Source organism: Quercus robur, chromosome 2 (assembly GCF_932294415.1).
Source record: "Quercus robur chromosome 2, dhQueRobu3.1, whole genome shotgun sequence".
Taxonomy (NCBI): Eukaryota; Viridiplantae; Streptophyta; class Magnoliopsida; order Fagales; family Fagaceae; genus Quercus; species Quercus robur.
This window is the reverse complement of record NC_065535.1, coordinates 69,013,589-69,157,767: the sequence shown is the minus strand read 5'-3', so window position 1 is coordinate 69,157,767 and position 144,179 is coordinate 69,013,589. Positions and strand designations below refer to the sequence as shown.

Here is a 144,179-nt window from a genome sequence, read left to right as displayed (position 1 = left end):
TCTTTGGCCATCTCCCCCCAACTACCTATAGACCTAGGTTTCAAGGTGTAAAGCCAACTTCTTGCCTTATCCTTAAGTGAAAAAGGAAAAAAACGTAACTTAGCAATCTCAATAACATTTTGTGCATAGAAACTACTAATTACCTCTTCAAAAGCTTTAACATGGACATAAGGATTTTCATTTTCTTGTCCCCTAAAGTCAGGAAGTATTGCTAATAAACCTTACTTCAATTCTACATGTGGTGCATTAGGTGGAAACATGATGCATGAAGGAACATAATTTTTTGTGGGATGCAACAATTCATACATAGTTCTTCTATTCTCCTCATGATTATTACGTGTTTCATCACCCATGATTGATGAAGAAGGTGAAGGCAAAGGTGTGTCAAAAAGATTACCAAAGTAAGTTTCAAAATTTTCTAATCTGCCTCTCTTGTTTCTAAGCCAAATGCTCATGCAACAATGAATGCACAATAAAATAAAATAAAAACAAACAGAAAAATAAAAACAAAATAAGGGAAAAAAATGAAACGAAGTTACCAATAGAAGAATTTCCACTAGCTATGCTTTGCTCCCAAAAAAAAAAAAAAATTGCCTCTAAATCCACTGCAGCTCCCCGGCAACGGCGCCAAAATTGCTTACTCACTTCCAAGTGCAGGAGATCGTAGCAATATAATTCTCGGAGTACCGAGGTCGAACCACAAGGAGCAGGGTAAATTCAAAGACAATATAATTAAATGACAATTTGGGTGAATAAGAAAAATACTTTTGCTTGGTGATTGTTAACAAGAATAATAATAATAACTGATTTAAATCAATAATGTAAATACTAGGGCATCAGGGTGTTTCCCTATATCGATATGAAATTCTTTGTGATCTAAGAAAATATCTATTTCATAATTGATTGTTCTTATACAATTAAAAACTTATGATTCGGTTGAACTGAGACAATTCAAGAACGCATGATAACCTCGATTGATAATGCGGTTAGAAAAGTTTTCAGAAAAACCCATTCACTTTAAATCCTAATTTCTATTTGAAACTATTAGAAATTCATCTAAACAATAAAAAAAAAAACATGATTGAACTTATTGAAAGTATGGAAGAACTAATACATCAAAAGAAATCTAATTGAACAATCAAATATGTTGTAGATAAAATCCTAGAAAGAATCACATTGAATATTCATACCGTATAGAAGAAACATAACCCCTAGCCCTAGCAAAGAGTTTAGGCTGCCATTAGAGAAAGAAAAATACAAGGTTTGCTCTCCAAAATTCGTTCTACCAGCCTCCCTTCAAAACCCTAATGTCTAAGTGTCCAAAGAAAATAAAACATTTACTATTTTAATTTCCATCTAGGTTTACAGCGGTAACTTGTGAGTTAATTTCGGCCATCAAAAATTTAGAATTTCGGAAAACTCAAAACTGGAAAGTTGTAGATATTTAAGTTATGGTTCCAACCCATCTGACCTTGTGTCAATTGGATTTTTTAGGAGAGAGATACGCCTGAAATACTGATCAGTGCTCAAATCAGATTTTTCCTTTTCAGATTCTGCCTCTTTGATTTCTTTCCTTATTTGAAGCTTCCAATCATGGTAGACGATCCAAGCACTTCAGTTGCACCTCCTTAGACATTTAATCATGGTCCTTTAGCTCCACTTTAATTCTAGTTTGGCCTCCATTCTCTCACATATTCCTGTAAACTCATCTTTCTCACACGATTTCCTGAAAGTAGAAAATTACACACAATGAATAGCATCTTATTCAAGAAATTATGTAAAGATAAATAATAGGGACTAATGCAAATCATGGCTTAATTATACAAATTAAGCATAGTAATAAGGAGATAATGCCCATATAAATATATAACAAGTATACATTTTAAGGCGTTATCAGCTGTCGAGCTTCGGGCTTCACAACTTTTTAAACCTTGATAGATGCTAGCTGTTGAGCTAGCTGTCGAGCTTTAAAATCCTGCATTTTCTGACTTGATTCTTGGATAGATTTGCATGGCTTTAACACTTGAACTTGAAACCTTGTTCCTTGAAGTATTAAACACATCCTAGATCTATCCAATTACAAGTAAAGTGCATTTTGTCAAAGGATTAGCCAATTACATAAAATAGTGACATATGTTCCTAACATTGAATCACATATGTCATAACAGTCTTAGTGGCATACCTCCTCCCGATCAAGTCTATGCCCTGCTGAGTGCCTGACTCACCCTCTAGTTTATGAGAGCCCCAATGCACCTAAGGCTAGTCATGCGATGGAAGTCATAGGGAGTCATAGTCATCTCCCTATTAGAAATATGGAAGGTGTGGGTAGTGTCTCACCTCCTCTTGGCCAAGGTCTGCATTAGAATGGCACTGGCAGATCTCTCTGGCAGCAAACAGATGATTGGCTTGAAGCCCGTAGCATGTATGTGGCCCATGGTTTCCTTAGTAAGAGTCCTATACCATATTGCCACTTGGTTGGTGCTTGCCCTACTAGAAAACGACGCCAAAATCTGCAAAAAAAAAAGAAAAAAAAATGATGTTAGATTCATAATGAGATGAAAAATGATGTGGGGATCACAATCGGATGCAAAAATAATGAAGAAGGATGTTAGATTTGCATTTGAATAGGAAACAGTTGAAATAGAGGTTAAGTGAAGGTTTCTGCTTGGCAACATGCACATGCGAGCCCACGTCTACATACGCAGGCACTAGATATGCGTACGTAGGGTGGAAGCCGCATACACATAAACTCAAGAACAGATACATATGCGCATGAAAAAGTCCATGTGTGCATGAAGACTGGTTACGCACGCATGAACAAAAGTGTATATGCAAGCTCGAGTCCGCATATGCATAAACATAGACAGTGGGTCATTCTTCGACATTTTCAAGCATGCTTTGATCAAAACTCATCCTAAACATGTTCCTACCCCTCCTAAGGTATTGGGTTTTCATCTAAACCCATCCCATAGCAAAACCCAAGCATTTACATGTCCAAAAATAGATTAAAAATGGAAGATCAAAGGAAAACTTGAAAATGAGAAAAGTTTGAAAAACTTACTGATCTAGACTTGCACCTTGTGAAAGATGATCTTGTGGCCTGTATGTCAACGAAGGGGGCTCATTCAGCCTCACCACTCCATTCCAACGCATGAGGTTAAAGGCATTACTAGAAGCACGTAGGAGATTTTCTTGGACTTGGGTGCCATGGAGAAAATGAGAGAGCTTGGAGAGGGGGAGAGTTTCAGATGAGGAGATTTGAGAAAGAGGAGTCAAATTGTGCAACAAAGTGAGAGAGAGATCAGGAGTTTTGTAGAGAGAAAAAAATGGAAGTTAGAGAGTTGGAATGTGAAAAGATGAGGAAGGTGAAGAGAATAAAAAGAAAAAAAACAGTTGGTAACTATTGAAGAAAAATTGAAAAGGCGGGAATGCATTTGATGGCTAAACTACATGTAGTTTAGACCCCACTAAACTATGTGTTGTTTTGTATTAAAAAAAAAAAAAAAAAAAATCTCAAATATCACCAATGGGTTCCCGGAAGGTAGATAATGAAAAAGAAAATTCAAGAATGCACCAAAATGAAAGAAATATCCTTAGTTGGGTAAAGGATACAAAGACCCTCAAAGCATCCCCAATGAATGGAAAGCATCAAAAGCACCCCTCAGTGGATCAGAAGTTACCTAGGAAATTCTCCTGTGAGTTAAGATTATCAACCAAATCCCCAGTAAAGTGTAGTATCATGGAATGACCCCCCCGTGGGTCCAAGGCATAAAGGCAACCCTTCTTGAGTTGTGAAGAAATTTCCCCATGTAGCAGACAAGACCCCCTCATGGGTAGAATCAACACAAGTTCCCCAATGAGACATGAAGAAAAAGAAGAATTTTTCCTAGTGGACCACACATTACTAAAGACTTCCTCATAGGTCATAATCACCAACACACTTCTCAGCAAGTTACCATCCCCAGTAAGCTACATACCAAGGAGGCTCCCTTATGAATCACCAAAACTTCTCAGCAAATCATACTCCCCACTGAGTCTTTCATCATCCCCAATGGATTCTTCACCCAAGACTCCCTCATAGGTCGGAACACCAAGGCCACTCGTGCACACACCTTCCGGGGATTGAACATGTAGGCATGGGCCACATACTAGTCAAACAAGTCAGAACACAGAATTTGTGCACATATCCCGAGGGAATTGAACATGTAGGCATAGTAAAAGAGGTAGAGATAGAGATAGAGACAAAGACCAAGGTCACCCTAAGGCAAGAGCCTCACTAGAACAAGTAGAGATAGAGATGGAGAAAACAAGTATTATCCAGAGGTGCAAGCCACCTAGAGAAGTTTGAGGCAAGAGCCCCAAATGGGCATCATAGATATATATCATTTTAAGCTCGTAAGAGCACCTTGTTTGTTTGATTGATGGTTATGGCTGTTGGCCTTGTTTGTATCTCTTTTTTAGTGACTCTAGGATAGTGAGTCACTCGCCTTTTGCTTGCAATTGGCAAAATAGGTTCTAGGATAGTGAACCTATCGTTACTCTTTTTTTGGGCAACAAGGGAGGGAATTTGGACATACGAATCCCAAGCGACTTTGAGGAGTTGCACCTTGCCCCATGTATGCGTGTTGTGTGCCATGTGCGTGGGTTAGGCCTAAGCCATACGACAAAATAAAATGTTTTTTCTCTTATTCTTTTGATTCTATTAGTGAACCTCATGAATCAAAAGAGGGGCATCTATAGACACCGCATTTTGTACCCTTTACGACTCGGGCCCCCATTTTCCAATGATGCTGAAATTCTAAGACTCAAGGTTGGTTTAGGCATAATCAGATTACAAATTGACTTGAGAGGTGTTACAATGAAAAATATAATTTTTTATGAGCAAATTAATCTATTTTTGGAAACTAAAGGCCATAGAAACCCTAGGCATGCGTACGCATACACGCGTTTGTGTACACAGGTCTAAGACATGTGTACGCAAGCATGGACCTACTATGCATCTAGGGTTTTGGAAACCTATGAAAGGCAAGTTTTTTGAATTAATGTTGAGGTTTGGAATGAATTCCACATCTTCTAGGAGCCGATCCAAACCCCTATTTTCTCACTATATAAAGCCATACATGACACCTTTTCAAAACACACAGAAAATCCTAAGGGAAAATCTAAGATTCACTAGAAATAGTGAATCAAATGGGGAGTTTTTCATAAAACATCTTCAAGTCAAAATTATTTTGATTGGGACCTTTTCTGGTCTTGATCCTTGAGTTTTGAAGTTTACTAATAATTTTTGTTTGGTTGTGAATAGATATCACTAAAGGGAATGGTCAAAATCAAGCCTAAGAGCTTTTGTTTTGAGGTATATGTTCTAACCTCTTTTCTTTCATTTCTGCCTTTAATCTTGCTTTTAATCATGTTGCTTTGCTTTTTTTTTTTTTTTATTATTATTTTTTTATTATTTTTTTATGTCTTAATATGCTTGTTTAGTTTAGGTTTTAGTTGTTTTCTATTTTAAAGCATACTAGGTTGCTAGATTTGTTGCTCTTTTAGTTTCAGTTCTTGCTTTTTAGGTTAGGGTTCTTTTGGGCGTGTATACGTGCGCATGCTTTTGCATGCGTGTGTAGTCTCGAAGAATGCGTACGCATACAATTGGCCTACGTATGCAGGCCTATGTATGTGCATGCATACTTATGCCCAGAAACCCTAATTTAGGTTTTTTTGCTTCTATTTCTTTGTTTCTTTCATATCATATGCTTATGTTTTGTCCCTTTTTTATGCTTTCTAAGTCTTTGTCCCTCTATTTGTATACTTTTTTTGCTTTAACATGTTAGATTAGGGTTTTCTTTGTTTTTCTTGCTTTGATGCCATGAACATGCATTCATATGTCCATTCATTAATGCATAGGTGTGGAGATACAGTAAGGTAAGCGAGGTAAGTCATGCATTCACAAGAACACGCATTAGGAACATGTTTAATGATGAATATGAACATGTTTGCTTGGATGATTTGTTCTTAATGTAATCACATGTTTTTTTGGATCTTGCCATGTTTGTGCCTTTGCCATGTATACTTGCAACCCTATTTTGTTTGTTGCCTAGAATGAGATGTTTTCCATGATAGATGTACGCTAGGGTTTATGATGTGGTGATAAGCATAATAGATGTATGTTAGGTTTCGGATGAAATGCCATGTTGTATGCTTAGATATATGCTAGTGTGCTTGTGTGTGTGTTAAGATGCAATGTTGAATGTGTCTTTAATAGGATTAAGATGTAGGACACAATGAGTGGAAGCTGACCCCCGGGTCGGGCGATTTTGGGTGCCTAACACCTTTCCAAAATCATACCTAAACTCCAAACCCATAGTTTAGTAGTAAGATCAATCATTCCATGTAAGGGCGCTATATTCATGGTTCCTAGACCATAAAATTAGGTGGCGACTCCTTGTCTTTCTGCCCCTGTTCACTCAGCAGAGAGGTATACTCCCTAAAAGCCCCCAAGCACGGCACATTGTGCCCACCTGGACAAGGACTACTTTCTAGTTTTTGGGAATTGGAATGACAGGCTCCACTGCCTTATATCTGATGGAGAAATAGGAGGGCACAGGAGGAGCCAAGGGAAGATAGAAAAAACCTCCCTCGTCCCATTTCTTTAATTTTTCTTTTAATTAGCTTGCCTTTCCTTACTTTTGCCTAGTTTCTTTCTTCTTCTTTTTTTTTTTTTCTTTTTTTTTTCCAATACTTTTTCTCATGTTCCATGCTCTGTTTCATTTTGCAGATAAGAAAGCCATCGCACGGAATCAAAACTTGATAAACGCTCTCGACTTGAACCACATACTTAGATCTGAGATCTTTGTCAACACAGACGGTTAGCTCTAAGTGACATACATGATTAAAGCCTAGTTACACACGTTATCAAGCTTCGAAGCACGCGATTAAAGCCAAAGACCCCAGGCTTACTCGTATTGACATTCGGGTTGAAGGCTTCATAACACCTCCCCTCGCAGGCACTCTTCAAACCGCTCCTTATGTTAAACATTTATTAAACACCATCCCAACTGAGGAGGAAGCCCCATTGGAAGATGAGGTTTTGCATACTGAGAAGGAAAACTCTTCAGAGGATGAGGAGTACTGTAGGCACCTCATTTTGTACCCGTTAATAAACTTTGGTCCTTGACCCCAATGATCAACTTGACCATAACATTTTCTCCACAAACAAATTTTGAGTAAAATTTGTTTCATTGGAAAGTAGACATTCTAAGCTTTAATTTGAACATAAATTTTGCATGATTTAGATTTATATTGAGTGAGTTATGACAATTTGAAGTCATGCTAATAGAGTTGTCAAGAAATAGGGTTTTAGGAAGCATGCATATGTATGGGATTAAGGGTGTGTACACACCCTTGACCCTGTGTACGTACCTTCATTCCTAGAACTCTAGAACCTTAGTTTTACGGGCCCAAAATTATTATTCTTTGACATGGGCCGGCCCCTAGACCCTTGGGAACGTCCAAAGGCCTCTAAAAATCTCCAAAAACCCTAATTTTAATGTATAAATACTCACCTTATGTCTCCAATCAAAAGCTTAGTTAGAAAGAGTGCCTTCATCTTTTCTAAACCCTACTTCATCTTTTCATAAGTCACCAGAACACCTTTTTGGTCTTTCAAAAACCTCTTTCTAGCATTGAAACTAAGGCAGAAACTTGTTCTTAATTTGGTTTTACAAAACCTTTTGTTCTTGAGTTGTGATTACTAACAATTGTTGTGTTTTTCAATTATCTGTGTTCTCTTAATCTAAGGAGTTAGTTAAACAATCTCAAATATGTGGTTCTAAAGCAAGGTAAGTCTCTTTCCCATGATTTCCCACTTTACTACATAGGATTCACATGATTCTTTGTTTGATATTATCTTAAATGTTCTTAATTATCATATTTGATTCATGTTATGATCTTTTTATCTATGTTTTAATATGATCTTGGGTTGATTATAATCCGTTCTTGTTGTTTTTGCTTTGTTATTTTAGTTTTATGTAATTTTGACATGATTATTTATTTAATGTAGTTTAGTATATTTACTTGGTTTGTTTTATTTTTATTTGTTTATATTAATGTTTTGTTTTATTTTCTTTATGTTAGTTTAGGGTTTAGGGTTTCAAACATGCTTGTTTGGTTTTTGTTTCAATATCTTTAATTGTTTTTATTTGCAAATATGTGATTTTCCAAATTTCTATGCTGAGGATGTATATGCATAATATGCATACTCGAGCATGCGTGCACATGTTTTTAAACATGCGTACGCATGTGTTAAGTTTTATACCCCTGTAAACATAATATGTTTAACCTAATTTATTAGCCAAGCTGTTACTGAAGTTAATTAATCAGATCTAGGTTAAACATTCATCACAATTAACATGCACAGCGGAAAACTAAATAATACAAGATGTGATGATCCAAAAAAACCAATGAAACAAAATAGTTTCAAGGTAAAAAAAACTTGGGGGGAATGATCCTAAGAGAACAATCTATTCTATCAAATTGAGATTTACAATCAAGAATACCAATTTGTAGTAAGTCTAACTACAGTTACCAAACTGAGCTCTAAACCCTTCAGACTTCTTTAATGTGGATCTGCTCTCACATGAACCTCAAGTTCAAGCTTCAGGTCTCCCACATAGACCTCCAATGTATGACTCCAAGACCGCCTTTGAAGGTTTAGATCTAGCACTTTTGATGACTAGTATGCATCAACTTTAAATCTACCAGTTCAGGTTATATGTAGAAAGATTTCTGGTAGTGACTTTGAATGGAGAAGGCATGAAACCTTTTAAATCTCAAAAGAGAAACTCCAAAGTCTCTACAAAATGTGCCTTAGGGTTTCCTTTAAATACTATGTGAATTAGATATGAAACCTTAATTACTTGATGGGCTTAATGGGCTGTTGGGCTTCAATTAAATTTTGTAGATTCACATCTCGATCGGTCGAGCCTTCTTCTCCCTTAGTTGAACCTGGTATGTTTTCAAATTCCTAAACCTATAGCTTCCTTGTTCTTGTATTCTAACTTGTAGCACATTGAGCATTTTCTAATCACATCTATAGAATCTAAGATCTATAACTAGAAAAGTTTGTGCTCACGGTTTGCCAATTGTTCTAAACTTTTAGAACCTAACAATCTCCCCCTTTGTCAATCCGTGAAATAACTTACATACAAAATGAAATGCTCAAATACAAGAACAACCCTATTACAATAAAATGCCCAAATACATCACAAATCTCAATCTAATACTTCTAACTCAAAAGTTGCAAGATGAGGCAGAAGATCTTGATTGAAATGTACCTGTCTTTCCAGAAACACTCAAAAAAGTACATCAACACATGTGTGGAAATAAAGACAAATAACAATATGAATCACAATATAAGCCCAAAGCAAGTATGTAGCAAATATTTAAACTAACTCTCCCCCTAAGTTAGATACATCAAAAACTTTTTATTTTCTCCCCCTTTCAAAAACAATTTCATCTCCTCTTAAATAATAACAGTTAAAAACCTTTTAAACATGATTCCCAAATTTCATCTATTTCTCCCCTTTTTGTCACGTATTGACAAAGACAACCCAATTAGAAGGTAGATAGAAAAACATACACAATAGAGGTTAAGAGAAAATAGTGAATTAAGGAACCATAAAAAAATAAGCTTTATAGAAAATAGAAGCAACTCCCCCTATAAAAAGCAATAACTCCCCCTATAAACACCATAGGTTTAAAAATAGTTTTCTCCCTTTTGGATCTTCTTCTCTGATGGCTTTGCTCTTCTTTGGAGCTTGAGCTAGAACTGGAGGAAGGGCTCATACGATTCCTTAGATTAACATCCTCACACACTTGCCTTTGTAAGAGATGAACTTGCTCTCTCAACTCAACAATCTCTCTGTCTCTTGGATTTGGCCGCAAAGAAGCTAGACGCTCCTGACTCCTCTATACAAAATGTACAAGAGACCCCCTACTACTTCTGATGGACTGCATTTGGGTCCTTGCTCCTCCTCGGGGTCCTAAATTCACCCAATGCTCCTTAGGCCTTTATCCAAGAGAATCTTCCCCCTCGTCACAAGCCACAGTTCTAATTACATCCCTACTAGCCATTTTGTCAGCTCTTTCTAAGAACTACTGAGCACAAAGTAGTCTTCCCCACGACGATGCCAATTGTATGGGCTAAAATCCGATGGGCCCAAAAAGTACTTAGGCTGGATTAATATCCACAATAATTAATTTATGGAAGTGAGTTTCTAGACCAACAGTTGAGGTTAAAATAATGATTTTCACAAAGAACTAATAATAAACAACACTATAGGACAAATTCAGGTGATAAAACAAGTTTCTGCTTTATTACTTCTTCCTCAAAATTACTGAGGAGTTTTTACACTTAGGAAAATACAAGGTTGAATTGTCACTCAATACTCACTATATTCTCTCTCTTTCTCCCAATTTTTGGATCAGCTCCTTGTATTGGGGGGGGGGGGGGGGGGAGTCTCTTCCTTTTTATAGTCTCAATGCTTCAATCTTGGTCCTCCATCAAGATGGTTGGTGATTCTTATTCTGGATACTTGTCCCATCCTTCTCCCCTCCTCCTTTTGAGGCTGTGTTGAGTAGGTAACAGGCTATGATGACACTATTCAGGTGTCATTTTGTCATTAATATGGCATGCTTAGTTGGTGCGGTGTAGTTAATGTGGAGGTGATGCTATCTTCAGTAGGAAGTTTCCTCCAAGACTTATCTAAGTCAATTACTGTTACCTTCCTCGAACTAATACGTTCAGCGTGGCCCATGAACTTTGTAGCTTCCTCAGCTCATCCATCTCCTAGCTCTTTCTTCGAACTAGCTAATTCTTCAGATGATCTTTTCCCTTGGTTTATGTGGGCTTACATAGCTCATTTGGATCTTTAGTTGGGCCTAATTAGAGTCCAACTAAGGCTCAATTTGTTGTATGTTCCTTTGGTCCTCACAACTATATATCAATCAAAATTCAAAACTAAAATTCTTTGCTTATTTGAAGACAGAAAAAGAGGCAAGTTTTCGGTGAATTACCTGGTGCTAATTTGTTACAGAATCTAAGTAATGCAGGTGAGAAAATTAAATTATCGATGTTTAGGTATCTAATTTAGGATTTTGATGTGTTCCTTAACCGGTTTTACTAGCAAATTGAATATGAAATTGAACCGTGTAAAGCATTGATTTTGCTGTGTTTCTCTATCTTGATGTGGAAAATTTTCAAAATTGGGTTGTCTCTCTCTGATTATTAGCGGGCATTTGTTGATTTTTACTTTTTAGTGTTAAAATCTTCTCTCTTTGTTACAATTTCTTAGTCCCTATGAAGCTCTAAAAAACAAATATCCATGTAGCCAAGTCTTCAACACTGCTGGAAAAGAAGTTTGTCATTAAATTGATTCTTATTGTTAATTAAATTTTGGTAGTCACTAAATTGGTTGTCTTCATCTCATCGCATCCTTAGGTATATTTGTGGTTGAAAAATATATCAAACTCAAATTAAGTTCAATTATGTTAATTTGAAAGTATTGTACTTTGGAAAAAAAAAAAAATGAAAGAGCCTCAAAGCATGCACAATACTTGTGTGTAGAGACTGGTAATTTTAAAAATTTATCACTAATGGTTTAGTGTTATCACAAAATTTTCCATAAACTATGATGCATGTCATGCTTTTAAATTATAAAACCAAGGAAAATGGGTCAAAAATCGACCCACATTCAACAAATCCCAAGGTCCAAACCCGTTTCTTATCTTGACCCAGGAATGTTCAACAATTTGACTATTAATTGATTAAAACATTTTTTTTAGAATACTTAGCATTTTAAAACATTCTATTCCATAAACAAAATATATACGTAGACGTGACCATTTGTGTTTGTATATTGGACTTGGGTCATGTTAATTTATGATTACTAGTGAAGTATCCGTGCAACGTGCAAATAATGCTTTAAAATGCCATGTGAACAGATTATATAAAATGTTCAAAATATTTTAAAATAATAACAAAAAGTAACGTTGTGATAACATAAAAAGTTTTTATTAAATTAAAGTCAAGAAATTAAGGGGATGAAGAAAATTTTATTTTATTGTATTTTATTTTATTTTAATCTCAAGAGGGCAAAGAATTTAGACTATAGCATAATAGTCATAGAAATTAGTTGAAGTAACAAATTCATAGTTGAAAAGGGAAAGTTTAAAATTGCACGCACATATCCATTACATTTTTTCACTTAAAGACATCAAAGTACAGAAGAACAATGTTGGAATATTGTATTTTAAATAATGATAAAAGCATTTTCATCTATTCCATATATTGATGTTTACTGTGTGGTGTAATAAGTTATTTGCTTGTTTGATCACAGTTTTGTTTCTTTAACACATTAGAGTTAGCATAAGTTATTTACAATATCATATTAATGTTTAGTTGGCTTATGGAAATATCATAGAATTTTTATGATATTATGTTTCTGTTAGCAGATTATGATAATGGTAAGTTAAGTGAAATATCATTCTAATAAAATTCATTATGATATTTAAAGTATATTTCCATGAAATATGCATATTTTATTGTTCATGTATATTTAGAAATATTGAAAATATTATTATTAAAAAAAAAAATCCAGTTCTCAACTTGAGATCGTATTGTGAAGTAGGGGTGTAATCGGTTCGGGTCGGTTGGTGTTGAATTCAGTTTTTGCACCGAACCAATAATATCAGTTTCAACATATTTGGCATCGAAACCGACATCTAAGGAATGAACCGAACCGACGGATTACATTCGGTTTCAGTTTCATTTGGTCGGATTTCGATGTTTGGAAGGGGAGAAAAAAAAAACAACAGGTAAAAGAGAAGAAGATGGGTGGTTTTGGAAAGAGAGAAACAAAATAAAGAAGAAACAAAGAAGAAAACATACCAATAGCAAAATCAAATCATAATAGCAGCATCGGGGAGGGGACTAGCGCTAAGAAGAAGAGAAAGGAATAAAATGCTAGGATGAGAGAGAGAAAAAATGGCGAGAGAGGAAAAAAATGGTGGAGGGGCGACTAGAAAGAAAAGGGTAGGAGGCTCAGAACTTATAAATATAAGATGCTAGGGTTTTAAATTTTAATGGTTTCAAAAAATTAAAAAACTCAAAAACGTTTATGCGAAGGCTCAAACAAGATAACACTTAGTCATTAAAGCCACATCATACCACTAAGCTACAAACTCCAATGTGATTTAGTGTTACATAAATATATATTTATATCGGTTTGGTTTGGTTGGTTTTGGGTGAAAAAATCAAACACCGCCACTGAACAAAAAACCGAAATTTTTTTAACTCTCAAACCGAAACCGAAATGGAATAACAGAAAATCGATAGAAACTCTAAAATTTCGGTCGGTCTAGTTAGTTGGTCGGCTTTTCGCACACCCCTATTATGAAGTATGTTGAAAACATTTGTTTTCAAAGATAGTTTGAAAGAAAAGATCAATTTTTTTAAGTTTATATATATATATATATATATATATATATATATATATTATTTTTTGAATTGTTTTGGAGAAGAGTGCAAAAAATGTGAGATGGAAGGCTAAATAATAAATTAATGTAGCAAAGTGCCATGTGATAAATTCTCATGGTCTCCCACACTATATTTTTGCTTTCTTATATAAAAAAAGTAATCAAATAAACTATATATATATATATATATATATAATTAATCAGGTAATTATTGAGTACTCTCGGAGTACCATAAATGCATATTTCCCCCTCTCATATAACTGTAAATTCCATTAATTAAATTTTTAATGAGACCTACAATTCATGTGAGAGAGGGGGGGGGGGGGAGTACACATTTATGGTACTCCTAGAGTATTCAATAATTTTCATATAAAATTAGTGCACGCTTATCAATAATTAATATGTACATTTAATCTAGGGACACATTCAATGAACTAATATTATATATAATTAAATTGATATAAATGTAATTTTTGTTGAGGTGGAAGACCAAATGAAGAATGCACCACTTGGTAGAATCTCATACTTTCCCACATGAGGTTTTTGATGCCGTTTGGATTCAACGTTTACGTTTCGCGTTTGTTTGTTTGTTTTTTTTTTTTCACGCGTTTTAGGAGTAATGCAGCTGCTGTTCATGAACAGTAGCCGCAAATGTTGACTTTTTAACCCTGAATAGTGCACCTGTGTACTATTCATGGACCCACAAATATCACTTTTCAGCAACTTTTTCATTAAAAATGGATCTCACGGTACTATTCACACATTTAAAAATTATTTTGCTACAGTGTTTTCAGTTTCAGCAAAAATAAGCTCAATCCAAATAGACCCTCTACTTATATGTATATATATATATATATATATATATATATGAGTTGACATTAATCCGACATGTTTATTAAACGGGTTAGTATTCTTCAATCCTAACTTGATCTGTTTATTTAAATGGGCTAATTATGTCGATCCATTTATCAAATTTAAAAAAATAATAATAATTTAATTGATCTAAAATATTAAAAACCAAACATATAAATTTTTTAATATAAAATTTAAAACTAGTAGAGTAATTTCATCACAAATAATTATTCAAAACTAAACCATATCTCAATATCACAAATAATCAATCACAAAATGTCAAACAATATAAACAAGAATAGCTAATGTCAGATCTCAGCAATCAATTTAAGGAAAACAAATAAAAATAAAAGTAAAGGATGACAACTAGGGTATCAAGTGATAGAGAAAAGTGATGGATGAGGGTGATGGAGGCTTGGCACTGTAGGGAAAAATGGGTGATAGTAACTAAGAAAATAAGGGGAGTTAAGCTAGATTGAGGTCTGAGAGTGAGAGGCGGCCATAGACTCATGGGCTTGGGAGAGTGTAACTAGGAAAGAAAATGAATTTATATACCTACGGTTTTAAAGGGTGTATTGGTAAAGTGACATTTAGTTAAATAAGTTAAATGGGTTCAACGAGTTGAATATGAACACAACATGCTTATTAAACAGGCAATTATGTTAATCCCGAATATGATACGAACTCATTAACCCTTAACTCATAACTTGCTAATGTCATTTTCATGAGTTGTTTCAGATTTTGCCATCTAATATATGTTTGCACGTTCCAAAAACATTTGTTTTTTTTTTTTTTTTTTTTTTTTTTTTTTTTTTTTTTTTTTTTTTTAACTATAAATTAACATACATATGCTAATATACTAAGCAATAATCAAGGGTAAAATAGTGTTAGACCCATGGTAAAATGGTCTGGATCCAGATTTGATTCGTACATCAGTAATGTTGCTAATTCAAGATCACGATAAAAGAAAGGAGAGACAACTTGGGACCACAAAAGCTAAAGCTTCCACATAACGATTTGTTTTAACCGCAATCGAAGCAAGGAAGTTGATGCAGCTAGCTAGGCTTTATTCCTTTTCTCATGGTTATATAAAGGCCAGCCAAAATTGATGCCAACACACACGCATCTTCTCTCCCTTTACCCTTATCAAAGAGTTTCCAACCTTCTTTCGCTTTGTTGTTTTTCTGCAACATGGATACCAAGTCAGTAACTGGTCCTCTGCAGAACCCAAATGTCACCACTCCTTCCCAGCAACCAAGCCAAGCTAGCAATGTGCTATTACAGGCTACTCCATTGTTACAGCCAGGCCAACAATTGGGTCCTTTGCAGCCAACCTCCAACTTGGGTTCTGTGCAGCAAACCAGCAACCCAGCCGGTACATACCAGCAATCCAACCCACAAACCAATTATGGTGCAGTGCAGCAAACCAACCCGCAAAACAATTACGGTGCAGCGCAGCAACCAAACCCACAAGCCAAACAAGTTTCATTTCAGCCATCCAACCAACAAACCAGCCTTGTTCCTTATCAGCAACCAGACCCACAAACCAACCTTGGTGCTTGGCAGCAACCCAACCCACAAACCAATCTTGGGGCTTGGCAACAACCCACCCCACGAGCCAACATCGGTGTCACATGGCACCAACCAAACCCACTGGGTTCTTTGCAGCCTTCCAGCCTGCTCAGCAAGCTGGCACCTAATGCTATGCACCAACTGATCAAAGGTGACCGAAGCATGCCTACAATGTCTGATGACAATGTGCTGGTCAGTCATATTCTGGGATCCCATACTCCAGATGGACGAGACGTTGATGTCAAACCTCTTCTTCGTCTAGTTGAAGAAATTCTTAGTCGCGCAACACTCACACCAGACGCCCTTTTTGCAACGGTATAATACTACAAATTTTACAACGTCAAATAAGCTTTATGGGTTAACGTGTCACCAATATATAAAAAGATTATTCAAATATTCATTTATTATATTATTTAAATTATATGAATCATATTTTTATAATATTATCACTTTCATTTATAAGTTTATATATATAGATGTAATTTATTTGAATTGAAAGCATCCAGTTGTATCTTTTTTGTTTTCATTTTCTAAATATTGCTAGTGTTGTTGTACAGGGTGCCCGCACATACCCTGATCCAGGCTTTGATGACAAGACCGACCATACCAATTTTCTTGCCATGCTAGATGCTTTGTCATATACCATTGATCGAATTGCTTGCGAGGTAATAACAAATCACGATTACAAAATCTTGCCCCATCTATATTTACATCAACATAATAATAGAAATTAGAAGTTTTTTTTTTCTAAAGTTTTTGAAAACAAATAAGTCTACTAAAACAATTGTATATCTACCTTAAACAGTTTGTAATGGTATATGATTGAATTTTCAGCTTCAATACAAGGCTTTGGGTGGCACAGATGCACACCAAACCACAGTGGCAATATTTAACATGGTATCACACTATGGATGGGACGCTAAGTTGGTGTTGGCCCTAGCGGCATTTGGATTGAACTATGGAGAATTCTGGCTTCTTGCACAGATTTACTCGACAAACCAACTTGCCAAGGCAATGGCAATCCTGAAACAAGTGCCTGGCATCATTGAGCACGCAGTCCCACTGAAACCCAGGTTCGATGCACTTAATAATTTAATCAGGACCATATTAGAAGTGACTTGGTGTGTCATTGAGTTTCGAGATCTACCACCCATTTATATCACAACGGACGTACCAGCATTAGCCTCAGCCATGACCCATATTCCAACTGCTGTGTATTGGACTATCAGGAGTATTGTGGCCTGTGCATCTCAGATTTCTAGCTTCACTAGCATGGGTTACGAGTATGTTTTTTTCCTCTCCATCCCAATTTACAATTCTCATGCAAATCCTTAAATTTAGATACAGTATGGCCTATAAAAGGTTATTAAGCATTTCTTGAAATTTTTTGTACATAGTAATTGATTTACACACTAATAAAAAAGAGATCTAAATTGTTTTATAAGTGGTGTAAGTACTAAAATGTTTGTAAGGAATTTAGCATTAACTCTGCAAAATGGATATTGATTGCAGGTTTGCGTTATCCACCTCAGAAGCATGGGAGATATCCACCCTGACTCACAAGCTCAAAACCATACTTGAACATCTTAAGAAGAAGATGGAAGAATGCGTTCGATACATTGGTAAGCCAGTTTTATGCATCATTATAGACCACGCCATATATAAAAATTAATATTTAAAACTATCTTATACAATTGATTACTATTAGTACAACGCTCTTTTGTATATACATGGACTTGACATATTTCCGTTACATAAGATACCACCCATATACACTGAAATTCTCCTATTCATTGTAGAGGAGAAGAAGGATATTGAATCTTATAAAATGCTTGTCGAACTCTTCAAAATGATCCACATTGACAACATGAGAGTTCTTAAGGCCCTGATTTGCCCTAGGGATGATGTGCTCGCACTTGTTGATGGTACCACCAAGAAAAGGGTTGGCTCTTCTAACCCATATCATTATCATTACTGTTGCACAATTACTGACATTACAATTTCTACTATCAAAATATTGCATATATATTCTTGGTCTTAATTTTTAAGTATTGATAGTATAATTAGTTATATTATTATCTATATGTAATTGTTTTATTTTGGTAAAACCAGGTTAATCTTGATGTTCTTAGGAGGAAGAATGTGTTATTGCTCATTTCAAGTCTAGATATCACCCAAGATGAGCTGTCGATTCTTGAACAGAGTTATAACGAGTCTAGGGACCACGTAATGAGGCTTCAGAGTCCATTTGAGATTGTATGGATCCCCATTGTGGACCAGTTAACAGACACCAGACAAAAGCATTTTGAGGAATTGCTAGCTCCAATGACATGGTACTCAGTGTACCACCCTTCCATAATATCGAAGGCATCAATCAAGTTCATCAAGGAGGAGTGGCACTTCAGGAGCAAGCCAATCCTTGTAGTCCTAGACCATCAAGGGAGGGTGGTGTCGCCCAATGCAATTCACATGATGTGGATTTGGGGAAGCCATGCTTTCCCTTTCACTACCTTAAGAGAAGAAGCTCTTTGGAGAGAAGAGGCTTGGAGGCTTGAGCTTCTGGTGGATGGCATTGATGCAACCATATTGAGCTGGGTAATTATATGTGTGTGTGTTTGCGTGCAAACACACTCTTTAAGGAAAACAAAATGCTAGAATAATGATGAAATAATTAAATTAACTATTTTCTAATAGTTTAAATTTTTTGGATAATAAGGATTTATCAAAGTAATTCACATTCCCCTCTTTTTGATTTAACAGATTAAAGAAGGAAGGTATATTTTCTTGTATGGAGGCGATGACATGGAGTGGATTCGGAAATTTACAAAGGAAGCAAAAGCAGTTGCAGCGGCTGCACGCATACCCTTAGAGATGGTGTATGTAGGAAAAGCCACAAAAAGGCAGCAAGTGAAGCGAGTGATAGCGAACATTGTACAGGAAAAACTCAGCACCTGCTGGCAGGACCCAGCCACAATATGGTTCTTTTGGACCAGGCTTGAGAGCATGCTGTTCTCAAAGATTCAGCTAGGCAAGGATGAGGAACACGACCTTTTGATGCAACAAGTCAAGAGGGTGCTTAGCTTTGACAGAGAGGGTACCTGGGCTGTGCTTAGCAGAGGGTCTAGTGTGTTGGTTAATGAGCATGGAAACATTCTCTGGCCTGCCTTGTTTGAGTATGAACAATGGAAAGAAAAGGTGGCACTGCAGGGCTTTGACATTGCTTTTCAAAACTATGTTGCTTCACTTCGTGCTAATTCTAACCCTTGTTGCCGCTTTGAGTTCTCTCACTATGCTGGAAAAATACCAGAAAACATGAAGTGTCCTGAGTGTCACCACAACATGGAGAAATACACCACTTTCCTCTGCTGCCACGATGAAGGCATTGTTCCAAGCTTGCTTGCACTGACTACTACTAATACTTAAACCCACTAGCATTTTCCTTAATTAATATAGCAGCTATATGCTTATGTTGCTGGTTCTAAATAAGAGAACAATATATATATGATGTGTGTTTTACTTATTTATTAATTTATTTTCTTTCTTTCATCTTATATATGTTAAAGAATTGAGTGTGGGATGTCCTCTCAATTGCCACCTTCTGCTGGTGCTCCCATATCTTTTCATTCCTTTCAAATCTTTTTTTTTTTCTTGACTTGTTATTTTCCCAGGGAGTTTGAAACGAATATGCCCTTAAGGAGCTACACATTTGCTAAAGAAAAGGCTAATTAAAAATGGTTCTACAAAAGCATCATCAGCATTTGCCCCCAATAAATAAGTGGTGGAGTTCAGTATTATTTATATTGGTCTGTAGTTTAATCCTGCCTGGGGCACATAACAAATGATTTTTTTTTTTCGGATAACATTTTTTTCCATTAATTATAAGTGATATAATGCACTTTTCCTACTTTTAGAAAGAAAAAAAAAATTAAGGATAAAATTAAAATTGTACGAAGTTAAGCAGGTGAGAAGTATTTATTGCTATTTTCTCCCTCTATTATAGGGCTGCCAAACCTCTCTTCTTTGATATTGGAGAAAAAAAAAAAAAGAAGATAATTCTTGAATGTCTAAAAATTCTTTTAATTTTTTTTTTCCAGAAATCATATTTTATTTAATATATTTTTCAAATATCTTCAAATAAAAAAATTATGGATAAAATTTAAAATTTATTACAAAACTAAATATCAATAAGATACAAATCACTATTTTTTCAAAACTCTTATTCTTGATTGTGAGAACTGTGATTTGTAGGGACTGCTTTAAATTCTCATTTTCAATGGATAAAGAGAACAATCTCCTAGTTGCGAATCTCAGCACATTGATTTACATGAAGTAGTCACTTAATTAATTTAAAGGAAAATTGAAAAAACTTTTGTTGGGGTTGATTTTGGTAACTCCAAACAAAATAAGAATTGACTCAATCAACTTAGATTTGAAAGAGAAGGGATTCAAGCCCAAAACTCGTTTTATTTATCAAATATATGGATGCTATTAATGCATAGCAAAGAAAGACCAAAAGACATGAACTCACAATAGGAAAATAGATGAAATAATATTTTTAATATCTATGAGTCATAATAACTCATAAATATAGTTGAGAGAGAGGCTTGTAAATTGAAGGTCTATATATAGTTCGGTTGTTCATTGGGACATTAAACGTTTGGTTTTTCTTTTTTTAGATAACATTTTTTTTTTATTAATTATAAGTGATATAATGCACCTTTCTACTTTATGATAAAAAATAAAAAAAAATTAAGGACAGATTTTAAATTGATATAACATTAAGGAAAAAAAAAAAAAAAAAAACCCACAGTCCGCATGTCTCTTTTCTTTGGTAATAAGTAGGGAAAAAAATGATATTTCCCAACAGTATACAATTTTATTTCTAAAATTATATGTTATTTAACATATTTTTCTATTTTCAAATAAAAAAAGAGGATAAAACTAAAAAACATATTATAAAATTAACTAGATGAAGTGTATATTTATCATTATAGAGTTTTTTTTTTTTTAAATAAATTTTTAATTCATTATTTTCTTAGAACTCATATCCTTGATGAGAGTCCATTTTAAGATCAATATTTAATGTTTTATGAATCTAAATATGAATATAGTGTGTTTCTCAAAAAAAAAAAAAAAAAAAAAAAAGAATATAGTGCTATATTATTCAAATTCATATTTTTATTGGAGATATTATAATTTAATAAATTTATCCGTAATGGTTTGGTGTTCTCAGAATTTATTCCAAAAAATGAATTACTATATTTGACCCTCCTGTTTGGACCAAAATTAAATCATTAGAATTCCATCCAAAATCTACTTAATGATTTAATTTAAACCCAAATCTTAGGATCTCAAAATGTAGTATATGACATGTTTATGAGAGTATGTGATAGGGTCAAAACATAAGGACTAAATTGTAATTGTAAGTTTTTCCTAAAAATACAAAAATTTGTTAAGTTGTAAAGAACCGTTACAATTTTTACACTATAAGAAGTAGTTCTTGGGATTTCATCTTCGTTGAGCATGTATGTGATAGGGTGAGAAATTATTTGGTCCTTACGAAGGACCACATCAGCAATGTCTAGTGGTCCTCCAAACTAATAGTATTGAGCCATATGTTATAATTTATTGATTAAGCTCCTAGTCATAAAAATAAATAAAATGAAATATAAAAAAGAAACCACTAGCTCCACTACCACTATCACAACTCAGGTGGTGACAATTTCGCTACCCTACTAAAGTTCAAGCTCAATTGGTTTATTTAGGAAATAAATCACACGCATAAATGTAAAACTAAAACAAACTCTAGTGCCGACAGGATAGTAATCTTCCTAAAATGAAAGTCCCATCATCACGTTGAAATTCTGTAAAGCTTGACCTGAATCTCTCTTCACAAGATTATCAATTTGCAACAAGGTTCTACGAGTTTAGCCAATGATTGCCTTGTTAAGGAAATAAACCACAGATAACTTTAATAAAAAATGATAAAATTTAACATGGATATGGATGAAGACAAACATACAACTTTGTTAGGACATATGTGAATCATGTTAGGAACATAAGTCATTTAGAATTGGTTAATCCTATGACAAAATGCACTTTACTTGTACATGGGTAGATCTAGAATGTGTTTAATATTTCAAGGAACAAGGGTTCAAGTTCAAGTGTTAAAGCCATCCAAATTAGTCCAAGAAACAAGTGAAGAAGTGCTGGCTTTTAAAGTTCGACAACTAGTACCTATCGAGGTTCAAAAAGTTGCTAAAGTCCGATGCTCGATAGCTAGCTCGATAAATACCCTATTTGTCGAGATTTATGAAATTCAGTTTTTCAGAGTTGATTTTCTTCCAATCTGTGTGTATATGTTTAGACTTTCTTTTCTCACAACCCTAAACATATATAAGGATTATTTTATGGGCCGTCAAATGTTGCGCAAGTGTGAAGCAAAGTTTTGTTCATGCAAATTGTGACCGGAAACAGAATTTGCCCTAGTTCATCTTTCTCTTGAAAAAGCTACTGTGTTTGTACACCGTAGGGTTTTGTGATCAAGGAGTTTCATGATTTTCAATGTGTGATGAACTAAAGAACTTTGCAACCAAGATCTTTCTCAAGTTGGTGATTAAGTCGCATATTGGGATCCGTGCATCTATTAGTTAGTCACATACTGGGAGCCGTACATTGAGAATGAGAGATTATCACTATAGAACAAGTCCAATTAAGTATTGGGGTAAGGGTTCAAATATAAATTGGTATAAGGTACTGAGATTCATTTACTTGTAACCGCTTGTTATGATAATAGTGGATTCTCGAGAGTGGTGACCTTAAAATCACCTAATGGGGTTTTTGTCGTGTAGGTTTTCTCCATTCGTAAACAAATCACCGTGTTAATTTAATTTCCGCTGCATTTAGTTAATTGATGATTTGTTTGTGCTACCACGTGCTTTGCATGTTAATTGAATTAATTAATTAACTTAGATAAATCAATTGGTTAATTTATCATAAGGGGTCAATACATTCTTGGCCTATCAGATAACCTATCTATCGAGATTTACGAAAATCAATTTTACCGATCTGATTACACACAAATCCGTGTATATTTATTTAGGCTTTCTTTTCTCACAGCCCTAAACATATATAAAGATTATTTTAAAGGTCGTCACAACTGATGCAACTTAATGCAAAAGTTTTTCACAAGCATATTGTAACCGGAGACATATGCCTTAGTTTATCTTTCTCTTGTAGAAGCTGCTGCGTTTGTACGTCGTAGGGTTTTGTAACCAAGGAGTTTTGTGATCTTCATCGTGTTGATAAACTGAAGAACTTTGTTGTAACATCCCGTGAGTTTTTTTATTAAAAAAAAAAAAAAAAAAAAAAAAAGAAGGTAAGTTAGAATTTTTGTGGACCAAATGTGCCCCCACCTAACCCCACTACCCATCACACAATCCACTCCCTCTTTTCTCTCTTTGGCCAGTCACTCCCACTCTTGTTCTCCTTTTCTTTTTCTTTTTCAGTCAACACAACACACATACACACACTCCTCTCCCTCACCCTCCCACCGGTACATTCCTCATCATCACCCCTACCATTTTTTCCAGCAAAATCACTAGAAAATCCTCAAGAACATCACATCTTCACACAAGTTAATTGAGGTAGAATTTTTAATCTCTTTTGATGAGTATTATGTTCTTGTTTGAGGTTATTTTACCCAAGCTTTAATATTGATTTTCATGTGATTTAAGAGCTTTGGAAATGATATTCATGTGTTATACATATGGGTTTTGGTCTTGGTGGATGTATTTGATGAGTGTGTTCATGATTTTTACAATGTTGGGTATCTAAGGCTTGTTATGGTGAAAATTTAGGGGTTTTGAGGTATATTTTGTGAAATAAATTGTGAATATAATTTTATGGTTTATTTGGAGCTAGTTTAAGATCTAAATTGTTTGTTTGAAAGGATATTGTGATTTTGGTGTCATGGGTCTCTTGATGATGTTGTGAAAACCATGTGGAAACTATTTATAAATTATTGAGGTTTTGATGTTAGAAATAATACCTTGTATGATTCATAAGTATAATGGGAGTCTATGTCTTGTAAAGTAATTGGTTGAGAAACTTTGGAGATGGAAAATATTATTTGTGAGGCTAAATCTAGGCTTGCCTAATTTAGTGCTTATTTGGCAATTCCTAATATGTAGCTAGATACAATTTCAAACTTTGTGCTCATTGTGATAGATTTGCTTGACATTGTTTAGGTTCTAGCTAATCTCCCCTTGGAGCTTGGAGAATTAGGATTTTGTGGTTGCTAGGTAAGTAGCTTTTTAATGGGTATTTTTGAAAAATAGCCATATCTTATAAATATTGTTTTTGGGTCAAACACATTTTGGAAAATTAATGGTGGAAGTATGTTTTTCTAAAAGGTGTTGTGTTAAGACCCTACTATATATATGATTATATATGAAAATGCATATTCTTATTGCATATGGGGGATTTGCATGATTTGTTAGCAAAGAAAAGACTAGCATCTTTGATTAAATTCTAGAAAATGCGTATTATGGATTTATTTGCATTATTTGCAAAAATATAAAGATGCTTTATCTTGGCCTATGTTATTTGGGAAGTTAATACAAAATCTCTTTGGCAAGAAATAAGTTGAAGGCATTGAGAACCTTGTGAATATCTTGGGCATTCAAATGTTTTATGAAACTACTTAGAAGTGAAATTATGTATTTTGAATTAAAGTTATGTGAGCTCTTTATGTTCTACCCTTGTGCTGTGACATGTGATTACTCGGTGATTACCTAGCTAGATACTATAGTCTGTGTGACATTAGTATCTTAGCACCCGTCTTTGTGGTTCCGGCTTTGTGTCGGCGATGAGTTCCGGCTTTGTGTCGGCAGTTTAGTTCCGGCTTTGTGTCGGCAATGAGTTCCGGCTTTGTGTCGGCGATTATCATGTGGCCTTGGGTTAGATTTTCTGGTTTGGAACGGTGTTGTTATTGCTCACAGTATAGTAAGTAGTTTCATGTTGAGATATTTTGAGGAATATATAGTATGTAATCTCATGAGAACATTTTGAGAAGCTTTGTGCTGTGTCAATTTATTCATTCTTGTCATATTATTTTTGGGAAATGGTTTTGTAGAAACTATTTGGAAACTCCCGAATTAAAAACATGATTTGTAAATTGTTACCATCATGAAACTTGCATTTCCCCCACCCCCTTTAATTATGCTACTTACTGGCCTTTATCTCATTCCATTATTTTTATAACTTTTTAGAGTAGACAACAATCTTTTGAGATAGCTTTTTGGTGGCTAATAGTAGTTAGACTAACTACTGATGGAGGTTGAATTTTTGTGTAATGGATATATTAGATGGTGTACATCTTAGTCTAGGCTTGACTCATTCTTTTGTATATTATAGTGGTTATGACTGTATTTCCACTGTTGGGACAAGCTGTTGTTATGTAATTGTTGTTTTCAGACCTCTATTCTTTTGTGGCCTATGGTCCTTGTAATTAATGCTTAGAGTTCTGACTTACTCTGAAAGTATATTCTATGGGATGATTATGATAATTCTTGTTGTTGGCACTTGATAATAATTATGTGGATTGAATTGTCAAAAAGGAAAAATTTACAGGTACTTGAGACGTCTCTCTCATGTTTTGGACCCTTTGGGGTTTGGGGCGTGACATTTGTAGCTAACATCCTTTTCAAGTTGGTGGTTAGTCACGTACTTGGATCCGCGCATAGATTGATTAGTCACGTACTAGGAGCTGTGCATTGAAAAGGAGAGATTGTTACTATAGAACAAGTCCAATTGTGTATTGGGGTAAGGGTTCAATTGTAGGTTGGTATAAGGTACTAGAATTCCTTTACTTGTAACCGTTTGTTGTGATAATAGTGAATTCTCGGGAGTGGTGACCTTAAAATCATTCGGTGGGGTTTTCGCCTTGGAGGTTTTACCCATTCGTAAACAAATCACTATGTCAACTTTATTTTCCATTGCATATTAACTTAGTTGATGATTTGTTTGTGCTATCACACATATTGAATGCTAATTGAATTAATTAATCAACTTGGCTAATTAATTGGTTAATTCATCACAAGGGGTCAGTACATTCTTGGCCTATCAAGTGGTATCAGAGCAAGCACACTCTAATTAGGGTTAATATTTGCTATGTGATCCATTGGCCCTTGTTGTCATGGATAGAGGACAATCGTTGATTATACCTCCTTTATTTGATGGTACTAACTATGCATACTGGAAAGTTCGCATGAGAGCTTTTTTGTAATCATTAGATGAAAAAGTGTGGCATGCTGTGGAGATAGGTTGGACCAAGCCAAGGGAAGTGCCAATCGATTAGGATGATTCTAAGATCAAGGCGGCTAACTTCAACAGCAAGACATTGAATGCTTTATTTAGTGCGGTCACGAATGAGGAGTTTAAGAAGATATCTTCTACCAAAACTGCCAAGGAAGCATGGACCATCTTCCAAACAACCTATGAAGGAACCAAGGCTGTCAAGGATTCAAAACTTCAGAGGCTTACTACAAGCTTTGAAGAGATCAAGATGGTGGAGGATAAGTTGTTCGATGAGTTCTATGCCAAACTTAAGGACATAGTGAACTTAGCCTTTAATCTTGGGGAAACCATTCCTGAACCCAAGATTGCTAGAAAGGTGCTTAGATCTCTTCCAGAGATCCCATGCCAAGATCACCGCCATTGAAGAATCAAAGGACATTGATCAAATTCCTTTGATAGAGCTGGTTGGCAATCTACAGACCTATGCGTTGGGTTTGATAAGGATTGGGAAATCAAGTAAGGGAAAAAGCATGGCATTGAAGGCCAAGAGTAGTGACACTGATGAGTTTTTAGACGATGAAGATTTTAAAATAAAATCCTACATTACAAGGCAATTCAAAAGGTTTATGAAGAATGCCAATGCTAAAGGATTTGACAAAGATTGCAAGCAGTCCAGTTTGTCTCAGTTCAAGAGCCAAGACAAAGGGAAGAAGGATGCTAGGGATGACGGTCAGTACACTGTTCCCTTTGGACTAAAGTGTTTTGGGTGTCAAGGCTTCAAACACATGAAACAAGAGTGCCAAATTTATCTCAAGACCATTGGGAAAAGCATGGCCCTTGCTGCTACCTTGAGTGACACTAAGCCTAAGGATGACTCGAATAATGAGGATGATGGAATCTTGAATGCCTTCACTACTACAATTGATCCTACTGATAGGGGTTCAAAAACCATAGATGATGAATAGGACTTAGTGGATTCTAAGTTTGAGAAAATGGACGATCAAGATGATATCCATACAACCTATGAAAAATTGTACATGGTTTCTGAGAAGTATGAGAAAGTATATAGGCTGGCTACCAAGAAACTGAGTGATGTGGAACTCATCGAAAAGAGCTTTCCACGAAGTTTGATAAAGCCAATCAAACCATTGGAGTACTAAGATTTGAGAATAATTTCTTGGCTAAGAAGACCAAGAAGCTTGAGGTAAAGCTGTTCCAAGTCAGAGCTCAGTTGGAGAGGACTTCAAGTGCAAAGCTTGACGAGATGCTCAGTTTTCAGAAATATACTTCTGATTGAACCAATTTAGGGTATGATTTTTTCTTCTCCTAGTATTGTTTCTACTAGTACTACTATTTTTGTTTCACCTGCTAATAATGTTGAATCTAAGAACAATGATGTTAAAACTGCTTTAGCTAGTGATAACATAGGCAAGAGTAAATCTATCTTACGAGCACCCCCTAAGCTTGATAAGAAAGAGACTAAAAACCCTAGGGTTAAGGAGGGCAATACTCAAAAGTCTAAACAGAAAAAGTAGCATCTCAGCCATTACTGTAGAGCAACTAGACATACTCGACCAAATTGCTATAAGTGGTTAGCCACTCAACAGAGCAACAATATGATCTCATTAGGAAACCAGAATCAGTTTCCATCCTCTTTTGCTCCTCTTGGAGATCTTCTCAAGGTCCTCATGTATCCTTTAAAACTTGAACGCTTTCAATTCTTCCCCCTCACCACCGGATCAAGGGTTTGCTAAACAAAAAGGTTCTTCCAAGGGGTGGAAGGAAAAAGGCTTGAAGTGATTTTGTCACTTTTCTCTCTCTCCCTTTTTTTTTTTTTTTTTTTTGCTTGCATTACTTATGTGTTTTGCTTTCTAGTTTTGAGTCAGTCTAGTCTTATGCTTTGCTTTATTTAACATATTTTTGTTTATTTGTTTTCAGTTTTGCTTTATTTTTATTTTCATTAAAATAAAAAATAAAATTGAAAAATCAGGAAAAATACAAAAACAATGTGTTTTGTGTATATTGGTACTTGTGTACCCTGGATGGCCATTGAAACAAAATTTTCTAAACTTTGTATCTTTTGTAGCTTAGATGAGCATCTTTATGCACAACTAAGTAAAAGAGCTTTGTGGCTCGTGTTTGTGATGAGTAAGATTAAGTAATCTCTTGTACTTAACACTCGTATCACTCTTTTTATGGGAATGACTAGAAAATCCTAAGAGAAATACATAAATAACCATCTCACCACTATTGCCCGCCAATCATGAAATGACATATGTATACTTCGGTATAGCAAAAGTGCAATGTCAAAAGCTTAACATCATTGGGTATTTCTTTTCTCTCTCTTATATGGCCATGCATGATATGCTTAACAAAATAAAATATGCAAAGAAAAATTAAAGCAAAAAGAATCAAAATGTTTTATATATGATTGCAAGTGTGTCTTCTAAGAGATGTGGGAGTTATAGGATGTACCTCGAAGATGATAGTCTCCATCAAGTAGTTATGATTGTGTGTGAGTTAAAGTAATTTTCTCATATCTCAAATCGTCATAACATGTAGACACTTATGCAATCTTACAATATTTTTCACAAACAACACGCTATATTCTTTGGCCATCACAAAGAATACATGTGTTAATGTATGCTCACTAAACTATCTTGACTTATTTTTGAAATATAAAATTAGTTAGACTTGTTTTGTGTGTGTGTGTGTGTGTTTTGGATCTAAATGCTTGACATTTTCTTATGGAGAGATATTTTTGAGAACTTAAAATGTTGTTTGGATCTTTGGTTGAGTAGCATGCTTGATTGCATTCATCTCTCTATTTTTCTCTTCTTCTTTTTAAAAAAACTGTTGTTGAGCAATCTCAACAGCTTCTCAATACCTCTCAACAGCTAGGCTGTCTATCAAGCCTCTTGATCTTCCTTTCTCGACAACTATTATCGCAATTTCGATCCATCGGAGTTTTTGAGAATTTGTCTCAATAGCTTCTCGACAGCTTCTCGATCCATCGAGGTCACTTTGCTATGGATACCTCTCGATAGCTCCATCTTGCGAGAATTACAGCTCGACACCTCTCGAACCATCGCGCTTTATGTTTTCTATATATATCTTAGCGGGATTTTTTCTCTCATTTTATTCGATCTCTCTCGATAGAAAATCGTCTCTCCTTCTCCCAAACACTTCTCACTCACACTCTTTATCTTCCCCACTCATTCTTCAGCCTCAAGAGTGATTTCTCTCTCTGGTATGATCTTCTCTCTTCCTCTTATCATGCATTTCATCTCTTTTGACCTAACTTTTGGGGTTTTTGAAACATTTTGGGGTTTTTCAAAATTGATGAAGTTTTTGGGATGGGTTTTCTTTAAATGATCTTAAACGTTCGTGCATTGCATCACAATTGCATTTTAACAATTTTTCACGTATTATAGATGTGTGCTCTATATGGTGAAATGATGTGTGCTTGTAGGATTGGATTGGGTTGAGCCCATGATGTTTTTATTATTGCATGTCACATACTCATGCATTTTTCATGCATATGTACCATATTTTTTATCTCTATCTTATTGATATTGATTTGTTTTGGTAATTTTCTGTCTGTCTGTCTGTCTGTCTGTCTCTCTCTCTCTCTCGATTAGTTGCTCTATGGTACCTAAACGTAAGTCTGCTCTGTCTTGGAACCCTCTTCATTTCGGGGCATCTACTTTTGATTCTACCCCGTCTCACGTTCGGTTCTGTGATGAGAAGGCCCATACGGACTTCTCGAAGAACTTTTCACGATGAGGCATTCATTTGGAATGCCAAGTTGTTCTATCGGACTTTTTCGATACTGACCTTCCCATTGTCATCTACAGTAAGGATTAGGAGTCACTTTGTGGCATCCCGGTCACTTGTCCCTTCGTGATCATACAGGAGTTTTACTCTAACATGCACGGATTTGATTATTCTATACCTCATTTCATCACTCGCGTTCAAGGTACGCACATTGTAGTCACTCCAGATCTTATAGCCGAGGTGCTATACGTCCCGAGGGTAGCGTATCCTGACTACCCCGGCTATGATCGTTTTAGGACTATGTCCAAAGACGAACTCTCACTCTCTTTTGTGAGACACCTTCATTTTGGGGTAACTGTCAAAACACCCCTTGCTCGAGTTTTGCAAAAGGTCCAAGGTTCCTTAACATGGTGATGACATTTGTTCTCCATCCTTTGTCTCACTATAACTCCATTACAAAGCCTCATGCTCGATTTTTGTTATCCCTTTTTGAGGGACTCACTATTGATTTTCACTCTCACATTATACTCTCCCTTATAGATGTTTATAAGGATACGACGACCTATGAAAAGCTCATTTTCCTTTTGGCTATCATGCGAATTCTCCGCCATGTGTCTATCTCCTATCCTGAGTCTTCACACTTCTCCGTTATGTGTGCCATCGACGTCGCGACCGTTAGATGGAGCGAGGCCCAGCTTCGACCGAAACGTAAGTCTGCTCCATCCTAGAACCCTCTTCATTTCGGGGCATCTACTTTTGATTCTACCCCCTCTCACGTTTGGTTCTTTGATGAGAAGGCCCGTACGGACTTCTCGAAGAATTTTTCACGATGAGGCATTCATTCGGAACGCCAAGTTGTTCTATCGGACTTTTTCAATACTGACCTTCCCATTGTCATCTACAGTAGGGATTGGGAGTCACTTTGTGGCATCCCGGTCACTTGTCCCTTCGTGATCATACAGGAGTTTTACTTTAGCATGCATGGATTTGATTATTCTATACCTCATTTCACCACTCGTGTTAGAGGTACGCACATTGTAGTCACTCCGAATCTTATAGCCGAGGTGCTATACATCTCGAGGGTAGTGCATTCTGACTACCTCAACTATGATCGTTTTAGGACTGTGTCCAAAGACGAACTCTCATCTCTCTTTTGTGAGACACCTTCATCTTGGGGTAACCATCAGAACACCCCTTGCTCGGGTTTTGCAAAAGGTTCGAGATTCCTTAACATGGTGATGACATTTGTTCTCCATCTTTTGTCTCACTATAACTCCATTATAGAGCCTCGTGCTCGATTTTTGTTATCCCTTCTTAAGGGACTCACTATTGATTTTCACTCTCACTTTATACTCTCCCTTGTAGATGTTTAGAAGGATACGTCGACCCATGATAAGCTCATTTTCCTTTCGGTTATCACGCGGATTTTCCGCCATGCATCTGTCTCCTATCCTGAGTTTTCACACTTCTCCGTTATGTGTGCCATAGACGTCGCAATGGTTAGATGGAGCAAGGCCTAGCTTTGACCGAAGCAACCATGAACCGAGACGACGACTTTTCTGGCTTCTTCCACTCCATCCACATCCGCGTCTTCTTCTTCTGCGGGTGGTGTGACCCTAGAGGCAGTCATGGCACAGCTTCAGCACATGGATGCTCGCCTTAACACACTCAGTGATGAGTTGTGTCAAGTGAACATCCGTGTCGGTCGCATTGCACAGAGGTAGGCTCACCTTGGTGGGTTTATGGCTTCTCCCTCTCCTTCTCCAGAGGCATCTGAGGATGAGGACGATGATGGTGACTCCGACGATGATGATGATGATAAGGATGAGGATGTTAGCTCTTCCGGTGATGACGAGATGACTGCTTGAATTACTTGCCCTTTGTCATTTGTGACAAAAATGGGGAGTAGTTTTGGGTATGAAAGTAGTCATGTTCATAGGGGGAGAGTTAGTATAGGAGATATAGTATAGGAGATACTTTTGTTAAGGGGAGTGTTTTCTTTTTGAGGGATGTAATGAGGACTTTTTGTATCTTTTCTTTTCTCTTCTTTTTAGATGCATTGTTCTTATTTTGTGATAGCAAACCTTGTACTCATTTTAATATATACATTGAGGTTGTTATTACAGTTTCACCTATCTCTTCATGTGCTGTTTCTTTTCTCTCTTTATGCACATGTTTCTTATTTATTGTATGCAATCTGTTATATTATTTCTCTTCATACTAAGATGCCGTGATGAGTTTTGTTTAAAGTGTTTCAGAAATACAGGTTGTCAAAGTTTTTCTTGCCATAAACTCTCTTCTTGCAAAGTTTTTCAAGAGTTTGTATTAGGATTAGATTTTATTGTATTCAACAAGTGAGTATGAGTTGAGTAATTTATGACTTCTCTCATATGTTCATTTGTTTGCTCTGGTTTTGTCATGAATTGCCAAAGGGGGAGATTGTTAAAACATATGTGAATTATGTTAGGAACATATGTCATTTAGAATTGGCTAATCCTATGACAAAACGCACTTTACTTGTACATGGATAGATCTAAGATGTGTTTAATACTTCAAGGAACAAGAGTTCAAGTCCAAGTGTTAAAGCCATGCAAATCTGTCCAAGAAACAAGTGAATAAGTGCTGGATTTTAAAACTCGACAGCTAGCTCGACAGATAGCATCTACCGAGGTTTAAAAGGGATCTTCAGCCAATGCTCGACAGCTGCTCGATAGATAACCTATCTATCGAGATTTGTGAAAATCAATTTTCCAGATCTAATTTCACACAAATTCATGTATATTTATTTAGGCTTTCTTTTCTCACAACACTAAACATATATAAGGATTATTTTAAGAGTCGTCACAGTTGATGTAAGTGAGTGCAACTTGATGCAAAGGTTTTTCACAAGCATATTGTTACTGGAGACATATGCCCTAGTTCATCTTTCTCTTAAAGAAGTTGCTGCATTTGTATGCCGTAGGGTTTTGTAACCAAGGAGTTTCGTGATCTTCATCGTGTTGATGAACTGAAGAACTTTGCATCCAATATCCTTCTCAAGTTGGTGGTTAGTCACATACTTGGATCCGTGCATAGATTGGTTAGTCACGTACTAAGAGCTGTGCATTGAAAAAGAGAGATTATCACTACAAAACAAGTCCAATTGTGTATTGGGGTAAGGTTTCAACTGTAAGTTGGTATAAGGTACCAGGATTCCTTTACTTGTAACCATTTGTTATGATAATATTGGATTTTTGGGAATGGTGAACTTAAAATTACCCGGTGGGGTTTTTATCTTGGAGGTTTTCCCCATTCCTAAACAAATTACCGTGTCAACTTTATTTTCCATTGCATATTAACTTAGTTGGTGATTTGTTTGTGCTACCATGCGTATTGAATGCTAATTGAATTAATTAATCAACTTGGCTAATTAATTAGTTAATTCATCACAAGGGGTCAATACATTCTTGGCCTATCAAACTTAAATAAATATTCTCATTCCTGGAATTAAATCAAGAAAGATATTTATTGGACAATAATTAGATCCTTGAACATGTTGAGTGCAATGGACAACTCCTCTCTTTACAACATTAGGGTTTATATTGAAATGCTCTCCTCCTTTTCATATCTTAGCAATTAAACTTAAAAAATGAAGATGAGTGCGAAATTGCTTCAAGTTTATTGGGGAGGAGCACCATCATTGCCAACACCATACATAGGGATGGTGGCGATGGTGGAGCCAAGTGGTAGGGAGCCAAGGACGATGAAGGTAGACAGGAGGGATTTTTTATTTATTTTATGTTATTTTTATGACTATTTTGGTGACTAGGGTCTCACTCAATAAATTATAACCCATGGCACAATGTTATTAGCTTGAAGGACCATTGGGCATTGCTGATATGGTCCTCTATGAGGACTAAATAATTTCTTGTGATAGGGCTAAACCATAAGGAACAACTCGGGATTTCATTTTCGTTGTTTTTCAAATTCTATAGGAATTTACCATCATTTTCAAAATATATTCTCTAAAATATCCATATATTTCTATAAAAAAAAAAAAAAAAATCTTTTAAAAAATCCACAAAAAAATTCTTGATTAAAAAAAAATGATTCTCAAAAACTCCAAAAAGAAGTAAATAAAATATTTTCTTGAAATTCCCTTTTACAAAACCTTGCAGTAAATCAAAATTTCATTTTTCAAAATAATTTTGAAAACTCCAAAAAAATAGTGCTTTGTCCATGGCTTAAACCAATTAAGCCTATGGACTCCAAAATCAAGCAAACAAGTTTTCCCTCCCCAAATTCAACCATTGTGTTCTTATTGTCTTTTGCATGAGGAAAAAACATGGAAGAAGAAATTGTAATTCTAGCTTGCTATTGCTTCCTAAGAGCACTAGCATTAGTTGTTGCCAAAATATGTCATTTTAACATATCAAAAAGCTACTTTATAATTTTAGCACACTATTTTACAATGTACCCTACATCACATCTTCTATTTTCTAATTTCATAATTAAAATAAGAAATACAACACATTAAAATAATATTAACTAATAACATAACCCAATACAAAACACAACCAGTGCATCAGTCACCGCCACATCCTCCACACAACCACCGCATCCTCCACCACACAACCTCCACATCCTCTACAACCCAAAACATAACTCAAAACAAACCCAATCAAATTCAGCCAAATACCCACAACAAACTCACAACTACCACTGCTACTACCACAAACCTACAGGCACAATCACCATAAACTCAATCAAATTCAGCCAAACACCCACAACAAACTCACCACCACTACCACCATAAACCCACAACCACAACTGCCCGAATCCTCCTACAAATTTCAAATTCAAAAACAGCAAATAAAAAATAAAAAAACCCAAATCATCCAATAAAATAGAGATAGAGATTAAAAGAGAGGGAGAAAAGGGTTGTCGTCATGGTGGGTTTCCATTGTGGGTCGCGGGTCACCTTCTTCATCATGGGACACCCAAAGAGAGAGAAGAAAAGAGAATAAAGAAAGAAAAGACAAAAAAGAAAGAAAACGAGAGGCGGTTTGAGAAGAAAGAAAAAAGATGAGAGAGAGAGAGAAGAAAGAAGAAAAAAGAAAGAGAGAGATGAAAGAAAGTTATAAAGAGGAGAGAGAAAAAGAATAAAAACCGACTTTTATTTGAGTATTTGTGTCTGTACCATTCTAAATTTAGAACAGTACTACTCATCCATACCAAATATTTTGGCATTTAGTTTCTCCAAAATATATATATATATATATATATATATATATATTGCCATTTAGAACATCTCATGTGAAAGGTTTTTTGATGTTTGGTGTACCACCCGATGCTAATGTTCTAAAGAAGTGAGGTTAATTAGCTGTACTTATTTCAAATGCCATTTATTTTCTCAAGTTGTAAAATTGTGTATAATTTATTTTCAAAAAGTGATTTACAAACAAATTTTTTTGAAAATAAATACCAACAGATGGGCGTTCTAGTATACCAAATACTTTCCTCACACATAATTGAGTTTTATAATTCATGAATTTTGGTTCAAGACATAATTTTGATCTTAGTTTAGCCTAAGAGCCCTTAAAATTTCCTTAGCTAAGTAGAAAAGTATAATCAATTAGATATAAATGACCAACTATACTTTAGAAATTCTATGGTTAATAGTGACTCCTAAAAAAATGATAAAATGATGAATGATGTAATCATCACCGCCACACAATTCACAAATCTAAATATTTCATAAAACTGTCGACTTGACACTAAAATTCAGATGGTGCTTGAATATACAGTGTTGACTTGACACTGTATATTCGCATGATGCATGCCACGCTTTTATATCATAAAGCCAAGGAAAAGGAGTCAAAAGACTCAAAACCGACCCACATTCAACAAATCCCAAGGTCTGAACCCGTGTCTTATCTTGACCCAGGAATGTCCAACAATTTGACTATTAAATAGTTGGCATTGATTAAAACATTCCATTACATGAACAAAATTCCATATGTTGGGTGACAGGATGTGATTTGTGTTATATAAATTTATTAATATTTAACTATATAAATTTACACTAATTCAACATCTTTATTAAACAAATTAGATTTCTACAATCCTAATTTGATTTATTTATTAAATAGGTCATCGTGTGAACCTAGTAATCATATTTTATTAAAAAAAAATACAATTTTTAGTATTAATTCAATTCATTTGAATTATGCAAAACCAAATAAAATAGATTTTTTTAATATAAGATTCAAAACTAATAGAGTAACAACATTACAAATAATTATTTAAAACTAAAACGCTTCTCATTATATATATCACAAATAATTAAACACAATATGTCAAATGAAATAAACTATAACAACTTATATCAACAATCAGTTAAAAGAAAATAGACAAAGGTAAAAGTAAAGGACGACATTGATGATGTGATAATGACAAAGAGTTCAAAAATGAAAGTAAATAACGATAACGACTAGGGTTTCAAGTGATGAGAGAAGTGAAGGACAAGGGCAATGGCAACTTGGCACCGCAGTGACAAAAGGGTGATGATGACTAAGAAAATAAGGTGAGGTGAGGTGAGATTGAGGTCTGAGAGTGAGAGGCAGCCATGGGGTTTCAGAGATTACAACTAGGAAAGAAAATGAATTTATATACCTAAGGTTTTGAAGTTTATATTAGTAAAATGACATTTAGTTAAATAGGTCAAATAGATTCTATGAATTGAATACGAACATAACACATTTATTAAATGGACCAATCATGTAAACCCAATAGGACACGAACCTGTCAAACCTTAACTCATAATCTGCTAACTTCATGTCATATCATATTATTTGCAGGTCGTTTTGGATTTTGCCACTTCTAATATATATTTGCATGTTCCAATTTCCAAAAAGAAGTTTTTATTTTGTAACTACGCGCACGCTCTAATATATATTTGCATGTTCCAATTTTCAAAAACAAGTCCCGTGCGCTCGCGCACACACATATATGTAATCAATGAGTAATAATCAAATGTAAAATAGTGTTAGACCCATGGTAAAATGGTCCATAACCCGAAATGCTCTAGATCCAGATTTGGTTCCAACTTCATTCATGTTGCTAATTCAGGATCATGACAAAAGATGGTGAGATAACTTGGGGCCACAAAAGCTAAAGCTTCCACATAACGTTTAGTTTTAACCGCAATGGAAGCAAGGAAGTTGATGCAGCTAGCTGGGATTTATTCCTTTTCTCATGGTTATATAAAGGCCAGCCAAAACTGATGTCAAACACACAAGCAAATCTTCTCTCCCATTACCCTTGTCCAAGAGTATCCAACCTTCTTTTGCTTTGTTGTTTTTCTGAAACATGGATACCAAGGCAGTAACTGGTCCTGTGCAGAAACCAAATGCCACAACTCCTGCCCAGCAACCAAGCCAAGCTAGCAATGTGCTATTACAAGCTACTCCATTGTTGCAACCTAGCCAACAATTGGGTCCTCTGCAGCCAACTTCCAACTTGGGTTCTGTGCAGCAAACCAGCAACCCAGCTGGTACATACCAGCAACCCAACCCACAAACCAATTATGGTGCAGTGCAGCAACCTAACCCACAAGCCAATTTTGCACTGCAGCAGCCAATGCCGCAAACCAATTATGCAGTGCAGCAACCAAACCCACAAACCAATTATGGTGCAGTGCAGCAACCTAACCCACAAGCCAATTATGCAATGCAGCAACAAAACCCACAAACCAATTCTGGTGCAGTGCAGCAACCAAACCCACAAACTAAACAAGCTCCATTTCAGCCATCCAACCAACAAACCAGCCTTGTTCCTTATCAGCAACCCAATCCACAAACCAATCTTGGGGCTTGGCAACGACCCACCCCACTGGGTTCTTTGCAGCCATCCACCCTACTCAGCAAGCTGGCACCTAATGCTACGCACCAACTGATCAGAGGTGACCGGAGCATGCTTACGATGTCTGATGACAATGTGCTGGTCAGTCATATTCTGGGATCCCATGCTCCAGATGGCCGAGATGTTGATGTCAAACCCCTTCTTCGCCTTGTTGAGGACATTCTTAGACGTGCCACTCTCACTCCAGAGATCCTCTTAACAACGGTATAATACTATAGATTTTACTACATTAAATAAGCCTTACAAACTAATGTATTGCCAATTAAAAAAAAAATGGTACAAATATTCATTTATTACATTATTTAAGTTATACCAATCAAATTTTTATAATCTTTATCACATTCATTTATAAGTTTATACATATGCGGGTTCACACCATCAAGCATGATGCAGCAGATATATATGTATACAAGTAATATTTTGGTTGGAAATCTATATATGTAATTTATTTGAATTGAAAGCATCCAGTTGCATATTCTTTGTTTTCATTTTCTAATTATTGCTTGTATTTTTGTACAGGGTTCCCAAACATACCTTGATTCAGGCTTTGATGACAAGACCCACCATACGAGTTTTCTTGCCATGCTGGAAGCTCTGTCATACACCATTGACCGGATTGCCTGCGAGGTTATAACAAATCACGATTACAAAATCTTGCCCTATCTATATTTACATCAACATAATAATAGAAATTAAAAGTTTTTTTTTCCTAAAGTTTTTGAAAACAATAGGTCTATAAAACAATTGCACGTCTATCTTAAACTGTTTGAAATGGTATTTAAATGGATTTTCAGCTTGCATACAAGGCTTTGGGTGGCACAGATGCACACCAAACCACAGTGGCAATATGTAACATGGTATCACACTATGGATGGGACGCTAAGTTGGTGCTGGCCCTAGCGGCATTTGGATTGAACTATGGAGAATTCTGGCTTCTTGCACAGATTTACTCGACAAACGAACTTGCCAAGGCAATGGCAATCCTGAAACAAGTGCCTGGCATCATTGAGCACGCAGTCCCACTGAAACCCAGGTTCGATGCACTAAATGAGCTAATCAGGACCATATTAGAAGTGACTTGGTGTGTCATTGAGTTTAGAGATCTACCATCCATTTATATCACAACGGACGTACCAGCATTAGCCTCAGCCTTGACCCATATTCCAACTGCTGTGTATTGGACTATCAGGAGTATTGTGGCCTGCGCATCTCAGATTTCTAGCTTCACTAACATGGGTTACGAGTATGGCTTTTTCCTCTCCATCCTAATTTACAATTCTCATGCAAATCCTTAAATTTAGATACAGTGTATCCTATAAAAGGTTTATTGCATTTCTTGAAATTTTTTGTATATTGTAATTGATTTACACACTAATAAAAAAGAGATCTAAATTGTTTTATAAGTAGTGTAAATACTAAAATGTTTGTAAGGCATTTAACAATAACACTGCAAAGTGGATATTGATTGTAGGTTTGCATTATCCACCTTAGAAGCATGGGAGCTATCCACCCTTACCCACAAGCTCAAAACCATACTTGAACATCTCAAGAAGAAGATGGAAGAATGCGTTCAATATATTGGTAAGCCAGTTTTATGCTGCATTATAGACCATGCCATATATAAAAATTAATACATAAAAGTATCTTATACAATTGATTACTATTAGTACAACACTCTTTTGTACATACATGGACTTGACATATTTCTGTTACATAAGATACCATCTATATATACTGAAATTCTCCTATTCAATGCAGAGGAGAGGAGGGATGTTGAATCTTATCAAATGCTTGTCGAACTCTTCAAAATGATCCACATTGACAACATGAGAGTTCTCAAGGCCCTGATTTGCCCTAGGGATGATGTGCTAGCACTTGTTGATGGTACCACCAAGAAAAGGGTCAGCTCTTCTAACACATACCATTAACATTACTATTGCCCAATTAACGACATTACAATTTCTACTATCAGCACATTGCATATATATACTTGGTCTTAATTTTTAAGTTGTGATAGTATAATTACTTATATGATTATCTATATGTGGCTGTTTCATTTTGGGAAAACTAGGTTAACCTTGATGTTCTTAGGAGGAAGAATGTGTTATTGCTCATTTCAAGTCTAGATATCACCCAAGATGAGCTCTCAGTTCTTGAACAGAGTTATAACGAGTCCAGGCTCCACGAAATGAGGGTTCAAAGTCCGTATGAGGTTGTATGGATCCCCATTGTGGATCAGTTAACTGATGTCAAGCAAAGACATTTTGAAGTGTTGCAGGCTCCAATGACATGGTACTCAGTGTACCACCCTTCCATAATATCAAAGGCATCTATCAAGTTCATCAAGGAGGAGTGGCACTTCAGGAACAAGCCTATCCTTGTAGTCCTAGACCATCAAGGGAGAGTGGTGTCCCCCAATGCAATTCACATGATGTGGATTTGGGGAAGCCATGCTTTCCCTTTCACTACCTTGAGAGAAGAAGCTCTTTGGAGAGAAGAGGCTTGGAGGCTTGAGCTGTTGGTGGATGGCATTGACGCAACCATATTGAACTGGGTAATTATATGTGTGTGTGTATTCGGGCAAACACACTCTTTAAGAAAAAAAAATCTTAGAATAATGATTATATAGTTAAATTAACTATTTCCTAACCGTTTAAATTTTTTGGATAATAAGGATTTATCATAGTAATTCACATTTCCCTCTTTTTCATTGAACAGATTAAAGAAGGAAAATACATTTTCTTGTATGGAGGCGATGACATGGAATGGATTCGGAAATTTACAAAGGAAGCAAAAGCAGTTGCAGCGGCTACACGCATACCCTTAGAGATGGTGTATGTAGGAAAAGCCACAAAAAGGGAGCGAGTGAAGCGAGTGATAGCGAACATTGTACAGGAAAAACTCAGTACCTGCTGGCAGGACTCAGCCACAATATGGTTCTTTTGGACCAGGCTTGAGAGCATGCTGTTCTCAAAGATTCAGCTAGGCAAGGATGAGGAACACGACCTAGTGATGCAACAAATCAAGAGGGTGCTTAGTTTTGACAGAGAGGGTTCGTGGGCAGTGCTTAGCAGAGGGTCTAGTGTGTTGGTTAATGAGCATGGAAACATTCTCTGGCCTGCCTTGTTTGAGTATGAACAATGGAAAGAAAAGGTGGCACTGCAGGGCTTTGACATTGCTTTTCAAAACTATGTTGCTGCGCTTCGTGGTAATTCTCACCCTTGTTGCCGCTTTGAGTTCTCAAACTATGCTGGGAAAATCCCAGAAAACATGAAGTGTCCTGAGTGTCACCACTACATGGAGAAATACACCACTTTCCTCTGCTGCCACGACGAAGGCATTGTTCCAAGCTTACTTGCACTAGCCACTAATAATTAAACCCACTAACATTTTCCTTAATTAATATAGCAGCTATATGCTTATGCTGCTGATGCTAAAGAAGAGAACAATATATATATGATATGTGTTTTATTTATTTATTAATTTTTTTTCTTCTCTCATCTTATATATATATGTAAAAGAATTGAGTGTGAGATGTCCACCCAATTGCGACTTTCTGGCGGCTTATGTATCCGATTTGAAGGAATAAATAAAAATTATGTGTATTGTAATAATCTTCTTTGATTATATTAAAGATTCTTTTGCAGTAAACTATATATACAACTATTATAAAAAGCTTTTGAATGTTTAGTACGCGTTATACAAATTGAGAATGTGCCAATACGATGTTGATCCTTTACTTTCGAATCTTTATTAATATTTTCCCATGGAGGTTGAAACGAATTCCATTAGTAACCTACACATTTGTTAAGGGATGACATGCAATTTAAACCGCAACCACTGGTGCCCGTCTCACCTACCTTTAATTGACCAGTTTTACCCTCGTATGGTAAATCGGGTGGGGATGAGGTTAACATTTTCCTAGATACCCATCCGTTTATATTTAAACTATTATAAAATATTTTTTATAGATTTATTATAAGGCGTATATATGTGCTTTTAGCTTTCAAACTTTAAATTTATGATTTTTTAAAATATTGTATCATTGAATTTATGTTTTTATGTTATAAGATTTAAATTATTTATTTGTTATATTATTATGTTTGAATTGTTTTTGTATTTCTTAATACTTTTATTGTTGTATAGTTATGCTTTGAGAATGTTTTGTAATGTTATTTTTTTTTTTTTTTAAAGTTTTATGAATTTTAATTTAATGTATTCAAAATAATTTTTTAATATATATATATATATATATATATATATATATATATATAATTGAATGTGATGAGATGGGTATCAAAAGTATCCACTAGAATAGGGTGGGAAAAAAACTCGCTCCAAAGCAAGAGTGGGGCAGGGGCGGGGATGGGGAGTGGAAAACCCACCTTATACCAATCTTGTTGCCGATCCTATTTTCATGTCTTGTAAACTGAAGGTATGTAGTTTGATCTGCATGGCAACACCTAAAATTTGGTTTACCTTGTTTTTTGATAAAAAATATTTCTTCTGTTTTGTAATAATAATAAGTAAGATAATGCCCTTTTCTACATTTTGATAACAAAGATAGGTACAAAATTAAAATTTATACCAAGTTTAAAAAAAAAAAAAAAAAAAAAACACACACACACACACACCCCACAAGAGAGAGGGGATGAGGTTTTAATGAAATGGCAAAATTAAGTAGGTCAAAAAGTATTTATCACCATTTTCTCCCTCTCCAAAAAAAATATAGTCCACCTTTTCTTCTTTGATATTAATAAAAAAATGATAATTCTTATATGTCTAAAATTATTTTAATTTTTTTCTAAAATTATATTTTATTTAATGTATTTTTCTATTTCCATAAAAATACAAAAATTTATTAAAAAATTACATAGATGAAAATTTATTTATCACTATTTTCTTAATTAAAACTCACATTCTTGATGAGAGCCCATTTAAAGTAATGATTTAATTTTTCTATAAATCTAAATATCTATATAGTATCACGTCATTTAAAATCATATTGTTTTGTTTGGAGAAATTATAATTTATCCTTAATGGTTTGGTCTTATCACAATTTAGTCTAAACTTTCAATTGTTCTATTTGATCCTTCTGTTTGGATGAAAAAGGAATCATTATAATTTCATCCAAAAACTCTTTAAAAAGAAATGAAATCAAATATGAAAAAATAATGGATTGAGTAGTAAGTAAATTTTGCCTTTTGTGTTATTTTCTCATGAGTGTTACAGATACATTTTGAGCTCTATTAGAGTTCTTGAGCCAAGTCATAAACTTTTACAAATGACATTTTTTGATCGTTTTTCTCTTCTTTTTCTTCTCTCTCTCTCTCTCTCTCTCTCTCTCTCTCTCTCTCTCTCTCTCTCTCTCTCTCTCTCTCTCTCTCTCTCGAAAGGTGAGAGATATAAAAGGAGGAGCAAAAATACATATTTACCCCATTTTTAACAGGTGTATAAACAAAACGAACCTTAGATGGGTAAAGTGGCGCTTTTCGAACCACGGGTAAGTAATGTGAATTTGGACCTAATTACAAGTGAATTTACTGTAATTACCTCTAAAAGAATTGAGTATGAGATGTGCTCTCAACTATCACTCTCTGGTGGCTTATCTTTGTGATTTGAAGTGATAAATAAAAGTTCTGCGTTTTGTAATGATGAATAATCTTCTATGATTATGTTAAAGACTTTTTTTTTTTTTTTTTTAGAATCATTATAATAATAATAATTTTTTTAGAAACGAAGATATTTAGATTTCTTCGAATATTTGACTATTTCTTTAGACATGTAAAGTCCCATTGTCTCACATACATCAAGTTATTACAAAGAGAAATTCTTTGAAGGTGACCCTAGATGCTAGTAAGAGATTCCAAACCTAAAATCTAATATATATCATGAAACCATAAGAACTACTAAGCCAACCTCTTGAAGTTAGGAACTACTAAGACTATTAATATACGGTAAACTATTCTACTATTATAAAAAGGCGTTGGGACTTGAGTGTATACATTGCATGACAAATTGACGCTGCACTCATATCTTTTCATTCCTTTAGAATCTAATTTTTGTCTTGATTTGTTATTAAAATAGCATGGAGGTTGAAGCGAACATCCTTGAGCAGCTACACATTTGGTAAAGAAAAGGCTACTTTAACAGGATGCTACGCAAAGAAAAGGCTACTTTAACAGTTTAACAAGATTCAAATCCAGTACAATAGATTGGGTTATTGTACTATGCAATACTAAATCCATAGATGAGATTGAAGGTTGTAAATTTACCTTTGTATCTACCCCTTGCTGTTTTAGTTAAGGAAAAGATATTATCACAATTTATCAAACTAGGATTGCATTTTTCATTTTCCTCTGGCCAACACAAAAGCCAGTTTGGACCATAAGTTAATTCATATATACCTGCGCTGCATATGTGAGGAAATAACTATCATTAATTATTAAAGCAATTTTGCTTACATCCAATTATCATCTCAGAATCACAACGGGCATATATGTATTCACAAAATGGTTTTATGTAATGCTCTCTTTGGTATTAATTGTATTCGTTTCACTAAACTAAACAAAAAATAAAAATATTGTATTGATTCTATAAAACTTAATTTCCGCCATATTAATTAAGATCACAAAAAATTAGTTATTATTCTACAATTTATATCAGAAAAAATCTCAATTTTTATATTTTTTTTTTTCTTGCTAGGTTTTCCATATGTTAATCTAAAATTATAAACATGGAACATAATAGAAAATAAAGGAATAACCGAATAAGCTTTCCTATAAAATATTGGTTGGGGGGGGGGGGGGGGGGGGGGGGGCGCGGTCCCCTTATATTTTTATAAAATGCTAACTTGATGTAAATGTTTATAATGAGAAAATAACATATGTTAAGTCATGTCAGATATATACTTTATGTATAAATAATATATATCTATAATGTAGATTTCAGTTAGCTCAACTAGTAAAGTCTATGATGATTGAATAAGAGATCTAGGTTCAATCCTCGCTTACACCGAAAACCAATTGGTGTCTTAGTTTGATAATAGCTATCATCAGGAGTGAGCACCATAGGTTGAAACTCTCTATAATATATATATATATATATATATATATATATAATAAATTATTTTTTGGATTTATTATTTATATATATTTAACTTGACCTCCTTAACTCTCTCTCTCTCTCTCTCTCTCATAGCTTAAAGCCTTAAAAGAATAAAAGAAAGACCAAATTAGAAGTTTTCATTATTTCAAGGATTCTTTCTGCTTAAAACAAGAAGAATAAATAAAGATCTAAAAGTTATATATACCAAATGAAATTATAAAAGCTAAATTGTAATATCTTGCGGATCGTTCTCTCCTATCTCTCTCAAGTATTATTGTTCTCTTTTACTTTTTGCTTTCTTCTTTTTATAATTATATTAAAAAATTTGTATAATATTTCCACCTATCATACTACCTTACAACCGTAAATTCAAGTGAGTGGGATGAAATTATTGGTGTCAAGCCCAATGCGTGTTACTATATTTTAGCAATTTCGTTAGAAATTACATTCCAACCTATTGCTTGTTAGATCTTACCTTTTTTTACACGAGGAGTTCACAGCCAAATCCATTTGTTCTTTCACTCAATCAGTCATTATTATTATTTTTTTTAATAGTAAAAGAGTGTCCTTTTATATATATATATATATATATATATATATATATATATATATATATATATATATCTATATATATATATATATAATAAAAGAGTGTTAATGTCTCCGTTGGTGAGGTGCCAGTTAGGAAAATAACATTTGGAGGGCTTTCAATTAAATAGTTAATTTAACACACACACACACATATATATATATATATATATATATAGGGACACTACTTGACTTAAAAGGCTTAAGTTTGGATCCAACTATATTATATTGATCGCTCACTTTTCTTATCATTATTTAATATGAAATTTCACTCATATATGTATACCCAACACAGTTGAGTTACAAGCCTCTTGACATTAATTCAAACTAGTGTTTAACCCACGCGATGCGTGGGATCATTTTACGTATTAACTAACTTTGCACCCAACATAAACTTAGTTATCATACTTCTACTACATATATTCAAACTTAAATAACGTAGTATATTTAAGCATATAGTGTCCAATATCCCCTAAAAATTTTAAAAATTAGTTTCTTCAAATCACTCATGTGTGTACTTCCCTGTTATGAGAGACTAAAAAAACGAATCTGACTTTAAGCAATTAAAACTTACAAGACAATTTCAAATAGCAAATCTGCTATTCCTAGGAACCACAATGAATCACACCAAACTAAAACTTGCAAGACAATTTCAAATACCAAATCTACCATTCCCAGGAACCACAATGAATTAAACCATAGGATTAGAGAATTTTACAACCAAAATGTTTAAAAGAGAAAAATAACTGCTGGTTTTTGAAATAGAAAGTCAGAAAAATATTAGTCAAATAATAATGCATAATCAATAGTACATTGGAACCTCAAATTCTAAAACCAAACTAATATATAACCCTTAAAAGGGGCATTGAATCCAACTTTTTAATTGCAAAAGAAAAAAGAAAAAGTTGTAGTGCATAATCAAGCCACAATATATAAACAAAACAGAATTCCACCTGCAACAAATAAAATGCATAATCAATAGTAGATGGGAGTCTCAAATTCTAAAACCAAACCAATTCATAATTCATAACCCATAAAAACAACATCGAATCTTAATCTTGACCCTAAATTTCAATTGCAAAACAAAAAAAGAAAAAGAAAAAGCTCACAATCCCGAAAAAGCTGCAATGGTACAGAGAAAATTTGTTAACAACAACCCTCGTAGTGATAAACAAAACAGATATATTAGATTATACACACACCCAAGTTATGGAATTCATGAAACTTTTCTCCCATTATTATGTAATCATCTATTCATAAAATAAATAAATAAATAAAAGTAAATCATCTATAAGTACTCAATTCAAAACACTAAGACCATACACAATAAAAACAATCATACAGTAGATTATTCTTTTGAAGGTAGTCATATATATTTTTTGTTTTATTTCAATAATCTATAGGAAGTGAATCTTATGATTAACAATATTCAGTATTGTGGAATTGACCAATCTCTGTCTTATTTACACTAAATGTATCACTTTTTGAAACCACTCAATCTAAAATTTCATGCCCAATGTTGCTCGGTTTGCTTTGTTGGGTGGTTTTATTTCCTCCCTTTGCGTTTGTAAATACAGGACTTGAGTCCATTTTCTATTGTAACCTCTCTCAAGCCCATAGATATCAGAACCAAGTAGCCTAAAGCTAGAATTGTTTTTGTCAGTCCTACTCAAATTGTGGAAGCTTTTCCTCCAAAAAGTAGCTAAGGTGGGGATTCTGCATCTAGGAACTTGCAAGATGGAAAAACACATGGAACCTGTCCTCATCTTAACTCTAAAACTATAGAAGAGCAAGGTTCCTATATAGTTGTAGATTCCACATAACACAATCAATTAGCTTTGACCTAAGGAAGAAAAAAAAAATTGATAAGAGAAAGATTGGAGGGAGAGAAAAAAGTTATCACAATAAATTAACTGCAAATTATCTACCACCTCAAGCATCAGTGCTGTATAATGAAATACTGCAGATACTTAATTTTTTTTAGTATTCTCCCCAAAAAAATTCCAAATCTTCATTAAAGTAGAAGAGCCCAACAATGTGACATACATCATCCAAAATACGAAGCCTATCAAACTCTAAGATGCATACTATAAGCCAATTAATAATGTGTCTGTTACCAAACCAAACCACCTTTCAAACCCAAGAAAAACCAGAATAAAAGGCTTCCAATCAGACAGACCAAGGGTACATACAAAAAATGTACATAACACTATAGTGGAGGAGAAGTCACTAAGAAAGTCCTCACAAATTTCGTACACAATCATAAATTAATCCCACTTCTATCATAACAAAAAACACTCCAATGCTAAATAACAAAATGATACCAAAAAGTATAAAAATATACCTTAATAAAAACATAACTTAATGCTTATTCCAGTAGCAAAAGCCTTAAAAAAAATGGACTCAGTACCGCCGCCGGGGGGGGGGGGGGGGGAGAATACTATCAATGAAATTTTAAACTTTATCCCTAGTAACATACCAACCCCTTTTATCAGCAACATTTTCAAACCAATCTTTGACAACGCATGATTGCCAAAGTTAGCACATTGCCTTACTATTTGTTTTTTTTTTTTTTTTTAATAATTCTACTATTTAAGCCAGATGACTAAAGCAACCTTTACTTAATATTCGGTACATTTATTTTTCTTCACTCTCTAACAAATTCATTTTATTCATCTAAAGGTTGAGACTATATAACATTATTGGTCATTTTACGTATTAGAAGACAATCAAAACTTATATAGTTGTTTGACTTTTAAATATTGTCAAAGACAAATTTACGCTTAGCTCAATATACTTCACCTACTTTTTTTCTCAAAAATGTCATCCAATAATGTAACATGACATTATTTATAAATTGCAAACCTAAAGCCAAGCAATATATTGATTATCAAATCCTTTCTATAAAATAGACATATATGTGACATGTCAATTTCTAACAAATTATATACCATCCCAACCCTAATAAAATTGCACATTTATTCATGATCAATCTGCTGTTGGATCCTATCAAAAAAAAATTAGCTATAAAAAAAATGGGAAAGTAAGCAAAGAAAGAGAAAGAAATACAGAAAGAAAATATACGCAAAAAACATAAGAAAAAGAGAAGGGCTGTCAAGGCCCTTAAATGCCAACAACTGGCTGCTCCTTCATTCCTAGTAAGTTTTGATTTTAATTTTTTGTACTCTTCCCTCATCTTAACTAATTAGTAATGTGCACGCCTCGAACGAGCTTAATGGGCCAGTCTCACTCTTGGGCTCACAATATACTTATAATGTGGGATTTGGTTTTCCTACTCTGGGTGATTCTAACTTAGAGACCCAGCAACGTTTCTACAACCACTGGACTGCTTTCCCCTCACTCTGTGTAGCTCTTAATCTAGATTTGAGGCTTTCCTTTCAGAACTTCAACAACCTTTTCCTTTCCTTGGCCTCGTATATTTATAGTTCAAAACAGTGGAAAATCATGATTACTCTTAAGGCTAGTGGAAATGGAGGTCCAATATTGTTATCGTTAAGTGGATGTTTAGTTGGGAGTGTGGTGTGAGTGGCATTGGAACTGGTTCCTTCTCCCAGGAAGGGATGATGTTCGGTGGCAGGATTTGCCAAGGAGTTGCTGAGCATCCAGGATAGGACCTTCCCGAACACTCATGTGCATAGGAGATGGACACGCCGGGCAACTTCACAGCAACGAGGCGATAAGTACCTTTTTCAAAGACCGGCCCAACAGTCTTTGGGCTTAACATAACACTGCAAGATTTGCTTCCATGGCCCTGGTGGGTCTTAAGCCCAGTTTATCTGACATGAGCATCAGGAACCGTGGGACATACCGTTCAACTTAGGCCTAAGGCCCAAATGGCTTTGGGGGCTCGGTGCTGTACATTAGCCCCCCTTGATTTGTGCTCAGAGCCCAAGGGCGAATCAAGGAATTCAATGGACAGCAGCAACCCGGGAAGATCAATCAGTAGTCATTAAGCAGTTGAGAGATTAATAAAGGTGCCCTCAAAAGACGCATCATGTCTGACGTTTGGTTGGGCTGTCATTATTAACTAACGGTTCGCGAACCGAGGCGACGCACGTGTGGCATTTTGGGATGGGATTCGTAGAGTTTCCCGCCTTTTATTTATTAAATGGCATTTATTCTATCCCTTTCAGCCCCTATAAATAGTTTGTTCTGAATCACTTTCCCACTTTTACATTCTTCGCTCAAAAAATTTCCTCCCTGCCGTGCATAGCTCTCTGTGTGTTCACCCTCCAACCCAGAGCACCCTTCCTTTTTAGAGCCCAAAGTAAGTTTCTCTACCTTTCTATCTTGTTTTAATCTCTTCCTTAAATTTCTAGAGTTTAGGATGGGTTTTGCTCATCTATTAAATACTAAGGCATCCCTAGCGACTTTTAGGCGGACATTCAACATCCCTGAGGATGTGAATGTGGTGTATTGCCATGAGAGCGAGATTGCTTTTTATAGGCGCTCCGAGTCGAGTACCGCCTTCTTCCTTTTAATGGCAATTTTGGAGGGTGGGGTTAGATTTTCAGTGAGCCCACTCTTGCTTAATACCCTTAGATTTTACGGTTTGAGCCCCGAGCAACTTCCTCCCAACTTTTACTGGGTAGTTAGTTGCGTTGATAGGTTGAATCAGTTATATGGTTTGGAGTTGAACCACCATGACATAAATTAAATGTACAGTCTGTGCGGAACTAAAACCGCCCACTATTATTTAAAAGTTAGGGATTGCCAGGTACGGCTGATTTCATGCCTGCCTAATTCAAACAAAAACTCAATTGGGGAGTTTGTTCGAGTGAGTGGCAACTGGTTTGCCAATGAGATCCCTTGCCCAATTTCGCCACACGAAGTTGGTTCGTATTGCCCAACCGTCCATCTTATTTTCCTTTTTGTTTACTCCCATTTGTTTTATCCATTTGGGTACTAATTTATTGTGTTCCTTCATTGCAAATGGCAAAGAATTCATCCCGGACCTTAGGGTGGTGCACGTAAGGGACTTGAATTTTGTCCTTAGGTCCGAAATATTCGTTCACACTGACGGGCAGCTCCAGGCATCACATCTCATACTCGGCTGCGTCCCCGTGTACAAGACTTGGCCTTAGTCAAGACTTATTGCTGGACAGTCCTCTGCTGTCTTACATAGACGTGCGGCACGCAAACTTCCTCCCACCAAAGCTGACCCCTGGTGAAGCTCGGGAACTCGGTCCGCGTTATATAACCGTAGAAGATCTAGCCCCGATTAGGGACGAATCTGCCGAGCGCATCTCTCGAAGCTGTTAGGAGCACGTTCCCGTCGAGGAACAGGTAGATCCGGTCCAGCCAACCAAACAAGAAGCAGCCAAGGTTGACCCAGATGCCGAGATGGTGACAAGGTGAAAAATGACGGTCAGCCGATTTTTGCCTAGCTCTCAACCCTCCGCCGAGCCTCAACAACCTTAGGGTAAAGGCCCAGCACTTCCTCCCCCCTCTTCCAACCGTGAAAAAAAGAAACAACGCATTGATAATCAACCGTCCAAGGCTCCAAGCGACACTCCATCAAAGACCCCACCCCGGCCGCCCAGCGGGATCACAATTCAGGAGCCAATTGTCGAATCTCCGTCTATCGTTCAAGCTGGCAGGAAAGCAGCGTCCTCCTCCCAACCCGTAGTCCCCTGGCAGCCTACCTTTAAGCTCGGAAAGGGACCTCTGCCAGCCACGGCCAGTGCGATAGTGTGGGATAAAGGCGAGGGGGATAAGGTAGCACAGAGCTTAGTGCACAGCTTGTTGCTGCCCGAGGACGTTCGCTTTTTCTCTGAAGGGGATGAGGACTCATTGGTGAAACGGCTACAGTGGCGCACCATCGCGGTAATTTCTCTCTCACTCCTTATTCATTTACTTAAATATAGGAAGTATTCTTCTATTCTAACACTTGTTTTTGCGTTACTAGTCTGCACAGATGACCCACATCCTCGGTGAGAGATTGACGAAGCTCGCCAAGGATGCCGAGCGGGAAAAAGCTTTAAAAGACGTTGCCAATGATAACGCAAAGGAGAAAAGCAAGGCTGCCGAGGCTACGGAGAAAAAAGCTCAGTCCTCGAAGAAAGCTCGTCAAGTGGCGGAGAAGGGAAGAGCCGAGGTGGAGAGCCGGCTGGAGGGTGTAGAGATGAAACTAGCAAAGGCAAATAGTCTCAACTTGGCCCAGGCCAACCAAATAGCTAGCCTCAAAGAAACCCTTGAACCCTGCGAAAATAAGTGGTACGATGAGGGATTTGCAGATACCGAGAAGTCTGCGAAGCCTGTTGTTCATCAAGCCCGGCTTCATGGGTTCGGAGAGGGTTGGCTAGCGGCCCTCCAGGTGATGGGAGTAGCCGAGGACTCCCCTTTGAAAGACCTAAGTCAAATTCCATACCCAACACCTCCACCTCCTTCCCAAAGTCAGGTAAATATGGTGGACGAGGAGGAAACTACCAATATGAGGGAGCTGGTCCAAGCAATTGACGCACAAGCTGATCCAGAGGTTTCTATCACCCTTCATGCCGCAGATGACGGGCAATCTCAACAGCCATAGGCCGAGGACACCGCTACTCAAACAGTTGATGAAGCAGCACAGCCCCCAACTGCCAACCCATCCTTTTAAACTTAGTGATTATACTAGTCTCTTTTACGTTTGCCTTTACTTGCTTTTTTAAAGTTTTCCTAGGGTCACCGGGTTGTGGTGACCGAACAATGGTTTTAATTTTCTTCCTATTTACTTTCGGACTTATTTTCCTATGGTCACCAGGCTGTGATGACCGAACAATGATTTAATTTTATTTAATTTTATTTATTTCCATTTGCACTAATAGGTTTGCTTTTCGGCTTTAATATTTTTGTCCTTAGAATTTTTATTAAGGCTTTCACCTGTCCGGCGATTAGAAACTAACCAAGGATATGTTTCTGCCCTTAATATTTTTAATTTAAGGTTTCCACATGTCCGATGATGGGGATGGAACCGTATACAGGCCTCTGTCCTTTGAATTTTTAATTTAAGGTTTCCACTTGTCCAGTGAGGGGAATCAAACCGGGGTCATGCTTCTGCCCTTGATATTTTTAATTTAAGGTTCCCACCTATCCGGTGATGGGAATCGAACTGGGGACAGGCCTCTATCCTTGGAATTTTTTATTTAAGGTTTCCATTTGTCCGGTGATGGGAATCGAACCGGGCACAGGCTTCTGTCCTTAGAAATTTTAATTTAAGGTTCCTGCCTGTCCGGTGATGGGAATCGAACCGGGGACAGGCTTCTGTCCTATGAATTTTTAATTTATGGTTTCTACCTATCCAGTGATAGGAATCCTACCGGGGACGGCTTATGTCCTTGGAATTTTTTATTTAAGGTTTCCACCTGTCTAGTAATGGGAATCAAACCGAGCACAGGCTTCTATCCTTAGAATTTTTAATTTAAAGTTTCCACCTGTCCGGTGATGGGAATCGAACTGAGGACATGCTTCTGTCCTTAGAATTTTTTTTATTTAAGGTTTCCACATGTCCGACGATGGGAATCGAATCGGGCACAGGCTTCTGTCCTTAGAATTTTTAATTTAAGGTTTCCACTTGTCCGGTGATGGGAATCGAACCGGGGACAGGCTTCTGTCCTTGATGTGAAACAGGGTTCTTCAATTTCCCTGATTTTTCTTTACCCTTTGGCCGATGCTAATAGATCAAATAATGAAATTTTAATGCACCTGCAAAAATAGACATCATCTTAATATTACTTCATAAAGCGTATATACAATGTTTCATTTAATTTACGCTCCTGCGTTCAATGGGTCAGTGATAGAACTTCTTCAAGTTGTGGACATTCCACAGCTGGGGAAGTGGTCTTTCGTCTAGATCCTCCAAGTAGTAAGCCCCTACTCCTGCAATAGCAGTAATCCTATAAGGCCCTTCCCAAATAGGGGCTAACTTCCCAACGTTCGTATCCCGCATGTTCCCCACCGCCTTCCGTAGTACCAAGTCTCTGGCACCAAACTCCCTTTTCTTTATGCAGCTATTATAGCGCTGGGCAAGTTTCTATTGATACTCGACGAGCCGAATGGTCGCAGCTTCTCGATGTTCCTCTAACAAATTCAAACGTTCCGTCATCAACCCATTGTTTCGGGCTGGAGTAAATTCTTCGACCCGAGCACTGCACAGGTTCACCTCGGCCAGTATTATAGCCTCTGCCCCGTATGTCAAGGAGAACGGGGTTTCCCCTGTTGATATCCTGGGAGTCGTACAATACGCCCACAGAACACTTGGCAGCTCCTCGGCCCACCTGCCTTTTGCACCGTCTAGCCTTTTTTTCAATCCGTTTACTATCGCCTTGTCAGTGGCTTCAGCTTGTCCATTGCTTTGAGGATACGCCGGGGTGAAGTACTTGTTCCTGATGCCAAGACCACAACAAAACTCCCGGAAGGCCTTGCTGTCGAATTGTAATCCGTTATCTGATATAAGAGAGTCCGGAACCCTAAACCTTGCGATAATGTTTTTCCACATGAACTTTTTGACATCTACGTCCCTTACAATATACTTATAATGTGGCCTCGAACGAGCTTAATAGGCCAGTCTCGCTCTTGGGCTTACAATATACTTATAATGTAGGCTTTGGTTTTCCTACTCTAGATGATTCTAACTTAGAGACCCAGCAACATTTCTACAACCACTGGACTACTTTCCCCTCACTCTTTATAGCTCTTGATCTAGATTTGAGGCTCTCCTTTCAGAACTTCAACAACCTTTTCCTTTCCTTGGCCTTGTATATTTATAGTTCAAAATCAATGGGATAATCATGATTACTCTTAAGGCTAGTGGAAATGGAGGTTCAATATTGTTATCGTTAAGTGGATGTTTAGTTGGGAGTGTGGTGTGAGTGGCATTGGAACCGGTTCCTTCTCCTAGGAAGGGATGATGTTCGGTGGGGGGATTTGCCAAGGAGTTGCTGAGCATCCAAGATAGGACCTTCTCGAGCACTCATGTGCATAAGAGATGGACGCGCCGGGCAACTTCACGGCAACGAGGCGATAAGTACCTTTTTCAAAGACTGGCCCAACAGGATTTGGGCCTAACATAACACTGCAGGATTTGCTTCCGTGGCCCTAGTAGGTCTTAAGCCCAGTTTATCTGACATGAGCGTCGGGAATCGTGGGACATACCATTCAACTTGGGCCTAAGGCCCAAAAGGCTCTAGGGGCCCGGTGCCGTACAAGTCACATACAGCCCATGGACATACAGCAGCAGATACTACACTCAGCCCCTTGTAAATAGCATTCAACAAATATTACACTCATAGCATCCTCAATTTTCATCAATCTTGTATTCCCAAAATAAGGTTGCACTGAACAGAGTGGAAATCTAATAGAGGCAAATGAATTGCAATCTACACTTACAACCGAGTTCAAAATTAGAATCACATATATTACAACACTTGCAATTCATGTTGATATAAGAGTCTTAGGATGCTCAGAGATTATAAAACCATAACCTATATACAAAAAAATTAAATCTCTCATAATCTGAAATAAAACAGAAAATTAAGTAACTAAGAAAAGGGTATGAAGAAAAGAAATTGGTGCATAATTCTTAATCATTTTTTATGCTACAATTAAATGAATTCAAATTTCAGGTGCAAACAGGAACTAAATCTAACAAAAATCTACCAAACAGGGAAAAAAAAGTTCTAACCATAAAACAATAATCAACAAAACAAAACCCAAGAAATTAAAATTAAGAATAGAAATTCCAATGATTTGCCTTTCCACCTACAAACCCAAAAAAACAAAAGCTAAAGAAAAACCCATTAATTTTTTATTACACAGATCGGAATTGAAATCAATCAATGACAAATGAAATCTACAACTAAATCCAAGAGAGAGTTAAAAACAAAAACCTAAATTTTTACTTGATAAATGCGGAGTGAAACGATTGGAAACTCTTCACCACTAATGCTCATTCGAGAAGTGTAAAGAAATTGAAGAGACCAAAAATACTCTCTGCTTTCTACCTTGATTGAAAAATTAACAAAAATCAAACGAACAGCACAAATACCCAACCATAAACCAAATCTAATTTAATAACCTTAATCAAAATCAAATGTACCCAAATGCCTAAATTGAACTTAAACTACCAAACACCCAATCATAAATCATATTTATCGCGTAATTTTAAAAATAAAATAAAGAAAACCTTTACCTGTAACAGTTCCAACTACGTGATGGTGGTGGCTGCCCTGAAATTTATCTCCCTTTCAATCTATATTATTCTTCTTCTACAGTCTCAGATTTTTCTCTCCCCAATCCCCACTCTATGCCTTCTCTATTTACCATTCTACCTAGGTTTTGGGTCTACAAAATCGTGTTTTTAAACTTTTTGATTTCTTATGCCTAATCAAGGTAGTGTTTACCGTTCTGCCTCTATTTCTTTCTCCATGTCCCAGGCCTCATCGCCTTTCTCTACTTCTATCTCCATGTACATATTATTTTAACCGGTTAATTTTTTTTATTTACAATGAGAGGCTTTTAAACGGTGCTGTAGCATTACCAAACAACATAATTTATCATTTTTTAACTTATACTTGTCAAAATTTTAGATGGGCATTTTTCCTACATCGCAGCATCTCCTTAATTCCAGGAAAAGACTTCTATTATTATATATAGTATATGATTTTTTTAACACGCAAAAAATTATAATCAAAGAATCATCAAGTAATAATCCAAATCAAGACAATAATACTCAAATATCTCAAACAACCATTTAAGCAATCTGACGTAAAACACGGTCTAACACATAAAAGTAATAAATCCAATTCCAAAGACAAAACATAACAGTAATAAATCCAAACCCAAAGGCAAAACCAGTTCAGTACTTATTACTGTTGTAGGAAAGCACCTCCGGATAGCACTCCCACCTCAATATTGATTGTGAAAATATTATGACTATAGAAAGATCTCCAAGAAATAAACAATAGGAACGAAGCAAACCCAAAAACTGAAAATAAACAAACACACACAAATGAAAGAACACCAAGGATTTACATGGTTCAACTTTTGGCCTACGTCCACGGGCAACGACGAAGAAATTCCACTAATCAAAATATGGAGATATACAAGTTGGTGTATCAATACTCTCACACACACCCAATCCCCAACACCCAATAGCTCTCTCACAAATACAAGGAATAGAGAAAACCTTGCACCCTATTCTAAACTAGAGAACTCTCATAAATATGCAGCAATCAATCTCTCTATTTCATCCTCTATTTTTTTTTATCTTCTCTATTCAATTGCCGCAACACCTATGTCCTATTTACACATAGAGCTAGTCGGCTAGTAGTGATTGCTTTGCACCAAAATTGCTATGAATCCTAGTCTATTACAATTAGGAAATATAGATGCACTTGAAATAGGAAATAGAACCCTACTTGAAATAGAATTCAAGTCTTGCATGCCACTCCAAAACTTACATGGATTAGGATTCGTTCAAGCCACCGACATCACAAATCTCCACCTTGGCTTGAATCCAAACAAACCACACAAACGAAACTTCTCCATTGTCATCACCGGTGCTTTAGCAAGTGTAAACATGTAACTTGTAGTAGAACGACACTTATCTAGATCACCAGCAAAATTTGAGTCAACATAACCAGCTAAGTGGCTTCCAACATTATCATCTCTCTTGAACTTCAAACCCAAATCAACAATTCCCAAAATGTATCTCAAAATCCATTTAGCCGCTTGCCAATGACCCTTTCCTGGATCATGCATATAACGACTAACCATACTAACAGCTTGTGAAATGTCTGGCCGAGTACACACCATTGTATACATGACGCTACCAACCAAACTCGCATATGGGACATGAGCCATGTACTCACGCTTCTCATCGGTGCACGGTGACAACAAAGCACTAAGCTTAAAATAAGGGGCCAAAGGAGTACTTACAGGCTTGGTATTGGAATTCATACCAAAACGTTGTAGTACTTTAGTCAAATATTGTTTCTGTATCAAATGAACAGTGCCCTTCACTCTATCTCGTGCAATCTCCATTCCAAGTATCTTCTTTGCTTCACTGAGATCCTTCATCTCAAATTCTGAACTCAACTGAGTCTTCAATCGTTCAATTTCTGCCTTGTTCTTACATGCCACCAACATGTCATCTACATATAAAAGCAAGTAGATATATGATCCATTAGAAAGCCTATGAAGATATACACAATGATCAAACTGACTCCTAGTGTACTTTTGCCCAATCATGAAGCGATCAAACCGCTTATACCATTGTTGGGGAGACTGTTTCAATCCATACAATGATTTCTTCAATTTTCAGACCCAATTCTCCTTACCAACAACTTCAAAGCCATGAGGTTGAGACATGTAAATCTCTTCCTTCAAATCTCCATGCAAGAAAGCTGTCTTCACATCAAGTTGTGCTAACTCGAGATCAAATTGTGCTACCAAAGCTAGCAAAATACAAATAGATGAATGTTTAACAACAGGAGAGAACACCTCGTTGTGGTCAATCCCTTCTTTTTGAGCATATCCTTTTGCAACCAATTTAGCTTTGAACCGCACACTATCTTTGCCTGTAGGTCCCTCTTTCTTTGTGTAGACCCACTTGCACCCAATCTCTTTCTTGCCTTCAAGAAGCTGTACCAAATCCCAAGTTTGATTCTTGTGAAGAGATTGCCTCTCCTCTTCCATAGCCTTCTTTCATTCACCACTCTCAGATGTGCACACAGCTTCTTTATAGGTGGATGGAATGTCTTCTTCAACAATGGGAAGTGCATAAGCTATAACATCAGCATATCTAGCTGGTTTTTGAATTTCCTGTTTGGATCTTCTCACTGCAATGGGCTTTGTCAACTTTGAAGGTGTCAAAACTGAAGCTTCACTCTCATCTAGATTATTTCCTTCATCAACCACAATATCATTGTATATGTTAACAAACTTTGAAGAAATAACAGGAGTCTCAAACTCCACCTACTGCGGATCACTCTCAACTGTGCTCTCCTCCACCTGCTTAATAGGCTTAACAAACTCAAATTCATTAAATGTAACATCTCGGCTATGAATTATCTTCTTTGTCTCGGTACACCAAAGCCTATATCCTTTCACACCTAAACTAAAACCCAAGAAAATAGCTTTCTTGGCTATAGGATCCAATTTTGAATCCTTCACATGATAATATGTAGGACAACCAAATATGTGCAAGGAATCATAATTAGTAGCAAGAGATCCAGACCATACCTCTAGGGGAGTTTTCTCCTCATTTGTAGCTGCAGGCAAACGGTTAGTGATGTGACTTGCATAAGTTACTGCCTCAGCCTAAAATTCTCTACCCAATTTTGCTTGAGACAACATACACCGCAGCTTCTCCAGCAAAGTACGGTTCAATTCTTTTAGCCACTCCATTTTGTTGTGGGGTACCTTTAATAGTGAAGTGATGAACAATACCTTCATCTTGACAAACTTTCAAAAATGGATCAGACTTGTACTCACCACCATTATTAGATCTGAGCCGTTTTATCTTATGACCTGTTTGAGTTTCAATTAATTTCTTCCACTTCAAAAATACATCCATACCCTCATCCTTGTGCCTCATAGTGTAAACCCAAACCTGGCGGGAGTAATCATCAACAAAAGTAACATAATAATGCTTACCTTCAAGAGAAGCAACTTTAGCAACCCCCCACACATCTGTGTGTACACAATCAAGTGTACCCTTTGTCTGATGAACTGCAGTGTCAAACTTAACTCTAGTTTGCTTTCCCAAACACAATGCTCACAAAATTCCAGCTTGCAGGTCTTGGCACCCTTTAGCAAACCTTGCTTTACAAGACTTTGCAAAGCATTCTCACTGGCATGCCCTAAACGCATGTACCAAAGTCTAGTAGTATCTGAAGCAACCTCTAGTAATATCAAAAACAATGGTTGCTCCACCTACAATAGTACTCCCATCAAGGAAATACATATTCCTTTTACGAGTGGACCTCAATGCTACAAATGCACCATATGAAACTTTCAAAATTCCATTCTCCAATGCAATTCTAAATCCCTTGGATTCTAAGAAACCAATTGATAATAGATTATTTTTCAAGTCCGGTATATATCGAACTTCTGTCAAATTACGAATTGTTCCATCATGCAACTTTAGCTTGATTTTACCCATCCCAAATATCTCACAGGCTTCATCATTACCCATGAGGACTGAACCATGTACCGACTCATCCAGATTGTAAAACCATTCCTTCTTCGGACACATATGAAAGGTACAAGCAGAATCCTTGATCCATTCATCTGAATGGCAAACAAATGATGAACCAGTCAATGCAAAATCAGAATCTTCATTAGTACTATGTGCTACATTAGCATTGGAATCTTTCTTGTCATTATTCTTCAAAAGTGGGCAATCTTTCTTCCAATACCCCTTATTGCAACAGAAGGCACACTCAGCTTTCCCAATTTTCCTTTTTGTAGATCCTTTTGACTTAAAGCATGATCAACCTCTTCTACCAGACTTCTTATGTTCAAACTTGCATCTAACCATCAGTGTTTCACTACCTAAGTCCACGTAGGCCTGCTTATCTTTCTTACGATATTCATTGTTAGTCAAAGCATTGGACACATCATTAAACTTAATTTCATTCTTCCCATACAATAGTGTTGTGATTAAATAATCATAATTATCAGGTAGTGAATTCAACAATAAGAGAGCTTTATCTTCATCTTTAATCTCAACTTCTAAATTTTACAAATCAACAAGTTTTTTATTATAATCATTCAAGTGCTTAGACATAGAACTACCTGCACAATACTGGAAATGGAAGAAATTTTTCTTCAAATATAGATGGTTCTCCACGCTCTTCGTCATATACTTGTCTTCTAGCATCTTTCAAAGCTCTTTAGCCTTCATCTCTCTCATAACAAAATAATTTTGATCCTTGGCCAAACACAAATGGATGGTGCCACAGGCTTGTCTATTTATCTTGTCCCAATCTTTGTCTAACATCTCTTCAAGTTTGTCTTCCAAAGCAATATCCAATTCCTATTGGATCAAGACATCCATAACTTCGCATTGCCACATGCTGAAGTTGCTCGTTCCATCAAACTTCTCTACCTCAAATTTGGCATTAGAAACTGACATCCTAACTGTCGAAGGTTTTGCAGAAGACTCTGCTGAAGCTTTTCTAGAGGAATCTGCCGAAGATTTTGTAAAGGAATCACCTGACATCTTTCTCCTCAATAATTAAGTTCACAAATCAATCACCAAAATCTCCAAAGAGAACAAATCCAAACCGCCTAGGTAACAAACCTAGGCTCTGATACCAGTTTGTTGTAGGAAAGCGCCTCCGGATAGCACTCCCACCTCAATATTGATTGTAAAAATATTATGACTATAGAAAGATCTCCAAGAAATAAACAATAGGAAAGAAGCAAACCCAAAACCTGAAAATAAAAAACACACACAAACAAAAGAACACCAAGGATTTACATGGTTCGACTTTTGGCCTACCCAATAGCTCTCTTACAAATACAAGGAATAGAGAAAACCTTGCACCCTATTCTAAACTAGAGAACTCTCACAAATATGCAGCAATCAATCTCTCTATTTCATCCTATTCAATTGACGCAACACCTATGTCCTATTTATACATAGAGCTAGTCGGCTAGTAGTGATTGCTTTGCACCAAATTGCTATGAATCCTAGTCTATTACAATTAGGAAATATAGATGCACTTGAAATAGGAAATAGAATCCTACTTGAAATAGAAATATTCAAGTCTTGCATGCCACTCCAAAACTTACATGGATTAGGATTAGTTCAAGCCACCGACATCACAATTACTTGATCTATGTAATTTAGTTTTCTTTAATGATTCTCTGTCTTTCTTAGAAGAAGAGGTAAGAATTTTTTTTTTTTTTTTTTTAATGGAAAAAGAAGAGGAAAGAATAGAGCACATACTAACGCAATATCCTGCACTCGCTCAAAGTATAATTTTATAATGTGTATCCTGCACCCAAAGTATCTTTCTCTTATCTTTTATATATACTCCTTTGCATTTGTTGATATTTAATTATAGCCTACCCTCTTCACCAACACAGTTTACTTTGTTATCGAACCACATGTCATCAGCTCAAGAACAATGGATCATCAGCCCCCTTCATCCTGCACACCGTCTTACCCTACAAAAGGCCAAAGATTTTCGCTGTGGTGCTTGTTTCGAGACATACTTTTTGCTCAAAGATGTGTATGGCTGCAACGAGTGCAATTTCAACCTTGATCTTGAATGCGCTAAGATAAGTCTCGCTACTAATGAAATCGAAGAAGAGGCAGCCATAGAAGAAGGGGAAGATCTGTATTTTATCCACGGTCATACATTGAAACTTTATAAGAATATACCTGATGATCGTTTAGAATGTGGCATATGTGGAAGTTACTGCTCCGATCACGCCTGTTGTTGCTTTAGATGTTCCTTGTTTCTCCATCCATCGTGTTCCTTGCAGAAGTATCTTCGAGTGTTGGATTCTCTCCTTCATCCACAACACCCTCTCACCCTGTTGGATAAGTACGCGAGGCCAATAAATTCGTCCATTGAAGAAAGAAAATGCAATGCCTGTCGCAAGCATATTCTTGGCCTTGCCTACGCTTGTCACTTATGCAGGTTTTACCTGCACGTTGAATGCAGTGTGATAAAGCCTTCCATAAAATTTCAAGGTCATCGTCACTTTATACATTTCAGGGAAGATGTCAAGAAAAATCAACTTCAGTGCAGCGCATGCAATCGAAATGTTTGTGAATCACATGCCTTCACTTGTCTAGATTGTGATTTCAATCTCCATCTTGGCTGTGGCCCCTTACCATATATCATTCAAAATGAATGTCATATGGACCCCCTCGTTCTTACAATTTCACCTGTTATAGAGGAGGATGAGACAGACGAATTCTACTGCCATGTTTGTGAAGAAGAAAGAGATTCACAACTACCCGTTTATTATTGCGCAGACTGTCATTTTATTGCAGAAATCAAATGCGTCTACTCTCAAGTAAGTGCTGTCATTTTACTTACCAGAAATTTTTGTTTTACTTTTCTCTAAAAAAAAAAAAAAAAAAACACACTTGTTTTTGTAAAGAGAAGAAATTAAAATTTCTTCAAGTTACAGCCCTCTATTTTAATGTTGACTTCAACTCCAAAATGATAATTGACATCTCTTATATCGTCAGCTTACATGTTTTGGTTCTTGTTTTTAATTTGAAAGCTATTTAGGACATTTGCATCTAAGGGTGAGTTTGGTTCAGCTTTTTGTAAAAGTACATAATGAAAAAGTGGAGTTTTCAAAAAGTGCATAATGAAAAAGTGCATTTTTAAAAAGCTGAGTGTTTGGTAAAAACTGTTAAAAAGTGTTTTTTGAAAAAGCTGAGTGTTTGGCTAGCACTTATAAAAGTGGAGGTTTGAGTTATAAATTACCAAAAATGACAAGATATATATATAAGTGAATTTTTTGTTTTAATTATCTCTCTTAATGCAAATTATGGACACAATATTTTTACAAAAATTTCACAATAAAGTCTTTATGACAAGTTGTTAATGGTAGATAAGAAAAATAATAATGTCATTAATAGGTTCAAATGAGAACCAATAACAAATTACTGTGTAAAATTTATTATTAGAAGTGTTACGTTTACAACATTTTTCGCAAGATTTTCACAATAAAATTTATGTGGAAAGTTGTTACTAGTTCTAATTTGAACCCACAACTGAAATTATTTTTTTATTAATCAATATTAACTAATAACAATCTGTTACTTAAAATTTATTGTGAAAATATTACTGTAGTATTTCTCAATTTGGATTTTTTTATTTTTTATATTATTTTTTCTTTTTCCATTTCACGTTCAACCATACCAACCATACGTTTAGTTTTATTTTTTTTCTTTTTTTTCTCCTCCACACGTTCTCCACTATCTCTACCCCTCTTTTTAACTCTCCTTTTCTCCCTCATTCTCCCTCCTTCATCAGAACATTCCAGGAGGTCCTTCTTTCTCCAACTCCGTCTCTCTTGTTTTTTTTTTTTTTTTTTTTTTTTTTAACTTGATTCCAAAACTCTCTTTGATAAGAAAATTTTCCTTTTCTCCGTCATTTAAGAACATTCCAAGGAGCTCTGATCTTCGTGCTATTGCTCATCTTCGTCCCCAACCCAGTCCAGATGGGTCAGCAAGCTTCTGTCCTTTGTCTTTTTTTTTTTTTTGCTTTTATTATTATGATTTGATTAATTTTAAAACTGTGTTTTTGAGTTTGTATTCTGGTAATCTGATTATGTTTGAGAGAAAGATTGTTTATTGTTATTGTACGGCACCGAGCTCCCAAAGTCCATACTTCCCTTGGGCCCAGATCCGTCTGGGCCCCGGGCCCAAGCCCATACCGGCCCTGGATGCAGGCCCGGTGCCGAGCTTCCAAAGCCCGTGCTGTCCTTGGGCCCGGACCCTTCTTGAAACTGCCTTAAGGTAAAAACAGGTTTTGAGCACAATGTTCCCGGAGTTTTTCCGGTTATTCCTTCCCGGAAGAGCGCTTGAGTCATGCCCGGGAAGGACACGATATGAACGGGGACGCGAGTTGCCGAACATAATCGGCGCAAGTGGAAACAAGTTCCAAGATCATAAATGCTGCACCGCCCTTCCACCTAAACGGCCACTTTAACCAGATAATACTGGACCCTTAGTAGCACTAACGGTGATTGTAATCATGATCTCCCCACTAGCCTTGACTATAAATAGAAGAAAGTTGGGAGAAGAGGGGGTTCAGAAAAATGGAGAGAAAATAGTCAAGGAGAGAGCTTTTCAACTGAATGCTGCTTTGAGTCTCTCTGCCGAGAACGACCCATTGTAGGAAATCCTTAAACCCACTACAAATAAATTGTGAGCCCAAGGGATCTAAGGCCCAGAGTTCTTGTACTTGGTTCTTACAATTGGCGCCCACCGTGGGGCCATCCTACGAAGCTGTGGTTCGAGTGAGACTCAAGCAAAGAAGATGTCTGAGGAGCGTTCAAGAGGGCACGTTCCGAGCAATTTCGCAGGATCTTCCCGGGGATCGACGTGGAGGGAGAGAAGGCAGAAGCGGCTGGAGGATAGGGAGCATTCAAGAGGAGAGGAAGGGTCTGGACTGGGAGAAGGATCGGACCAAACGCACCGGACGATTTCAAACGTCTCAGCACATCGGCAACCTGATGATAGAAACCGGGAGCTGGAGCGGTTGCGCAGATTGGTAATGGACTTGGAGCTGGAGGCAAGGGGTCGGCGCCAGGAAAGGTACCACAACCCCCAACATAGGAGGAACCGTGGCGAGGAAGGTTCCAGCCGACCTGTCACGCAACAACGCCGAGACCGATCCCATTCTCAAGAGTCACGTCGTCACCCCCGGGATATTCGTCGTAGACGGGACCGTTCCCGGTCACATGGGTATGATAACCAAGGGTCAGAGTCGCCAGAGGAGCAGCAGCACCACAACGCCGCAATGGATGCCATGAGCAGGGCCTTGCGGATGGCGGCCCGGTCTCCATTCTCGGATGAGATTGAACGGGCACCCATGCCGAGCAGATTCGCGCGCCCACCATTCAATTCCTATGAGGGGAGGACAGACCCCGTGGAGCATGTCAGTCATTACATCCACATGATGTCGTTGCATGCGCACAACGACGCATTGATGTGTAAAGTATTCCCTTCCAGTCTCGGCTCTACCGCGCTGAGGTGGTTCAATGGGTTGCGGAAAGGTTCTATACACAGCTTCGCCGAACTGATTCAGGAGTTCGGCAGCAGGTTCGTAACATGCAGCCGAGTGCAACAACCGGTCGACGCGTTGCTTTCCATGAAAATGAGGGTCGGGGAAACCCTTCGGAGTTATGCCAGCCGATACTGGGAACTCTACAATGAGATTGGTGGGGGAAACGAGAAGATTGCGGCTAGCACCTTCAGGATGGGGCTCCCCGAGGATTCTGAACTACGGGAGTCGTTGACAAGAAGACCCCCGGAGAACATGAGGCAACTGATGAGACGCATAGAGGAGTACAAACGCTTGGAGGATGACCGGCTGCAAAGCAGGGGGAAAGCTCCTTTTTCGGGGAGATCTCGGCAAAACATCTTGCCGCCAAAGCCGAAAAGGGACTTCAGAATGCAGGAACCAGAGGTGCAGTTCGAAGGGGTTAATGTGTTATTTAAAGAGCCCGTGCACAAGATACTGGAACGGATAAGGAACGAGCCATTCTTCAGATGGCCGAACAAAATGGGGGGCGATCCATCTCGGAGGAACCAAAGCCTGTACTGCACTTATCACAGAGACAAGGGGCACACCACCGAGCAGTGTAGGGTATTGAGAGATCATCTCGGGCAGTTAGTGAAGGCAGGGCACCTGAAAGAGTTTGTAGCAGATTCCGCTGACCGGGAGACCGAGCAGGGCGTCCCACAGAGAAGGAATCCCCCCCCACCACCCCGGGGAGTGATCAACGTCATTCATGCCGCACCGAGAGGGACATCAGCGGCGAAGATGGTGATGACAGTGGCTTGCGCGGGGGGAGAATCATCCAAGAAACAAAAGAGAGTTGGACGACCGGACATCTCGTTCGGAGAAGATGATTTCGAAGGAACCATCCAACCTCACGACGACGCTTTGGTGGTCACAGCCCGGATAGGCGGATTCTTGGTGAAGAGGGTGATGATTGATCAGGGTAGCGGGGCTGACGTCATGTACCCGGACCTCTTCGAAGGGCTCGGGTTAAAAACCCAGGATTTGGCGACGTATAACACGCCATTGGTCTCGTTTGACGGGAGAATTGTGATTCCCGAGGGGCAAATCTCACTCCCAGTGGACATGGAGGGCAAGGAAGTAGTAGTTACGTTCATAGTAGTCCGATTGTTCGCACCCTACACCGCGATCCTGGGGAGGCCGTGGATTCACGCCATGGGGGCTGTTCCGTCCACCCTTCACGTAAAAGTAAAATTTCCTACTGAGTACGGGGTTGCAGAGGTAAGGGGGAGTCAGAAGGTGGCGAAGCAATGCCTCGTAGCCGCGGTCCAGTGGGAAAAGGAACAGCTCGGCCAAGCTGAGCACGCCGAGAAGGAGACAGCATAGCAATTACAGATACCCCAGGAAAAGGGGGCGGACGTTGCCGAGGAGGTGCTGAAGGTAAGAATTCTCCCAGATAGTGACAAATTCTTCCAGATAGGTACAAGCATGGGTGACCGGGAAAGGGTAGAGGTGTTGTTGTTCCTGTTGCAGAACATAGATGTCTTCGCGTGGAACCCGTATGAAGTTCCCGGCGTAGACCCCGAGTTCATTGTTCACAAACTCAATGTGGACCCATCATTTCCTCCGAAAAAGCAGAAGCCGAGAAGAGCATCAAAGGAGCACGTCGATGCAGTAAACCTGGAGGTCCAGCGACTGAAAGAAGCCGGGGTCATAAAAGAAATATTCTTCCCAAGATGGCTAGCAAACACTGTCGTAGTAAAGAAGAAGAGCGGTAAATGGAGAGTCTGTGTGGACTTCACCGATTTAAACAGAGCATGTCCCAAGGATCCGTTCCCGATGCCCAAGATTGATCAGTTGGTGGATGCCACATACGGGCACCCGAGAATGAGTTTCCTGGACGCCTTTCAAGGGTATCACCAGATTGCCTTAGCACCCGAGGACCGAGAGAAGACAGCATTTATATCCCCGAACGCGAACTATCACTATGAGGTCATGCCGTTTGGATTGAAGAATGCCGGGGCCACTTACCAGCGTATGATGACAAGGATGTTCCGGGAAAAAATTGGCTGCACGGTTGAGGTTTATATCGACGACATGGTAGTAAAGAGCAGAAAAGAGTCGCAGCATACTGAAGACCTTCGGGGAATATTCGAGATACTACGACGACACGGGCTGCGCCTCAATGCCGAAAAGTGCACTTTCGGCGTGGGGGCTGGCAAGTTCCTAGGCTATCTGATCTCCACTCGGGGAATAGAGGCTAACCCCGATCAAATAGAGGCAATCAATCGCCTAAAACCCCCGAGCAACCCTAAGGAGGTGCAGGTGCTCACCGGGATGTTGGCCGCCCTGAACCGGTTCATCTCCAAATTTGCCGATCGCTGCCGGCCATTCTATCAACTTTTGAAGAAGTGGAAGGGGTTTCAGTGGGACGAGAGCTGCGATGAAGCTTTTCGAGAACTAAAGGAGTATTTGGCAAAGGCGCCGAGGTTGACGGCCCCAGAGCCCGGGGAGGATCTGTTTATGTACCTTGCAGTAACCAATCATGCCGTAAGCGCTGTATTACTAAGGGACCGGGGAGTGCAAATACCGGTGTATTACGTAAGCAAAACTTTGGTCGATGCCGAGACAAGGTACCTGCCGCTTGAAAAGTTGGTTTTGGCCTTGGTACACGCCACGAGGAAGTTACCACACTACTTCCAGGCACACACAGTGTTCGTCCTCACCGAGTATCCATTACAGTCACTGTTGAAGAGGTCCGATTTCACAGGACGGATTGCTAAATGGGGAACTCGGTTGGGATCGTTCGACATAAGATACCGACCTAGAAGCTCGGTGAAAGGGCAGATTCTCGCTGATTTCATCGCGGAATTTACACCTAAGAACGAAGGCCAGGTAATCTGTAGTGCGGAGATTCGCCCATGGAGGTTATTTGTGGACGGCGCAGCAAACGCTATGGGGGCCGGGGCCGGTATTGTCATAATCACCCCTGAGGGTATGCGACTGGAACATTCCTTCAGATTGGGGTTCAAAGCCTCGAACAACGAAGCCGAATATGAGGCCTTGTTGGCCGGACTGAGGGCAGTATTGCATCTGGGCGCCAGGGACGTGGAAGTCTACTCGGACTCTCGGCTGGTTGTTTATCAGATCACTGGTGACTTCGAGGCTCGGGATCCCCGGATGAAAGCTTATCTGAGTACGGCAAAGCAGATTATCGGTCGGTTTGGAACGGTAAAAATATCCCAGGTAGCCCGGTCGCAAAACAAGCATGCTGACTCTCTTGCCACGTTAGCCTCATCGGCTACCGAGGACACACCAAGGCTTATCACGATTGAACTGGTAAGGTAACCGAGCATCTGTGTGAAGACTGCCCTCGACCAAGCTGGAGTAGAGGTTGCGCAAGTGGCGGTGCCCGGATCATGCTGGATGAACCCAATCATAGACTTTCTTTCCGAAGATAAAGTTCCAGAGGATGAGGCCGAGGCCAATAAGATTCGACGAATGGCTCCCAGGTATTGGTTGTCTTCGGACCGAAAGTTGTACAGAAGGTCCTTCGCTGGCCCTTACCTCTTGTGCCTGCATCCTGAAAAAATCCAGGAACTTCTAACCGAGCTGCATGAAGGAGTATGCGGCGGGCATGCCGGGGGACGATCTTTAGCACACAGAGCAATGACGCAGGGGTTTTGGTGGCCACAGATGCAGAAGGACGCCGCCGAATATGTTCGAAGTTGCGAACAATGTCAAAGGCACGCCCCAATGATCCATCAGCCTGCCGGACATCTAAACCCTGTCAGCAGTCCGTGGCCATTTGCACAATGGGGGCTCGACATCCTCGGGCCATTCCCCCGAGCAACGGGGAACCGCCGTTTTGTTCTGGTGGCCGTAGATTACTTCACAAAGTGGGCTGAAGCTGAAGCCTTAGCCAATATCCGGGATACCGACGTGAAAAAATTTGTGTGGAAAAACATAGTTACAAGGTTTGGGGTGCCGAATTCCCTAGTGACAGACAACGGGCTACAGTTCGACAGCAACGCTTTTCGGACATTTTGCAGCGAGCTCGGCATCAAGAACAAGTATTCGACCCCGGCATACCCCCAGAGCAACGGCCAAGCTGAAGCAGTGAACAAGACTATTTTGAACGGGCTCAAGAGAAGGTTGGATGGAGCGAAAGGAAGGTGGGCAGAAGAGCTACCCAGTGTTTTGTGGGCCTACCGAACGACCCCCAGGAGATCCACGGGGGAAACCCCATTTTCTCTGGCATACGGAGCAGAAGCGGTAATACCAACCGAGGTGAGCTTGTGCAGCGCGCGGGTTGCCGGGTTCGACCCCGTGCAGAACGCCGACCTTATGATGGAGCAGTTGGATTGGCTAGAAGAATGCAGGGAGGCCGCGACCGTACGTCTTGCCGAGTATCAACAGAAGCTGGCGCAAAGGTACAACCGAAATGTGAGGACCAGGGAATTCAGCGCTGGGGAATTGGTGTTAAGAAGGGTAGTAGGGAACATGCGGGACGTGGCTGCAGGGAAGCTTGCTCAAAGTTGGGAGGGACCATACAGAGTCACAGCCATCGCAGAGGCAGGAGCTTACTACTTGGAGGACCTGGACGAGAGGCCGCTCCCCCGACCATGGAACGCCAACAACCTGAAGAAATTCTACGCGTAACCCTCGATGTAAGTCAAAACTTGTATTCTGTGAAGATTAAGAGTATGATGAACCTTGTCATTGCTGTTTTTGAACCAGTAGCCGCGCATTAAGAGAATCGCCGAGCATGTGAAAACCGAACAAGATCCTAAGGACAGAAACCTGACACTCGGCTCGATCAATATCGCCGAGCAGGTGAAAACCTTACAAACAAAATCCTAAGGACAGAAACCTGACACTCGGCTCGATCAATATCGCCGAGCAGGTGAAAACCTTACAAACAAAATACTAAGGACAGAAACCTGACACTCGGCTCGATCAATATCGCCGAGCAGGTGAAAACCTTACAAACAAAATCCTAAGGACAGAAACCTGACACTCGGCTCGATCAATATCGCCGAGCAGGTGAAAACCTTACGAACAAGATCCTAAGAACAGAAACCTGACTCTCGGCTAGATCAATATCGCCGAGCATGTGAAAATCTGACGAATAAATCTTAAGGGCATACACCTGACCCTCGGCCCAGTCAAAATCACCGAACATGTGTGAAACTTGCAAATTAAATATACGAAACTAGTTCCCGGTTAAAATCGAATACTCGGACAAATGAAGACCTTGAAAACAAATGCTCGGATAACGAAAACTCCATTCTCGGTCAAACCAAAACCTAATAAAAACCTATGCCTTTTTTTTTTTCAAAAATTAAGCCCAAATAGCGCTCTCAAAACTACAGGTTCTCCGGGGTAACATTCTGTCAAACGGCCATAGCACAGGTATAATTCAAGCAAAGCACAAATGGAAGTAATTTCACTCAACAAATTGAAACAGGAAAAGGGAACGGACTACCAATTAAACAAGTAAAAACAAATTGTTCAATCACCACATCCCGGTGACATGGGCAAAATAAAACCAATAAAATAGTGCAACGGTTCAGTCACCACATCCCGGTGACATAGGCAAATAAAAAATGAAATAAAAAGAAAATAAAGTCAACTAGGGGGTTGAGTCGGCGGGGGCACTTCCTGCTGGACGGTCAGGGTGAGAGGCTGGGCCTCGTCAAGAAGTTCCTACACGGTAGGTATGCTCGTCGCCTCCAGTTCCTCGGGCTCAGCATGGGAGTCGATTTGTTCAACCAACTCCCTCATACTAGCCGTCTCCTCCTCGTCAAGAGCGGCCGGGGCATCCTGGCCGGCAGGTTCAGGGTTCGGGAATGGGACTTGGCTGGGGTCCCTCAGCGGTGAATCCTCAGGAACTCCCATTGCCTGAAGAGCAGCAAACCATCCGGCCTCAAAACCCATACGCCGAGCCCCAGTAACCACCGGCTCTGCAGAGTTCTCGGCATCTGCGAAACCTACATCGTACCACTTCTGCTCCGCGGCCGCCAAGCCGGCCCTGAGATCGGCTATCTCATCAGCATGAGAAGTGTTGAGGCTGAGGGCTTCGGCCAGCTTAAGTTCTGTCTCATTTTGCCGGGCCAGGAGTTCGGCACACCTTTTTTCAGCCGATGCTCGGAACTTCTCCGCGGCTGCAGCCTTCTTCTCGGCAGAATCAGCAATCTTCGCCTTTTCCTTAGCAGTTTTCATTGCTGCCTCCCGCGCCTCCTTCTCGCGCTCATTCTCCTCATCAAGCTCCCGAGCCCGGGCAGCCACGATATGAGCCAGTTGAGCGGCCTAGCAAGCACGGGGGTTAACAAGGAAATCCGGGGAAATCTATATATATATACGAAAGTGAAGAGATAAAAGAATTACCGCAATGGCGTGCCACTCTAACCGGCGCCCCACAGACTCCTCGGACCCATCCTCGAAAGCATGCACGTCCTCGGGGAGTTGGAGAGCTCCAGCCAAAGTCTGGGCGATACGACCGCCCTCGCCCTTATCCCACATCCGGATGGAGGCGGTTGAGGGCAATGGCTTGCCGTCCAAAAGGAACTTAGGCTCCCAAGCTGGAGCCACTTGGGAGGAAGACGCGCCCCCCGTGCCAGCCTCGGTTGGCGGCTCGCGGATAACGATCCCGCCGGTTGGACGGGGAGGAGTCTGAACTACGGCGTCCCCCGGACCCGTGGAATGTTGCTCGGTAACTTTCTGTTTCTTCCGGGCACGTCCGGACTGCGAGGGGGGAGGAGGTTGAGAAACTGGACCCCGACCCTGAGTAGGCGGGGGCTGGTTGGTCGGCCGGGCACCAGGCACGAACCTGTCAAGGGTCATTGCTCTCCTTGCCACCATTCTTACTCCGGGCTGGATCGCTTCAGCTAGCAGGTTAGCCGCGTCTGTCACTTGCTGATGGTGCTCGGCAGGTCGATCCTCGGGATGGGGCTGCTCTTGGGCTTGGTCCCCTTGTTGTATGGCTTCGTGAGCTCTCTCTCTAAGGCGCCGGGATACCTGTTCCGCGGAATCGTCTCGTAGGGGGGCTAGTTCGTCCGCGGTAGTGAACCGCCGACCAAATTCCCTCGCTTCCCCGGTTGTAAGCTTCGGCGGCAAGAAGTTCACGTACCGGACGTCTATGTACGATAGCAGGGGGCTGTCTACTATCAACGCCTGCTTGAAAGGCTGCCAGGTAGAGTAAACCGGTTCCACGCCGAGGATCAGGTGGGAGGCCCGGAGTTGCCCGTCCCAATGCACAAAGATCTCGGAACGAAGGACGAAGTTTAGGTCCCTGACGTGGACTGCTCTGAGATCCTGAGCAAAAACTTTGCCGTCTGCGAAAGAACAGATAACGCGTTAGCCTTTAACAAACAAATTTTTTTTTTTTTTTTTACTCAAACAACTATAAGAAGGGGAGGGTACGAACCCACTTCACGGCGTGTGAGAGGGCAAGGGATCTCCCCGGCAAACCAATTGCCGCGCACCCTGACGAACTCCCCGGCGGAGTTCCTGTTCGAATCGGGTAGGCAAGATATCAGCCGTACCCGAGCATCCCTCGTCTTTAAATAATAATTTGTGGACTTGCTCCCACAGAGGCTGTACATTTGGTTAATATCATGTTGGTCTAATTGTAAGTTAAAGGTTCGGTTCAATTGGCTAACACAACTAACTACCCGGTAAAAATTGGGGGGAAGCTGGTCGGGGCACAACCCATAGTAGATGAGTGTGTTTATCAGGAGGGGATCTACCGGGAACCTAACCCCACCTTCTAAGATGGACATCAAAGGAAAGAAGGCTGTACCCTGCCCTCGGTGGAATTCCATATCACTCTCGTGACAGTAGGCCACGTCCACGTCACTGGGAATGCTAAATTTACTCCTAAAGGTGGCCAACGCAGCCGGGGTATCTAGGAGGTAAGAATAACCCATCTATAAAGCCTAAAACTATAAGAATAAACTCAAAGAAGCAAAGCTGAAGGAAAAGGAAGGGGAAGGAAGACTTACTGTGGGTTCTAAGGAGGAAAAGAGCGCTGAGCGAGCAAGCACACAGAACTATGATCGGCAGAGAGTAAACGCTAAAGATCAGAGGCGAAGGAAAAATGGAATGATGTGTGGAGAAGGACTATTTATAGAGCCAAAAGAAACGGGGGGAGAGGAAACGCTTTATCAAGCAATAAATGGGCACAGCCCACGAGCGACCCAACGAATGCCAAGCGTAACTGACGTGCGCGCCGCTTCGGTTTGCGAACCGTCAGGCAATAATGATGACTGAGCCTGGCGCCGCGAAACGGCGCGTCTTTTGAGATGAATGTTAATTAGAAGTGACAGCCAGAAGCCCAAGGCTAGAAGACTCCTGGGATCAAAAGGCCCTAAACAGCACCTTGATTCTCCTCGGCAACCGAGTATGAATCAAGGGGGGGCTATTGTACGGCACCGAGCTCCCAAAGTCCATACTTCCCTTGGGCCCAGATCTGTCTGGGCCCCGGGCCCAAGCCCATACCGGCCCTGGATGCAGGCCCGGTGCCGAGCTTCCAAAGCCCGTGCTGTCCTTGGGCCCGGACCCTTCTTGAAACTGCCTTAAGGTAAAAACAGGTTTTGAGCACAATGTTCCCGGAGTTTTTCCGGTTATTCCTTCCCGGAAGAGCGCTTGAGTCATGCCCGGGAAGGACACGATATGAACGGGGACGCGAGTTGCCGAACATAATCGGCGCAAGTGGAAACAAGTTCCAAGATCATAAATGCTGCACCGCCCTTCCACCTAAACGGCCACTTTAACCAGATAATACTGGACCCTTAGTAGCACTAACGGTGATTGTAATCATGATCTCCCCACTAGCCTTGACTATAAATAGAAGAAAGTTGGGAGAAGAGGGGGTTCAGAAAAATGGAGAGAAAATAGTCAAGGAGAGAGCTTTTCAACTGAATGCTGCTTTGAGTCTCTCTGCCGAGAACGACCCATTGTAGGAAATCCTTAAACCCACTACAAATAAATTGTGAGCCCAAGGGATCTAAGGCCCAGAGTTCTTGTACTTGGTTCTTACAGTTATGATTTGTAGTGTTTGTTCTGTAGTGTTTGTTCATGGGTATTTCTGGAATTTCATCATTAGCAACGGTAACTATCAAAACACGCAGTGCGCGTTTTCATTTATGGACCGTTGCCTCACCATTTTCCTTCCGTGTTTTGCCTTCAGTTTTTTCTAAAAGTTCAAAACGCAACTTTTATAAAAAAGTTGCGTTTTGAGCTTACCAAACGCAAAACTGGGTTGAGCTTTTTTGAAAAAGCGCTTTTTGGGCTTCAAATGCTGAACCAAATGGGCACTAACACTGCCATCTAATAACTATAGTTCTATCCCTTCGAAGTATGCAAAAAGGATGTGAGATTTATTATTTCTTACTAAGACAATGCTTATTATCTGGATGCATTCAATAGTATCTATTAATTATTAGAAGATTCCAATAGCTTACAACACAAAAGTAATTAACCACACCATTATTATGGTTAGGCTAAAAATAAACATGATTTAGATAATGTCTTCATGATCATGTCTAGGATGAAAAGAGTAACACCATTGCATTAAGGATTTGGGATTTCCAATATATCACCAACAATTTAGTTTCTGTAACAGCACAGTGGAAGCAAATCAATAGCTTAGCACAATCCCATTGACAACTCAAATTAAATAGTTGTTACTCTACGTCACCAATCATAGAAATACAAAGAGAAGTACAACCCCAACAACCATTATGATTTTAATCACCAATATTGTACACTAACGCATCAAGCATAAACTATTAATATGGTTGGTTAGTAATAGGAAAAGAAGAAAACCTAAAATCTAAAAATCTCCTAGCTTTGGTCGACATATACCACATTATATTGAGGTAGCAAACTTAGCAGGAAAACTTGACACTTTTAGAAAGGATCTTATATGTAATATAAATGACTTGCGGGCAAAGAATATTTCCCAACAAAGTACTTGTTGACTCAAAAGCAATAGAGCACCCCAATTCACAAAGATGGCATACCACCCAAATACCAAAGGCAAGTGCTAAACATAACTTAAATAAATTTAAGACTATCTTATTTTTCATGAAGATGATATGCAAAATGCACTAAGAATGGGAACATACATCTAACATAAAAAAAAAAATAGTACCAAAGATGACAGAAGATATACCAATTCAACATGACACATTTCTTTGAAAACTGGAACTTCTCTAGGTAGGTTTAATTCATTAGGAAAGTGAAAAGGTAATTTCAAAAGAAATAAACAGTAGATTGATACCAAAAAGCATAAGACACTTTTTAGAAATTGTGTTGTCCTTAAAATATGCATGTAGACATAGAATGAAGAACTCTAAACTCAAGCATAGCATGTGAACCAAAACACATATACACATCTCAAAAATATCATTATCGAAGTGTATCAAACTAACTCTCCCCTTAAGTTAGATAGATCAACAAAAAAATTCTTCCCCTTGCAAAAAAATCATTTTCCCCTTTAACATGAAGTTCTCTCCCTAAATCTATTACTCCCCTTTAGGAATAATCCAAATCTCAAATTTCTCCCTATTTTTGCCATGATTGTCAAAGGGCACAAAAAAAAAAAAAAAAAGTCCAAAGACAGACAAAAAACTAACCCAGAAGGAACAAGGGGAACAAAGAACCATAGACTAGGGGTGTCAACTCGTGTTCACGAGTCTAGTTCGTATTGTGTCAAGCCATGAGTATGCGGCTATATGGGTTGACCTGAACCCGACTTGTTTTGTAAATATGTCAAGAATCCTCAACCCTAACACAACTTGTTTATTAAACAAGTCAACTCGACACAACACGTTTAACCCGTTTCATTAACAAGTCATGTAAAGGTTAGGGCTGTCCATGGGTCGGTCCGGGTCGGGTTTGTGCCTAACTCGGAACCGACCCGCCGGAATCGGGTGAGAAAAAAATGCACCCGCCGCCAATCCGCCAGAGTAATCGGGTCGGACGGTTCAAACCATCAACAGGTGGCGGGCGGGTCGGTCAAAGTCATAGATCTGAGAAGACAGCGAGAAAACGGTGAAAAAACACAGATCCAGCAAATAAACGCAGATTTCGGTGATAGTTTTCCAGATTCCGGCGAGATTTCCCTTAGATCCGGCAAAAATCTCACCGGATTTGATGAGATTTCTCCAGATCCGGTCAAAATCTCACTAGATCTAAGGGAAATATCGCCGGAATCTGGGTTTATTCGCCGGAATCTGGAAAATTATCGTCAGATTCTGGAAATTTTGGCCGGGATCTGGAAATTTTGGTCGGAATCTAGAAATCTTTCGGTCGGTTTGGATTTTTCGGGTTTTTGAGGAGGAAAACTGAAGCCGACCCGCCGGAGCAGTCAGGTCGGCCAGATTCGAGTCGAGTCCGGTTGGTTCTTTGGGTGGGTCAGGTTACCAGATCAATCTGGACAGCCCTAGTAAAGGTCAATACAAATGACTTGTTTAATAACTTGTTTGATTAATAGGCCATACCTAACCTAAATAACTTGTTATCAATTCCCATATATTTAAAATTAAAATACATTTACAACCATAAATATAGTAATAAACATATAATTACAACAATAAATTAAGTAATAATAACAAAAGCAAATACGGTTATAAGCTAAACGGGTTTCGCATGTTGAACACGAACACAATCTATTCATTAAATAGGCCAGCCATGTCAACCTGAATATAACTCAAACTTATTTAGTCTCAACCCATAACCTGTTTATAGATGGGTTAATCGTGTTGGGTTCGCTAGTCGTATCAAAATTTGTCACCCCTACCATAGACCAACATGAAGAACACAAAAACAAGATACTATGGACACAAGGGCATAACAAATGCAAAACATGAATCACACATGAAAAGCATACAAGAGGAGCTCACACAATTTATAAAGTTTATTATAAACTTCTTGAAGGTCATCGCCATCATTCAACACAACCTAATCATGCAAATCAAAACAATTAACAGTTTTCATGACAACAAGGATCAATAGATCACATAATAAAGATTAAAACTTAATCAGAGTGTGTTTGCTCTAATACCACTTGTTAGGGTGTGTTTGGATATCGCTTATTGCCGAAAACTGAAAATTGAAAACACTGTAGCAAATTAATTTTTAAATGTGTGAATAGTACCGTGTGACCCAATTTTGAAGAAAAATTTGCTGAATTAGACAATTTATGGGTCCCGTGAACAATTAGACAATGCACAAGAACCACTGACAGCATTGGTTCTAGTGCTAGTGCTGAAAACGCCAAAACGCAATGTTTATCAGCTATATCCAAATGGGTACTTAGTTAACATATACCATTTGGATATGCCAATAAATAAAAATATGACCCTCACACAATTGACAACACTTTGACATGTTTTGTTAACACTAACATTACATGACCCTAATAATTTATATGAATAGCATTTTCTTTTTTTATAAATACAATTGGATGGTGCGTGTTGTTGGTTCGATAGATTTTGCACCATGAATTCCACTAATGAACATTTTATAATCAATGGTTGTTTTCTAGGTAGCATCATCACTAAAGGGAGAGCTGGATGGACATGTAGAGTTAAGGAATACTCTTGGCGGATTGCCTGGTATATTGATTAGCGTAAATGCAATTGAAGAGATATTGCGAAAGAATAATGAACAAGTGAAGCCAACATCAACATTGCGTGATATTGTAGACTCTTTGAGTAAAGAAGAATTGAACGAATTGAGCCGTGTTTTGGCTATGGAAACTGTTTCTTCTGAAGAGGATGACGATAGGGAATACTTGAACACTTCCTTGTTGATCAGTGTTTTGGCTATGGAAACCGTTACTGCTGAAGAGGGTGACAATAATGAAGATAGGGAATACATCAAAACTTTCTGGCCTTTTATAAAGGGTTTCATAAAATTCATAAAGAGTCAAGCCGATGGTAGAAAGATTAGTGAGCAATTGGAGACTTTTCTTAAGTATTCGGAAAATGATGACTTGCTTTCTGAGAGGGCTCACATGCAATTCCTGAAGTTTCTTGATTGTGGCAAAATTATTCATAAACCATGGGAAAGCCAAGAAGAGCTTGTCAATGTTGGGGATTATATGGTTCCACTAAGGTTGGTCCCTATCCTTACGCACTTGCTTTCCAAACATGAAGATGTTAGTGCCAAGTCTTTCCTAAGCCCAAAGGTAAAACTAATTCTCTTAAACATTTTATGTGAGTGTATATATAGCATGACAAACATCAAGGTTGTGGATATCACAGCAGAACTTCTTCAAAATTGGTGGACAAGCTTTAAAATCTTACAATTCGCAAGATTTGAAACTTCCTTTGCCTTCAATCATTTGAAGAGAGTTGCACAAGCTTGCTTTGCTCTTTTTGTTGAAAAGAAAGAAAACTTTGCTCTTGATAACATCCATAAAAATATTGCAAATCATTGTGAGGCTACTAAGGCACTTGAAGAGAACCGCGATCGCATAAAAGTTGCAAAATCTGCAAAATCTAGTTTAATTGAGGAATGGTCGAGAGATGCTTCGGTACTAAAGTACAGAAGAGCGGGTACAGGACTAGTAACTTTTTCAGCATAGGCTATTAAACTTCTATGTTATGCGTGTTTGTTTATTTCTCTTGTATTAACTAGTATTATGTTCCGTGCAATGCACGACTTGAAATTCTTCAATTAATGAATAAAAGTCAAAGTCTTCTCATCAAAAAAAAAGAATCATATGTAAAGTAAAGGAAATTTTTAAATAATATAATTAAATTGAATAATAAAATAGTTGATAAAAAATAAAAATCACTTTGTGTTACATGACAAATGCATATATCTTACAAAAAATCATAAAAAAAAAAAAAAAATCAAATAATGAGACTCCTATTAAAGAAACAATTTTAGAATTTGTAATTCTTACATTGAGTCATATACTACAAGTATAATGTGTACGACCAAACTTTTATTACTAAATAATTAATTATAGATTATATAAATTAAATCATGTAAATCTTTTAAATTTTTAGAAACTCTTAGCAGGAAAATTTTAATCAGATTAGTATATTTAAAAAACTTTTTGAAACATTCGCAATAGACTTTAGTAAGAGCAACTATGTTATTGTTGTTATTATTATTATTATTTTGCTTATGTGCCATGACATAAGAAAAACTGTGGAAAATAATAAAAAATGAGAGGGTGTTCACTTTACGCAATAACAAGTAGAAAATAACTTTTATTATATGGAAGATGTCACTGCATTTTGGACTGATTTTTATTTTTATTTTCCCCTTTTTTTTTCTTATTTTCATTCACAAAACTCAAAAATTATTTTTAATTTAGTCCTTATTATTCGAAAGACTGAGCACACTATTGGTAAACATGAAGTGAGATGGTCATTAAAATAATATTAAAAAAATTGTTTGATATTAAAAAATGTAATGTCAACAATTATATGATTTAAAAAATTAATAAAAAATAATAATTTTTTCGATTTTAACAAGTGAGATTAAAATTGTAAGAATTTTCTCAGAATTTCTTGCGTTTTCCTGGCAACCAAACACAAATTAAATCATGTAAATCTTTCAAATTTTTAGAAACTCTTAGCAGGTAAATTTTAATTAGATTAGTATTTTTTAAAAACTTTTTGAAACATTCGCAATAGACTTTAGTAAGAGCAACTATGTTGTTGTTGTTGTTATTTTTTTTTTTATGGAAATTATTATTATTATTATTATTATTATTATTATTATTTTGCTTATAATGTGCCATGACATAAGAAAAACTGTGGAAAATAATAAAAAATGAGAGGGTGCTCACTTTACGCAATCATAACAAGTAGAAAATAACTTTTATTATATGGAAGATGTCACTTTTTAGCAAAATATATATATATATATATATATATGGAAGATGTCACTGCATTTTGTACTGGTTTTTATTTTATTTCCCACTTTTTTTTTTTTTCTTTTTTCATTTTCAAAACTCAAAAATTATTTTTAATTTAATCCTTACTATTATCCAAAAGACTGAGCACTGTATTATCGGTAAACATGAAGTGAGATGGTCATTAAAATAATATTAAAAAAATTATTTGACATTAAATAAAAATAAAAAAATTTTCAATTTTAAAAAGTGAGATTAAAATTGTAAGAATTTTCTCAGATTTTCTTGCGTTTTCCTGGCAACCAGACACAAATTTCAGCCCAACAAGAAAATTCTATACATTCATTTACGTAACTCCATACCCATTTGGAAAACAACCCAATACCAAATAAAGATATATCCATCCACTAATTATCAAACTCAGCACCTTCTAACACAATCAACAAACCTATTTCCAATGTAATCAAACCCAGAAAAATTTGAACCCAATAAACACCATCAAACTCAAAAAACCTTGAATACACACTTGCAAACCCGAAAATCCCACACTAGCCGAAAACCCACAAAATCATTCAAACCACACCATCAGTACTTCGTTGAATTTTTGGGATTGAAAATTTTTCAAAAAAAAAAAAAAATCAAAACCCATAAACCCAGCAACTCTACAAATGAACAAGATAAACAAACCCAAAATTCAAGTCCAGCACATGAACAGGATGAACGAGCTATCACTAGATCTGAAGCCATCAACCCAAAAGACATCGCCAGATTCACTCCGTTCTGCAAGTCCAACGAAGCCTCCGCCATAGCTGATTTCGACGAAGTGGCGGCCATTCCTTCTCTAGATCTCTTAGCTGCCTTCTTCTTGGTCACGTCAAATTTTAGACGAACCTATTTGGCGGAGATCAGAGGTGAGAGAGGCAGAGAGTGAGGTCCAACCATGGGTTCAATCTAGAGAGTTAGCTTGAGAGAGAAAGAGAGAGAAATAAAGAATGACTGGGGGAGAGAAGCCACTGCCAGCATGTGGTGGAGAGCGGCGAGGAGCATAAAGGGTCGGCCATGGTCGCTGACTTGTTGGTTTGTAAGAGAGAGAGGGAATGCGTTTGAGAGAGAGAGAGAGAGAGAGAGAGGAGAGTTTGAGAATGTTCTGAATTATGCTGGGTCCAACTAGAAATTTATGCATGTGTTTTTGCATGTTCTTTTTTTTTCTTTTTCTTTTTTTCATAAAGTGTTTTTGCATGTTTGGTAGGCAAGAAATTGAAAGAAAATCCTAATATTTTAATTTATGTTTTTTTGTTATATTTTTCTGACTTAGAATTTCTTTTTTTTTCTTTTTTTTCCTCTTTTTTTTTTTTTTTTTTTTTTTTTTTTTTTTGAAACTGGAACATTCATCTATTTATAATTGAAGAGAATCATGATACAATGCATTCAAAGCTGGTGGGGGTGAATCCTCCATCCAAAACACATTCTCAAAAATATTTCTAGCATGTTGCGCAAGAGCATGAGCAACCCGGTTACCCCCTCTCCTAATACAACTAAAATTTACCCAATGCTTCCCACAAACTAAGTGGCGCACATCATCCACCACATTACCTAAGAGCGACTGATCAACCAACGAATAAGATAAAGCTTTCATTACATTACTATTATCTCCTTCAATCACAAGCTCAGAAAATCCAGCATCAATGGTGAACTCTACTGCCTTTCTGGACACTAACAGCTCCGCTTCTTCGCTACTACTCACTGGTGGTCCTCCTGCTGACATCGGTGCCATAACCTCACCCTTATCATTCCGTATAATGGCACCAAACCCAGTCCTTTTAGCTTCCACAAACACCGCTGCATCAAAGTTTAATTTGAAGACCAAATTTGGAGGTGGTTTCCACACATCACCAACTGACTGCACCACACCATCAACACGCAAATTTCCTTGAGAAGTCTGATATTCCTCCAAGTACTCCACAGCTCTCCTACACAACATGTTGGGATTTTGAATCTTCCCCCCATGTAGCAACTTGTTTCGTTGGTTCCAAAGTATCCATGCCTGAACTAAAAACAACTCCATCTCCTGCAAAGAAAGTCTACTCAAGCTGATATGATAGAGCTGATTTCTTTTTCAATTTAAAGGATGACATGATAGTTTCAAATAATAATAATTGCTGACCTTGTATTTTTTAAATGTCAAATAAATTTTTTAATATTTATTTTAATGGTCATGTCAGTTTTATACTTGTCAATAATGCACTCTTTTTATTATCTTTTTATTATGTAAACTATTTTTATAAGTGAACTGATGGTTAAAACTAAATTGAAAACAAATTTCGAGTTTTGGAAACCAAAACAAGAAAAGAAAAAAATATATATATATGGAGACCAATATGAAAATTGGCCTAAAATATAAGTACCAAAAAGTATTTGCTCCTATATAATATTAATTTTATTGTGAATCTTTTGGTAATATTAATTAACTAAACGACTGTTTATTATATAATTTCACGATTCTAAAACAATATTTCTTAAGTCATACACTTTCGCATGGAAGGACTTTTTGATTTTTGATAAGTTTTAGTAACAAATTATGTGAATTACTGTTACTGTTAGTTAATAATGACTCTTTATGGCTATGGATTGAAACAATTTAAAAGGTTCGTGTTTTTAAGTACAATTTTTTAAAATTTTGGTTTCATTTAAAATCACCAAAAACAATATAGCATTTAGGTACTTTATTAATTAAAGTATTTAATAAAAGGTAACCACTTTTTTTTTATGAGAAAGAGGGTAACCACTTGGTCGGACAACAAGATAGCCACTTAAGACTGAAATTTCATTATTTATACTATTTATAAGCGAATTCTCATCTTTAGACTTAATTTTTATGTGGTTTAGAAATACCTCTAAATCTTAGATTTAACCGAGAAAAAATTTAAGGAGAACTCGGTAAAAATATATCTCTAATTCCATTTAAAATGGCTATAAAATAAGACACTCTCTTACTAATCTATGTCTTCAAAACAAACTTATCCCAAAAAAAATTCTTTAAGAAAAGGAAAATATGACAAAAAAAAAAAAAAAAACCTCATCGCATCGCAAGCTCAAAGTGCTTGTGATTATACTAATATATTATATTTCTTAAAATTTCAGATTTAATTTGAAATCACCCAAATGTATAAAGTAATAATATAATTTACTAAAAATTTTAATAGAGAGTAGTCATTGGCATTAAGAAAAGATAGCTACTATGTGCAACCATGACTTCTAGAATCCAAATTTTATTATTTAACTAGTAGAATTTCCGTGTAATGCACATATTAATTAAAAAATATTTTACTAATATCACACTATCTTAATTATTTTGAATCACATTACACTAATAATTAGTGAATTATTTGAAACTTTAATAGAGTTTTACCTAAAGTAAACTAACTATCTCAATAATTAGTGAGCCACAAGTAAAAGGCACATTAATTTTATTTTTGTGGCATGTAAAACATACGTATATTGAGTTATTTTTTGCAAAAATGGTGTCTAGTGCCTAAGTTTTAATATACTAAAACAATAATTATGATATATAATGAAAATGATTATAATAAATATCTTGTTTTATAACAAATGATAGTGGAAGTAAAATATTAAATTTTTAAAAATTAGATTGTGTACGCTGGAAATGAGACTATTAGGCTTAGTCTCACTTGGGCTCACAACTTATTTATAAGGTGGGCTTTAGGATTTCCTACTTTGGGTCGTTTTCGGCACAGAGACTCAAAGTAATATCCTCTCTCCCTCCCTGAATGACTGTTTTTTCTCCCTTTTTTCTGAACCCCCTTTTCTCCCCCAACTTCTCCTATTTATAGCTCTGAGTTAGTGGGGAGATCATGATTACTGCCATTATTAGTGCAATTGAAAGTCCAATATTATCTGTTATAAGTGGATGTTTAGGTGAGAGTGGAATGCAACGATTATGGCTTTAGAACTTGGTTCCAACTCAAGTTAATATGCTCGGTAGTGATGTTTCCTGAACTGTCGAGCATCCTATGGTACGTCCGGACAAGGTCTCATTGTTTGTTCAGGAAATTTATGCCGAGCATCGGTTAGGGGTCGAGGCTCAAAACTTGTAGTTCGTGAAGGTAGTTTCAAGCAAAATTTAAAGTAATGGGGTCATGCCATTGGGCCTGGACCCAAGGCCCAATTGGGTCTTGGGACCTCGGTGTCGTACATTAACCCCCCTTTAATTCATACCCGGCTGCCAGGAAGAATCAAGGAACCAACCAAGCCTTTTGGTTTCGAAAGCCCTACGGCTAGGGACTCATGCGGTTATGGCTTCTCATTAATGCTCTTCTCAAAAGACGTGCTATTCAGTTGTCATTATTGCCTAACGGTTCGTGAACCGAAGCGGCGCGCGTGTCGGTTATCTTTGGCATTCGCAGGGTCTTTCGTGAATCGTGCCCATTTATTACTGATTAAACGTTCCCATGCCCTCTTCTACTCCTATAAATAGCTCTCTTTAGAACATTCTTTCACTTTTTCACCTCTGATTTCTTGAGCATACTCTCTGCCAATCACTTCTTTGTGCGCTTACTCACCAACCCAGAGTTCCTTTCTCCCTTAGAACCTAAAGTAAGTTCTCTTCCCTTTCCTATTCCTTCAACTTCTTTCTACGAGTTCCCTCTCACAGTATTAAGTTTCAAAAAATGGGTTACTCTTATCTCCTGGAGGCCCCGGCGGCTTTGACCACCTTTAGGCAGAAGTTTGATGTTCCCGATGACGTGAAAGTGGCTTACTACCACGAGAGCGAAATCGCTCTCCACCGAGGGCGTGGTACAACGTTTTTTTCTTTAATGACAATTCTAGAGGGTGGGGTCAAGTTCCCCATGGACCCTCTTTTGATTAACACACTTAGGTACTATAGGCTGTGTCCCGACCAGCTTCCTCCCAACTTTTACCGGGTAGTTAGCTGCGTTAGTAGGTTGAATCACACCTTTGATTTACAGTTAGATTACCATGACATTAACCACATGTATAGTCTCTGTGGGAACAAAACTTCCAACTATTACTTAAAAACTAGGGATAATCGGGTATGGCTAATATCATGCCTACCTGATTTGAATAGGAACTCGGCCGGGGAATTTGTCCAGGTGCGCGGCAACTGGTTTGCCAGGGAGGTCCCCGGCCCTCTTTCACGGCATGAAGTAGGTTCATACCAATCTCTGACTTAACCGTTTCCCCCTCCCCCCTCTTTTATTTTCTTCTTACTGAAGTAGCTTTTCATTGCTGGCTGTTGATATAGCATTTCATTCTTTTGCAGACGGCAAAGTGTTCGTTCCGGATATTAGAACAGTCCACGTTAAAGACTTAAATTTTATCCTCCGTTCCGAGGTATTCGTGCATTGGGACGGACAGCTCTGAGCTTCGCACCTGATCCTCGGAGTAGAGCCTGTTTATTCCACCTGGTAGTCCTTTAAACGGGCGCTGTTAGTTGACAATCCACTTTTGTCATACATAGGCGTTCAGTACGCGAATTTTCTGCCGCCGAAGCTTATGACCGGCGAGGCAAGGGAGTTTGGAAAGCGCTACACCTGCTCGGACAAGCTAGCCCCTTTGCGGGACGAGTCTGCGGAGTGTGTGTCTCGGCGTCTTCGAGAGTTAGCTCACGAGGCTATTCAAGAAGAAGCCCTTGTTCAAGAGCCCGCTCAGCGCAAGAACCCCGTTGAACCCGAGGCCCCTATTGCGGAGGCTGAGCATCTTGCGCTTGAAGCAACCAACTTGTCGGCTACCGATACTCGTCTCGGCAAAGACATGGTGACTAGGAAGGTCATGACCATCGATATTTTCGTGCCCGGCGCGCGGCAGGCCACTCATCCCCCACCTTCTCAAAGTCGAAGCTAGGTGCCTCCCCCTCCACCCCCTCCTCAAGTTGGACGAGCCCGGAAAAGGCAGAGGGTTACCGATCAACCGCCTATGGGTCTGGGAGACATAGCCATCCAGACTCCTCCCCGGCCAACAGGAGGTATCGTTATTCATGAGCCGCAAACCCAGGTCGAGCCGGGTGTTACGTCCTCCTCCCAAGCCACACCAGCGTGGAAGCCTAAGTTTTTGCTGGATGGCAAGCCTCTGCCTTCAACTGCTTGTGTGCGGATGTGGGAGAAAGGTGAGGGGGGTCGCATTGCTTAGACCCTGGCCGAGGGTCTTCTTCTTCTCGATGACGTGCATGTTTTTGAGGACGGGTCGGAGGAGTCCGTAGGGCGCCGGTTAGAGTGACATACTATTGCGGTAACTTTTTGTTTGTCTACTACTTACCATTCCTTTCTTTTCATTTCCGTACTAATATCTGTGTTTGTCAGGCTGCTTAATTGGCTCATATCCTGGTTGGCCGTGCAAAGGATCTTGCCGAGGAGGTTGATCGTGAAAGGGGGGCACGGGAGTCAGCTGCCAAAACGGCAAAGGAAAAACTGAAGGCAGTTGATTCTGCCGAGAAGAAGGCTGCTGCCGCGGAGAAGAATAGAGCATTGGCGGAGAAGAGGTGCTCGGAGCTCTTGGCTAAGCAGAACGAAACAAACATCAAGCTAGCTGAATCAATTAGCCTAAACAAATCCCAAGCCGAGGAACTCACCGACCTGAGGGCAGCTTTGGAGGCCTGTGAGCAAAAATGGTATAACGAAGGGTTTGCCGATGCCGAGAAATCTGCGGAACCGGTGGTGGTCCAAGCTCGAAGGCTGGGTTTTGAGGCTGGGTGGTTTGCCGCCCTGCAAGCTTTGGGTGTTCCCAAGGATTCCCCCCTGAGAGACCTCGGCCAGATTCCCTTTCCGAGCCCCGTTATTGTCGTGCAGGAGCCGCCAGTGCCTGTTGAGGAGGAAGAAACAGCAAGCATGAAGGAGCTGGTGGAACAGATTGATGCTCATGCAGAGCCAGATGAGATGGAAGCCACCAGCATCCCGAATGTACAAGACCTGCTCGGTGAGAACCTACATTTTCCCGTGACCGACCAGCGGCAGCCTGAAGCAACAGATCCGACTAGGCCCTCCACCTGACTAAGTTACTTGCTGTCCAGCTTTTTTTATGCTTTTACTTCTTTTTACTGCATTTTTTTTTATTAGTATATTTGCCTACGTCACCGGGTTGTGGTGACTGAACAATTTCCTTATTTCCCGGGGATGACCCGTAAACAGTTGCCAACTTTTGGCAATGAAACATTAATTCTGCTTTCAATTCTGCCTTTAACTTTTTGAATGACCTTCTGTTCGTTGTGTGTTTGCTTGAATTATGTTTGCGAGCGCTTCACTTTGACCCTCGGTGCCGTCTTTCTTTATCTATTTTTGTGGTTATTTATTCTGTCGCATGTTGGGCCGGGAGCTGCCTGCACGGTGGGTTAAATCATGCCCCAATATATCGCGTTCATATGACGGGTGTTAGTTTTCCTAACTGTAAGTGGCATGATGCCTCAAAGCCTGGTGCATAGTTCTCCCCTGCTCGGCGATTTTGGACGATCCGAGAATGAAATTGCAATCCTTAGTATTTGTAAGGGTGTTAAGGTTTCCGCCTGCTCGGCAATTTGGATCGAACCGAGGATGAGGCTACCTTTTTTTTTTTTTTTTTTGTAACGATAAGGTTTCCACCTACTCTGTGATTTTGATCGAATTGAGGATGAGGCTTCTGTCCTTAAGATAGTTTTTTTTTTTTTTTTTTTTTTTTTTTTTTTTTTTTTTTTTTTTTTTTTTTAACGATAAGGTTTCCACCTGCTCAGCGATTTTGATCGAACCGAGGATCAGGCTTCTGTCCTTAGAGTTTTTTTTTTTTTTTTTTACAAAACATGCAATTTTCTTAAAGTGCAATGACGGAGTTGAAAACAGCTTAGACAAGTAACTTCATCATTAACTTGATTTTAGCGAAGTACAAGGTTTCGACTTACATTTCAGTGTATGGAAGTGTATGGATGGTCACAGATAAAACTTCTTTAGGTTGTGGACATTCCATGGCCGGGGGAGCGGCCTCTCGTCAAGGTCTTCCAGGTAGTAAGCCCCTGCGCCTGCGATGGCGGTAACTCTGTACGGTCCCTCCCACATTTGAGCAAGCTTCCCTGCAGCTACGTCTCGCATCTTTCCCACGACCTTTCTCAGCACCAAGTCCCCGGCGCCGAATTCCCTACCCTTTATATCTCGGTTGTATCTTTGGGCAAGTCTCTGTTGATACTCCGCGAGCCATATGGTTGCTGCCTCCTGGCATTCTTCTAACCAGTCCAAGCGCTCCATCATTAAATCGGCATTCTGGACAGGGTCAAATCCTGCGACCCGTGCACTGCACAAGCTCATTTCGGTCGGTATCACGGCCTCTACCCCATATGTCAAGGAGAAAGGGGTCTCTCCCGTGGATCTTCTGGGAGTTGTACGGTAAGCCCATAAAACGTTAGGTAGCTCTTCAACCCACCTCCCTTTTGCCCCGTCCAACCTTCTCTTCAACCTGTTCAAAATCGTCTTGTTCACTGCCTCAGCTTGGTCGTTGCTTTAAGGGTATGCCGGAGAAGAATACTTGTTCTTAATGCCGAGATCGCTGCAGAAGGCCCGAAAACCTTTGCTATCAAACTGTAGCCCATTGTCTGATATCAGTGAGTCCGGCACCCCAAACCTTGTGACTATGTTTTTCCATACAAACTTTTTCACGTCGGTATCCCGAATATTGGCCAAGGCCTCGGCTTCCGCCCACTTTCTGAAATAATCAACTGCCACCAATACAAACCGGCGGTTACCTCTTGCTCGGGGAAAAGGGCCGAGGATGTCCAGCCCCTATTGTGCAAACGGCCATGGGCTACTGACGGGGTTTAGACGACCTACTGGCTGGTGGATTAGAGGGGCGTGTTTTTGACATTGTTCACACTTCCAGACATATTCTGCGGCATCCTTCTGCATCTGTGGCCACCTAAACCCCTGGCTCATCGCCCTGTGTGCTAAAGACCGCCCCCCAACATGGCCACCACACACTCTGTCATACAGCTCGGTCAGAAGTTCATTCACTTTCTCAGGATGTAAGCATAAAAGGTACGGGCCTGCGAAAGACCTTCGGTACAATTTGCGATCTACCGACAGCCAATACCAGGGAGCCACTCGACGAATCTTTTTAGCCTCCTTTTCATTGTCTGAAACTTTATCCTCAGTTAGGAAATCTATGATCGGGTTCATCCAGCACGGATTGGCTACTGACACCATGGCCACCTCAACCCTCGCCGGGTTACAATCATTTTTCATATCGATACTTGGCTCCCTTATAAGTTCTATTTTGACGAGCCGAGGAATATCCTCGGTAGTAGACGAGGCCAATGTGGCCAGCGAGTCTGCGTGTCTGTTTTGTGCCCGACCTACTTGGGCCACCTTCACTGTCCCAAACTTGCTAATGATTTGCTTAGCTGTGCTCAGATAGGCTTTCATCCGAGAGTCCCGAGCTTCAAAGCTTCCTAGTATTTGATAAACAACTAGCCGAGAGTCTGAATAAAGCTCCACAACCTTCGCGCCCAGATGCAATACGGCCCTCAATCAGGCTAGAAATGCCTCATATTCGGCTTTGTTGTTTGAGGCTTTGAATCCTAATCTAAAGGAATGTTCTAGTCGTATGCCCTCTGGGGTGGTTATGACAATACCGGCTCTGGACCCCATAGCATTCGAAGTGCCGTCTACAAACACTTTCCACGGATGACTTTCTGCATTACAAATTATCTTCCCATCATTCTTAAGGGTAAATTCTGCAATGAAATCAGCAAGAACTTGTCCCTTCACCGAGCTTCGCGGCCGGTACCTTATGTCGAACGAACCCAACCGAGTTCCCCACTTGGCTATTCGGCCTGTGAAGTCTGATCTTTTTAACAATGACTGCAGGGGATACTCGGTGAGGACGAACATAGTATGAGCCTGAAAGTAATGCGGCAACTTCCTTGTGGCGTGCACCAGTGCCAACACTAACTTCTCCAGGGCCAGATATCTCGTCTCGGCATCTACTAAGGTTTTGCTTATGTAATACACTAGCTGCTGCACTCCTCGGTCTCTTAGCAACACAGCACTCACGGCGTGGTTGGACACCGAAAGGTACATAAACAAATCCTCTCCGAACTCTGGGGCCGTTAACATGGGCGCTTTTGCCAAGTATTCCTTCAGATCTCGAAAAGCCTTATCACATTCCTCGCCCCATTGAAACCCTTCCACTTCTTCAGAAGTTGATAAAATGGTCTGCAGTGATCAGCAAATTTGGAGATGAATCGGTTTAGGGTGGCTAACATCCCGGTTAGCACTTGTACTTCCTTGGAATTGCTCGGCGGTTTGAGATGATTCACGGCCTCTATCTGGTCAGGATTGGCCTCTATCCCCCGAGTAGAAATCAGATGACCTAAGAACTTGCCAGCCCCCACACCAAAAGTACACTTCTCAGTGTTTAGGCGCAACTTATGCTGCCGAAGTATCTCGAATACTCCCCGGAGATCTTCTGTATGTTGCGACTCCTTTCTGCTCTTTACCACCATATCGTCAATGTATACTTCTACCGTGCACCTAATTTTCTCTTGGAACATCCTCGTCATCATCCGCTGGTACGTGGCTCCGGCGTTCTTCAACCCAAATGGCATGACTTCATAGTGATAGTTTGCACCCGGGGAGACAAATGCTGTATTTTCTCGGTCCTCGGGCGCCAAGGCGATCTGGTGATACCCCTGGAAAGCATCCAAGAAGCTCATCCTTGGGTGCCCATATGTGGCGTCTACTAATTGATCAATCTTGGGCATCGGGAACGAATCTTTAGGACATGCCCGATTTAAGTTTGTGAAATCTACACAAACTCTTCATTTACCGTTCTTTTTCTTTACTACCACCGTATTTGCTAACCATTTCGGGAAGAATACTTCTCTTATCACTCCTGCCTCCTTCAACCTCTGGACTTCCAAGTTTACCGCGTCAACATGCTCCTTCGATGCTCTTCTCGATTTTTGTTTTTTTTGGGGGAATGATGGGTCCACGTTAAGCTTATGGACAATGAACTCGGGATCTACGCCGGGCACTTCGTATGGACTCTAAGCAACAACATCCACATTCTGCAAAAGGAATAACAACATCTCTACCTTTTCTCGGTCGTTCATGCTCATGCCTATCTGGAAATACCTGTCAGTGTCTGGAAAGATTCTAACCTTCAAAACCTCCTCGGCACCATCCGCTCCTGTTTCCCCTTGGGGCTTCTGTAATTGCTATAAAGTTTCTTTTTCGGTGGCTTCTGCTTGTCCAATCTGTTCGCCCTTCCATTTGACCACGGCGACAAGACACTGCCTAGCCACTCGTTGGTTCCCTCGTACCACAACGACTCCATACTCGGTGGGAAATTTAACTTTCACATGCAGGGTGGACGGAACAACCTTCATTGCGTGAATCCACGGCCTTCCCAAGATTGCAGTGTACGGTGAGAATGATCGGACTACTATGAAGGTCACCATTACTTCCTTGCCTTCCATGTCCACCGAGAGAGAAATCTGACCTTCAGGGATCATGACTTTTCAATCAAACGAGACCAGCGGCGTATCATATTTCACCAAGTCCTGACTCTTCAATCTGAGCCCTTCAAACAAATCTGGGTACATTACGTCAGCTTCGCTTTCCTGGTCTATCATCACTCTTTTCACTAAGAACCCGCTTATCCGAGCTATTACTACCAACGCATCATTATGAGGTTGGATCATTCCCTCCAAGTCTTCCTCATCAAAAGAGATTATCAGCCGACCAACTTTCATCCTTTTCTCGAGTGATTCTCCCTCCACGCAGGCCACTATCAGTACTCCCTTAGCTATGGCCGCATCTCTCGGGGCAGCGTGGATGACTTCGATCACTCCCAGCGGGGGTGGGAGGGGATTCCTTTTCTACTGAACACCCTGGCCGGCATTTCGATCTACGGAGTCCAGTACGAACTCTTTCAGATGCCCTACTTTTACTAGCTGCCCAAGATGATCTTTTAGTACCCGACACTGCTCAATGGTGTGCTCTTTATCCCTGTGGTATGTGCAGTACAAGTTTTGATTCCTCTAAGATGGGTCACCCCTCATCTTGTTCGGCCACCTGAAGAACTATTCGTTCTTAATTCGATCTAGAATTTTGTGCACAGGCTCTTTGAACGCCACATTAACTCCTTCCATTTGCGCCTCTGGTTCCTGCATTCTGAAATCTTTTTTCAGTCTTGCCGGAATAATGCCCTGCCAAGATCTGTCGAGTATTGGGGCCTTCCCCTTATTCTGTAGCCGATCATCTTCCAGAAGCTTATACTCCTCAATGCGCCTCATAAGTTGCCTCATATCCTCGGGAGGTCTTTTCGTTAGCAACTCCCGTAGTTTAGAATCCTCAAGGAGCCCCATCCTGAAGGTGCTTGTCGCTATCTTCTCATTTCCCCCACCGATCTCGTTGTATAGTTCCCAGTACCGACTGGCGTAACTCCGAAGGGTTTCACCGACCCTAATCTTTATGGAAAGTAGCGCATCCACCGGCTGCGGCACTCGGCTGCATGTCACGAATCTACTGCCGAACTCTTGAATCAACTCGGCGAAGCTGCGAATGAAACCTTTTCGTAACCCATTGAACCATCTCAGGGCCGTGGAGCCGAGACTAAAGGGGAATACCTTACACATCAGCGCATCATTGTGTGCATGCAAGGACATCATGTGGATATAATGACTGAGATGCTCCACAGGATCCATTTTCCCATCGTAGGAATTGAATGGTGGTTGTGTAAATTGACTCGGCATAGGGGCCCGTTCAATTTCATTGGAGAATGGTGACCGGGCAGCCCTTCGTAAGGCTCGGCTCATGGCATCCATGGCAGCATTGTGGGGTCGTCGTTCCTCTGGTGAATCCAATCCTCGGTCGTCGTATCCGTGAAAGGTTCCGGTGATGACGTGTCTCTCGGGAGTGTGAGTGGTTCCTGCGCCAGCGTGATTCTCGGGAGGGTGACCGGTTTTGGAATCGTTGGGTACCGGATTGGCTAGAGCCCTCTTCGCCTCGATTTCCCATGCTATCATTTCTCCTTTGCCGGTGGTTTCGGTCCCTTTCCTGGAGTCGACCCCTTGCTTCCAACTCTAGATCCATTACCAGTCTGCGCAATCGCTCCAGCTCTCGGTCCCTATCATCACGCTGCCCGTGTCCCGAGGCACCCGACATCGTTCGGTGGGTCTGGTCCGATCCTTCTCCCAGGCTAGATTCTTCTTCTCCTTGCAGACGATCTCTATCCTCACGCCCTTTATGTCTTCTTTCCCACCATGTGGAACCCCAAGAAGATCCTATCGAACCGCTCTGGGCGCGCCCTCCCGAACACCCCTCGGACATTTCCCTTGTTTGAGTCTCAATCGAACCACAGCTTCATAGGAGAGTCCCACGGTGGGCGCCAATTGTGCGCGCCGGAAATGAGACTATTAGGCTTAGTCTCACTTAGGCTCACAAGTTATTTATAAGGTGAGCTTTAGGATTTCCTACTTTGGGTTGTTTACGGCACAGAGACTCAAAGTAATATCCTCTCTCCCTCCCTGAATGACTGTTTTTTCTTCCTTTTTTCTGAACCCCCTTTTCTCCCCCAGCTTCTCCTATTTATAGCTCTGAGTTAGTGGGGAGATCATGATTACTGCCATTGTTAGTATAATTGAAGGTCCAATATTATCTGTTGTAAGTGGATGTTTAGGTGAGAGTGAAATGCAGCGATTATGGCTTTGGAACTTGGTTCCAACTCAGATTAATATGCTTGGTAGTGATGTTTCCTGAACTGCCGAGCATCCTATGGTACGTCCGGACAAGGTCTCATTGTTTGTTCGGGAAATTTATGCCGAGCATCGGTTAGGGGTCGAGGCTCAAAACTTGTAGTTCGTGAAGGTAGTTTCAAACAGAATTTAAAGTAATGGGGCCGTGCCATTGGGCCTGGACCCAGGGCCCAATTGGGTCTTGGGACCTCGGTGCTGTACATAGATAATAAACTTTTACGCAAAGTAAACTATCCTAAGTTCATAACCGTGGTTCTCAGAATCAAAGTCAAATCGTACAATCCTACTAGATTAAAATGACTAGTGTGCGCGCCGAGGACAGGGTTACTGGGCCTAACCCCTACTTGGGCTCACAACTTATTTGTATGGTGGGTTTGGGTATCCTACTTTGGGATCGTTCTAGGTTTAGAGACTCAATGAGATCACTTTTCGCTCTTTCTCTGTGTTTCTCCCTCTTAGACTCTCTTTCTTTTTCTCTTTTCTCTCCACAAAATTGCCTCCCCCTCACATTCTTTAGTTTCTCCTATTTATAGCCAATTGTTAGTAGAGGGATTATCATTACCTTTAAACTAGTGCAATGAGAGGTCCAATGTCGTTAATTTTAAGTGGATGTTTAGGTGTGAATGGCTTTGGAAACGGTTCCCATTGCAGCAAGTGTGCTCGGCGGCGAAGTTTTCTAAGGCACTGCCGAGCACTCAAAGGGCGATGTGACCGAACATTTGCATATCGTCCGGGGATGACTTTCTGAGCAATATGTGAGTTGGAATCCACGGTCCGCTTTTCAAGTATTTGAACAACACCCAACTTAGGCTCGTAGTTATTGTGGGCTCGGGCCAGGATTCTGTGCGGTACGGAGGTTGGACCCCTGGGCCATACTATTAATCCATGGCCCAAGGCCCAAATGGACTTGGATGTTAGGGGCCATACATTAGCCCCCCCCCCCCCCCCGATTCGTTCTCGACTTCCAGGGATGAATCAAGGAGCCAGAGAGGTAGTATTTGCCCGAGAAACTCAATGGGCGTGTTTTGGGCGGTTACAGAGATTCATTAATGCGTTTCTCAAAAGGCACGTTACATCTAACCTTCTGGTTCAGCCGTCATAATTACCTGTCGGTTCACAAACCGAGGCGCGCGTGTTGGTGGCTTTAGGTATTTCTAAGGTCTCTCTTTTTGCTCCATTATTGCTAATTAACTGATGCCCATTTTCTCTGGTTCCTATAAATAGTTCATCACAATTCATTTTCTCATTTTTCATTCTTTGTCCTCTGAAATTTTTCTCTGCCGAGCATTCACCTGCGTACTTGTCCACAAACACAGGATCCTCCTCTCCCTTAGAGCCAAAAGTAAGTTTTCTTCCCCTTTTCTCTGCTTTAATTTCTTTTCCCAAAGTTCTTTCTGATTCTTAGGCTTTAAGATGGGTTTTTCTTATCTTTTGAATGCCGGGGCGCCCTTAGCCGCTTTTAGGCAAAACTATAGTGTTCCCGATGATGTGGAGGTGATGTATTGCCATGAAAGCGAAATCGCTCTCCACAGAGGGGAAGGCACTGACTTTTTCCCGTTGATGTCTATTCTAGAGGGCGGGGTTAGGTTTCCTATAAACCCACTTTTGCTTAACGCCTTTAGATATTATGGATTGAGTCCCGACCAACTTCCCCCCAATTTTTATCAGGTAGTGAGTTATGTGAGTAGGTTAAACCAAACATTTGGTTTGCAATTAGATCATCATGACATAAACCACATGTACAACTTATGTGGAAAGAAGAAATCCAATTACTACTTAAAGGTTAGAGATATGAGGGCATAGCTAATTTTGTGCCTATCGGACTCTAATAGAAACTCTGCCGGGGAATACGTCCGGGTGCGTGGCAATTGGTTTGCCGGTGGTATCCCTCCCCCTTTATCTCGGCGTGAAGTTGGTTCGTTCTAATCTTTAATTTATTCTATCCCTTCTGTTTGTAGCTATTTTATTTACCCTAACTTTGATTCGCTATCTTTTGCTGCAGACGGTTCGGTGTTTACCCAAGATATCAGAACAGTTCACGTTCGGGACCTGAACATTGTACTCAGGTTTGAGATTTTTGTGCATCGAGACAGGTAGCTCCAGGCATCCAATCTCATACTTGGCGTGGACCCCATGTATTTCACTTGGCAAGCCTTCGACCAAGCCCTTATTGTAAACAGCCCTCTCCTCTCCTATATAGATGTTCGGCATACGAACTTCCTGCCTCCAAATTTTACTATAGGTGAAGCCCGAGACATCGGCCCGCGATACACCTGTTCGGATGAACTCGTGCCTATAAGGGACGAATCAGCCGAAGTAGCATCTCGATATCCCCGGGAACGTGCTCACGAGGCCGTCCAACGTGAAGTTGTACCTGCAGAACCTAAGGCTCCTGTTCAAGAAACCGAACAAGAAGCCGTAGAATCTAGTGACTCCTCCAGGACGCACTCTGTCCCTGAAGAGATGGTGACCCGCAAAACTTGAACAGTTAGCCGTTTTATCCCCAGTTCAAGTTAGACCGTTCGACAACAGCCACCCTAGGGACATGGCTTGACTCCTCCTACCCATCCTCCACCTCCTCCTCCTTCCGGACGAACTCGTAAAAGACAACGGGTTGCTGACCTAACCTCCACCAGCCCGGGAGACGCTCCAATTCAAACTCCCCCCTAACTTTCCAGGGGTGTTACTATTCGGGAGCCCCCGGCCCAGGTCGGGACAAACATGGCTTCATCCTCCTGACCAACGCAGTTATGGTAACCTACCTTCGAGTTGGATGGCACGCCTTTCCTGGCTAATGCCAGCGTACGGACATGGGAGAAAGGAGACACATTCTCGTTATTGTCGTATGTGTTGGTAGGGAGGAGGCTGTCAAAACGGCTAAGGAGAAAACAAAAAGTGCTGAGGCCACCGAGACGAGAGCTACTGCTGCGGAGAAATCCCGGGCGTTGGCTGAGAAAAGGTCGGCGGAGCTGGTGGCAAAGCAAAATGAAACGGATTTGAAGCTGGCCAAAGCAACGAGTTTGAATGTTACCTTATCCGAGGAAGTAGCCGATTTACGAGTGGCCCTGGAAGCTTGTGAAAGTAAGTGGTATGACGAAGGGTTTGCTGATGCGGAGAAGGGCGTGGAATCGGTCGTAATGCAAGCTCGGCAGCTGTCATTTCAGGAGGGCTGGATGGCTGCCCTACAGGCCTTAGGAGTGCCCGAGGACTCCCTTCTTAGGGACCCTAGCCGGATTTCCTTTCCGGACCCTTCCCCAGCCGCGCAGAACAATGCGGGACCTATTGATGAGGAGGAGACAAACAGTCTGAGGGAGCTAGTGGAGCAGATTGACGCTCATGTGGAACTAATCGGGACAGAAGCCACCAGCAACACCCCCACTACCGGCCCTTCCGGTGAAAATGTTCACCCCCAACCTTCTACATCTGGACATCAGTTTACTGAGATGGCATCCGAGACGTAGCCCGTGGATCTTACCTCATAATTGCCGAACCTATTTTACATTATTCCTTATTCGCTTTTACTTAGTAATTTTTATTTTGAGTTGGTTTGCCTACGTTGCCGGGTTGTGGTGACTAAACAGCTAATTTCTGGTTTTTTACTAAACAGTTATTTAATTTCTAGGTTAAACTTAATGTCACCGGGTTTTGGTGATGAAGTAATTGATTTTTCATATCTGATTTTGACTAAGGTCTATTTGCCGACCAGTTGCCTTAATTGCATTTATGATTGTGCATCTATATTCTATTCTCTTTGTAATACCTCAGATTCTCCGTGCATGCATGTTTTACTAATGAACAGGGCATGTTTCCGCCCAAGAATATTTTCTTTTAAATAATATTTTCTTTGTAATACTCCTGTCCTTAGAATGTTTTTTGAATAAGGTTTTCCACCTGCTCGGTGATAGGGATCAAACCAAGAAGCAGACCTCTGTCCTTAGAATTTTTGAATAAGGTTTCCACCTACTCGGTGATAGGGATCGAACCGAGAAGCAGACTTCTGTCCTTAGAATTTTTGAATAAGGTTTCCACCTGCTCAGTGATAGGGATCGAACCGAGAAGCAGGCTTCTGTCCTTAGAATTTTTTAATAAGGTTTCCACCTACTCGGTGATAGGGATCAAACCGAGAAGCAGGCTTCTGTCCTTAGAATATAACTGACTGCTTGAATCTCCTCACCTTCCTCCACATTTAACAACTGGATGTGCTAAACAGATAGAGTTGATTGGGACTGCACGAACAAGTTACATCGTTATCATATTAGTTAGTACAAGGTACATTTTTCCGTGTATGCATGGTCATTGATAAAATTTCTTGAGATTATAAACATTCCAAGGCCGGGGCAGCGGTATCTCATCCATGTCTTCTAGATAATACGCTCATGCGCCTGCAATGGCTGTAATTCTGTACGGTCCTTCCCAAGTCTGGGCTAGCTTCCCGATGTTTGTATCTTGCATGCTTCCTACTGCTTTTCTTAGTACCAGGTTTCCGGCACTGAATTCCCTCACCCTTATATCTTGGATATAACGTCGGGCAAGCTTTTGTTGATACTTAGCCAGTCGTATAGTTGCTGTATCCCGATGTTCTTCAAGTAAATCAAGACACTCTATCAGCAGACTATCATTCTGGGACATGTTGAATTCTGAAACTCGCGCGCTACACAAATTGACCTCGGCTGGTATCACGGCCTCCGCCCCGTACGTGAGAGAGAATGGGGTCTCCCCCGTAGACCTTCGAGGAGTTATCCGGTATGCCCACAAAACATTGGGTAGTTCCTCGACCCAGTTACCCTTTGCACCTTCCAGCCTTCTCTTCAGGCCATTCATAATTACCTTGTTCACGGCCTCAGCCTAGCCATTACCTTGGGGATACACTGGAGAGGAATATATGTTCTTGATGTCGAGGTTGCTACAAAATTCACGGAAAGCTCGGCTGTCGAATTACAGTCCATTATCCAATATAAGTGAGTCCGGCACCCTAAATCTGGTGATTATATTCTTCCATACAAATTTCTTCACATCCACGTCTCGGATATTAGCCAGAGCTTCCGCCTCCGCCCATTTAGTGAAGTAATCTACAGCTACCAAAACGAATCTTCAATTGCTCATTGCTCAGGGAAATGGGCCGAGGATATCCAGCCCCCATTATGCGAAGGGCTAAGGGCTACTGATCGGGTTCAAATGGCCCGCTAGCTGGTGAATCAAGGGGCATGCTTTTGACATTGCTCACACTTACGAATGTATTCCGTGGCGTCCTTCTGCATTTGGGGCCACTAGAATCCCTGAGTCATTGCTCGGTGCACCAATGATCGTCCTCCTACATGGTTGCCGCACACCCCTTCATGCAGCTCAGCCAAGAGTAGACCTACTTTCTCTGGGTGTAAGCATAAAAGATACGGTCCCTCGAATGACCTGCGATAGAGCTTTCGATCTTTCGACAACCAATACCGGGTAGCTATCCTGTGGATCTTGTTGGCTTCCTTCTCATCGTCCGGGGTTTGATCCTTGGCTAAGAAGTCAATGATAGGATTCATCCAGCATGGTCCAAGTGTCGCAATTGCTGTGACTTCGACCCTTGCAGCCCCCGTATCTCCCGCCACCTTAATGCTAGGCTCGGGGACAAGCTCCACTTTGATTAATCGGGGAATTTCCTCGGCTATTGATGATGCCAGCGTGGCGAGGGAGTCGGCATGTCTGTTCTGCGCACTGGACACTTGGATCACCTTCACCGTACAAAAGTTACTCATGGCCTGCTTTGCCAACTCTAAGTATGCTTTCATCCTGGGATCTCGAGCCTCAAAACTTCCCTACACCTAATTGACTATCAGTCGTGAATCCGAATAAATTTCCACGTCCCGTGCTTCCAACCTTGAGACTGACCTCAATCCGGCAAGCAAAGTTTCGTACTCTGCCTCGTTGTTGGAGGCATTAAACCCCAACTTGAACGAATGCTCCAACAGAATACCTTCCGGGGTAATTATGACGATCCCGGCATCGGCCCCTTTGGCGCTGGAAGCACCGTCCACATGCACCTTCCACGGGCGATGCTCTAATTGACAGACCATTTCCCCTTGGTTCTTAGGAGAGAATTCCGCCACAAAATCAGCTAATACCTGCCCTTTTACTGAACTTCTCATCTTATACCTTACATTGAATGCCCCGAGTTGTGTCCCCCACTTAGCTATTCGCCCCGTGAAGTCAGATCTTTTCAATAATGACTGTAGGGGGTATTCAGTCAATACATACACGATATAAGCCTGAAAATACTGAGGCAACTTCCTGGTGGCATGTACTAAGGCCAACACCAATTTCTCTAAAGGCAAATATCTGGTCTCTGTGTTGACTAGGGTCTTGCTAATATAATACACGGGTTGTTGTACTCCCTGGTCTCTTAAAAGTACGGCACTTACAACATCGTCGGATACCGAGAGGTACATAAACAGTTCCTCTCCGGGCTCTGGTGCTATTAGCATCGGTGCCTGCATTAAGTATTCCTTGAGATCCTGGAAAGCCTTTTCACATTCATCATCCCACCGGAATCCCTTCCATTTCTTTAAAAGCTGATAAAAAGGACTGCAACGATCCGAAAATTTTGAGATGAATCGGTTAAGAGCGACTAACATCCCAGTCAACACCTGTACTTCTTTCGGATTGCTCGGCGACCTAAGACGCTTCACGGCTTCGATCTGGTCGGGATTAACTTCTATCCCGCGGCTGGTGATCAAGTATCCCAAAAATTTGCCAGCCCCCACTCCAAAGGCACATTTTTCTGCGTTAAGGCGCAACCTATGTTTCCTTAATATCTCAAACACCCCCTGAAGATCCTCTACATGCCGAGCCTCTTGCTTGCTCTTCACCACCATATCGTCAATATACACTTCAGCCATATGCCCAATTTTATCCTGAAACATCCTCGTCATCATCCGCTGATATGTTGCCCCAGCATTCTTTAGCCCAAAGGGCATCACGGTGTAATGATAATTAGCGTTGGGGGATATGAATGTCGTTTTCTCCTAGTCTTCGATGGCTAGGGCGATCTGATGGTATCCTTGAAAGGCATCCAGGAAACTCATCCTCGGGTGCCCGTAAGTGGCGTCCACCAATTGATCAATTTTTGGCATAGGAAACGAGTCCTTCGGGCATGCTCAGTTTAAGTCCTTGAAATCCACACAGACCCTCCATTTTCTGTTCTTCTTCCTAACAACCGCGGTATTTGCCAGCCACTCCGGGAAAAAGATCTCCTTTATCGCTCCGGCCTCTTTCAGCCTTTTAACCTCCTGCCTTACCACCTCAATATGGTCTTTGGCTGATCTTCTCGGGTTCTGCTTCTTCGAGGGATATGAGGGGTCTACATTAAGCTTGTGGACGATAAACCCAGGAACTTTATACGGGCTCCAAGCAAAGACATCTATGTTTTGAATCAGAAACAACAACACTTGCACTCTATCCTCATCTTTCATACTTGCTCCAACTTGAAAATATTTATTAGTATCCAGTAATATCTTTACCTTCATTAGCTCATCGGCGCAGCCAGCCCCCATTCCTTCTTGGGGCCCCTATAATTGCTATAAAGGGACCTTCCAGGATGCATCTTCCCACCCAACCTGCTCCTGTTTGAACTACCCATTCCCCTTATCTCTCACTAGTTATCCGGTTGTTTCTCCTTGATTGACTTGATTCCCCCGCTTCCAATTAACTACGGCAATAAGACACTGTCTTGCCACTTGTTGGTCTCCCCTTATCACGGCAATACCCTGCTCAGTTGGGAACTTGATCTTTACATGCAGGGTAGACGGGACAGCCCCATTGAATGGATCCACGGTCTTCCCAGAATCATCGTATACGGGAAAATGAGGTTACTATTGTAAATGTTACTACCACCTCCTTCCGCCCCATAATTATGGGAAGTGAAATTTGCCCTTTAGGAATTACTACCTTACCATCGAACCCAACCAAGGGCGAAGTGTGCTTCACAAGGTTCTCTTTCCTCAGTCCGAGTCCCCTGAACAGATCCGGGTACATTACGTCAGCTCTGCTTCCTTGGTTTACCATTACCCTTTTTACTAAGAAGCCACTTATCCGAGCCATGACCACTAATGCATCATCATGTGGTTGGACTGTTCCCTCCAAATCGTCATCGTCGAATGTGATAGGCTCCCGTGTAAACTTCATTTTATTATCCGGCGGCTGTACACCCGAGTGACCCTCTACTGGTACTACAGTTAACACTCCTTTCTTTCTTCCTGCAAGGAGCCCCACTGGGGCGGCATGGATAACTCCAATCACCCCTACAGGGGGTGGGAGAGGGTTCCCCCTTTACCGAGTATCTTGCCCTGCAACTCTGTCCCCCCGAGTCCAGCACAAATTCCTTTAAATGCCCAGCCTTGACCAATTGCCCGAGGTGATCCTTCAACACCCAACACTGTTTAGTAGTGTGACCTTTGTCCCGGTGATAGGTGCAGTACAAATTCTGATTCCTCCTGGATGGCTCCCCTCCCATCTTGTTCGGCCATCGAAAATACAGCTCGTGTTTGATTCGATCAAGAATCTTATGTACCAGTTCCTTAAATGTCACATTCACTTCTCCCATCTGTGTTGTCGGTTCTTGAATCGTCAAGCCCCTTCGGGATCTGAATGGAAACCCATTTTACCGGGGACGATTCATCATCGATGCTTTGCCTTTACATTGCAGCTGGTCATCCTCTAATCGTTTATATTCCTTAATGCATCTCATAAGCTGCCTTATGCCCTCGGGAGGCTTCTTAGTCAACGACTCCCGTAGCCCGGAGTCCTCGGGCAACCCCATCCTAAAAGTGCTTGTTGCGACCCTTTCATTATCTCCACCTATCTCATTGTATAGCTCCCAATACCGGCTGGCATAACTACAGAGGGTCTCTCACGCCCTCATTTTCATGGACAAAAGCGCATCTACCGGCTGAGGTACTCGGCTGCAGGTCACAAACCAAACGCTGAACTCCTGAATTAGTTTGGAGAAACTGCATATGGATCCTTTCCGTAGCCCGTTAAACCACCTCAAAGCGGTTAGTCCCAGACTCGAAGGAAACACCTTGCACATCAGCGCATCGTTATGCGTATACAGAGATATCATCTGAATATAATGACTGACGTGCTCTACTGGGTCAGTTTTCCCGTCGTAGCAATTGAACGGTGGGCGGGTAAACCTGTTTGGCATTTCGACCCGCTCGATGTCGTTCGAAAACGGGGACCAAGCTGGTTTTCACAAGGTGCGACTCATAGCATCCATGGCAGCATTTCGAGGCCGCCTCTCCTCTGGTGAGACTGAATTCCTAACTTGATTCTCCCGAGAACGTGAGCGATCTCAGTGTTGCCTTAAATCTCAGGAGAGTGACCGGTTCCTATATCGTCGAGATCCTCGCAAATGTGAACGGTCTTGGTACTGACGGGATTCCCGGGAATGTGAACGACTTCGCCGTTGCGGAGATCCGGACTGATTAGATCCCTCCCCGTATCTATTTCCCCCGTTGCCGACCTCCCGTTCTCGGTCATCTCTGTCTCTTCTCCGACTCCTACCCCTTACCTCCAGCTCCATGCCCCTGACTAGTCTGCGCAGCAGTTCAAGCTCTTCATCTCTCTCCTCCCTCTGCCTACGTCCTGTAGCACCAGAGACTGTCCGTTGGGTTTGGTACGATCCTTCTCCCGTGCTGGACATTTCTTCTCGTTGGTCGTGCTCCCTATCTTCTCATTCCTTTTGTCTGCGCTCTCACTAGCTAGACCCCCGAGAAGATCCTACGGATCCGCTTTCCTCATGACTCCCCGAATGCCTTTCAGACATTTTTCCCGAGCTCGAGTCCCTCTAGAACCATAGCATTATAGGAGAGCCCCACGGTGGGCGCCAATTGTGCGCGCCGAGGACAAGGTTACTGGGCCTAACCCCTACTTGGGCTTACAACTTATTTGTATGATAGGTTTGGGTATCCTACTTTGGGGTCGTTCTAGGTTTAGAGACTCAATGAGATCACTTTTCTCTCTTTCTCTGTGTTTCTCCCTCTTAGACTCTCTTTCTCTTTCTCTTTCTCTTTTCTCTCCACAAAATTGCCTCCCCCTCACATTCTTTAGTTTCTCCTATTTATAGCCAATTGTTAGTGGGGGGATTATCATTACCTTTAAACTAGTGCAATGAAAGGTCCAATGTCGTTAATTTTAAGTGGATGTTTAGGTGTGAATGGCTTTGGAAACGGTTCCCACTACAGGAAGTGTGCTCGGCGACGAAGTTTCCTAAGGCACTGCCGAGCACTCAGAGGGCAATGTGACCGAACATTTGCATATCGTCCGGGGATGACTTTCCGAGCAATATGTGAGCTGGAATCCACAGTCCGCTTTTCAAGTATTTGAACAACACCCAACTTAGGCTTGTAGTTATTGTGGGCTTGGGCTGGGATCTCGTGCGGTACGGAGGTTGGACCCCTGGGCCATACTATTGATCCATGGCCCAAGGCCTAAATGGACTTGGATGTTAGGGGCTGTACAACTAGGATCACGTATTTTTTAGGATTGCATGTAGGATCAATGGGATCGTGTAGGATCTATAGGATTACACTAATCCTACAATCCTAAATAATCCTACAATCCTAAATGATCTTACTAAAAATCCAAATTTGCTTGGGGTTGGCTTCAAAAACAATAGCCCAATCAACCCAATGATAGAAACAACCTAATAGGCCCTAGACAATGAAGAAATGTGAAAAATGTGAAGTAAAAATATAAAATAAATAAATAATAAATAATAAATAATAAAAAACCTCATGAAATAGATAATGATGATGATGATGATTATGATTATGATGGTGGCTATGATAAGAATCTTAGAGTGGATGATTAAATCTTCACTCCACCATTATTTCACATTGTTTTTGGATTTTATATTATAATTAGGTAGTTGCCATTTGCAAACTTACTTTGGATTTTGAACTTGGAACTTAGAAACTTTAAAAACATTTTCCAATTGTGTTGATACTTGATAGTTATTTTGACACTTGGTTACTTGTTAAACATTTTGGATAGATTGTGCAAAAAATTAAGTGTATTTGTTTCATTAGTGTATGCCGCAATAATGATGGTATGGAAGTGACATCATACTTCTGCAGTATTTGTTTTTTTAACGAATGAATTCATAATTTATGAAGAAATGTTATGTCCACAACATTTTTACAACACTTTCATAACAAATCTTAAGTGGTAAGTTATTATTAGTTGTTATAAGTGTACAAAAAAGTAATTTAAGTTGTGAATTTAAATTAGAACCAATAACAATTTACCACCTATAATTTGTTATGAAAGTGTTGTAAAAATGTTGTGGATATAGAACTTTTTAAATTTATGTGATTATTTAACATAAAAATCCACCACCAATGTGTTTTTTTCTTTCTTTTTTTTCTCCAAAAAAAGTAGTAATTTAAGATCCAATCTTACGATCTATGATCCGTTGATCTCCCATGATCTTACATAGAATCCTGACTTTAACAACCTTGATTAAGATGGTTTATCAAAAGTTAATAGTGAAATGATGATATGATTACTATGTACATCTAATATTATATGATATCAAATACCTTCTCCTCTCTTTTTTGGAGTTGGGTATTATATGCTTTTACTTTTTACTGCATAAATGTTACTAATTCATGGCCTTTATGAATGGAGAATAAAAAAGAAAAAAAAAAAAATAAATCAAGATCCGGTGATGAGACAAGGGTACAACAGAAGCTACCTTTCCACATGGAGTTGGGCATTTTATGTTTTTACTTTTTACTGCATATATATTACTAATCCATGGTCTTTATGAATGGAGAATAAAAAAAAAAATATATCAAGATCCGGTGATGAGGCAAGGGTACCACAAAAGCTACCCTTTCACTTAAAAGGTTAACCACAATGAAAGCAAGGAATCCGGTGATGAGGCAAGGGTACCACAGAAGCTACCCTTTCACTTAAAAAGGTTAACCACAATGAAAGCAAGGAAGTTGATGCCGCTGGGCTTTATTCCTTTTCTGATGGCTTTATATATATATATATATATATATAGTCCAGCCAAATTTGCAACAAACACACAAGCCCACCTCTACCCTAATCCAAGAGTTTCTACGCTTGTAACACATGCGAAATTTGCTTTGTTGTTGCCCAACATGGACAGCAAGGGAGTAGCAGATTCCCCGTAGAAACCCAACGTTGCCAGTTCTGTACAGCTTCCCAGCCATGCATCAATGTGTCACAAGGTTCAATATTGCACCAACCCTCCCAGCAATTGGGTCCTTCGCAGCCAAACCTTAGTTCTTCGCAGCAACCCATGCCATTGGGTTCTTTGAAGCAATCCAGCCTGGTCAGCAAGGTGGAACCCAGTGCTATGCACCAAGACCGAAGCCTTAAAATGTCCAATGACAATGTGCTGGTGAGTCATATTCTGGGAACCCATAATCCACATGGCCAAGAAGTTTATGCCAAACCACTTCTCGGCCTTGTCGCAAAAATTCTTAGTCTTGGGCCTCATTGCGATCTCAGTCCTGACACCACCATTATAACGGTATAATACTGTACTTTTTAAGATATGGTTCTCGTTTACATCCTGCTTGATGGAGGGAATGTGTATGTAATTTATTGAATTGAAGGCATCCAGTCATAGCGTTTTATCTTATTTAATTTGTTTTCATTTTCTAATTACTGCTTGTATTTTTTTGCAGGATGCTCCCTTGCTTGAGAAGCTCCAAACTGCTAAAAAGGTTACAACAAATCACTAATATAGAATTGAATGATGTTAGAAATATTACAAGTTTTACTATAAAAATTTTATAACCTAATGTGCCAATTTTAATGACAAAACAAAAAAAAAAAATTATAAAATCTATTATTACTAAGTTATTGATGTGTACACTAATGACAAATCAAATTCATTATCACGTTAGTTTAAAACTTTTTATAATAATATTAGATGTAGTTTTAAAATTGTTTTACAAGATTTTCATGCTGCATATTATATAATGCAATTATTTCTCAAAGATATCCAATAATCAATTTTGTTAGAAAAATGGATTATGTTATGCAGGTGGTTGGCTAACTTTAAGCCAAAATAAAAATGGGACTTACAATTGCTTTGAGGTTGGTCAGAGTTGGATGGTATTTTTCTCTATGAAAGAATAACGACAAGTTGTCACTTGTACAATTTAAGGAGTGACAGAGAAATTGACTCATATAATACCGACTTAAACATTGGTGGTGAAAGTAGCTACCTTAAAAATGTTACAAGCATTTTGAGGTTTGTGTTAGTATAATAGGTACCTTATTTATTGCATACATTACTGATTGAGTTAAAATCAAGAACAATCAACATTGTCTTTGATTTTAGTCTCAATGAAGGATCATTTGTCCCTAGTGGCGGAGACATGAATATTTGTTTTGGGGGAGGGGGGAGGGGCGAATTGTGACACTAATATATTAGACAAGACACATACATACACACACATACCAAACATATAAAATTGTAATATTTTCTATCAAAATTATGTTTGTTTTAAATTTTATACCAAAGTGAGTAAAAAATATTTTAATTGAACTAATAAAATTTTCAAAAATATAAATAATCCAAAACTTGGAGCAACAAGTTTGGCTCCAAACATGTTTGGAGCTATTTTCTTCTAACCCATTATGTGGCAAATAAAGAGACATTTTATGGGTAGTTTTAGTCACAAGACTTTTTTTAATGATTCAATAACTTATTTAATCACCACATAATAGATTGAAAAGATAGATCTAAAAATGGTTGGTGCAAATCCTTATAAAAATAAAAAATAAAATAAAATAAAAAAGATATAAGAACACATTTTACAATAAAAAATGAAATTAAGAAAAATAAAGTATTGTCTCGAAAAATATTAGACCATTTTTTTTATGAGCATCGTTGGACTAACTCAAACATTTGGGGGGGACTCTTATTTTGTCGTCCAATTCTTATATTTGTTTTCATTTTCTTATTACTACATGTATTTTTTTGCAGGATGCTACCTTGCTTGAGACACTGTTGTATACAATCGACCAAACTACTAATAAGGTTACAACAAATCCCTATTACAAAATTGAATGATGCTAGAAATATTATAAGTTTTACTGTAAAAATCTTACAACCTAATGTGCCAATTTTAAGTGCAAGATAAATAATAGTAATTTATAAAAAAATATTATTACTATGATGTTGATGTGTAAACTAATGACAAATCATATTCATTATCACATTAGTTTGTAACTTTTTGTAATTATATTTGATGTAGGTTTAATGTTGTTTTACAAGATTTTCATGCCGCAAATTATATAACACTATTATTTCTCAAAAAATCCAATAATCAATTATGTTAGAAAAATGGATCTTGTTAAGCGGGTAGTTGGCTAACTTTGAGCCAAAATAAAAAAGGGACTCGCAAGTTGTTTGAGGTAGGTCTGAGTTGGATTGTATTCTTCTCTGTGAATGAATAACGTCAAGTTGTCACTTGTTCAAGTTAAGGAGTGACTGAGAAATTGACTCATATAATTCTTACTGAAACATTGGGGAAAGTAGCTAAAAATGAATAATCCACCACCTTGGAAATTTTATAAACATTTTGTGGGTTGTGTTAGTATAATATGTGTCATATTTATTGAATATATTATTGATTGAGTTAAAATCAAGAACAATCAACACTGTCATTGATTTTAGTCTCAATCAAGGATCATTTGTCCCAAGTGGTGGAGTCAGGAATTTTTGTTTAGGAAACCAAGTTGTGACACTAATATATTAGTCAAGACATACACATATTTTTTTTATTTGATAAGTAATATATATACACAGCTACCAAAAAAAAAATCATAGTATTTTTTATCAAAATTATGTTTGTTTCAAATTGTATACCAAAGTGAGTAAAAATATTTCAATTAAACTAATGAAATTTTCAAAATATAAATGATATAAAAACTGGAGCAACAAGTTCGAAGCTATGTTATTCTAACCCATTATATAACAACTAAAGAGACATTTCATTAGTAGTTTTAGTTACAAGATTTTTTTTCAATGACTCAGTGAATTGTTTAATCGCCACATAATAAGTTGAAAAGATAGATCCAAACATGCTTGGTGCCAGGCTTTATAAAAAAATATAACAATATAAGAGTACATTTTACAATAAAAAATGAAATTGAGAAAAATATAGTATTGTCTCAATAACTATTAGACCAATTAATTTTTTTAAGAACATCATTGGACTAACTCAAATAATTTTGGGGGGGGGGGGGGGGGACTCTTATTTTTTTAGTCCAACTCTTATATTTGTTTTTATTTTCTAATTACTGCTTGTATTTTTTTGCAGGATGTTCCATTGCTTGAGAAGCTTGAAATTGCTAAAAAGGTTACAACAAATCACTATTACAAAATTGAATGAAATATTACAAGTTTTATTATAAAAATGTTATGACCTAATGTACCAAGTTAAGTTCAAGATAAAAAAATAATTTATAAAATCTATTATTACTATGTTGTTGATATATACACTAATGACAAATCATATTCATTAGTACATTAGTTTGTAACTTTTTATAATAATATTAGATGTAGTTTTAATATTGTTTTACAAGATTTTAAATCCACATATTATATAACATATTATATAACGCAATTATTTCTCAAAAAATCCAATAATCAATTGTGTTAGAAAAATGGATTTAGTTAAGCAGGTGGTTGGCTAACTTTGGGCCAAAATAAAAATGGGACTTACAAGTCATTTGAGGTTGGTCTGAGTTGGATTGTATTCTTCTTTGTGAAAGAATAACGTCAAGTTGTCACTTGTTCAAGTTAAGAAGTGACTGATAAATTGACTCATATAATGCCTAGTTAAACATTGGTGAAAGTAGCTAAAAATGCATGATCCCCCACCTTGTAAATGTTATAAACTTTTTGAGGGTTGTGTAAGTATAATATTTACCGCATATATTATTGATTGAGTTAAAATCAAGAACAATTGACCCTGTCTTTGATTTTAGTCTCTATGAAGGTTCATTTGTCCCCAGGGGCAGAGTTAGGAATTTTTATTTGGGGCAAACTTGTTACACTAATATTTTAGTCAACACACACAAACAAATGCTTACATACATACATACATATATATATATATATATATACACACACACACTTTTTTATTTGATAAGTTATATATATACACACCAAACAAAAAAATCATAGAATTTTCTATCAAAATTATGTTTGTTTTAAATTTTATACCTAAGTGAGTAAAAATTAAGTATTGTTTCAATCACTATTAGACCAAATTTTTTTTTAAGAGCATTATTGGACTAATTCAAATATTGGGGGTTGGAGGGGGGACTCTTATTTTTGCTTTCCAACTCTTATATATATATATATATATATATATATATATATTTTTTTTTTTCATTTTCTAATTTTTTTCTTGTATTTTTATACAGGATGCTGCCTTGCTTGAGACACAGTTGTCTACGATCGACCAAATTACTAATAAGGTTACAACAAATCACTATTACAAAATTAAATGATGCTAGAAATATTATAAGTTTTACTATACAAATCTGACAACCTGAGTTGCGAATTTTAAGTACAAGTCAAAAAAAATAATTTATGAAATCTATTATTACTATGTTGTTGATGCGTACGCTAATGACTAAATCATATTCATTAGCTCATTAGTTTGTAACTTTTTTGTAATAATATTATATGTAGTTCTAATATTGTTTTACAAGATTTTCATGCTGCATATTATATAAGATATTATATAACACAATTATTTCTCAAAAAAAATCCAATAATCAATTATGTTAGAAAATTGGATTTTTTTTAAAGCCAGTGGTTGGCTAAATTTGAACCAAAATAAAAATGGGACTTGCTAGACCTTTGAGGTTGGTCTGAGTTGAATCGTATTCTTCTCTATCAAAGAATAGCATCAAGTTGTCACTTGTTCAAGTTAAAGAGTGGCTGAGAAATTGACTCATATAACGCCACTTAAACATTGATGAAAGTAGCTAAATATGCAAGATCCCCCACCCTAGAAATGTTATAAACATTTTGTGGGTTGTGTTAGTATGATATATATGACATATTTATCGCATATGTTCTTGATTAAGTTAATTAAAATCAAGAACAATCAACATTGTCTTTGATTTTAGTCTCATTTAAGGGTCATTTTTCCCGAGGATTGGAGTTGGAAATTTTTGCTTGCGGGGGCAAGCTATGACACTAATATATTAGTCAGACACACACGCACGCCGCGTGCACACACTTTTTTATTTGATAAGTTATATATATATATATATATATATATATATATATATACACATAACAAAAAAAAAAAAATTGCATTTTCTATCAATATTTATTTCAAATTGTATAGCAAAGTAAGTAAAAAATGTTCCAATTGAACTAATGAAATTTTCAAAAACATTATGATCCAAAACTTGGGGCAACCAGTTTGGCTCCAAAACATATTTAGAGCTATCTTAAACTAACCTATTATGTGGCAACTAAAGAAAAATGTCATCAATAGTTTTAGTCACGAGATTTTTTTTACTAAGTCAATGACCTATTTAATTGCCACATAAGAGGTTGAAAATAGGGATGGCAATTTTGCCCCACCCCGCTTCGCCTCGCGCGGGTTTTCCTCGCCCTGCAAAGGTGGTGGGGCAGGAATGGGGCAAGATTTTAGCCCCACACCACGAGGCGGGACGAGGATGGGTTTAGACTTTTTAGATCCACCCCGCCCCACCCCTCCACTCCATGTCTCCACCCCACCCCGCATTGCTAAGGGTTATAATTGTAAATTTTTCATACCCTAAAATTCTACTATTTAAACAAACATATCAATATTAGCTTATTTTATTCTACCCAATGTGGTTCTTTGCCATTATTTTGTTATGTGTTATACTATGAGTTTTTTTTTTTTTTTTTTTTTTTTTTTTTTTCTAAAAACTGATTTGATTTGACGGGATAAATTTAGTTATAATTTCAAGTATATTTTTATTAATGAAATAGGTTTCATTAAAAAAATTATACTAGTTGTAAGGCAAATTAACAAAAAGTGGAGTTATACGGGTTAGGACGGGGCTTCGCGAGGCCCTAAGGGGTGGGAACGGGGCAAGACAAAACTATGCAAGGCGGGGACGAAGACCCCATCCTTCGGCCCTACCCCGCCCCATTGCCATCCCTTGTTGAAAAGATAGATTCAAACATGCTTGGTGCAAAACTTTATAAAAAATTTAACAAATATAAGAGCACATTTTACAATAAAAAATGAAATTGAGAAAAATAAAGTACTGTCCCGATAAATATTAGACCAATTATATTTTTTTTAAGAGCATCATTGGACTAACTCAAATATTTGGGGTGGTCAACTCTTAGTTTTGTAGGCCAACTCTTATATATGTATTCATTTTCTAATTACTGAATGTATTATTTTGCAGGAAGCTGCCTTGCTTGAGACGTTGTTGTATACAATCGACCAAACTGCTAATAAGGTTACAACAAATCACTATTGCAAATTTAAATGATGCTAGAAATATTATAAGTTTTACTATAAAAATCTTACAACCTAAATTTTAAGTAAAAGACAAAAAAAAAATTATAAAATCTATTATTATTATGTTGTTGATGTGTACAATAATAACAAATCATATTCATTAGCACATTAGTTTGAAAATTTTTGTAATTATATTTGATGTTGTTTTAATATTGTTTTACAAGATTTTAATGATGCATATTATATAACGCAATTATTTCTCAAAAAATCCAATAATCAATTATGTTAGAAAAATGGATTTAATTAAGCAGGAGGTTGGCTAACTTTGAGTCAAAATAAAAATGGGACTTGCAAATCGTTTGAGGTTGGTCTGAGTTGGATTGTATTCTTCCCTTTGAAAGAATGATGTCAAGTTGTCACTTGTTCAAGTTAAGGAGTGACTGAGAAATTAACTCATATAATGCCTTACTTAAACATTGGTGAAAGTAGCTAAAAATGAATGATCACTCACGTTGGAAATGTTATAAACATTTTGTGTATTATATTAGTATAATATGTGTCATATTTATCACATATATTCTTGATTGAGTCAAAATCAAGAACAATTAACATTTTCTTTGATTTTAGTCTCAATCAGGGATCATTTATCTCCAGTGGTGAAATCAAGAATTGTTTTTTGGAAGGGGGGGAATCAACTTGTGACACTAATATATTAGTCAACACACACACACTTTGTTATTTGATAAGTTACACACACACACACACACACACACACACACAAAATCGTAGTATTTTCTATCAAAATTATGTTTGTTTCTAAATTTTTGCTAAAGTGTGTAAAACATATTTTAATTGAACTAATGAAATTTTCAAAAACATAAATGATCCAAATCTTGGAACAACATGTTTGGAGCTATCTTATTCTAATACTTATGCGGCAACTAAAGAGACATTTCATGGGTATTTTTAGTCACAAGATTTTTTTTAATGAGTCAATGACTTGTTTAATCACCACATAATAGGTTGAAAAGATAGATCCAAACATGCTTGGTGCCAAGCGTTATAAAAAATTAACAAATAAAAGAGAACATTTTATAATAAAAATGAAATTGAAAAAAATAAAGTACTGTCTCGATAAGTATTAGACCAAATTTTTTTAATAGCTCATTGGACTAACTCAAATATTTGGGGGAGTCTTATTTTTGTACACCAACTCTTATATATGTTTTCATTTTCTAATTACTGCTTGTATTATTTTGCAGGATGTTGCCTTGCTTGAGAGGCTGTTGAATACAATCGACCAAACTGCTAAAAAGGTTACTACAAATCACTATTACAAAATTGAATTATACTAAAAATATTATAAATTTTACTATAAAAATCTTACAAACTAATGCACCAATTTTAAGTACAAGACAAAAAAAAAATTAAAATTAAAATCTATTATTACTAATGACAAATTATATTCTTTAGCACACTAGTTTGTAACTTTTTGTAATAATATTAGATGTATTTTTAATATCGTTTTACAAGATTTTCATGCTGCATATTATATAACTTATTATATAGCGCAATTATTTCTCAAAAAATCCAATAATCTAAGTTAGAAAAATGTATTTTTTTTAAGCCAGTTGTTGGCTAACTTTGAGCCGAAATTAAAATGGGACTTGCAAAATCTTTTGAGGTTGATCTGAGTTGGATTGTATTCTTTTTTGTGAAAGAATAATGTCAAGTTAAGGAGTGATTGAGAAATTGACTCATATAATGCCTACTTAAACATTGATGATGGTGAAAGTAGCTAAAAATGCATGATCCCCCACCTTGGAAATGTTATAAACACTTTCTGGGTTGTGTTAGTATAATATGTGCCATATTTATCGCATATATTCTTGATTGAGTTGAAATCAAGAACAATCAACATCGTCTTTGATTTTAGTCTCAATCAAGGATCATTTGTCCCCAAGGGCAGAGTTAGGAATTTTTGTTTGGGGACCGAGTTGTGACACAAATATATTAGTCAAGACACACACACACACACACTTTTTTATTTGATAAGTTCTATATACACACACCAAAAAAAAATCACAGTATTTTCTTTCAAAATTATGTTTGTTTCAAATTGCATATGAAGGAGAGTAAAAAATATTTCAATTGAAATAAAAAAAAAAAAAAATTCAAAAACAGAAATGATCCAAAACTTGGAGCACCAAGTTTGGCTCTAAACATGTCTAACCCATTATGTGGCAACTAAAGAGACATTTTATTGGTAGTTTTAGTCACAAGAATTTTTTTTAATGAGTCAATAACTTATTTAATCGCCATATAATGGTTGAAAAGATAGGTCCAAACCTGTTTGGTTCCAAGCTTCATAAAAAATTTAAAAGAGCATCATTGAAGAAAATTAAGCACTGTGTCGATAACTATTAGACCATTTATTTTTTTGTAAGAGCATCATTGGACTAACTTAAATATTTGGGGGGGGGGTGTCAACTCTTATTTTTGTAGGCCAACTCTAATATTTGTTTTCATTTTCTAATAATAGCTTGTATTTGTTTTTTGCAGGATGCTCCCTTGCTTAAGACGTTGCTTTATATGATCGACCAAATTTCTAATGAGGTTACAACAAATCACTATTATTAATTTATTGATGCTAGAAATATTATATGTTTTACTATAAAAATCTTACAATCTAATGTTCCAATTTTAAGTACAAGAAAAATAATAATTTATAAAATCTATTATTACTATGTTGTTGATGTGTACACTAATGATAAATCACATTCATTATCACATTAGTTTGTAACTTTTTTAATAATATTAGGTGTAGTTTTAATATTGTTTTACAAGATTTTCATGCTGCATATTATATAACATATTATAACACAATTTTTTCTCAAAAAATCCAATAATCAATTATCTTAGAAAAATGGATTTGTTAAGTGGGTGGTTGGCTAATTTTGAGCCAAAATGGGACTTGCAAGTCCTCTAAGGTAGGTCTGAGTTGGATTGTATTCTTCTCTATTAAAGAATAACGTCAAGTTTTCACTTATTCAAGTTAAGGAGTGATTGAGAAATTGACCCATATAATGTCTACTTAAATATTGGTGAAAGTAGCTGAATGTTCAAATAGTGTGTAAAATACCTTAAACGTTTAGACCCTCAAATAACAAATTACCAATATGTATGTGTGGAATATGAACATAAGCTTAAAACAGAATTAATAAATAATATAAACCAAATAAAATCACAACCATAGCAGAAATTAAATGGCAAAGATTAAGGAAAGGGAGATGCACACACAAAGACAACACAGCGATGTGTTATCGAAAAGGAAACCAAAGTCCTTGGCGTAAAACCTCTCCGCCACCCTCCAAGTGATCAATAATCCACTAGAGAATGAAGTTGGGAAACATGAACAGCAGAAGACCCTTCAAGCCTAATCTACCCAATGTACCTAAACCCTCCAAACTTCTTGCTCCAACGAGGTTACGCCGAACCTTTGTCCTCTCTAGCTTACCGGATTCCGTTATAGCCCATAGTATCAACCAATATCAATTGGTCCCTTCCTAACTGCTTCCCAAGCACCAAATAGCCTTCTCACAGATATGGGTATGGTGAGAAAATGATTTGGCTAAATGTACCTCTCAAAAATGTAACAATGGAGAGGGTAAGAGTAGAGGAATTTTGGAGAATCAAAGGATGAAGATTGTGGACGAGTCAATCTTGTTTTTCTCTAGGGTTTCTCTCTCAAAATTCTCTCTAGAAGCTCTCTACATTTCGTGGGTATAAGGGTCTATATACAGTAAGGTGTGTATGGAATGCGAAGAGTCAGTTTTGTAACAAACAAGGTGTTTTGCAACTTGGCCTCGCGACTTGACTGAGTCGCGAGTCCAAGTCGTGAGCTAATTGCCTGGCCAAACTGGAAGATTTGTCCTGTAGTGCAACAGTTGGCGTGACCCTTCAGCTCCCCTGCATGCTTCACACGTGTGCCAGCTTTGGCAACTTGCAAGCTGCGAGCCAGTCGCAAGATCTAGTCGCGAGGCCCTGTTGAGTGCACACTCTTGAGCTTTTTTCTTGACATTCTCTCTCACACTACCCTTACATGATTCCCACCTAAATACAGGGTTTCTAAATGCTGAATTATAAGCAAATTTGACACGGAATAAAGCCAACAAGATGGTTGATTAAATTCAACCTTACAGTAGCTAAAAATGCATAATCCCCCACCTTGGAAATGTTATAAACATTTTGAGGGTTGTGTTTGTGTAATATGTGTCATAGTTACCGCATATATTCTTGATTGAGTTAAAATCAAGACCAATCAACATTGTCTTTGATTTTTGTCTCAATCACGGATCATTTCTTCCCAAGGGTGGAGCCAGGAATTTTTGTTTAGAATGGCTAAGTTGTAACACTAATATATTAGTCAAGACACACACGCGCACACAAATACACACACACACTTATTTTTCTTTTTCTTTTAGTTTTTTTTTTTTAGATAAAAAAAAAATCTTACTATTTTCTATTAAAATTTTGTTTGTATCAAATTACATACCAAAGTGAGTAAAAAATATTTTAATTGAACTTATAAAATTTTCAAAAACATAAATGATCCAAAACTTGTTGTAACAAGTTTGGCTCCAAACATGTTTAGATCTATCTTATTCTAACCCTTTATGTGGCAACTAAAAAGATATTTCATGGATACTTTTAGTCACAAGAATTTTTTTTATTGCGTCAGTGACTTGTTTCATCGCCACATAATAGGTTGAAAAGATAGGTCCAAACATGCTTGGTGCCAAGCTTTATAAAGAAATTTACATATATAATAGCACACTAATTCTTTAATTACTTTTTAATAAATTATTACCATTCACATAATATGACTAAATTATATTTTTAAATTCATTCAAACTAATTCTTAAAATTTAAAAATAAATCAACTAAAAAATCAACTAATAGCACACTAATTCTTTAATTACTTTTTAATAAATTATTACCATTCACATAATATGACTAAATTATATTTTTAAATTCATTCAAACTAATTCTTAAAATTTAAAAATAAATCAACTAAAAAAATTAAAATTAGAGTAATAAAATAAACTTGTATAGATGGTGGGTCAGGTTAGGTAAAGGTGGTTGGTAAAAAAAAAAAAACTATCATCCCAAATCCAACTCAACCTAAAACTAAAAATAAAATTCTAACCCAACCTAACCATCCACCCCCAGAATCAACTAAACACTTCGGGTTGGGTTAGCTTAAGTCGGTTTGGATGGGTAGGTGAGTTGGATACACACTCCTAACGAGCACCCACACATCCTCATGTGCCACTAGGGAGTTTAGAAGCTGCCTCCATTTGCCACCATGTGTCACATGTCTCTCCCACATGCTCACCCATGACAACATACTCCATGTGCCTTCATGCGTGATACACATTCCTTTACCCGATCCACCATGTTTCACCATTGGGCTTTGCCAAGTTAGCCCTAATGAGTTTAGCGAATATTGTCATGTCAATTTCACATTAGACTACCACATCACGAAAGCCACGTCACCTAACATGTTTCACCATATCAGTTCCTCCTACCATGTCAACAAGGTTGATGTCATACTAATGTCAACAACATTCGTGTGTTGACCCAATCTAACGAACTCCAATCTAACCCAACCCAGACACATTTGATTCGTCATTTAGGTTAGTTTTGATCCATGAACCCGATTCGACCCAATTCTTTGACTTTAGCTAATATGCCTTCGAAAAAAAATGGTAACACATTTTTTTCCCAAGGCTCAGTAAAATTAAGTTAAGCATCCTATCACCATCAAGTTGGATGGACCCACCAACTACTTGGTCCTAAAAAAATGGTAGTTAGGGGTGTACAACCAACTTGTCAATCCGCAAAACCGACCCTATACAACCCAACATGTTGAGTTGGGTTGGTTTTTAGGGGTTGGTGAGTTGGGTTGGAATTTTTTTTTATACGATGGTTCAAGTTAGGTATGGGTCAACAGATTCGTAAATCCGCCTAATCCAACCCAATACACCTATATTTAATATATGTTTAAAAAATATATTATATAATTTTATTATTTACTCTTTTGTTTATTAACTGAGTTGGGATAGCTAGAACTATATGATATTCTGTTAACTATAAAATAATAAAACTAGTTTATGTTTATTTTGTTTCTCAGCTGAGTTGATTTGAACTTTGAAGCATTAATAAAGTAGTATGTGACTTTGTGTTGGTTTGATGATATGCTCAAGTTTATTAGATTATAAATTTGCTCTTATTTGTGTTGATATTGTTTTAATGCTCAATTAAAAATAATAAATAATAACAAACTAAACCATGAGTCCAACCCAATTTAGGTGAGTTGGACCCCTATGATAGGTTGGGTTATGTTCGGTTAAAATGAATTGACCCCTTGCAAATTAATTAATTACCCAAGTTAATTAATTAGGTTCAATTACATACAATAGCGTGGCAGCACAAACAAATCACCAATTATATTTAATGCAGCAAAAAATAAATTTTACACAGGTGATTTGTTTATGAATGGGGAAAACTACTGAGGCAAAACCCCACCGGGTGATTTTAAGGTCACCACTCCCAAGAATCCACTATTATCAATCACAAGCGGTTACAAGTATAAGAAATCTTACCAAACCCTTTGGCCTATCCCGAAATACCAACCTACAGTTGAACCTTACCCCAATACCTAAATTGGACTTGTATTGTAGTGGAAATCTTTCTGTTCAATGCACAAATTCCAGTACGTGACTAACCAATGATGCACGGATCCCAGTACATGACTAACTCCAGCAACTTGAAGAGGTTGTTGGTTGCAAAGTTCTTCAGTTCATCAACAATGAAAATCAGGAAGCTCCTTGGTTACAAAACTCTTGGCATAAAGACGCAATAGCTTCTTTTAGAGAGAACAAGACACTATGTCACTTTTTGCATGCGCAACAGCCTTTAAAATAATTCTTATATATGTTTAGAATTGTGAGAAAAGAAACCCTATACAAATATACAAGCATGGGCCGAAAATCAGATCTGGAATTTCTAATTTTGTAAGTCTCGACAGAAACAACTTGTGTCGAGCTTCTGTCGAGTTTCAACATTAAATCTCGATAGAAAGGATTCTGTCGAGCTTTGATGAACAGCTCTTCTTTACTTATTTCTTGGTCAGATCTTCATGGTTTTAACACTTGACTTGAACTCTTGTTTCTTGAAGTATTAAACTCATCCTAGATCTACCCAATTACAAGTAAAATACATTTTGTTAAAGAATTAGCCAATTACATAAAATATGTCCCTAACAGGTTAGGTTTTATTTTTATTTTTTTTAACCTGACCATAGTGGGTCGGATTGAAAAATCCCTCAACCCGACCCATTAACACATTCCTAATGGCAGTATTTCTCAAAGGCAGAAAAAATGAAAAATGTGGTAGTATGTCATCAGTTCCATGTCAAAGCCGAAGCCTATGCCAAAAGACATATCTAATGATTTGGAAAAGTGGGAGAGCATCTACTACAAGATTCTCTCTTGATTTATCAAGACTTTTGTTCCTTTAATCAACAGTCTTCTCCCACATCTTGGAAAGCAAAGGCCGCTTGGGACTTTATGGCTAATTGTTACAATTGCACTCATGATTCAACATTGAAATTCCAAAATGAGTCCATACTCTATTTGATGCGCCAAGGACCAATCCAATCTACTTTTTATTATTACTCGCAAAAATTTTCTATATGGGACCAAGTATCAAGACCAACATCCGTTCATGGATTTTATGATGTCTTTGTGAAGATTTAGGGTCTATTTGGATTGAGGGGAGTAGAGTAGAGTAGAGTAGAATTGGCGCAAAATAGTTCAAACTTTTAGGACAATCTATAATTTAACATGGTATCAAAACACAAGAACCTAAATTCAATCTTTGTCTCTTCCACTTTACCTCCTATTTAAATTCTCACATGTTGGGCTTTACCTATTAAAAGGTAGTTTCAGCCTACACGTGAGGGGAGAGTGTTAGAACTTAGAATTATGTGGTTAAATGATTAAATTTATCATATCCTAATAAATTAAACTTTTGCTACAATCGGTAATTTAACACAAAATAAGCCTGAATCACTGCCCCAGGGATGTTTACCCCACCATTATAATCAACTAGTAAGTTACCAGTGCGATGCACAGATAATATTGTAATGTTTTATATAAGATGGTTTTGGCGAATGTTGTATATATAATATACCATAATTGTCATAGAATTTTATTAGTAATGAGTTTATATTAAAAAACAACAATTATAAATTGCACACACATATCCATTATAATTATTTAATTGAAGTAGTGAGAAAAAAAAAAAAAAACACACACACACACAAAACTTTGGAGGATATTATAGAATAAAATTTAATATAGAATGTGTCTTTCTCCTTAATTCTAAAACAAAATATGCATCCCTAACATCACAGTCAATCACATCATTTACAAAACCTACAAATCCATAATGTCCGACCTTAACATCAAAATCGTAATTACCGTTGTCACTTAATATAAAATGCAAGCCCTCCTTCCTTGGTTATTGCCAACACATATGGGTTAATATTAGATGAAACAACAATATTAGAATTAGGTAGATGTCGTTGAAAGATTGAAAGTAAATGGCATTAGTTTTTGTCTATGTGTATTTGACATGAGATTGCATGAACGGCTATGGGTAGGTATATATAAAGAGGTAAAAGTGCAAGCGGTGAAAATGGTGAATTAAAATGCAAAGATTTTTTTTGTGTATGTGTGAGGGATGAAAAGTCTTGAAACATTAAACCAAATGATACAAAGAATATTTATTTTTTAATTAGAAAAGTCTTGAAATATTAAACCAAATGAAACAAAAAGTCAATATTTAATTTGTTCTTATTTCTGATGTAGAACTTGAGAATATTCCAATTCTTTTTGCATAGAATTTGCCACTTAGGAATACCTCATACTTTCCTATGTGAGGTCTTTATATATATATATATATATATATATATATATATATATATATTGATTGATTGGGTAATTTCTTTCATAGTCACATTCTACCATATCAAGATGTTAACAAGCTCACTAAATTCATTTTAACTAAACGCAAACCCTTAAGTCCATAAGGGCTTCTTGAATCTACAAAGAACTTTAGAATCCAGCTAAATTAAAGAATATCTCAATTTTTTGAAAGCAATTTATTTATTTTCATTTTACAAATTCCAAGCCTATATTAAAAATTGCATAGAACTTAATTATTTTTTTTTCTTGTTAAAATATTCCTAAACACATCTTAGTATGCATTACTATAATAGGACTCTAATTTCACTAAGAAACCCTTTAAAAAATAAAAATAAAAAAATAAAAAATAAAAAAACTTAAAATCTAGAAAGTAAAATCTATATCCTAAATACGATGATTTTTTTTTTTTTTTTCCTCCTTAGATAGTGTTTTTGTTCACTATGTTATTTCTCCAGACCAGTGTGTATGTTCACCTTGCACCTGGTTTGAGTTGTTGCAATTTTCCCTATAAATACATTGTCCCTCATTCATTCTGTTGACCTTTTGTCTTCATTTTTGGATATAAGAGTCCAAAATGTCTATCAAAGAGTAAAACACAGTTTTATATGCTAGGTACATGAATTGTTAAGTTTCTTTTGGTGTAAGAAATCATCTTATCTTGGGAGATAAACGCTTAGGAAACTCAAAGCATCATTGTGAGAGATGAAATTTGACTTAAGGACATAATGTAAAATACTAACCATGATCAAAAATGATCTTTCTCTCTTATTTTCTTCTTAGACTGTAAGTTTCATGTGTTAATTTAATTATTATAAGTTAGAACAATTTACATTTTTGTTGTTGTTTTGTTTACCAAATCACAAATAATAAATACCTGCATTGTACTGTATTGTACCCACTAACTTCAACATTAACAATTTGAAATATATAATATGTGAATTTTCAGCTAGCTTACATGGCTTCGAGTGGCACGAAAGAACATATAACGACAGTCACAATATTTAACATGCTAGCAAACTATAAATGGGGTGATAAGTTGGTACTGACACTCTTCGCTTTTGCTTGGAACTATGGACAATTCGATGCTCAAACTGAGCACGGTGCACCATTGAAACCCAAGCTCAATATACTTAAAGATCTAATCGGGACGGCATTGGAAGTAATCCATTGTGTCATTGAGTTTAATGAACTACCATCCAAGTATATCACATTGGAGGTACCAGCATTATCCTCTGCCATGGACCAGATTCCAAGTGCTGCCTATTGGACTGTCAGGAGTATCGTGGTCTGCACATATCAAATTGTTAGCTTCACTAGCAAGCGCTACGAGTATGTTTTCCTGTCCAATATCCCAACTTGTAATTCTCATGTAAATCTTTCATTTAGATAAAATGTGGCATTTATATGTAAAGTTTATTAAACATTTCTTGAAATTTATATACTTAGTAATTGACTTTTTTTTATTAAAAAAAAAAAATTATCTAAATTGTTTTACAAGTAGTGTAAATTTTAAGCATATAAAATGTTCATAAGGAGTTTAACTTTAACACTGCAAAAAATGGCTATTGATTGCAGGTTTGCGTTATCCACCATAGAAGCATGGGAGCCATCCACCCTGGCTCTCAAGCTCAAAACCATACTTGAGGATCTTAGGAAGAAGATGAAAGAGTGCATTCAATACATTGGTAAGCCAGTTTTATGTTGTGTTACAAACCATATTTAATTTGTATACGCAATGAAATAAAAATGAATACATAAACTTGACATACATGTGAAAACGATGTTGCATAATCTATTACATAAGATACCACCATGTATATGCTGAAATCCTCCTATTCAATGCAGAGAAGATGAGGGATATTGAGTCTTATCAAATGCTTGTCGATCTCTTTAAAATAAACCAAACTGACAACATGAAGCCTGTTAAGGCCCTGATTTGCCCTAGGGATGATGTGCAGGCGCTTGTTGATGGTACCACCAAGAAAAGGGTCGGCAATCTTCTAACACATATCATTATCATTACTAAAGCAAAATTACTGATATAACCATTTAAGTTGTGATAGTATAATTAGTTACCTGATTATCTATATATAACTGTTTCATTTTGGGAAACCCAGGTTAACCTCGATGTTCTTAGGAAGAAGAATGTGCTATTGCTCATTTCAAGTCTACATATCTCTGAAGATGAGCTGATGATTCTTAATCTGATTTATAACGAGTCTAGGGTCCTTGAAATGAGATCTCAGAGTCCGTATGAGATTGTGTGGATTCCCATTGTGGACCAGTTAACTGATGTCAGACAAAGGCGTTTTGAGTTGCTGCGGGCTCAAATGACATGGTACTCAGTGTACCACCCTTCCATAATATCCACAGCATCCGTCAAGATCATCAGGGAGGAGTGGCACTTCAAGGACAAGCCTATCCTTGTAGTCCTAGACCATCAAGGGAGAGTAGTGTCCCCCAATGCAATTCACATGATGTGGATTTGGGGAAGCCATGCTTTCCCTTTCACTACCTTGAGAGAAGAAGATCTTTGGAGAGAGGAGGCTTGGAGGCTAGAGCTGCTAGTGGATGGCATTGACCCTACCATATTGAACTGGGTAATTATATGTGTGTGTGTGTTTGCGCACAAATACACTCCCTAAGAAAAAAATGTTATAATAATTATGAAATAATTAAATTAACTATTTCCTAACAGTTTAATTTTTTTGGATAATAAGGATTTATCATAGTAATTCACATTTCCCTCTTTTTCATTGAACAGATTAAAGAAAGAAAATACATTTTCGTGTATGGAGGGGATGACATGGAGTGGATTCGGAAATTTACAAAGGAAGCAAAAGCAGTTGCAGCGACTGCACGCATACCCTTAGAGATGGTGTATGTAGGAAAAGCCACAAAAAAGGAGCAAGTGAAGCGAGTGATAGCGAACATTGTACAGGAAAAACTCAGTTACTGCTGGCCAGACCCAACCATGATATGGTTCTTTTGGATGCGGCTTGAGAGCATGCTGTTCTCAAAGTTTCAGCTAGGCAAGGATGAGGAACACGACCTTATGATGCAACAAATCAAGAGGGTGCTTAGCTTTGACAGAGAAGGCACATGGGCACTGCTTAGCAGAGGGTCTAGTGTGTTGGTTAATGAGCATGGAAACATTCTCTGGTCTGCCTTGTTTGAGTATGATCAATGGAAAGAAAATGTGCCACTGCAGGGTTTTGACGCTGCTTTTCAAACCTATGTTGCCACGCTTCGTGGTAATTCTCACCCTTGTTGCCGCTTTGAGTTCTCTCACTATGCTGGAAAAAACCCAGAAAGCATGAAGTGTCCTGAGTGCCACCACTACATGGAGAAATACACCACTTTCCTCTGCTGCCACGATGAAGGCATTGTTCCAAGCTTACTTGCACTAAGTACTACTAATACTTAAACCCACTAGCATTTTCCTTAATGAATATGGCGGCTATATGCTTATGTTGCTGGTTCTAAATAAGAGAACAATGTAAATAAATAAATAAATATAAATATATATATATATATATATATATATATAATAATGTGTGTTTTATTTATTTATTAATTTATTTTCTTCTTTCATCTTATATGTGTAAAAGAATTGAGAGTGAGATGTCCTCTCAATTGCCACTTTCTACTGCTTATGTATCCAATTTGAAGGAATAAATAAAAATTATATGTGTGTTGTAATAATCTTCTATGATTATATATATATATATATATATATATATATATATTATACAAGATAGAAATTCTATTCTAACTTAATCTAAGTATATATATGCGTGAAACTCTTTCATAAAGGCTTGAATTCTAACATTTGCTCGTCACACCCCACAAGCACTTATATTAGTGAATAATAATACTATTTCAAAAAAGTTTGTTGAGTGTTTAATATGCATGATAAATTGAGAAAGCGCCAAAACCATTTCGTTCCTTTCAAATCTAACTTTTGTCTTGATTGATATTATATTATGGACATGGATTTCCTCCAAACATGTTTGGAGGAAATGCTGCAAACAAGGAAGGCTGTCAGTTAAATAGGAAGACACTTAAGCTTGGAGGCATGTGCAACACACATGACCCATTTTAAGTGAAGAGCTGTTAACCTAATGTTAACAGCATTAGCCAAATAGTCACACCTCTCACCCACAGCAACAGTCACACCTCTCTCTCATCTCCTCCATAGCGCTTCCTCTCTCTCAACCTCTGGCCACCTCTGTTTTTCTTCAGCAACCTCAGACCGGCAAGGGCATTTACTCTCTCAATCTAACCCAGACGGCACACAGCCAAGCCAAGCCCCTCTCATCCTCCTCCACCTCTGTTTTTCTCAGAACCCCAAATCGGAAAAAACTAAAGGATATATCAACTTGAACAAAATATCTCTCTATCTTTCTTTCTTTCTATCAAAAAAGTCAAATTTATCAAAACACCACCCAACACACAGACTTATAATACAAGTAGAGAAAGGAGCAAACGTGTGTCTGTTTTTGGCTTTTTTGATCTCTTTGGAGCTAATTCAAATTCACCAAATAAAATCAATATTAAAATTTACCCCAAAAAAAAAAAAAAAAGTGAGCTTGAATTCATAAAAATCTCCGATCTTTCAATGGACTCCGATTTCTGGACCTCTCATCTTGTCGTCGCCAAGCGCCAATACACACTTCAGCACCACCATCAGAGCTCCCACTTAGGTGAGTACCTCCATATCCAATTTGGTTTTTTTTTTTTTTTTTTTTTTTTTTTTTTTTTAAGGTTTGGTTTTTTGGGTTTCTCATTTTTCAATGTTTTTTGTTTTGTTTTGTTGGGGTTGGATTTAGATCGGTTGGGCATCGATAATTTTAAGGTGGAGGACGAGGTCCGACCCGATTTCCCATGTCCATATTGCTACGATTCCTTGCTAATCTGGGGTTCTAAGAAAAATAGAGGTGGAGGAGGATGAGAGGGGCTTGGCTTGGCTATGTGCCATCTGGGTTAGATTGAGAGAGTAGATGCCCTTGCCGGTCTGAGGTTGCTGAAGAAAAACAGAGGTGACCCGAGGTTGAGAGAGAGGAAGCTCTGTGGAGGAGATGAGAGAGAGGTGTGACTATTGCTATGGGTGAGAGGTGTGACTGTTTGGCTAACGCTGTTAACGTTAGGTTAATAGCTCTTCACTTAAAATGGGTCATGTGCATTGCACATGCCTCCAAGCTTAAGTGTCTTCCTATTTAACTGACAATTGTCCCTGTTTGCAGCATTTCATCCAAATATGTTTGGACGAAATCCATGTCCTTATATTATTTAATCCCAAGCAGGTTGAACCGGATACCGTTATGTAGTTCCACATTTTTGTAAAGCAAAACCTGCAATTAAAATTAGTTTTGCAAAGAAATCAGTTGCATCTGCCCCTATAGCTCAATGGTAGAGCGTCAGTCTTGTAAACTGAAGGTTTGTAGTTTGATCCTGCATGGGGGCATATTTACATTTGATTTTTTTTTTTTTTTTAATTTTGACAAATCCACTATTGGACCAAACCATTACATGAGGCTCTTCTCCTTTTTTTTTTTTTTTTTTTTTTTGTGGTTTAGTTTCATAATATTTTATTCATCCCAATTTGAGGTTTAAGTGTAAGTTCGATCATATTATGCATTTGAGAACTATTGGTACAGATAGGAGTGTCATGAGGCTATCCATAAAAAATGAATACCGAAACAATTTTGAAATCATTTGTTTGTTGTAAATGTGTTCATAATTTTATGCATTTGTGGGTGTATTAATTTTTTGTGCTATATCTCATTCACTCCTAAATATTTTTGTGATTGGAAAATGCATCAACCACAAATGAGAATAAACGGAAACTATTAACATTTTAAAAATTATAAAAGCTTTTGAGAACATGCGTAGCGTGGGTGAAGAGGTTAGTCTATATTTATGTCTTTAAAAATATTATGAATTAACAAAAATTTTAAATTATTATACTTCTGTGACACAAATAACATTTTACTTTCTATCTTTCAATAAATAAAAAATAAAAAAAAATAAAAAAATAAAAAAGAAAGAAGAAGATATTTACCAAATAATAGTTGAATAAACCAAAATAATGCAAAATTGTGTACACTCCCACTTTGGATCTTCACATGTTCATTGATAGGGATAAGAGAAGATATAAACTCTTGAGCATTTCATAATTATTTGAAGTGCCAAATTTTCTAAACTATTGAAACTCAAATTCAACAAATTAAAAGGTGTTTAAGTAAAGGTCCAATGATAATAATATCTTTTCTGTAGCAAAATGATAATGATATCTTTTATTGTGACTAGTTGAAATCCCACCTCTCCACCCAATATATGATTATAAAAAAATAAAAATTAAAAATCATCAAATTAAACCATCTAAATAGTTAGAATCTTCTAAAAAATATAAAAATCTAAACAATCAGAACTGTTTAACATATTCATCCACTAGAACAAATATCAACCAAATAACAACAAAATTACATGATGTCTTCAATTCATAGTAGCAATACACCATATCTTGTTCCTACAAATACACGAATATACTCTCTCAATTGGGCATTTTTGCAAAAAACTTTCACTTCAATGCTTTACACAATAGTTTCCTTCATAAGAAAATTTTGAAAGATTTAATGATACAGAATGTCAAATTAAAAACCATAACAAAAAACAATGTTCAAACTTTGTTTTGAGATTTGTACCTTCACCAGAAAACTTTCCAATTGGATTGTCTAAATGGAACTTCTGGAACTCCTAAAATATATGCACAAATCAGATTATATAACAACAATCATATGAAACATTTATCTAAATGACACTTTGAGTATCCTGATTCCCAACTATATTATTCTCAGCCTTGAAAAGCAATGAGAAATGAAGAAAGATCATATCTCTCCAATTTGCCAATCCTATACTTGAGAGTTACTTTTTCATTATTAAAAAATATATAATTTAAGGTATATAGACATGGTAATTTGGTGTTCGAACTTCGAAGTTTCTTTATACTAATGGAAATTTAAGACCTCGTAAAAAATGGAAATTTTGACTGTACGTACTTCCATTAACAAAAGCAACAGTAATATATAGAAGTAGTAGTGAACAATACTATTTGAAGGAAAAAATTGGCCTTGCCCTTTTTAAAAAAACAATCCAGCATTTTGCCCTCTTTCCCAAACTAATTAGGAAAATGCCCCTCTTTTAAAACTTAATTTTCTCAAAATCGAGTTAAGCCCTATAGTGGCATTTTTAAGGAGCCTATAGCAACGTTTTAAGGACCTATAGTGGCGTTTTGTAACTCGATCTCCATGAAGTCGAGTTATAGGTAAAAAAAAAAGAAAAAAAAATTGCATGTTACTCGACTTCATGGAGATCGAGTTACAAAATGCCACTATAGATCCTTAAAATGTCGCTATAGGCTCCTTAAAAACGCCACTATAGGGCTCTAGAAAAATTTTTTTTTTATAACTTGATTTTGAGAAAATCGAGTTTCAAAAAAGAGGTATTTCCCTAATTAGTTTGGGAAATGGGGCAAAATACTAGATTTTTTTTTTTGAAAGGGACATTTGCCCATTTTCTCCCTATCTTGAGTATTCACCCATAAACACATCATGGTTTGGGTTGATCATTAATCTTTTGGAATTTCAAACCCATTGCCACCAACAATTCACCGAAGTGAATTGAAACTCAAAAGTGATGATGCTCCTGCGACAAAAAATCTATTAGTTAAAAAATTCGAGATCTTGTGCGTTTTTTTTTTTTTTTTAATTATCTAACATGAACTAAAAGAAAATGTTGAGTAAATACATTTTGGATTTTGTTTTGAGTGGCTCCCTCCAGCACGTAGTCACCTGTTACCAAAATGCAAAATGGTTGTCACTCTTGGTATAAAAAGAGAGGACTTGGGCATAGGGATGGGGAGAGATTGGATAACATTATAATTGCTTGATGATAATAGGGAAATTTGAAATTGTTGGGTGGAAGTAGATGTGGCAAGCGGGCAGGTCAGGTCGGGTCAATCAGGTGCGTGTTGAGTTGAGTTGGTCCGTATTTTTCAAACAAACTTTTTATAAAAAAAATTACAAAAACAAATCAATGGAAACATTTAGAGAGAATGAATAAAATTAATCAAAGAAATGAATTGCACCTAATGCCACCTGTTAATATCCTTCCAATACTGACAGTTTTAAGCATGACTAAAATTCTTATAGTAATGAATTCATGATGAAAAAGTCATCAATGTTAATAACTCACTATCAAAATGCTTGTAATTACAAATTTACAACTTCGGAGAGAGATAGATTACCCAACATCAATGGTTCAATTTTTTTTCCACCTCATTTAAATATTCTTTCTTTATTCTTTTTTTATTCTTTCTTTCTCTCTTTTCCTGTCTCTCTTCATTATTTTTATTAGTATTGGTGGAGCTAAAATTTTTAGCTTTTAGCAACTCAAAATGCTATTTTATCTATTTTAACACCTCACATTACAATTCACCAACATCAATGGTTATATTTTTTTACCACTTCATTTAAATAGTATTTCTTTATTCTTTTTTTATTATTTCTTTCTCTCTCTTCTTGTCTCTCTTTATTATTTTTACCAACATCAATGGAATAAAAAATTGAATTTTTTTTTTTTTTAATAACTTATAGCTATAGTGAGCTGCCAAAGATGGCAGCTCACTATAACTCATTGGCAAATTTTTTTAACTATACCACCATCAATGTGGCCTAACTTTTAGTGTTTTGAGTGGTATAATAGCAATTTAGCTATTTTACCACCATCAATCCTAATGCTCTTAGTAGTGTTAGAGTAGTGTATAGTCAAATCAAATGTCTTACTTTGTTTACTTGTTTTCGGTTTTCCTTTCATTTTAATTTTTTCTTTTTAATAAATGGGTTGTCAACTTCTCATGTGACCTTTATTGGCTATTGGCTAGGTAGTAGCACCCAGCCAGCCATGCTTTGTGCTTTATGCACCTAGCACCCATGGCGTAGTCTAAATATTTTTTAGTGATTTTTTTTTTTTAACAAGTTGGGTCGAGTCCGGTTGACCCGTAAAAAAATTGGGTCAGGTCACAAGTCAACCCGTTTTTGCTTCGAGTCAAAAACTTCAGGTTTGGATCAGGTATTTTTCGAGTCAAGTCAACAAAATCTAACCCATTTTACCATGTCTAGGTGAAAGTTTGAAATTGTGTGTGTTGAAAAGATAGTTCAATAATTAGAAGGTTTTTTTTTTTTTTTCAAAGTGCCTATTTTTTAGGGCGAGGGAGGAGAACATGATTTGAAAAAATTGACTAGGGAGTAGGTTTTTTTTTTTTTTTTTTTTCATTGAACTATTAATTAAATTTTAATTACTTGTATACCCTCACTTATATATTTGTTTAAAGTAATGTTAGGTAAAACTTAGGAATGATTTAGAGAATTGAGAGATCAAGTAACTAACTTTCTGAATTCTATTAATATAAATAGATAGTGCACTTCTTCTTCTTCTTCTTCTTTTTCTTTTTTTTTCTTTTTTTATGATAAGAAATTGAGGACATGATTAAATTTAACTAGATGATATGTACTTATCATTATTTTCTTAAAACTCATTCATCATGAGAGTCCATTTTAAGGTAAATACTTTACTAACCTACATATGACTATAGCATTTAAAATCAAATATTTTATGGATAAATTATAATATCTCTTTAATGGTTTGATCTCATCACAATTTAGTCTATACTTTTACATTTGAACCAAAATGACATTGTTTGTTTTTAGACCCCTTAAAACACAACAAGATTAACCTAGTTAATTAGCCAAGTGATTACTTAGTCAAATTAATTAGATCTAGGTTAACACACATATATCATATCAATGTAAAGTGCGGAAAATAAAGAACACAAAGATATGATGACCTAGGAAACCAAACCGGTAAAAACCTAGGGAGGATTTAACCTAGCTATCCTTAAGGTAAAACTGAATCCACTATGAAAGAATTGAAGTTTACACAATAGCGACTTAGACCACTAACATCCTATTGCTACATCGAGTAGGAAACTTACTACCACGACCACATGACAGCTCCAAGTCCACGGACTACTTCTTTCTTGGATTCCCAACAAGTACAAGCACACCCACTTGTGTATTTTTAAGCTCTTAAAGCAGCAACTGAATCGATCACCAAGTTCTTAACATAATCTTGAATCTTGGAAACCCTAAATATGTGTGAAGGCAAACACCTCTTGATCTCACAAAAGATTCACACACACAGCATAAGGAGCAACACAAAAACGTGGCTAGAGCTTTTCCTTTTATACTTAAGACAAAACATAAAATCCTACACGTCAAACAGGCTTGGGTTGAGTTGGAAAATTCTGTAGAAAAACAATCTGCACGAGTTTTGATCGATCGAGCCTAATTTTCGATCGATCGAGCCAGGCAAATTTACACAGTAAATCCTGCAGCTACTTGATTCCAACTTTACATATAAACACACTTTGAGCAAGTCTAAAACAAAGACTAAAACGTTTTGATCATGGTTTGCCAACATTACAAATTGAAGTTCTAATACATTTAAACCAAAAGTCTTAGAACCCAACAAACTCCCCCTTTGGCAATCCGTGACAGAACACAAACTTAAACAAAATGCTCAAAGTTTACAAAAAACAGCCCATTACAAAATTATTGCCCAACACAACAAATTCAACCTAACTACTATTTATCAGTTGCAAGTGTAGACAACGGAACGACTAAATCAACCTGTATATTTCCTAAAACACTCAACAAACACATAAACGCATATGTGGAAAATACAAGTAAAACATAAATAACTTCTTGATTTCACATAACACAAAATAAAGACATATATCATGAATAACCTTATAAATATAAATCAATAAGCAATGTGAAACAAGAAACATATATAATCAATGTATCTCCCCCTATCATGAATAACCAAAACAAAACAAAGAATACATTAAGAGCCAAAAATGTAAATACACGATGAAGCACCTAGATACAATCTAATAGCTCCACAAGCTCAAAACATAAAAAATCTCCCCCTAACTACAAAATCTCCTCTACATATGTACTCCCCCTTTTTGTGACGAAATGCCAAAGGGCAATCATAATCCATCATCAAAAAGAGGTGGTGGAGGTGATCGTCTCAAATGCTCCAAGTCTGCTCGCAAGGCACGAAGCTCATCAAGCATATCCACCAAATCTAACCATGAGCCACCTAAACGATCATGACAGTCTCCAAGATACGTCGAATGTCTGAATCATCCGAGGTAGAAGGTGGAGGAACATCAGCAGCAGCAGCAGGATCAACGGACTCCTCAACCGTAGTATCACTTGTAGAAGAGGGAGGATGAGGTGCAACACCGGAAGGCTTAACCTTAGGACGTTTAGAGCTACCTCTCATCTGAGCAGCCCTCTGCCTAAGAAAGGTGGCACCTATAGGAGCTATGATATGGACAAGCTCAGACACCGTAAACTAATCTAAACCGAGATGTAACAAAATCCGATGAATAAAAACGGGGAAGAACAAAGCATCTATAGTAGAACTACTCCTATGCACCTCAATCAAGGAGCGAATGAAAAGATGAGGAAAACTCATAGGAGCATTAGAAACAAGAGCATACGAAAACGCACATCTCTTCAAAGGAATGGTGTGTAGATGAGAGATAGGCCAAATGGAGTGGCAAGAAATCTAAAAAAAAAGATAATGAGTCTCGGTCAACTCGTGAGAGGTGATCCAAGGATCGGAACCCCACTAAATAGATGTACCAGTAATAAATGACATAATGTCATCAAGAGGTAGAGACTCATCATAAGGATAAACCGGATGCTGGACCAATGGCACCACAAGGGCATCAGCTACTACCGAAGGGTAATGGTGTACCCTACACCCCATACCCAACTCCTCACTAGAGTGTTGGCATCATAGGAGTGAACAGAGAGGTTCGAATAGAACTCTCTGATCAAGGTAGCCAGAGGAGGATGAGAAATGTCCAACAGAGGAAAACAACCCCTTCGCTCAAAATTTCTCCTAATCTCACCGTCTAATTCATCTAACAACACTTTTCTCTCAACCTAAATGTTTCTCTTAAAGTTAAGCTTCTCATAGGCTTCCTGGTTTTTCTCACTCAAGAACCTCTCACGATCAAAAGAGAGGGAAGGAGTAGAAGTGGAGGTCCTATTGGCTCTAGTCTTCCTAGGCATGATGCTAAGGAAAGGATAAGACAAACAAAAAAGAACCAAAAAGGAAACAAGAAAAACCAAGGGCAGACTGCAAGTTAGCACAAAACAATATAGAAAATAACAATCTATATGATGCATGCCCTAATGTAGTGAGAATAAGTTCAATTTAACTTTAAAATCACAAAATTGGCTTGAGCATAGAGTTTATAACAAAAACCCCAAAATTTGAAAAACCACTTGTTCAATTTTAAAGAATTTGACCAATTGATCATTACACAAGATAGATAACACATTATAATGATCAAATGAATCAATCTAACTAGCCAATTTCATCAATTTAAACCAAATTGAACAAAAACCCCAATTCGGGTATATTCAAGCCCTAGAAATTTCAATTTCTCACAAATCACCAAATTGATCAAATTAAACCATATGAATCATGTTTATATCATCCAATAACAAAAACCCAGTGATCAATCGTGAAAGAAATTATCAAAAACATCAAAAACCCCAATTTTTCATAGGTCCGAAAATATCCCTTAAATGCATGAAAAACCAAAATAAATGGAAAAAGAAGGGTAAAAAGGTCTTACCGGTGTATGAAGATGAAAACCCTTGAAGAAATTTTGAAGAAAACGACAAAAATCTTGTTAGGAAACTTGGACCGATCGAATAGAGAGAGAAATGAGTTTTTGAAATAGTTTGAAAGTGATAGAACACGTGAGAAACAAAGGTTTTAAAAAACTCTCTATACGACTTTTAACTGATCGAAAAAATAGGTTCAATCGATCGAAAGTGCTTCGACTGATCCAAAACCAATCGAGCATCAATCGAAACACACAGAGCCTAGCCAAAATTTTAATCGCAATTTCAATTGATCGAGAAATAGGTTCGATCGATCGAAATTCTGGAAAAAACAATTTTTTGAAAAAACAAAGCAATTTTCTGCAGAAACTCCTCAAAGCATAGTCTTTTATGAATAAAATGCATGAGTATGAGATGAAATGTTTTTCAAAAACACTTGTTTTGAACCCAGTTTTCCCAAAATTAAGATTTTCAAACAATTCTCCTTAAATTCTCAAGCTTCAAACACATTTTGCATAAAATTCAAGAAATTTTCAAACTTGGTTGGCCAAACCAAAATCACACACAATAACATGTACAGAGTTTAGCAAAGAGTAACTCATATAGTGTGTGCAACTAGCAAAAGCTTAAGATACATGTGAGGTGACATGGAAATAGAAATCAATCACAATTTCTACAAAATTCATCACATAGAATTTGAAAGAGACTATCACCTAAAGAGTTACATTATATAACTCTCACATCTCCTCGAATAAAAGCTTGCAATCATGTAAGTTTCTTGATTTGCCTCATATTGTACACACAAATTTTATTTGATCAGAAACTTATTAATAATAGCCGGGATAATGTACATACCAATTTTATTTGATTGTGATGTTATTAAATCCCAATTATGTATACACCAATTTTAACATTTAAACCGAGGCTACACCTTATATTCTTTTTGTGCATGTGTTATACTTTCTCGAGCACAAAATCTTACGATATGCACTAAAGTGTTCATGATTGGCTAGTAAACAATGGTGACATGGTTATTTATGCCTTTCTCAATAAGTTCAAGTCCGACAATAAAAAAGATGTGACTTCAAGATCAAGATCATGTAATCAAAAACTATAAACATCTTCCCACACAACATGCACTACAAAGCTCAAACTAATAAAGTGCAATAAATAAGCTCATCCAAGCTAAACAAAGTACATAAACATGTTATGTAAAAATAAATTTGCCAACCTTGATTTCAAATTCAAGAAAATAATGCAAAACATATTTTGCTTTTTCTTTTTTCTTTTTTTTCTTTTTTTTTTTTTAAAAAGAAGAAACAAAATCAATCCTAGAATGAAATGCATGAATGTTATGCAATGCAAATCCTAGAAAAACAAAGAAATCAAGAACAACAAAGAAGAATGGTCACAAAGAGTAGAGCGATGAAGCACAAGGACCATGTCAGAAAGACTCAATTAGATTAAGCCTTTTGCATCCAAAACTTTTTAGATGCACCTCAAGCATTGGAGTTCTTATTCACATTAGAATGATTTTCAACTCCAGGATTGGAATAAAGGTTAAGAGTCTTTACCAATTCACCAATAAGTACCATAGGATCTTATGCTTGAGGCACAGGTACTTTAGGTTTGTTTGCTTGCTTAGCAACTTGCAACTTGAAACAGTTTGGACGAATATGCTCAGACTTTTCACAAAAATGACAAACCCAAGTAGGCTTATCATGCAACTTGCCCTTAGGAGGGTTAAGAGCCTTAGGTTTAGACTCTTGAAAATTAACCCAAATCTTTCTAGAGGTGTAACTTCTACAGATTTGCTTGCCTCACTCACAGAGGGTTTGACAACCTCACTCACAAGGGGTTCAAAAGAAGAATGAACAAAGTTTGTGGAATGGGGTGCAGGCACAAAGATGCTATCTACAAAACCTAAGCCAATTTTGTCAGAGGGAGACTTTTGAACACTCAGCACGTGATCAAGTTTGGAGCTTGCAGACCTATTAGTTTGTTCTCTAGTAACAAATAATTCAAGTTCCAAATTCTTAACTTTATCAAGCAAAAGCATGTTCTCAGTCTTCACATTATTCAGCAATTCATTAGCATCAAACAATTTCACAAGCAAATTTTTCTTTTCAAGTTCAAGAGATGCAATTTTCTTTAAGCCTAAATCAACACTCATAGCATCCTTTGCAGCAACTTTGCAAAGTTTATTGTAGGCTTCTTGTAAATCTACATCTTCAGAGAGTTCCCCATCAGAAGGGTTCTCCTCAACAGCAACACTTTCATTAACTACAGCAGTAGCAATAAAAGCAATGAAGTTTCCATCCCCATCACTACCAGATTCATTGTCAGAAGCTTCATCATCACTAAGGGTTACAGCCATAGCCTTACCCTTAGACCTCAAGAATGTTTGACATTCTGATTTCACATGACCATACCCTTGACACCCAAAACATTGTTGACCCATAGAATTATTAGAGGGTTGACCTACTTTTTCTTTAGGTTTTTCAGTGTTATTAATCTTAGTAGGATTATTCCTTCTAAAATTTCTAGGTTCAGCAGTGTTCTTGCTTCTTGCCCTTCTATTAGTGTTCCTAAGAAAATTTCTAAAGTTCTTGGCAAGGTAAGCAATCTCTATAGCATAGAGCTCATCATTAAATCCACTTGCATCAACATCATCAACAAACTTAAGAGCCATAGATTTGGATTTGCTAGTCTTACGTAGGTTCAACTCATAAGATTGAAGAGATCCTACAAGTTTATCAACAGGGATGGAGTCCACATCCTTGCTCTTAGTGATGGTAGTCACTTTGGGTCTAAAATTCTCAGTTAAAGATCTAAGAATCTTCCTAACAATTTTAGGTTGATCATAAATTTCACCCAGATTATATGCAGAATTAACAATATCATTAAGTTTAGCATAGAATTCATCAAAAGATTCATCATCAGACATCCTAATGCTTTCAAATCTAGAAATTAATTGCTGCAACTTATTAATTTTAACTGCCTTTGTGCCTTCATGCACAGCTTGGAGGATATTCCAAGCAGTATGAGTAACCTCAACATTAGAGATTCTCTTAAATTCCTCCATAGAAACATTATTAAAAATAGCATTCATAACTTTACTATTAAAAGTAGCTGCTTCTTTCTGAGAAGTTTGCCATTCACTCACAGGAGTAGTGGGCTTCTCCCATCCGTATTCAACGAAGTTCCAGACTCTCTCATCAATAGATTTCAGGAATGCTTTCATCCTTACTTTCCAATAAGTATAGTTATTCCCATCAAAGTGAGGTGGAATAACAAGAGAGTGTCCATGTTCTATGACAACAAGGGTCAAGGATCAGCTCAGAGATCAAAGGATCTCCAACAAGAGAGCAACCAGCTCTGATACCATTTGTTTGTTTTTAGACCCCTTAAAACACAACCAGATTAATCTAGTTAATTAGCCAAGTGATTACTTAGTCAAATTGATTAGATCTAGGTTAACACACATATATCATATCAATGTAAAATGCGGAAAATAAAGAACACAAAAATATAATGACCTAGGAAACCAAATTGGTAAAAACCTAGGGAGGATTTAACCTAGCTATCCTCAAGGTAAAATTGAATCCACTATGAAAGAATTGAAGTTTACACAATAGCGACTTAGACCACTAACATCCTATTGCTACCTCGAGTAGGAAACTTACTACCATGACCACGTGATAGCTCCAAGTCCACAGACTACTTCTTTCTTGGATTCCCAACAAGTACAAGCACACTCGCTTATATATCTTTAAGCTCTTAAAGCAACAACTAAATCGATCACCAAGTTCTTGACATAATCTTGAATCTTGGAAATCCTAAGTATGTGTGAAGGCAAACACCTCTTGATCTCACAAAAGATTCACACACACAGCATAAGGAGCAACACAAAAACATGGCTAGGGTTTTCCCTTTTATACTTAAGACAAAACATAAAACCCTACACGTCAAACGAGCTTGGGCTGAGTTGAAAAATTCTGCAGAAAAACAATCTGCACGAGCTTCAATCAATCGAGCCTAATTTTCGATCGATCGATCGAGTCAGGCAGATTTACACATTAAATCTTGTAGCTACTCGATTCCAACTTTACATATAAACACACTTTGAGCAAGTCTAAAACAAAGACTAAAACGTTTTGATTATGGTTTCCCAACATCACAAATTGAAGTTCTAATACATTTAAACCTAAAGTCTTAGAACCCAACAGACATCATTAGAATTCCGACCCAAAACTCCTCAATAATTTAATTTTAAGCCAAACCTTAGGAGATTGAAAAGTTTGTGAGAGTATGTGATAGGGCTAAATCATAAAGGAGTAAGTTGTGATTGAAAGTACCACCATACACCCTTAGCGTAATAGTTACTCTACAAGTACAAGTTTTTATGGGATTGGGGGCCAGGAGGTCAAGGGTTAGGGTTCAAGTCTCTTAGAGGGAGCTTAACACATATATACACTTAGATTAGGTTAGAGTAAAATTTGTATCTCTAATAAAAAAAATGAAAAAGTTGTAATTGAAAGTTTAATACAAAATTTGTTAATTTGAAAAAACCTATAACTTTTTTTTTAATCCAAACTTTTATGGGGATTAAAATGTAACAATTGAAATTTTGTGGATAAAATTGTGATAGGCCAAAATCACATAATGATAAACTATAATTATTCATTTGTATATTTACTTTCTTTACTTTGAAATTTAGAGGAAATACATTTCATAAAAAAGAAAATTGAAAGAAAATAATGGGGCAAAATTTACAAACGATTCATTAGGTACTATACTTTAGGTTTTTCAATTGAATCAATCACATGACTATATTGAGTGTTAACTTTTCTAAAGACAATTAAGTTCAATGATTTGGTTCATTGGCCAATGCAATGTAACAATATTGTGTTCGATTATGTAACTAAGGTGCAACACTTAAAAGAAGTGTCAAGATCCTTGTAACTCAAATTACATCTCATAAATTTATAATGTTTCCCACAGATACATCTTATATTTAAATCCCCTAAACTTCAACTATCGAATTATTATAAAAATAATATAATAATAAAAAAGTAAGTTTATTGTAACTCAAATGACATGTCATAAATTTATAATGTTTCCCACATATACATTTTATATTTAAATCCCCTAAACTTCAACTATCGAATTATTATAAAAATAATATAATAATAAAAAAGTAAGTTTATGTTTATCCGTTAATGCCTAATAAAATTGGGAAGAGTCCTTCCTCCTCCATGGTAGGGTCTTCACCTTCCATTCATTTCCATTACTTAAATGTATTCTGTTCCTTACTATTAAGATTTACTCATTCTATTATACTAACATGTAACCCATGCAATGCATGGGATTTGTTAAATGTTATTAATATTTTTTAAAAAAGAAAATAAGTGATGAAGTGCATTGAATTGAAGTAGTTTAATCTGCGTCTTTTTCTGTAAAAATATTTGAGTCATGAATTGGGTTTTCAGTGACTATTTCTTATTCTATCAGCAATAGTAACATGCTATGATTTAAAATGGAGTAGAAATTTAGAGTTTTAGAGGTCTTTGAAACTTGAAAGATGTAAGAGAGGGAGAAATATTTGGTGTTCATGTTTGATGGGAAAATGGACAACCTTTGTAAATAAGCATGAGGAAGGTTTTTAAAAAAAAAAAAAAAAAAAAATCCCTTTAGAGCATAGTTATCAAAACCGTACCAGAGGTTGACCCGGCTGAAGAATTGACTCACTAGTTCATTGGTTGAATTGTAGGTTTATTAATTAATTAAATAATATATTTTATAATTATAAAAATCATCTAAAATAAAATAAAAATACTCCATTTAGGTAAATTAATAAATTATAACAATAAAAAAATAACATCATATGACATAAAGTTAGAAAATATAGTCCAAAAGTCTTGAAACAAGTTATATAGTCCAAAAGTCTTGAAACAAAATATCTCATAGAAATTCAAAATAAATTTTTATCTTAATCATTAAACCCTAGAGAATAACAAAAATTATTTAAATCTCCAAATACACTTCAAAGTTTAGTGACTTCGATAGTTTAGTTTAGTCTTTATGAGTTTTTTCACAAATACACACAATTTTTTTTTCTTTTATCCGCGGGTTAAAAAGATTAATTAGTGCAATCTGTCAGTTTACAAGATTTGATAATAAGTCATTGCATATTTGGTATTTTATACCAAACCATTCCAAAAAATGCTTTGGTTCACGAGTTTCACAATTTAACCGATGATTTGGTACGGATTTAATAACTATGCTTTTGAGATCAACAGGTGTGAAAAGAGAGAGAATTTGGACGTTTCTAGGGCTTGTAAATTAAAGATGTGGATAATCTTTTCGGATTTTAAACCTAATAACTTGAGAATTGAGAATTCAATTGAAAATTTAATTAGACATGTGACACAAAATTGAGAATTCAATTGAAAATTTAATTAGACATGCTCACGGCTTCAATTATACATATAGATTCCTTGAAGAACAAAGTGATAGTGGGAGTGACAATTTTCTCCACCCTTTGGCCCTAGAGAAGGATTTCAATAGTCACAAGTAAGAATAGTCAAAACCCCGTTGACAAACACTTCCTTTAGTGTTTCTCAGGAGAATCCATTTCCCTAATCAGAAAAGACTGAAACTTCGTTTGCTATGCAATACTCCTTTGATTTCAATGGCTTCAACGCTCCAAAAGCTCCTCAGAAAACAACCAGCCACAAGAATCATAGCTGCTTTACATAACCCACAAGCCCCAAATCCCACAGCGCCTCTTATTTTCCACCAGACCCATCTCACCGAACCCAAGTCATTAAGCCCTTTTCTGGGTTCACCAAAAGCACAGAACTTGACCCATTTCCAGTTTTCGCAGATTTACCCAAGTTTCCCATTTGGGTTTTGTCTAAACCGGATTTGCTCAACTGGGTCGGTCCCATCAGAGGCTGAGGAAGCGGCTTTGGATGATTCCAGAACGGTGTGGGCAGATAGTGTGAAGAAGAAGAGGAAGAAGAAGATGAACAAGCACAAGTACCAGAAGCTGAGGAGGCGCCTCAGGAGGCAGACTTAGGGATGGCTTTCATAGGTGAGAGTTGATGATGTTTTGGGGACTATCAGATTTGCTGATTTTGTTTAATCTGAAATTTGTAGTGTTTTGATATTAAAAAAGTTCATACCTTTATTATTCTTAAGTGGCAAAGATGGTGGAAGAGATTGTTTAAAGCCTAATTGGGGTTGTTTTGTAATGTTACTTTTTCCTTTTGGTAATAAGAAGAATTTTTGGAGTTCACTTTGCTGTTAACTGGTTGTGGAATAGGATGCATCTAATTAATTGGGTTTAATACTGCATGCTTATCTATGTAGTTTAGTTTGGATTGTAGAATATAGAATATGTTTTTTCAGCAATGCAGCTCTTGTTTTTGCTGATCAGGATTTAAGGTTGATTTTGTTTTTTATAAGAGCTAGAGCTTTAGGGGTATAGAGCTGTGAATTGTGCCTGCATACAGCAATTTTAGCATGTGTGCTTCCAGTAAAATGTTTTCAGATGTTTTCTACTTTTGTTGTGGATATAATACATTTGTTTATAAGTATAACTTGGATCCTCTGTTAAGAATGTGGGTATTGCATAGTGAGATATCCAGGCAGGTCATTAAATATTATGCAGTTAATATGGAAGAGTGTTATTGTTCCTGCTGGCTCATGTGTTGTTGTTAATGACAGGAATTAACCATTGAGTATTTGTGCTTGAGAAACCATGTTTCTTATGATGAAGTAATCTCCTTTAGTCGTTACACTTCTCTCTTTGGGCATTTTGTTGTGGACTGTTAGTTATTTTGTGCCACTGTAAGATGTGTGCTTGTTTTTCCTTTGGCCTCTGTTCCATTATTAGTTGTTGAAATTGTAGGTTGTTTAGGTTCCAAATGAGTAATTTATATCAAAAGGTGATCCAAAGATCTGTTCAAAACAATCATCATTTGTAGTTTTGAAAATTTACTAAAATAAATATTATAGCGAATAAGTTGGATTGCATAACTGTAGCATTGCTCCCTACTCTATGAAGCACCTTGATCTTATGCAGTCAACTTTATAACAGGGTGCATAGGTGTAACATTTGTTATCATTTTACCAACTGGAAGTTTTGAAAGATATATTGTACAAAATGTTGAATTATGGAGTATTCAATAGTAGGATGCTTTGAAGAGCTATTATTGATGCCTAAGTATGTAAGGAAGGATTAAAAGTTAAAACAGCCATGATAGAGTAAGCTTAAAAAGTAGCAGCAAGGCAGCTCATTGAGCAGGTTGTTCGAAAGATGGTTAGATTTGGAAGCCTTGGATTTTCAGTCTACTATATAAGGTATGATGATAGATCTTAGTTGTATGAAAAAAACTAGTCTTATGACCTTGCATCACTTGGCTTAATCAAGAACCATCTGTAATAAAAGAAAACATTTCAATAATATAGTTAAAATTGAATATATATAAAAATTACATTAAGTTACATAAAGGAATACACATCACTTATAAATTAAAAAAATTAAAAAGAAAAAAGAAAAAAAAGGAAAAGAAAAGAATACACATTGTGTAAGTACAAGTTTTTATCAAAAAACCAAAGACTATAATAGATTACAAAATAATTTAAAATAAATAATGTAACTCATTTTAAATATCTTTAAATTGTTTATAATTGAGTTTTAATCGTACTATTTTTTAAAATTTTTTAGAAAAACTTTGGTAATACTTCTTCACTTAAAGTAAATTATGTTAATAATTTTGATGTACTTACAATTATGCTGTACAACTTGTAATACTTACATTGAGCCACATAGTGGAAGCATCAAGCATGAAATATGTGACTTAACTTATTTTATTAAAACAAAAAATTGTGGTAAACTATTATTATAATTAAATAATATAAATAAAGAAACTTCTTTTAAGTTTTTAGACCCTCTTGGTAGTGGAATTTTGATCAAAGTTGTATTTTAAACTTTTTGAAACTTCGGCAATAGAGTTTCACTTAGAGCAACTATGTCAATTACTTTAATGTACTTTTAGTGCATCGCACGACATGAGAAAAAACTGGGGAAAAATAGTAATAATAAAGAAGAAGGAGAGGTGCTTACTTGAGACAGCATATAGGGCGCAACTTTTATCATATAGTTAACTATGACTTCATATGATATGTTTTGGACATGAGCTTATCTAATATCTAGTTTTATTATGAATGTTTTGTTGGCAGTAATTAAATGACTGATTATTATAATTTCACAATTCTCATAAAGTATATAAGAGGTCTTGTAATTTTATGTGCGATGATTTTTTGTGTTTAGATAGGTTTTAGTCACAACACGTGAATTTTTTTGTTACTTTTAGTTAATAGAGACTTATTGTGGATGTGAATTGAAATGGTTTAAAAGGTTCATGGTTCTAAAAAAATTCTGGTTTAATTTAAAACCACCACAAACTATAGGGCATCCTGTAATTACCAAAGTATTTAATAAAGGGAAGTCACTTGGCGCAAAGAGAAGATAGTCAAAATATTTAAGCTGATAGTCACTTAGCGCAACCACAATTTCTAGGGCCTAACTTCTAATATATATTTTATGATGTTGATACATGGCTGTGAGTTTAGGGTTATTTAGTGGGTTATGTTTGGGAAAGTAAAGGTTTCGTATTTTTTGGATATCAATGTTTCTGGAAAGAATAACCACCTTTGTGGATGAATTAATACTTGCTGGTGCTTTTTTGGTTGAAAGTGGTTACTTTATTCACAGCTTTGAACTTTATTGAGTATCAAAACTATATCCTTT

The 144,179-nt window shown here is 37.6% G+C and overlaps 3 protein-coding genes and 1 non-coding gene across 9 annotated transcripts; all 4 read left to right on the top strand.

The window, feature by feature from the left end:
• The first annotated feature begins 15,504 nt into the window (after positions 1–15,504).
• On the top strand, positions 15,505–19,548 carry LOC126714738 (protein SIEVE ELEMENT OCCLUSION B-like). The gene is made up of 7 exons (XM_050415020.1): positions 15,505–16,269; positions 16,512–16,619; positions 16,789–17,237; positions 17,467–17,576; positions 17,754–17,896; positions 18,067–18,549; positions 18,715–19,548. Exons 1-7 carry the CDS (start codon positions 15,574–15,576, stop codon positions 19,375–19,377), a joined length of 2,652 nt encoding a protein of 883 aa, XP_050270977.1. The 5' UTR covers positions 15,505–15,573; the 3' UTR covers positions 19,378–19,548.
• Positions 19,549–37,318: 17,770 nt separating this feature from the next.
• Positions 37,319–125,273, top strand: LOC126714736 (protein SIEVE ELEMENT OCCLUSION B-like). 6 transcript variants are annotated; one of them, XM_050415017.1, is made up of 13 exons: positions 106,075–106,544; positions 106,702–106,740; positions 108,012–108,065; positions 109,351–109,389; positions 110,462–110,515; positions 112,466–112,519; positions 113,784–113,837; positions 115,084–115,137; positions 122,524–122,906; positions 123,153–123,262; positions 123,423–123,565; positions 123,695–124,177; positions 124,342–125,272. In XM_050415017.1, exons 1-13 carry the CDS (start codon positions 106,311–106,313, stop codon positions 125,002–125,004), a joined length of 2,364 nt encoding a protein of 787 aa, XP_050270974.1. In that variant the 5' UTR covers positions 106,075–106,310; the 3' UTR covers positions 125,005–125,272. The 6 variants fall into 6 exon arrangements, with proteins under 6 accessions (XP_050270973.1, XP_050270970.1, XP_050270971.1 ...); XM_050415018.1 differs by lacking the exons at positions 109,351–109,389; positions 110,462–110,515; positions 112,466–112,519 and having other exon boundaries at positions 124,342–125,273; XM_050415016.1 differs by lacking the exons at positions 106,075–106,544; positions 106,702–106,740; positions 108,012–108,065; ... (7 more) ...; positions 123,423–123,565; positions 123,695–124,177 and adding exons at positions 37,319–37,615; positions 37,718–38,136; positions 38,452–38,559; ... (3 more) ...; positions 40,004–40,486; positions 40,651–40,938 and having other exon boundaries at positions 124,630–125,267.
• LOC126714737 (uncharacterized) lies at positions 61,718–79,004 on the top strand. Its single transcript, XM_050415019.1, has 2 exons — positions 61,718–62,667; positions 77,914–79,004. Exons 1-2 carry the CDS (start codon positions 61,747–61,749, stop codon positions 78,955–78,957), a joined length of 1,965 nt encoding a protein of 654 aa, XP_050270976.1. The 5' UTR covers positions 61,718–61,746; the 3' UTR covers positions 78,958–79,004.
• Positions 125,274–126,972: 1,699 nt separating the features above from the next.
• TRNAT-UGU (transfer RNA threonine (anticodon UGU)) lies at positions 126,973–127,044 on the top strand. The gene has a single exon. It is a non-coding gene; the product is annotated as a tRNA-Thr (tRNA).
• Positions 127,045–144,179: the final 17,135 nt, after the last annotated feature.

Bases quoted from the DNA above. Each gene is read 5' to 3' on its own strand.
- LOC126714738 (XM_050415020.1), top strand. From the start codon at position 15,574: ATGGATACCAAGTCAGTAACTGGTCCTCTGCAGAACCCAAATGTCACC. The intron at 16,270-16,511 runs GTATAATACTAC...GTTGTTGTACAG, and splicing joins CAGACGCCCTTTTTGCAACG to GGTGCCCGCACATACCCTGA. The intron at 17,238-17,466 runs GTATGTTTTTTT...TATTGATTGCAG, and splicing joins TTCACTAGCATGGGTTACGA to GTTTGCGTTATCCACCTCAG.
- LOC126714736 (XM_050415014.1), top strand. From the start codon at position 37,381: ATGGATACCAAGGCAGTAACTGGTCCTGTGCAGAAACCAAATGCCACA. The intron at 39,176-39,403 runs GTATGGCTTTTT...TATTGATTGTAG, and splicing joins TTCACTAACATGGGTTACGA to GTTTGCATTATCCACCTTAG. The intron at 40,487-124,341 runs GTAATTATATGT...TTCATTGAACAG, and splicing joins ACGCAACCATATTGAACTGG to ATTAAAGAAAGAAAATACAT.
- LOC126714737 (XM_050415019.1), top strand. From the start codon at position 61,747: ATGTCATCAGCTCAAGAACAATGGATCATCAGCCCCCTTCATCCTGCA. The intron at 62,668-77,913 runs GTAAGTGCTGTC...GTTGTTTTCTAG, and splicing joins TCAAATGCGTCTACTCTCAA to GTAGCATCATCACTAAAGGG.